Source organism: Pituophis catenifer, unplaced genomic scaffold (assembly GCF_029215685.1).
Source record: "Pituophis catenifer annectens isolate HBS135680 unplaced genomic scaffold, rPitCat1.0.hap2 SCAF_14, whole genome shotgun sequence".
NCBI classification, from domain to species: Eukaryota; Metazoa; Chordata; class Lepidosauria; order Squamata; family Colubridae; genus Pituophis; species Pituophis catenifer.
In genome coordinates, this window is record NW_027256894.1 from 21,649,202 (window position 1) to 21,771,097 (window position 121,896).

At 44.7% G+C, this 121,896-nt stretch overlaps 4 protein-coding genes across 5 annotated transcripts; 2 read left to right on the forward strand and 2 right to left on the reverse strand.

The window, feature by feature from the left end:
* Window positions 1–7,557: 7,557 nt before the first annotated feature.
* On the reverse strand, window positions 7,558–13,862 carry CIMAP1C (ciliary microtubule associated protein 1C). Its single transcript, XM_070953789.1, has 4 exons — window positions 13,733–13,862; window positions 11,521–11,631; window positions 9,275–9,388; window positions 7,558–8,036 (listed from the first exon to the last, which is right to left on the reverse strand). Exons 1-4 carry the CDS (start codon window positions 13,860–13,862, stop codon window positions 7,558–7,560), a joined length of 834 nt encoding a protein of 277 aa, XP_070809890.1.
* Window positions 13,863–26,605: 12,743 nt separating this feature from the next.
* Window positions 26,606–75,793, forward strand: CSPG4 (chondroitin sulfate proteoglycan 4). Its single transcript, XM_070953668.1, has 10 exons — window positions 26,606–26,702; window positions 59,893–60,056; window positions 60,636–64,208; window positions 65,566–66,045; window positions 67,237–67,413; window positions 69,018–69,216; window positions 70,177–70,311; window positions 71,693–71,856; window positions 72,654–72,837; window positions 73,839–75,793. The coding sequence occupies exons 1-10, from the start codon at window positions 26,606–26,608 to the stop codon at window positions 75,791–75,793; spliced, it is 7,128 nt and encodes a 2,375-aa protein (XP_070809769.1).
* Window positions 75,794–95,935: 20,142 nt separating this feature from the next.
* Window positions 95,936–108,177, reverse strand: SNX33 (sorting nexin 33). Of its 2 annotated transcripts, XM_070953653.1 has the most exons (3): window positions 105,275–108,177; window positions 97,425–97,677; window positions 95,936–96,827 (listed from the first exon to the last, which is right to left on the reverse strand). In XM_070953653.1, coding segments are annotated over exons 1-3 (1,686 nt in total). In that variant the 5' UTR covers window positions 106,707–108,177; the 3' UTR covers window positions 95,936–96,826. The 2 variants fall into 2 exon arrangements, with proteins under 2 accessions (XP_070809754.1, XP_070809753.1); XM_070953652.1 differs by having other exon boundaries at window positions 95,936–97,677.
* A 2,164-nt stretch (window positions 108,178–110,341) lies between these two features.
* SNUPN (snurportin 1) lies at window positions 110,342–121,295 on the forward strand. Its single transcript, XM_070953586.1, has 9 exons — window positions 110,342–110,420; window positions 112,202–112,376; window positions 113,277–113,466; window positions 116,564–116,668; window positions 117,557–117,653; window positions 117,797–117,894; window positions 118,684–118,761; window positions 119,337–119,417; window positions 120,836–121,295. The coding sequence occupies exons 2-9, from the start codon at window positions 112,219–112,221 to the stop codon at window positions 121,154–121,156; spliced, it is 1,128 nt and encodes a 375-aa protein (XP_070809687.1). The 5' UTR covers window positions 110,342–110,420; window positions 112,202–112,218; the 3' UTR covers window positions 121,157–121,295.
* Window positions 121,296–121,896: the final 601 nt, after the last annotated feature.

The window sequence follows — 121,896 nt, forward strand, 5'->3', positions numbered from 1 at the left end:
CAGGGAGGAAGGAAGGGAATGGGAATGGGAATGAGAGGGAAGGAGTAAGGAAGGAAGGAAACGGGAATGAGAGGCAGGAAGGGAGGGAGGGAGGAAATGGGAATGGGAATGAGAGGTAGGTAGGTAGGTAGGTAGGTAAGGAAGGAAAGAAGGAAGGAAGGAAGGAAGGAAGGAAGGAAGGAAGGAAGGAAGGAAGGAGAAAAGGAAGGGACTGAGATTTCTGGGAGTTGAAGTCCACTCATCATAAAGTTGCTACGGCTGAGAAACGCTGCATTAGAAAAATCCTGGTGGACAAAACCCAACTCAATTCACCTAAACCAACACAGATGCATCCATTGAACCCAGCTATCCAATCCTGGCATCCAGATATATTGGACTACACATTGTAGGAAGCTTGGTTGAATGCAGAATCGGAATCACACCGACCAGACTTGGCGGCCAGACCTGTGCTCCTCCTTCACAGCAATGATCACGGCCCAACGGAGGATCATATGCAAAAGATACCAGACTTGATAGTCACGTCCTCTTGAATTTTAATCTGTGAGACCAAAATCAAATTCTGGGCCGTCCAGGAACAGCAACCAGTTTTCCCTCCCCAAATGCTAACCCTATTTATCATTGTGATTCATTTCTTAAGCCCAGCTTTTAATTGCTGATGCTTTGCCGTATCTCGATCCTTTTTCCCTCCTGTGTTCTATGGTTTTCGGCAGGAACAGCTTCCCCGCAGATCCAGATGTGTAGATATTAAGGCCCAGTTTGTACAAGCCTCTTTAGTATCTGATGATGTTGGCAATTAAGCAAAGGCTGACAACAAGCATGTCATAATAACCACCAAAGTTCCCACACCACAGCGAGGGCCCTTCTAATTACTACTAAATCAACTGCTGATCCAAACCGTTTTTTGCAAGGTGTTATTTTTACCCTGTTCCTGTTTCAGTTCGAGGGAGCAGACGTGGCTTTTGATGTCTTTTCCCCCCCTCAAGGAGAAGAAAAATTCTGCAAGGCTGAAAAAAATTTTCGGAGCCGAGGAGAGGAAAGGGAGGTTTCAATCCAGGAGCCTGGATAGCTCAACAGACTAAGCACTGTAATTTAACACCAGCTGTCTGCAATTAAAGTAAGATCGAATCTCTCCAAGACTCAAGGTTGACTCAGCCTTCCATCCTTTCTAAGGTAGGTGAAATGAGGACCCAGTTTGTGGGGGCAATAAGCTGACTTTGTATAAATATACAAAAGTATGAAGGCTATTGCTTAACGCATTGTAAGCCGCCCTGAGTCTCCGGAGAAGGGCGGCATATAAATCAAATTAAAAAAAAAAAAAAAAAACCAAGGCACTTTTCAGCCATACCTCCAGGGAGTCCTGAGTCCATCCATTAGGAAGTCCATGTGAAGTGACATCAAACAGCTCGCAATCCCTCTGCCTTAATGGATCACTAATTAATGAGAGCTGGAATATACATTACCTAATTTCTAGGATTCTGCAATTTAACTCTCTCTTTTTTTTTCCCCCACTGGCATTGAACCTGATTAATGAGATCTTGTTTGCTTGGTTTCGTAGGACCACCATCCTCAAGGTCCTTCTCATGGGTAGAAGCAACGTCCTTCAAAGATGAGGCTTGCAGTAGGCGTTCCTATCTCCAGAACTCAACCGCTTTAAGAAGAGATTGGACAACGATGAGCCTGAAATGGTCCAGGGCAAAACTTTCCGACACTGAGTGCCGTAACGAAAGCGCTCGTGTGGGGAAGCATTATAAACTGGAAGAGCAGCTCCCCAGCATGCATGTACGTGTCGGGAACCTGAGCTTCTGGTTTCTGGTGCATATATGTACATGTAAAACCAGCTGGCTGGTGCACATGTGCATGCCATAACCCAGAAGAGCAACGGGCAACAGCTGGCATGTCCAGAGAGATGGCTCTGTGTGCCTTCCTTCCTTCCTTCCTTCCTTCCTTCCTTCCTTCCTTCCTTCCTTCCTTCCTTCCTTCCTTCCCTCCCTCCTTCCCTCCCTCCCTCCCATTCCCATTTCCTTCCTTCCTTCTCATTCCAATAGGTTCAACATCATGGGTCTAGGGTCTCCTGCTTGAGCAGAGGGTTGGACTGGAAAACCTCCAAGGTCCATTCCAACACTGTTGTTCTGTTAAGTCTGCAACCTCCTTGGCTTCTCATGCTTCGGTTGAAACCCAGGGACAGAAGAATTCCTCTTAGGGAATTCTTGTGTTGTTTTCAGATCAAGAAAGAGGGACAACCAGGAGTGATGGTACGTAGCCAGTTCAGTCTAGGAGTGTCACCTTCTTTCTAAAATGTCTATCCCAGATAGAGATGGAGCAGTTCAACTTGATTGCAAGGCCAACACTCAACTGCTCAAGGACCTCTGATGGTCACCATCCTGATCTGGAGTAAGAGGCAGGATCTGAGATAGCCCAGGGCACTGACCTAGCCCCGTTGTGTTGTGGCCCGCTGCCAGCCAGTAGAGCTGGCAGCAGAGTCGGACAGTGAGGAGGTTGGGGAGGAGCATGAGCTAGTTCTGGAGGCTGGGGAAAGCTCGGTGAGGGCTTTGTGTCAGAGGCAGAGAGGGAGCTAGACAGCAGTGAGGCAGAGGAACAGCTGGAGCCCGTTCCCAGTTGTGCGCATGCACAGAGCTGCCAGGAGACAAGAACAACTAAGAAAGCAGGGTCGACTTGGAAGTAAAGCCACACCTTGGAGATTGGCCCCTCCCAAACAAAAAAGGAGCGAATGCAGGAAACAATTCGTTCATTCGGTCGTTTGAAGAGTGGAAACTTCTGTTCGTGACTCTAAGAGACTCTGTGCCAAGTTTTGGAAACTTGCCCTGCGTTTGGAAACTAGTTATCTGGCAGCTTTCCAAGTGAGATAAGGTTTGTGTTGATAAACATTCCTCTGGAAGACTGTTTGCCAAGCCTTGCTGACTGTGAATGAAAGGAATTCACAGTCATGTAAATAAAAGGGGTTTGGCCAGGACCAAGACTCTGCTTCATGCTTTTTAAGGAAGCCGAGGTCAGAATACAGTGCTGTTGTGGTGGCCTCCATGATGGTTGCCACCATCTTCCTGCTTCTCCTTGAGCAACTGCAATTGGAAGACTCAGCCTGAGTCTGTTTCTGGTCAGTAGGAAAAAACAGCTGGTGCTTCCTCTCTTTCTCCTCCAGATTTTTCTTATTCTGCTACCCCTAAGCCTCCAGCAGCTCCTTCAGCCATCTCCTCAACAGCCCTGCTTTACAATAGCTTGCATTATGATGAAATTCTGCAGTGTTAATCAAGCCAATCACGACTCGAATCATCGATTTGATTCAGCGAAGTGATCCGATTTGATTGACTGTTCATCTTAGGCATTCAAATTAAACCATCAAGTTGATTTCATTTGGATTCTGAATTGATTTTCCAAAAAAAAAAGAAAAAATAGGCTGCTTTGGCCCACGGATAAAAAGTGGGCCAATCACTCTACTCAATCCAATTCAATCCGACACTTTAAACTGACTTTCTGATCTGGAGAATCGGAGCAGAACAGTGACGCAGCCGGGGTGAAATCCAGCAAGTTCTGACAGGTTCGGGAGAACCGGTAGCAGAAATTTTGAGTAGTTTGGAGAATCGGCAAATGCCACCTCTGGCTGGCTCCAGAGTGGGGTGGGAATGGAGATTTTGCAGTATCCTTCCCCTCCCACGTCCACCAAGCCACACCCACCAAGCCACACCACACCCACCAAGCCATGCCCACAGAGCCAGTAGTAAAAAAAATTGGGATTTCACCACTGGATGCAGCCCAATCACCTTTGAATCAAATCTCCAAATACCATACTTACACAGCCCTCCTTAAAACCCAGGGCTTTAAAGCAAATTCTCAGTTTTATCTGTAAACACAAAAATAGCAGAGCAGATGGAATTCTAGAGAAGCTGATTTGGGGAAGAGGTTCTCCTTGACTCCATGGATGGCAGGAGAATGCCGGTGCGTGGCAATGCATGCTAATTTAGGGTGTAACTCCTAAATCCTCTCCAGAGGTGGCCTAATGCCAAACCAGCAGTCGCAAAGCTGACTTTGGGGAAGTTGTGATGGGCATGGAAGGGAAACTAAGGTTAAGATTCCCCATTCATACCCTAGAGCCGTCATGGCGAACCTGTGGCACGCGTGCCAGAAGTGGCACGCAGCGCCTTCTCCGATGGCACGCAAGCCGTCACGCCCGTTCAGCGCTGCACATTCGCACACATCTCCCACCAGCCAGCTGGTCTTTGGGTCTCTGCTGCGCATTCGTGGGGGGTGGGGGCATGCGTGGGGGGCCGTGCACACATGAGCGGGAGGGCAGGGTGCATACGCAGGGGCTGCGTGCGCATTGCATTTTGGGGGTTCTGGCGCGTGCACACGCTTTGGGTACTCAGTTTGGAAAAGATCAGCTATCACTGCCCTTGAGTGTCCTCTAAGTTATTCAACCATTAGTTACGTATTCAACTCTTATTGTAGCATGAAGACAGCAACAGCTGGATAATGCTAATTATTAGCGAGAAAATATCCATGGAGATTCTAAGTCACCCAGATCATGGTTGTCTCAAAAATGGGGTTTTTTTTTCCCCCCCAAACGGCAACTGGACTATGTTTTTTCCTTGAGGAAGAAGACATTTTGCTTCTTACCCAAGAAGCTTCATCAGTTCTAGTGAGAAAATGATCAGAGAGAACTCAAGGCCAACCATATGAGAGAAGGAAGCAACATCGATGTTTAGAGTGGAGATCTGGCACGTTGTATTTTGACCAGTTCATTCCAACCTGCTTCCAAAAACTCTTCTTCCTTCTTCTTTTTCTTCACCAGATGATTAATAGCCACCAGATCCACATCAGAGGAAAATGATGGTTCCTCTAACAACTTGTGGCTTTTGAACATGGCTGACATCCTCATCAGTTGCATAACTATTGAGGATAAAACTACAAAGTCTTCCAAAGGGAACAGAGTCCAACAACATCTGGTCTGTATATTTAGTAGGATTTTTTCTTTCTTTCTTGTAATTATAGTATTGCTTCATTTAGGAACAGTTTCAAAGTCTTTTTTTTTTCCGAAGTGTATTTTGCAACAAACTTCAGTACAATATTATACAGAGTAAGGGTGTGCAATCCACTGAAAATTCATCCTTCAGTTGTCTTCTCCTTCTCCTTCTTCATCGTCATTGTCTTTTCCACCAACTGATAATGCACAGTTCTCTGTTCATTTTTCTAAGGGATGTAAGATTATTTAAGATCGATAAATAGGTGATAGACAGACAGGGAGACAGAAATATGAGTATGCATGTCTACATATACCGTGTTTCCCCGAAAATAAGACCCTGTCTTATATTTTTTTGAACCCCGAAATAAACGTTTGGCCTTATTTTCGGGGAGGTCTTATTATTTTGGGGCACATGGAGCAAGATGGGGCTCCTCTTGCTGTCTTACCTGATTTCCAGCTCTGTGTTTAAATATTTTCGGGGAGGCCTTATTTTCGGGGGGAGGCTTATTTTAGTGCATGCACTCAAAAGCCCGATTGGGCTTATTAGCAGGGGATGTCTTATTTTCGGGGAAACAGGGTATTACGCAACTAATCCCAATTTGTGGTTTTCATTTTCTCAGCAATCAAGACTCATGGTGGTGAATAAGCACCCAGTAAAGTTCACTGAGGGCACACACATTTATGGAGTTTATTTCCTAAGTGTAACACTTTATCTGGCACACTTAAATGCATCTTCTGTACTTGCGAACTGGCTGTTACACCTTCCCTAATGTGTGCAGGATTTGAATATTCCAAACATTCTCATAAATGTACAAGCTTGAGGTGTTGCATGACAAAGCTTTTCACACAGGCTTGAAAATATGCTTTATGGAATAGAGAGACCTTGCATTTCTAGAGTCTTGGGTATCCGAAGGAAAGAAGCTGGGAGCTTGGAGAAGTAACATATCAGTTGGAAAGTTCAAGGCAGAAGAAAAATATATTCGGTGAAAGTCTTTAACAAAAAGCCGGGTTGACTTACAGCAGTGGTGAAATCCAAATTTTTTTTACTACTGGTTCTGTGGCTTGGTGGGCGTGGCAGGGGAAGGATACTGCAAAATCTCCATTCCCACCCCACTCTGGGGCCAGCCAGAAGTGGTATTTGCCGGTTCTCCAAACTACTCAAAATTTCCGCTACCGGTTCTCCGAACTGCTCAGAATTTCCACTACCGGTTCTCCAGAACCTGTCAGAACCTGCTGGATTTCTGACTTACATGAAGGAAGAGAAGGAAGAACATGTTGGAAGGTCCACGGGTGACTTTCTTCCTCTTCTCTAGGACAATGAGACATTTCAGGAATGGGGACACAGAAAGTCTAATCTCAATTATGTTTAATGTTATTGTCATAACAATACAGGCATCTAAAAAGATCCAGAACCAGGTGAGCATTTCAGAACACGATTCTGGATCCTTTTCCAATAGTCATCTGGAGAGTGAGTCCACCCACTCCAATTCTGAATTAAATCAAGATAGCTTAGCTACATGAATTTCACCCATGGAGGGGTTGACGAACGGGTGACACCAGATGGGTCTGCATGGAACATAAATAACTAAAGAATAAGGTTGGCTTGGAACACTGTGTGGTGTGCAGTCCTTTCTTTCTGGATTTGCCTTTCTGAGCAATCTCAGAATAAATACTGGCCCATCCCTTTACCTTGGGGAGTTTATTTCGAGAGGCTCTGCTTTTTCCTTATTTCCTGTTGGGTTGCTATCACCTACAAAAGGTAGAGATTCAATGGAAACATTCCAGATTTAGTCCAAAATCATAAGTCGAGGGTGCCATCTTCTGGAGAAGGTCTGTAAACCTACCACTAAATTTCATATTGTATATTCCTTGGTGTTGTGTCTAACTTGCTGAACTACAGTTTCCAGGAGGCCAAGGCAACTTGGCCAATGGTGTGGGATGCTGGGAAATGTAGTCCAGCATCATTTTGTAGTTCAACTTTTTGGACCTGCAGATAACCCCAAGTTAAGATTCCTACTGAACTGAATTCCAACTGTATTGATGGCAGAGCTTCAAGGTGAAATAATTCAATCAAATCTCTGGATTACTGTAAATAATCAAATTACTTTCCCAAAACGGACAGCAGGATCCAAGGCCCAGGAGAACTTCTGCATCAAAGAAAGTGTACTGTGGACATATTGTCTATAAATTATTTTATTGTACTTTAAGCAACCACAGAAAAAGGACAATTCGTCTCCCTTTTCTTCAGAAACCTTTTCCAAACATAAATCCATGGGGAAGAGTAAACCATAGATAAAAACACTTTCTTGAAAAAACATTATCAGGAGATTCCAGAAGGCGAGGAAGAAGTCAGGAAGGACTTGGCCAGGTTTTTCCGAAGAAGAACTTTAGTTCCATGGAGTCAAAAAAATGACCTGCAGCCCCAACTGAGCCACCATCCATCCACAACTTCTTAAAGCACACTCTCTCCTCACACTGCCCACCTGCTGGCTTGAACCTAGTGGATGAAGCTCTCCCAAGATGAGACCTTTGGCAGCTGAACCTCACTGAAGATCATCTGGCCTTCCAGTTGTGGTCCACGCTCACTCTTGGATGAGGCAAACCGTAGGTGTGCCATGGGAATATTCAGAGTGGCGAACGCCCAGACTGAAGCATGGAGCTCTGGGCTTGTGAATGGTAACCTGTTCTGGGCTATAGTCCAGAGGCCCCGGAGTATGTTCCTTGCTCGAAGGAATTAACCTTTGAGATAGCGTATAGGATGGTTGATGTCGCAAGTAAACGTCTAGCTCTGGAATAGTGTAGGCGGCTGGACCAGGCCCTTTTCTCACCATATAATCTCGTCCGGGAGCAATGGATCTGATTGACGGGCAGGGAGCTGCCCTTTTATTGGGCACCTTGGGGCCCAGGGTCTCAGGCAATGCATATTTGTTGGGAGCCGGAGTTGGGTTGTTCAGCCAATAGGGCGTTCTTGCACCGATGGTATACGCAGGAGCATTCGGTTCATCAATGGGATGCAATTTCTCCACGGGATACTCATTCGGAGAAGGAGTTGTCACTATATCTAGGAAGGCCAGAGAATATCATTACCGGCAATGAGTCTAGCAGTATTAATCGGTGGAACAACTTGCCTCCAGAAGTTGTGGGTGCTACAACATTGGAGGTTTTTAAGAAGAAATTGGACAACCATTTGTCTGAAATGGTGTAGCGTTTCCTGCCTAAGCAGGGGGTTGGACTAGAAGACCTCCAAGGTCCCTTCCAACTCTGTTATTCTACTCTATTCTATATACAAAGTGGATTTATGCAAGGTTCTAAGCACCTCTAAAAACTAACACCAACTAAGCATACCATGTTGGGTAAATGCATCTGGTCAGTCTGAGAAGAGAAGAGAAGAGAAGAGAAGAGAAGAGAAGAGAAGAGAAGAGAAGAGAAGAGAAGAGAAGAGAAGAGAAGAGAAGAGAATATTGATTGATTGATTGATTGATTGATTGATTGGTTCAATTTATATGCCGCCCTTCTCCGGAGACTCAGGGCGGCTTACAATGCGTTAAGCAATAGCCTTCATACTTTTTGTATATATAGAATAGAATAGAATAGAATAGAATAGAATAGAATAGAATAGAATAGAATAGAATAGAATAGAATAGAAATGCATAGAGTAGAATAGACTAGGAATAGAATAAAAGTTCTGTCACTTTAAATGAACACTAATCAGCATACATTAAAATGAAACTTCGTTGCGTTCAGCTCTCAAAAAAGATAATCATTATGCATCTATCCACATACATGCACATCTATGACACAGAAACATCACAGTCTAGTTCAAATTTATACATATACATGGGGTGGGAGTGGGGACGAATCTTGCGAATTTACAATTCAGAATTTACAATTCAGAATGTATAGGTTCTCCTGCTTGAGCAGGGAGTGAGACTAGAAGACCTCCAAGGTTCCTCCCAAATCCTGCCATCCCATTTAAAAGAACTAGCCTAGTTCCTGTAAAATATGTTGGTCTTCCTGCTGGGACTAGTAAGGAGACACCGTATCAAGGAGGCCAAAGAAAGTGCATATGTGATTCCCCATCTTAAATATGGTTGGGGGTCTTTTTCAGAACCCTTGGAAAATACCATATCAAGAACTTAAGTATCTTTTCGTCCCATTCATGGTTTCTAAGAGTGGCCACCAAGCTGCTTCCCTTCTACTGGGAAAAGCTTCATTTCATTCTCAGGAACCTTTTCGTCCCCATAGCTCCACCCCATCTGCCAATCATTCCAATGGAAGCATCTACAACTTGCAACTTACTTGTGCTCTTTCCTCGCTGTTGCATGAAGAATGACACCGGCCTCCATATCCCTAAGCGGGAAACGCTAGGATCCACATAGTAACAAGGTCCAGGGCTTTCCAGAACCATGATTGCTTGCAAAGGAAAGAAGAATGGTCTTGTGAAGTCAAAACTGGCTTTCTGGATTACGTCATGTGGTTGGTTTTTTTTTTTTATTGTTTTTTTTTTAATTTGATTTTTATGCCGCCCTTCTCCAGAGACTCAGGGCAGCTTACAGTGCGTTAAGCAATAACCTTCATACTTTTGTATATTTTATACAAAGTCAGTTTATTGCCCCCACAACTGGGTCCTCAATTTACCTACCTTAGAAAGGATGGAAGGCTGAGTCAACCTTGAGCCTGGCAAGATTCGAACTTACTTTAATTGCAGACAGCTGGTGTTAAATCACAGTGCTTAGTCTGCAGAGCTATCCAGGCTCTAATGGATAGAGGTTCCAGGTTCTAATGACCATCCATTTATCTAGCTACCAAAATGCTTGAGGTGGCAAGAAGGGCCACTTCCCAAATAAACTGGTCACCATCTTTCAGGAGGTAATTAACTTCTAGCTGAACTACTGGTCCTAAAATTGCCGATTCGGGAAACGAATGAATCAAAACGGGCCTTTATGAATCCTCTGCTCAGGAAGGGAAACCACTCAGTCCACTAAATTCCCAGCAGGTGGCCGTCCAACCTTTTTATCAACTTCTAGGGAGGAGAATCCAGCATTCTTCCAGCCCTTTAGAGAGTCTGCTGTAACAAACTCTCAGCTGGACTTTTATTTTTGCAACAGCTTCGGGAAAATAGCCGTTGCTAAGTCATCCAAAGATATGGAACACATCGCTTTAATATTATACCATCTTAGCTTCTTACTCGGTTGCCAAGCCCAAACTCAAAGTTTTGATGGAATGAATATGGACTGCTTTCACACACATATGTGTGAATATATATGTATATGTATATACGTACTCACTTTTGTTGCCAGCAGTTTAGACATTAATGGCTGGGTGTTAAGTTATTTTGAGGGGACAGCACATTTATAGTGTTATACAAGCTGTATACTCACTACTTTACATTGTAGCCAAGTGTATATATATATGCAGCCCAAGTTCGAATCCAAGTAGGGGTATGGCTAGCTGTTGAGAGCTAAATAGCTTGAAATTGATCTATACTAGTCTCTTTATTTCTTTATCAGCGAAATATAAATTTGGTATATCTATCTATCTATCTATCTATCTATCTATCTATCTATCTATCTATCTATCTATCCAGGAACTGCAGGTCCTGTCAACCCATAGCATTAGTCAAGCTAAGAATTGTTGATGAGAACTAAAGTTCAACAGGTAGAGAAGTCACAGACTGATCATCCTTACTTTAGATCAGGAGTCTCCAAACCTGGCAACTTTCCAAACCTGGCAACTTTAGATCAGGGGTCTCCAAACCTGGCCACTTTCCAAACCTGGCAACTTTAGATCAGGGGTCTCCAAACCTGGCAACTTTCCAAATCTGGCAACTTTAGATCAGGGGTCTCCAAACCTGGCAACTTTAAGACAGGTTGGCTAAGGAATTCCGGAGTTGAAGTCTGTAAGTCTTAATGTTGCAAAGTTTGGAGACCCCTGATTTAGATGAACTCAGAAATTTTTCTCCAGGTTTTCAGCCATAATACAAGAGTTGCTTATGAATCAGGCCACTTCAATCACAACCTCATTACATTGAGAATGTCTTCTGAAGAAGCCCCAACAGAGTCCTCTACCGTGTCCTTAAGACCTCATTTTCTCTAAAGCGTTGAAAAAGGTCATTTAGAACAGTGAATTGTGTCATTGAGCTGATTTGATTCAGGATTAGCTGAAGATTCTGTTGGAAATACACAGGATAGGAAGGTTTAACATTGTTTGTTTGCTTCCGGACTCGGTCTTCTAAACCCCCAAAGTCCTACTTTGATTTTTGCTATGAAGGTGAGAATAACAGAATTTAGCTTTTATCCTTCCTGGGCCATTACTCCTCTTCAGACTTTTTAAAAAAGGAACAGAGGAGTTTTGATCATAAATCTCCTGAGTTCTGTTCGTTTTGGACCTGAAAACATGGTAGGTCTCAGGGATACAAATTGCACAGGAATACAGGTAAAGTTTTCTGGGTATGGTGATTAGAACACATGCATTCATGATTAACATGTATCCATAAGAATCCTTGATGAGTTTCTTCAGGATCCAGAATCCCTTTCCCTGCTTACTTTTTGGGCTGGACTTCACACGCATGGTATAAGCTGGCTCAGCATACTTAGTGCAGTCGTGATTCTTAATGCCAGTACAAGGACATCGGTTATACTTCCCAGGTCCTGGACCTGAAATGGGATCAAAACCAACATGGAATCACAAGTAGAGAACCAGAGGAAGCTTCCCTTAGAAACGCAACAGGACAGGTGGAGTAACACTCAAAGTCTTGCCAGAAAAGAAACAGGACTTCGTCTGGCCATTCTTTCTTGGGAGCATTAATCATCTGGTCATCCAAGTGCTCTAGTGAACATTTCCCCTTTTCCTGCAAGCTCAATTTTGGCAAGATTACTAGGCAATATGTACCTCGTTGGGTCATCGTTTTGGAGGTATTTCCTTACCTAAACAAAAAAACAGAATGACCAAAGACAGGCCAAAAAACCCAGGAATGACTTCCCGCTGGCTTCCCCATTGAGTTTCCTTGTGAGAATCTGGCAGGAAGCATTGTCAATCTCCCCTTCCCCTTCCCCTTCCCCTTCCCCTTCCCCTTCCCCTTCTCCTTCTCTTTCCTCTTCCCCTTCCCCTTCCCTTCTCCTTCCTTCCTTCTTTCCTTTCTCTATATTTCTTTCTCTCTCCCACTTCTCCCTTCCCTTTCCTTCCTTCCTTTCTCTATATTTCTTTCTCTCTCCCACTTCTCCCTTCCCCTTCCTTCCTTCCTTCCTTCCTTCCTTCCTTCCTTCCTTCCTTTCTCTATATTTCTTTCTCTCTCCCACTTCTCTCTTCCCCTTCCTTCCTTCCTTCCCTCCTTCCTTCCTTCCTCTCTGTTTCTTTCTCTTTCCCACTTGTCCCTTCCCTTCCTTCTTCCCTTCCCTTCCCAGCAGACAGGTAAGTGACTGCTGCTGGTTGGGGCAGGAAGTGAGGGATTGCATGAGTGGCTGGGAAATTGTCCCAAAATGTTGTAAATGAAGATCACGTGACCACAGCAGCAGCAGCCAGTAGCATTGAAACAGCCACAACTTCCCCAAGTGTCCTTCCCTTAGGAGTCATGGGTCCCGGATTGTGGCTGCATTCTGTAAATTAGCCCCATCTGAGGTATCTTGATTCAAAATTTGTTGCCCTATGATGCACTGTTTTCCCCCAGTTAAAAGTCACCACGAGAATCTTCTATTACTCTGTTCCAGAAGATGATAACTCCTTTCCTTTTCCTGTTCTACGTTTTCTAGTAGTCTCACCCCATAATTCTGAGCTGGGCAGATGAGGTGAATGGACAAATAAAGCTAGACTGGATCCAATGGCTGAAGGCTGATAATTCTCTATTTGTGGAGGCATCAAGAAGAATAAAAGTAGAGTAGAGTAGAGTAGAGTAGAGTAGAGTAGAGTAGAGTAGAGTAGAGTAGAGTAGAGTAGAGTAGAGCAAGAAATAATAGAAATGGAATAGAAATAAACAGAAATAATAGGAATAGGAATAGGAATAGGAATAGGAATAGGAATAGGAATAGGAATGGAATGGAATGGAATGGAATAAAGAATAGAATAGAATAGAATAGAATAGAATAGAATAGAATAGAATAGAATAGAATAGAATGAAGAGGGAATAGAATGGAATAGAGTAGAGTGGAGTGGAGTGGAGTGGAATGGAATGGAATGGAATGGAATAGAATAGAATAGAATAGAATAGAATAGAATAGAATAGAATAGAATAGAATAGAATAGAATAGAATAAAGAGGGAATAGAATGGAATAGAGTAGAGTAGAGTAGAGTAGAGTAGAGTAGAGTAGAATAGAATAGAGTAGAGTAGAGTAGAGTAGAGTAGAGTAGAGTAGAGTAGAGTAGAGTAGAGTAGAGTAGAGTAGAGTAGAGTAGAGTAGAGTAAGAAATAATAGAAATGGAATAGAAATAAACAGAAATAATAGGAATAGGAATAGGAATGGAATAGATAGAATGGAATAGAATAGAATAGAATAGAATAGAATAGAATAGAATAGAATAGAATAGAATAGAATAGAATAGAATAGAATAGAATAGAATAGAATACTTTATTGTTACTTTGAATGTACACTAATCGGCATACATTAAAATGCGATGACATTGCATACATGCAGCTCTCAAAGGGTCTCCACCTCTCATATAAACATAAACGCGATAAGAAGCAAAGAGACCCTCCTTTCCTGATCATTGGAAATACTCTTTGTATCTGGGCATCGTTCCTTTCCCCCTGGCACCCAACTCACCTTTATATTTGGCACTGATTAAGGCGTACTTTTTCTGGCTTACTGGTGCTCTGGCTGGATTTGGAGAGGAACCGGGTTTGATGAAGTAAGAAACTTTCTCAGCGGGTTTTTTCAGTGCAGAGGTTGCCATTGGAATAACAATGCTACGCTCTGTGAGGAGGGATGCACCACTAAGTTCCCTATGCATAAAATAAAATTGAAATGACTTCAGTAAATGCAGATCTGGAACCCCAGGAGCTGGGATCAGGGCCGAAGGGATCAACAAAGGCAAGATTGCACCCACAGGGCCCTTTGATCAAATCTCCAGCCAACCCCAAAGGGTAGGGCTTCCTTAACCATGCTCTTGACTCCCCCTCCTCCAAGTAATTGCTTTAGTTCATTACAAGATGCAAATCTTTCATTATAAGCTACAGATACGAGTGCTGGGCGCAGTGGTATCAGCCAGTAATTGTTTAGACTAGGGAAGTTTAAATACATTGAAGATAAGTTCAGATAAATGGATGGTAAATTTAGATAAGAAGAAGGAGGTTACATCAGTGTTGAGTACAATTTCAAATATGTGAATATACATGGTGGTAGGGAAAGGAAGGGAAGGGAAGGGAGGGAAGGGAAGGGAAGGGAAGGGAAGGGAAGGAAAGGAAAGGAAAGGAGGAAGGAAGGAAGGAAGGAAGGAAGGAAGGAAGGAAGGAAGGAAGGAAGGAAGGAAGGAAGGAGGGAGGGAGGGAGGGAGGGAGGGAGGGAGTTTGGAAAAGTAGGTATTTGACTTCTCCCTTTTTTATTCTCCAACCAATTTGTACTTGAAGTATTGTATATATGTTTCACGGATGTTCTTCACTGTTCTGTCCATCCTGCAGATGTCCCTGCTCCTAGCAGCCTAAGACAAACCCACCGCATCCTCTCTCTCTCTCCCTCCCTCCCTCCCTCTCTCTCTCTCTCAAAAAAAAGCCATTAACAGAAGCTAAAGCCCGGACGATAACAATCTGTAAGAGATGAAGGAAGAAAAAGATGGAGGGGATCAAGGCGAAGTAAAAACATGGCCAGATGAAAGCAGCCATCATGGCCATCCAAGAGACAGCTCTGACAGGAATCCAGAGGGATATTTCTCACTTGGGAACATCAAACATCCTCCTGCCTCGGGATCACAAGAGTCCACTCAGAATTCAACAATGGAAATTGTTGCCGTCACAGGAGCTGACAGATCCCCAAACAGATGGATGCAAGCATTTTTTTAAAAAAATCAGTCTTCTGGTCCTTTCTTTTCAGGAAGAATGGACGGAGGGAGAAAGGGAGGAAGAGGGAGAGGGAGAGGGAGAGGGAGAGGGAGAAGGGAAGGGAAGGGAAGGAAGGAAGGAAGGAAGGAAGGAAGGAAGGAAGGAAGGAAGGAGAGAGGGAGGGGAGGGAGAGGGAGAGGAAAGAAGGAAGGAGTGGGAGAGGGAGTGGGAGAGGGAGAGGGAGGGAGAGAGGGGAAGGAAGGAAGGAAGGAAGGAAGGAAGGAAGGAAGGAAGGAAGGAAGGAGAGGGGTACGAGGAGAGGGAGAGGGAGAGGCAGAGGGGAAGGAAGGAAGGAGAGGGGGAGGGAGGGAGAGAGGGGAAGGAAGGAAGGAAGGAAGGAAGGAAGGAAGGAAGGAAGGAAGGAAGGAAGGAAGGAGAGGGGGACGGGGAGGGGGAGAGGGAGAAGGAGAGGGGAAGGAAGGAAGGAGAGGGAGAGAGAGAGAGGGGAAGGAAGGAAGGAAGGAAGGAAGGAAGCAAGGAAGGAAGGAAGGAAGGAAGGAAGGAAGGAAGGAAGGAAGGAAGGAAGGACAGTGCCAAATATAAAAAGTGGACATTTATTTTTATCTTGACAACCCAGTGAGCAAAGAACCCCTTCCAAGCCATCTTGACCTACCCAACCTTGACAGATCTCCGAAAATTCAACCGGCTTGAAGCTGGCCAAGGCTGGGTAGGGAGATCCCCGGGAAACCCAACAGACCTTGTGGCTTGCGCTATGGAAGAAGCCAGATGGTTCTTGTCATTAATGGGGAATGAACCTGGGGTGGTTCTTAGGACAACCAATTAAAATCCCCGCTCTTTGCTTCAATAGTGTTACTCCGCGGCGGCAGCTTTTCGGCTTAGCTGGGAGGTGGAAGCAGGCGGTCGATTGAAAAGAAATCACTTCTGAAGCATCTTTCCGGCCCCTTCCCCTGGACCCACACGCCCACCAGCTGCCTGGTGGAACATCAACAGTTCCTCCTCTCCACATTGGCTGCCTGGTTGCTAAGGCAACAGCGATGCAGGCTGGAAGGCTGACTTGTTTGTTTTCATTTTGCTATGGTTCTGGCAGAATACGGCCAAAACTGGCCTGCATCGGAGGCTCCCGCCTGGGCTTCCTCCTTGCAATGAACAAGAGCTCTGGAGGCATCATCTTGGGGGCAAATGTGGTCCTTGAATAGCCCCAGTTATTTTCATTCCTTCCAAAAGAGGTTTCTCTCTCTCTCTCTTTAGTCTTCTTCTTGAAGCGCTCTAGATGTTCATCCAGATGTTGGGTGGCATGGCTTAGATCTTCTTTTATTGAAATGAGAGAAGCGGCCTTGAGTTTGGTTTCTGCAATATTCCAAGAGGAACAGACAGAGGTCAAGGCAAGCAAGCCACACAAGAAAGCTTAACATTGCCGGATCCAATCCAGGTCGGTCACCGAGACCAGAGGTTTAATCTTCCGAGTTGTCGTACTGGAGTTCATCCTCAGAGAACATCCGTCAGATTGGACCAGGGGTGAAATTTATTTACCTTTGTTACCAGTTCGCAAATGTGAGCGTGCCCGCCTCCTCCACGCACGCGCAGAATCTTCTGCGCATGTGAGGAGCCTTCTGTGCATGCGCAGAGGGTAAAAAACCAGACGTGATTACACCCGAGCAGGTGGGCAGAGCCTCCCACCACTGGTGCTACCGGTTTGCCTGTGCCGGATAGAACCGGCTGAATTTCACCACTGGATTAACCCCAGATTGGATCCTGCAACATTATCCTGGGACACGTATATTTGTCTTCATTTAGAAATAGAAATAGAATAACAGAGTTGGAAGGGACCTTGGAGGTCTTCTAGTCCAACCCCCTGCCCAGGCAGGAAACCCTACAGCACTTCAGACAAATGGTTATCCAACCTCTTCTTAAAAATTTCCAGTGTTGGGGCATTCACAACTTCTGCAGGCAAGTTGATGAATTGTTCTCACTGTCAGGAAATTTCTCCTTATTCCAGGTTGCTTCTCTCCTTGATTAGTTTCCACCCATTGCTTCTTGTCCTGCCTTCTGGTGCATCATCATTTGTGATGCTTAATATCGTTTACAGAAGATGGTGGCGATCACAAGGAACCAATCCTTGCCATGAGATATGTGACTATCAGGTATCTTGACTGAAGGCTCCTATCGCACGTCCCATCAAAGCAGGAAATGGGCATTCCAGGAAGCAAACATCACATGGAAACCCCAAGATGGACTCTGAAGCCCCGTTGTGGTGGACAATTTTTGCTTGAAGGCTTAGTAACCAGAAAACTGCACACCTTGAGAACATTTCCAACAGCGATGGATCGGCCTGGTTTAAATATCCACTGCATCTTTGCAATAATAGCTCTGCCTTACTGTGAAAACAGGAAGGGCAAAGAAATTGAGAGAGAGGGAGGGAGGGAGAGAGAGAAAGAGAAAGAGAGGGAGAGGGAGGGATAAATAGACAGACAAAGACAGAGGGGGGTAAGAGAGAGAGAGAGAGGCAGAGAGACAGAGAGAGGGGGAAAGAGACAGAAAGAGAGAGACAAACAGACAGAGAAAGGCAGACAAAGACAGAGAGAAGGGAAGAGAGGGAAAGAGAGAGAGAGAAAGACAGGAAGAGACAGAGAGAGACAAAGACAGACAGAGAGAGTGGAGGGAGAGAGAGAGAGAGAGAGAGAGAGAGAGAGAAATAGGCAGACAGACAAAGACAGAGAGAGGGAGAAGAGAGGGAAAGAGAGAGAGAGAGAAAGATAGAAAGAGACAGAGGGGGAGAGAAAGACAGAGAGAGGGGAAAAGAGAAAGAGAGAGAGAGAGAGAAATAGGCAGACAGACAAAGACAGCGAGAGGGGGAAGAGGAGGAAAGAGAGAGAGAGAGAGAGAAAGACAGAAAGAGACAAAGACAAAGAGACAGACAGAGAAAGACAGAGAGAGAGAGGCAGAGAAAAACAGAGAGAGACAGAGAGATTAAAGTTAGAAGAAACCATTCCAGAGGAAGGGGGCCCGTAAAATTATTTATTTGTTTGTTCATCAAATATTGGTACCGCCCATCTCGCTCTCTTTCTCACCCCCACTGAGATGCTGTTGGACCATCTTGGGTGCTCCAGCTCTGCAAATGACCCACTGGGAGTATTTTTAAATGGCAGGCATTCCGTGCTGCCTTGTGGGACGCCAGGGGCGAGATATAATTTTCTTATTGGCTCTTCAAAAGGCTCTTAAAACATGACATCCTGGGCAGAGCTTGTTTTAACCGGGGGAATGGCTTCAATTCATTTTTCATATTCATGGATTTCACCTTGGTTTTATAGCCTTATCGTAAACTGCCTAGAAAGGTTGATAGCTGCGGTAGATAGGAAATTCATCGTTATCCCTGTCTTGGGGAGAGATTCGCAGAAGTGATCATGCTTCTTCCCTTTTTTACGACTTGGGTGGGCGATGCACCATCCAAAAATAACAACCATGAGAGCCATTGCAATTCGGTGGGAAATTTATTTTTTAGGCCGGGTGTTCAGGATTCAAAAAGAAGCACATCATTGCTCCTTGGATGGATGGGGGTGGAATTGTTGACATCCGACTCCTTTGCAAATTTACTCATCGGGTTTGAGACCGTTCCGGGCCAATCCAATCCATTTATTTATTCCTCCTTGATGCAAAAGACATTATCCTAACAATGATGTCGTTTTGACCACACATAAGGAAAACGGCTGTGTGGGTGTTTGGATGGACAATGTTGAGTGGCCAATAAATATAAAAATAATTTAATGGAGGATAAAGGGTCGGGAGGCTAAATCATATGTTTAATGATTGAAAGGACTAGGTATGTCTAGCCCAGTGATGGCTAACCTTTTCCGGACCGAATGCCCAAAGCACGTGCGGATGTGTGTGTCAAGTTTCTGAAAGATGCCCTAATTAATTCAGGAGCCATGATCCAAACTTCAAAGGAAATATATTCATTTATTAGGAGAACCATTCCGGCAATACTTGGATGCAGTTAGGACTGATCCTACGTAGATTTACGTTCCCCTATGACCCTGTCTCTCCCCTCCTCTCTGGCCATGTCATAAATCACATTCTCCAATTAACCACTTTGGCTGGCTGTGAAACCTAACACTCTCCTTCTGATTGCGGTCAGAAAGAATGTATGGAATGCACTTCAGTTCTCCCTCCCTCCTGCTCATGGCAACTTGAAAGCTTTGCAAGTTGACTGTGTGTGTGCACCCAACCCCCCAAAATGGACCGTGTGTGCAGCCCCCGTGCATGCACCCCATCCCTGCGCATGCATGCACAGCCCCCACATGCGCCCTATGCATGCACGCACAGCTGTCCTGGATGTCCCCCGTGCCTCTGTGCATGCACAGCAAAGACACAAAGGCCATTGGCTGGTGGGAGGCACGCGCATGCACGGCGGAGCTGAACTGGGGTGATGGCTCACATGCCCACAGAGAGGGCGCTGCATGCCACTCTGGCACCTGTGCCATAGGTTCGCCATCACGGGTCTAGCCTATCGAAGAGAAGGATGAGAGGTGACATGATAGCCATCTTCCAATACTTGAAGGGCAGTCAAAGGGAAGAGGGGGTCAACTTATTCTCCAAAGCCCCTGAGGACAGAACAAGAAGCATCCAGTGGAAGCTTGTTAAAGAGAGATCCAGCCTAGAACTAAGGAAAAAATTTCCTGATGGTGAAAACAATCAATCATTGGAGTAACTTTCCTCCTGGAGGTTGTGGGTGTTTCCTCACTGGAGGTTTTGTAGAAGAAACTGGACAACCATTTGACTGGGGGTGGTATGAGGCTCCTACTCTGAGCAGGAGGTTGGACTAGAAGATGTCTGAGGTCCCCTCCAGCCCCATGATTCTATGTTTGGGGTGATTCTTCCAGTGTTCCTCGGCTGCACATCCATGGGGCATTTAGCAAAGTGCCTCTGACCTTCATCTCTTGAAGTAGGATTCAAAAGTCCTACCTTACAAACCGTGGAGAATATTTAGTCTGCTCACCTTTTTTGAGTCAGTCTACTGATATCAGCTGCCCTGAACTCCTGGAGAAAGAAAAGAATCAAAATCTGTCAAAATAATAGTTTTTGAAGCGTACATCTCCATCGACTAAAAGCATGGTTTGCTAGTCTGCTTGGAAGTGCGGAAAAAGTGGGGTGACTCACACCAGCATCTGCTTGTGTGGGCACCAGGGTGGGGAGGAAGATACCTGAATGATCCTGCGTGAACTACATGGTTTTGGAGAGGAGAAGAACTTGGCAAGGGCCGATCAGTGGCTGAAGAAGTCCAGAGCAGTTGGCGACAAAGGTTCTTCCCTCCCAAACAATGAGAAAAAAAAAGATGATAGCATCTCTGAACTTCTCAAAGGAAGAATGCCAAAGAACTACAGTCTGTCGCAACCATAATAGGGATGTTTGGTTTATAGGCAAATGGCCAACATCTCATCCTTGGATGGAAGAACCTGAAGGATGTTGAAGGCATAACTGTCCATTGCACAGGAAGTCAAGCCCCCCTCGATGGCCTGGCTGGATCCCTCACAGTTGACTCTTCCCCCTACGTGTGGATCCAGATGTTGAGCTGGAAAGGAAGACAAGCCAACAGCTGCAGAGAAACGAAATGTTTCTACCGAGAGCAGTCTTGGCTGGAATTTTTTTTACAGATGGCTGCAGCTCCCCTAGACCTTTCTGATTGTTGAAGGAACCAGGGGGAGGGAAGGGAACATTGTTATGAAATGAAGATCCCTATATAATTTATTTATTAAATTTGTTTGCTGCCCATCTCATCACGAGATGACTCTGGTCCATCCCCATGTGTTCTTTGTCAGGAATCAGACAAATGTGAGTGAAAAGGCAGCCCGCATCTCAAAACCACCTGGAAAGAGGGATGCTCCACACAGGAGGCCCAGGATAGCCTGAGTACTCACAGAGTACCAAGATAAAATACGTATTATTTTATTAATACAAACAGAAGAGGATATTTATAAGTTGGAGTTGAACTGTGGGGTCCTTGGTGCTCTCTGAGCTGGATGGTTTTCTTGCAGACGTTTGAAGACCCAACTAGGCAACATCATCAGTGCTAAAAGAGGCTTACGGAGAGGAGGAGGAGGAGGAAGAGGAGGAGGAGGAGGAGGAGGAGGAGGAGGAGGAGGAGGAGGAGGAGGAGGAGGAGGAGGAGGAGCCATTCAGGAGTATCTTTAGGAGTATTGAAAAAAGTCAAGTGGGCTGCCCTAACTGCCCAATCAAAGCCCTCCAAACTCAGTGTACCCCCCCCAAAAAAACTTTCCAACAACCCTTCCCCCCTTTTTGTTTTTCCATACTCCTATTTTGGCTCCTGTCCTCCTGCTGTTGTTGTGATGAAAATGACAACTGGTTCCACATATTCCCCCAGAGGCCTTTGAGAGCGTTCGTCCTTGGCTTTCACAAAGAGACTCTTCTTGTGTTTGACACAAACACGGTCAAGTGTTCGGCCGATCATCTGATAGGAGGATTAAGGAAGTCCTCGAATGGAAACGGCACTGGCAGGGTGCGATTGTGATGACACGATAGAGGGAACCAACAGAGCTGATGGACTGCCCTTTATTGAGATGAGATCTAGAAGATTATTGGTTGCAGCTCATTAAAGTCTCCTTACAAGGCGGGTGGAAATAGGGAAGATCTAAATGGTTGTTAGAATCAGATTGTAGCAGGACAGAATCAAGAAGATAATTTTGAAAATGGAGTACTTTTTGCTATTTGTATCCTTTCTTCCTTCCTTCCTTCCTTCCTTCCTTCCTTCCTTCCTTCCTCCAATCCTCCCTCCCTCCTTTCCTTTCCTTTCCTTTCCTTTCCTTTCCTTTCCTTTCCTTTCCTTTCCTTTCCTTTCCTTTCCTTTCCTTTCCTTTCCCTTCCCTTCCTTTCCTTCCTTCCTTCCTTCCTTCCTTCCTTCCTTCCTCCCTCCTTCCCTTGTTCTTTGCCTTTCTTCTCTTCCTCTCACCCTCTCTTCCTTCCCTCCTTCCTTCCTTCCTCCCTCCGTCCCTCCCTCCAATCATGTAGAAGGAGCAACCACCCAGCCAAACTGGAAAGAATCATCCCAACAGACTTTGATGAATAGTAACTCCCAGTGCTGAACTGGGCCAAGGTTTCTCCACCAAGACTCACTCCCAAGTGAACCCTGGGAAGATGCTACAATAGTCAGAGCATCTTGAGTTATGTCTGCTTTTCCTTCCTCCCTTGGCAGAGTTACAATCAGTAACACCAATAATAAGGCTTGGAAATCTCAGCTTTGTACAGTGCTGGAGATTTTATATCCAACCTCTTGGGAATGCTGCTATCTACAAGCATCGGCATTCCTGGGAAAGGGAAGGAAAAGGAATGGTGTAAACAGGAGTTAGCAGGCGCAATGATCTATACATTGCATTGTTGTGGGGTGTTGCCCGTCGCCAGCCTATAAATAGGACTGGCAGAGTGGGCAGAGCAGTAGGCCCAGCATGAAGGAAATGTTTGTCCGGGCAGTTGGCAGTGGGGTGAAAAGAGATCCTTTGGGTCTGGACTCTGGAGCATGAAATAGTTGTGTAGGAGAAGAGACGGTCCATTAGTAAACTGCCTTGGTCCTACTGCAGTTGCTGTATTCGTTGGTTCCATTTTCTGTTGGCCATAGTTGGTTTCAGCATATTTAGTTTGCTAAATAAGGTATAGTTACTGAGCTAGAGCACAATGCAAAGCCATAAACCATGGCTTACAAAGTGGCTGGGTTTACTCAACATGGCAAGCCAAAGCCAAGCAACCATTGTGTGATTTAGGACAATAGGCCAACCAGTTGCTTGGACCGATTTACATAATGTTGCACAAGTCATAGTGTCCATATTCACTTGTTGCCTCCATCACTGATATTTCCCAGAGGAGCCTTCATTTGTCAAAAATCCTACCCCACCTTCCTAGCTAAGATGTGAGGATGACCCCCAACAGCCATTTTCAGACATGGGGTGGACTCCAATACCCATCATTTCTGACTATTGTCATATTTAGACTAGCAGCGGCTCAGTGCAAAGTGGAGTTTGAAGTTTGGACGTTACAAGGTCCATAAATTCCTCATTCAACATAAAAGGGCTCAGATTGATATTGCCCATTTCAAATTTACTGGCTTTTGATCCATGCTGGAGGTCTAGATTCCATACAGTGAGTAGATCTCTCATCTCCCATGTTCTGACTGCCTCACCTCTGATGAGAAGAAATCTTCTAAGCCAGACAGTCCATGGAAGGGAAGAAGCTGTTGGTCAATTCCAGGATAAATAATTTGCACACAGAAATCTCCCAGCGTAGCTTACTTATGGAAATCTTCACTTATTGGCAATTATGAAAAAGTCTCTATTGGGTTCTAGAGAGCCACTGTCAGAGATCTACTGACAGTCCTGGGGTTTCTGCACCAATAACTTGCCTCCAGAAGTTGTGGATGCTCCAACACTGGAAGTTTTCAAGAAGAGATTAGATAACCATTTGTCTGAAATGAGATAGGGTTTCCTGCCTAAGCAGGGGGTTGGACTAGAAGACCTCCAAGGTCCCTTCCAACTCTGTTATTCTATATTCTAAATATCTCTTAAGATATTTAATTTAGTAGCTGGAGCAATGGAAGTTTTCAAGAAGTTTTCATGAAGCTCCCACAACTTCTGAAGGCAACTTCTGTTCCACTGGTTGATTGTTCTCACTGTTCTGGAGAACCAGTAGTAAAAAAAATGCTTAAAAAGGAAAAAAAAGTTCCAACGATCGCGCATCACTCAGCTGATCGTCGGAACTTTTTTTTTTTTTTACATTTTTTTACTACCGGTTCGGTGAACCAGTAGCATTTTTTACTACCAGTTCGGGCGAACCATCGTGAATCAGTAGCATTTCATCCCTGGTTTTAGCTTCCAGTCCCCTGATCATCTTGGTTGCTCTTCTCTGCATTCTAGATTTCTAGAGTCTCAGCATCATATTTGTTTGAATATTTTGTCACCTTCTTCACCATCGTGAAAAGTAGCGGAAAGGATGGAAGCATCTGGCCTACCATGCGGAGCTATGACAGGGAAACAGAAAGGAATCTGTTGTAAAACCCAATCAGGCCAAATTACTCAAGCTTGGCCAAAGACGATATTCCAGAATCTTAATTCAATTAAGCAATGAATTGACTAAAACCCAGAGGGAGAAGCTCATAAAAGTCTTCCAGAGCCAAGCAAGCGCTACATTTACGTAAGATCTTTATTAATGATCTAGGAAACAAGTATAAACAACCCATTAATTCCGTTTCATAGTTCTTGCCCAAACAGGAGCCACAACAGTTGTTGATTCAAAAAAAAAAAAAAAGAGGTCAGACTTTCAAGTCGGAGCGAGCAAATCTCCAAGCAGGTCCCCAGGCTGGATCAAAGGCCCTGGTTGACTAGTGTGAATTGTGGGTATTTGTGAAAGAAGCAATCCTTGTGAAAATTGGGACTCCAGCAGAAAGCTTGCTAGATTCAGAGGTGGGGTGCTGCGGGTTTGCAGGGGTTCGGAAGAACCTCTAGCTAAGATTCTGTGCAGTTTGGAGAACCCCCTAATCCCACTCCTGGCTGGCCCCTCTGACCCCTCCCCTCCCCTCAACTCCCAGGCGTCCCCACGCGGCCCCTTTTGGATGCAGATAAGTGCAGGGTGCACATGGAGGCTCAGGAGAGCAAACAACGGGTCTACCAGAAGTTTGGGAAGGCCAGGAACGGGCCTCCAGAGCCTGGGGAGGCCGTTTTCACCCTCCTGGAGGCTCAAGGAAAGCCTCCTGAGCCCAGGGGGAGCTAAAACGCTCCCCCATGCCGTGGTGCAAGAAACCGACTAGGCCAGGCCCACCATGGCCACGCTCACCCAGCAACTGGGGAGAGAACCCCTTGCTAAAATTTTTGAAGCCCACCCCTGGCTAGATTGAAGGAAAGCCAACTGCAAAAGCAGCCATTGTACAATGCAATCCCACCCAGAAATTTCACTCCAAAGCATGAAAGCAGAAGCATCTTCTTTCCAGTGGCTTAAGGACCCTCAGAGTCAGGGATAGTAAGGTGACCAATCATCCTCCTTTATGGAGGACAGTCCTTCTTTTGCAAGTTCTGTCCTCTCTCAAAAAGTGTCCTCCTACATGTCCTCCTTTTCGATATTTGAAGACTGATCTGTAAATCTCTGTATTCGATCGATGCCGATCCGATCCGTTGCGTGTGATGTGACGTATTTGTATTTGACATGACGATTCGTCAGGGCTCGGTACAGTGCGGCGAGATGCGATTATGAGATGCATGCGCTCCGCACAGGAGAATCGTTTTGAGAGTGCGCTGCACGCAAGTGGCTTTGTTTACTTCTTACCAAAACACGACACGGCACACACGCACGTGTCCTCCTTCTCATTGTAAAAAAGTTGGGTCACCTTAGGGATAGGCAATTAATTTTCCCAAGTTTTCCATGCAAAACTGGAACCGTTGTGGGGGCCCAAACCAAGAGGGCTGTGAAAGTGCACAAACACACCTATATAAATTGGGGGGGGCAATATAGCAGTCACTCCCAAAATAAAAACAATGCAGTTATATGGCATGCATTTATTTAGATTTGGTTTCTAATTTCCAATTGACCTCATGCGGGCCGGAGAGGAACAGCCAATGGGCTGGAAATGGCCCAGGAGCCCCAAAATGCTTAGTTCTTCTCAAGGTGGATTTACAGAAAGATCTGGTGATCAGCCACATACATCTGTGTTACCAGTAGCCTTTGGAAATGAAGATTGCCATTTATGTGATGGGTGCTCCATTACTAGAAGTTATCAAGAAGAGGCAGGACTGCTTATCGATGGATAGAAGGAAGATATCTAGCATATCTATCTCTTCCACAGGCTGAAGAGATATTCCACACTCCCAAAGCAGTGAAAGAGGAAACTGATCAGTAGTGAAATCCAATTTTTTTTACTACCTGATCTGTGGGCGTGACTTGGTGGGTGTGGCATGACTTGGTGGGCATGGCTTGATGGGTGTGGCAAGGGAAGGATACTGCAAAATCTCCATTCCCTCCCCACTCCTGGGGGAAGGATATTGCAAAATCTCCATTCCCACCCCACTCTGGGGCCAGCCAGAGGTGGTATTTGCCAGTTCTCCGAACCACTCAAAATTTCCGCTACCAGTTCTCCAGAACCTGTCAGAACCTGCTGGATTTTCACCCCTGAACCAGACAAACAGACAACTGGTCCGTGATTTTTGAAGAGCAAATCCACCAGATCCGCATTACAAGTTGGCCTTCAAGTTTTAAGTCCGATTCTTCTTCTCTGCGTCGTGAAGCGTGTTCCTGTCCCCCATGAAAATCGGAACGAAGTCAACCACTCCCTTGGATTTGGGGGAGAGGAAGAAAAGAGAAAGAAAGTGTTATGTGCCTTTGAGGAGAGAAATGGGGAGGAATTGACGTTCCCTTTAAGAGGGGAACTCATCTGTAATATGAGAGGTGCCTGCTTTAGCCCAGCCTGCTTGTGACTGCTGAGGAAATTCAGATTGTCCCTCCCTTGTCCCAGCAACAAGTTTATTAAATATAGTAGTAGCTGAAACCTCAATTGGAAACAGACAGCCTCTGTTTCTAACGCCTGACTCACCCACTTGATCCTTCTCGGGGTGAGAGGAATGATCTGGAGCCACTGGCCACAGTTGTAGGCAATATCATGGCATCTAGACTTCCTCGAGGGACCTGGGCTTGCTGGCCAATCTTCCAACTTCTGCTGCATCTTTTTCCTATCTACGCCGATCCAGCATCAGGAGGTAAGTCATCCTTCCAGCCTTTCCTTATCGTTTCTTCTTCTGGATTTGAGTTCTTGCTTTCCAGCGGACGAAAAGCAATGGATGATAGAATTCTAGCCAAAGAAAAGTATGAGCAGAATTCACACGTCAAGCCAAGTTAATACATTGGAAGGTAGAAGGTTTGCATCCTTAAGGGACAGAGAGAGGCGGACACGTGTCTGACAGCCTCACAAGGAAAGGGATGGGGGCAAGGAGTGAGCCAGAAACTTGAAGAGATATACAGTTTTTTGGGGGGGGAAGTTATCCGTCCAGCTAGAACTTTTGGAATTTTCAAGCACGATGTTTGGTGATCTTTAGAAAAAAAGATTGTACTTAAATTCCAGTTTTCAGTAGCAAAAATTTCCAGTAGCAAAAAAGAGCAGCCTTCTTAAAGGCAGACTGTGCTGAGTAGATGAAATCAGAGATGAGTTGAAGCTGAGGGCTACAAGAGCACCAATCTGAGGTGGACATCTCAACAATGTGAGATGTGGAGTCAGATATCCTTGAGGCCCCAGTTTACAACCAGGACAAGTTGGGTGCATGCTAAGGTATGAAATGAGTCTCATGGGTGGAAAGGTGAGAGGACTTGGTCTCGCTTTATCTTGTTGTGGGAGATTAGAGATGAACGCAGTCTGAAGGTCAAGGTTCTACCTAGGAGGTTATGGGATTTGAATCAGTATCTTCTTCAGATCTTCTTACAGAGGGCACAGCAAACTCCTCCTCAACCCTCTTTTTCCCTTGCTGAGATTGCTCTGAGGACATCACTTCTTAGAGGGTAAGAGCCATGGAGATGTTGAGTGCCAATTATTGAATGCAAACAGGGTAGAATCTGAGCATACCATCTGCCTAGTTGCTTGAATCTAGCTGAATATTAGATGATTTATAATGTTTCTTGACATCCTAGGAATCCTAGGTCTCTAAAAACCTGAACTGCTGATTGTCCTTCCGGGCGGAGAAACTGCTTTTCCACCGTGGAGCTAGTCAGCAGTTACTTGAAAAGAAGCATGACCTTAGATTTTCATTATTACCAAGAGGAAACTGAAAATGTTACAGATCCAATAAAGGCTGTGAAGTTAAAAGGAAGCTGTATGTTAACTGCAGACCTCGTGAAGCACCGATTCATCACTGCTGCCCATTTACGACGCCATGTGCTTCTTGCCCTTATATAGCAGAAGTATTTTGCCCTTATTTTATTTATCTTTCCAATTGGAATATGCTAGGAGAAATAAATGCATCTATTTTTATTTCGATGGGTTGGCCTAGGTTCCCAAAAATGACATGCCGTACATGCATCCTTTATTTGCTCCTGAGAAGGAAGCTTCTGGTGCCCTTTGCCTTCACAAACTGGTTGCCTAGAAAACAAATCCGCTTTGAGTTGAACTCCCATGTAGGAAAGGAAAGTCATCAAGCTGACTAGAGTGAAAGAAACACTGATTTACATGATACTAGTTGGTTAATGCCAAATGAAGACTTTGAGGTTTATTGCACCTCAAAGTCTTGTTTTGGCATTAACCAACTAGTATCATGTACTAGTATCAACCAACTAGAGACAAGAGGAAAGGAATTGGGATGCTGAAGATGTGGAAAATGGGTTGAACTTATAGGAAGTGTAGGTTCCTTTTAGGAAAACCCTAAACTTTTAGGAAAATCTGATTTAGGAGAATCAGACATTTCAATAAAAAAGTCTTGATCAGAGAGAAGAAATCTCATGGTTCTTAAAATTAGGAAGACTTACTTGATTGATTGATTGATTGATTGATTGATTGATTGATAAAGGAAACAAATATTATGGATGTTGGTCAAATGTCACTAAAGGGTCCAAGACTCTTTTAGGGTCCAAGACTGAGAAGAGAATTGGTTTAATTACCAAAACCACAACTCACAATTCCAAAATTATGTAGCTAGGACTCCTTAAAAATAACGTTTGTATCAGATGTCTGCTAGTGATGATCAACCTGAAAATGTCCACCTTGTTCTGATCCCCAACTCCAGCCTCCCTCATCACCAACCATATAGTGATTACATGGAAATCACAATAGCGTAACATCTAGAAGTCTTTAAGTTCTCCACCGCTTGGCATATCCTTAGAAATAATTCCTCCATAGGTTTACTTTGTGCCTACAATGCATGCTCCACCATGGATGGTATCGGGGATCTTTCATGACACTTAAAGCAGGAGGCCACCAATGTTCATGGTGGTTTAGAATGAGAGAGGTTGAAGTCAAACGCATTGGGGGAAGGCTACTTTCCCCATTTTCCCATAAATATCTTGTGTATGTCTGCAGACTTTGGGCTCCCTGGAGCCTACTGAAATATTCCCCCGTTTATGGAGTGGTGCCACTTTGGCTGGAGCAACTAGGGAGTGCCCAGCCCACATCCTAGAAATAGAGAAAATCCTGCCAATGAATCCGTCTCTTTTGAATCTGCCTGTGTTTTCTTTTTTGAAAGTGAAGTCAGGTGGTGCCATCTAGGTGGGGAACCGATCCCGAAGAATGAACAGTTACTTTCATTCTTCAGGATAAACAAGCATGCAGAATGCCAACCAATTTGCAGAGGGTGTTAACCATATTTTATCCACTGGGTGGTTTCTCTAACTTGGCCCTTATAAATCTTTGGCAGTTCTCCCTTGTTTGCTCCGCTGTCTTTTCTATTTCATCCTTATCCTTGCTAGGGCAGCCCTCTAAATCATTAAGGAGAGAGCTTTATCCATTTGGATCCAATCTAATGCTGGATTCTTCTGACCATCCAAGAGGTCCCTCAGCTTCCCACTGGCTCTTGCTTGAATATTTTGTTGCAGTAGAATACAGAATAACAGAGTTGGAAGGGACTTTGAAGGTCTTCAAGTCTAACTCACTCTCGAGCAGGAAACCCTATACCATTTCAGACAAATGTTGTCCAATTTCTTCTTAAAAACCTCCAGTGATGGAGCACCCACTAATTTCTGGAAGGAAGCCACTCCACTGATTATTTTTTTTCTCACTGATTTCTCCCCAATTCTAGGTTGGAATTCTTAATTCTAGGTTGGACTCCTAGGTTAGAATTCTCCTTAATTCATAACTCCCACTTCGTTCCTTTATTTCCCCTTCCCCATCTATGAAGGAGGATCAGGTTTGCAAGATAGAGAACTCTTCAACCAGCCTTGGATTTGCTGAAAGGCAGATTATTTTTTTCCAACTTCACACCCCTACATTGGAAATTATTGAGTTTCTTTTGTCGGTACCTGTCATGAATAATTTTTTCCATTATTGTTCATGCTTGTTCTGGCATCATTCATTGATCGTGCTTTCTGTAAAACGCACTGATTTGAATTTTTTAAAAATGATGATGGCGAGATGGTATTTCAGTTTATAGCCACAGGTTGAACTGCATTTTGTAGCTAAGAGGTGGAAAAAATTACGCAGAGACAGCAGAAGTAGTTGGTTTTTTTTTTCCTTTTTTTTTCCTTTTTTTTTTTTTTTTTTTTGGTGCTCTAGGAAAACTGATTTGATGACTATCAAGAATGGCTGCCTTATGAATTAATAGTCGATATTTGAGTCAGGTACTGCTGTGATATATTGGGTTGGATAGATAAGCTAATCTTCATTGCACTTCTTAGAGAAACATGGTGGGCCATAAATATTGCGCTTAGATATTTGTATATTTAATGCCTTGAAAGATTTTGTCACTGGCTAATTGCTTAATTGATTGAGCTATTGGATTTGGTATTTTCTGGCATTTAAAAGAATAGAATTAAATTACATATACATGGATTCAAATAGCTTGTTTGCTCATCAGTTTAATGAGCCTGATTAACAGTAATTTATTTTCTCTTGAAAGCTAATGTGGAATTAATAGATTCATTATCGTGGAGAGATCATCAGAAGAACAAAAGAACTGTTTATGTATTTATTATTGGAAAATCAGTAGATCATTAATGTGAGAAACGTTTTCAAGGTAATAACTGTGTGATGATAAATACAATTAATTATATTACTTCAGATTAATCAGCCAAATAGCATTATGGAATATTTTACATTACTCTCTAATGTGTGGATTTCTGTACAATTCTTTGACCGATTGTGCTAGTCATTAATTCCATAGTCCTCTGACACCATATTTCTTATACCATCTGCTGCCAAACCTTTGCGTTGAGACAAGCCATCGCAGGTTCCATTCTAACACTTTACTAAAGGTGTGCAATTTCTCAATTCTTTTCTTTTTCTGCAATCATCTCACCCTTGATCATCATGTCACCCAAATTCTCTTCTCCTCAAAAGAAATCTTGAAAGCTGCTTCTTCATTTCCCCAAAGGGATTTTTTTTTCCTCTCCACTAGCTAAGATTCTTCTCTTTTCCAAGTTTTTCGAACCCAATCATCTTGAACTAGACATAACCCTTGATTATTTCATTGGCTTGATTGTAGCTCTGGCTGTGAAGTTTCATACAAGCACACGGTTTCCAAAAGAGAAAAAGAAAAAGCTGGATCACCAGACTTGGGTCCAGCAAAGCACCAGGGATGTTGAGTCAATGTTCCTCCTGGCTTTTGAGAAGAAGACAGGGACAGCTTCCAGCTACCTCAAAGAAAGCATTCTTCTCAGGCCTTGCCGTTACACACTATTAGCATATGGAATTGAATGTTCGGGTGTGACTGAAGCTGAAAGGAATGGTAAAATGTAATTATTTTTCTTTGATGCTGTTGTTTTGCCATTCCTGACATTAGTTTGGATTTCCTGCTGCAGCCTATGAGTTTAGACACACTTCGTAGTACAATATCTGAATTCTCAAGATTCCTGATATTTTCCCTAATTGGTTCTTGGACCAATTAGTTGCTCACCCAAAGGAGCCAGACTAGATCCAGGAACTGATTGAGCCTTGCTGTCACTTGCCAATCTGAATTCTACCAGATTAATTCCTCTTCGTTCTATTAATTCAGAATCCCAGACCACCCCAGGGAATCAGCCAAGACTTTATTTGGACAAATGGTTGTCCAAACTTTTTTTTGGAAAAAATAAAATATCCAGTGATGGAGCATTCACAACTCCAGAAGGCAAGCTGCTCCACGGATTAATCGTTCTCACTGTCAGGAAATTTCTCCTTATTCCCAGATTCCTTTTGATGAGTTTCCACCTATTGCTTCTTGTCCTGCCTTTGTGTTGCTTCGGGAAACAAATTGACCCACTCTTCGCTGTGATAGCTCTTCAAGTATGGGAAGATGCTGTCATGTTTCTCCTAATCTTTCTCTTCATTAGATTAGACATACTTAAGTTCTCTCAACCGTTCATTTTACACTCCAGACCCCTGATCCAGTGGTGAAATCCAATTTTTTTTACTACCGGTTCTGTGGGCGTGGCTTGGTGAGCATGGTGTGGCTTGGTGGGCGTGACTTGGTGGGCATGGCAAGGGAAGGATACTGCAAAATCTCCATTCCTCCCCACTCCTGGGGGAAGGATACTGCAAAATCTCCATTCCCTCCCCACTCCTAGGGGAAGGCTGCTGCAAAATCCCCATTCCCTCCCTACTCCTGGGGGAAGGCTACTGCAAAATCCCCATTCCCTCCCCACTCCTGGGGGAAGGATACTGCAAAATCCCCATTCTCTCCCCGCTCCAGGGGGAAGGATACTGCAAAATCCCCATTCTCTCCCCGCTCCAGGGGGAAGGATACTGCAAAATCCCCATTCCCTCCCCACTCCTGGGGGAAGGATACTGCAAAATCCCCATTCTCTCCCCGCTCCAGGGGAAAGGATACTGCAAAATCCCCATTCTCTCCCCGCTCCAGGGGGAAGGATACTGCAAAATCCCCATTCCCACCCCACTCCGGGGCCAGCCAGAGGTGGTATTTGCCGGTTCTCCAAACTACTCAAAATTTCCTCTACCAGCTCTCCAGAATCTGTCAGAACCTGCTGGATTTCACCTGTGCCCTGATCATCTTAGTTGCTCTTCTTTGCACTCTGCATCTTTTTAAAAAATTCCTCATTGTCTGAACGTGTCCAGCTGATCTCAAAGACATTGTCGATCACTGATAGTGAAGGCTTTGGCATGTTGATCATTTAGCAAACGGGCTAAATTTCTAGAGGGACTTTATAAACTTGCTTTTCTGTTTCTTACAAGCTTCTTCTTGACCTCAAAAGTCAGGACAGCCCCTTGCAACACCCTTGGCAGGGCATCTGGCTGATTTTTCTGTGCTACTTGGAACTATCTGAGTAATTTACTCCTTCTCTCCCTATCCCGTCTGCCCCCACTCTTCACCGCCTCACTTATTTTAAAGCTGCTGCTGTTCTAAAACAGATGGGAAAAGGAACTTCCAGCTGATGGGAACCAGGGGATAAAAAAGAACTGAGTCAGAAGAGGAAAGAACCACTGATATCGTGGGAATCTGAGAGGGATATGTTGATCTCACTCTCATTTTTAGCAACCCAATGTAAATTCATAAGGCCATGTTCCCCACCAAGGTTAACATGGGTTTAATCCAGGGGCTGTTTTGTTTTTGTAGCCTGATTTAAAGTCAGCAGGAAATGCGGTTTCATCAGCAGATAAGGAAGGATGATGTAGATTCTCCAGGAGCCTCGGTCCTTTTTTTCCCAAAGCTGGATGAATTTTACTTTTCCAAGGGGTCAAAATTTGAGTACAAAGTTTATTTTTCTTTCCTCCAAACCCCCCCCCCACTCCTCACTCAATGGCAAAATTGTTCGTTTTGTTGCAGGATGCTTGAGGTTTTGTGAGCTCTTGCCTGCAAAACTTCTCTCCTTCCTGGAAGGCAGCTGAGTAACGCATAAGCTTTAGAAGGAGGGAGGGAGGCAACGAACTAGAGAAGACACAACGTGAAATTCAGAGTGAGTTACGAGCTGAGCTCTAACATCTCCAAAGTTGGGCACAGTTTGGAAATAGTGCAGCCGTGTTCGTAGCTGCCTGCCTTCCTTGCACCAACTGATGCAAGAAAATTTTATTTATAGATTTTAAATGTAAAGGTATTGCAGTGTTATGTTGATTTGTAGAGTGGAGAAGGGTCCTGTTAGGATCTCTATCTATCTATCTATCTATCTATCTATCTATCTATCTATCCATCTATCTATCATCTATCTCCATCTATCTATCATTCATCCATCTATCATTCATCTCTCTCTCTCTCTCTCTCTCTCTCTCTCTCTCTCTCTCTCTCCATCTATCTATCTACCTATCCACCCATTTCTCTATTCTGTCTCTATCTCTATCTCACTGTCTCTCTCTCTGTCTACCTATCTACCTACTTACCCACCCACCCACCCATCTGTCTGTCTATCTACCTGTCTGATCAACTGTATGACTGTAACTTTGTTGCTTGTATCCTTACAATTTATATTGATATTGATTGTTTCCTGATTGCTTATTTGTACCCTGTGACTATCATTAAGTGTTGTACCTTATGATTCTTGATGAACGTATCTTTTCTTTTATGTACATTGAGAGCGTATGCACTAAAGACAAATTCCTTGTGTGTCCAATCACACTTGGTCAATAAAAAATATATATTCCATTCTATGCTATGCTATGCTATGCTATGCTATGCTATGCTATGCTATGCTATGCTATGCTATGCTATGCTAACTACTCATCCATCTATTTATCCATCCATCCATCCATCCATTATCTATCTATCTATCTCTCTTTACCTATCTATATATACTGGTATTTACCTGTTTATCTGCATTCAGCCATGCCTTTCAACAGGCTACACTATTTCACCCCTCTCAGCTTTCTACTTCCCCTACAAATGGAGTTGGAAAAATGCAAGAAAACATCTAAAAAGCTATTGTTTCACCACTACTACTCAAAGTCTACGAAAGCATATGGATCACCTGAGAATCTGATTCACAAAGCAAACTCTTTAGAACTAAATCGGATCTGAGCCTCCATAGGAGAATTACAAACAAGCTTAAAACCAGTTATTCTCAAGTAATATCTGATGGTATTGTTAGAAGTTATACAGCTGCGTTTTTTCTATAAATTGGCTGAACAAATACACATTGCAGTAAACATTATGTGGTTTCGTTATTTCTGGCTTAGTTTACAGTATAAATCTGGCTATTTGAGTTATAACTATGGTTTATATCTATTATCCCTTATCTGTGAGCCTAACAAGGTATGTTTTATTCAACACCTTTGGTTGAGCAATTAATAGCTTGATGCAATATAGGAATTCAGACCCTTAAAATGACATGTTTTGATTTATATATTGATCAATGATTTGACCAAATTAGTATGCATAAAATAAAAAAAATAGGATGTAACAGAGGATCTTCAAGATAATTTTGTCCAAAGATGTTACCTAGCTGATTTGATCCAAGTTACAAGCTAAACTGTCACATACATTATGCCTAAGCCAAAAACTCACCAAAGCCTGAAGTCTGAATGGGACTGGACTCTTGCAAGCCCAAGGAAAGTTAGATCCTTGATAGAGCCAAGTTCCGCATTTTGCTGATAGATAATTTGTCCAAGCAAAATAGGGAAAAATGTGGACTTACATCTTAGCTCTAAATGTATTGAAAATACCGGGACTCAAGCACAGAATGAGGATTTTAATTTCTATTAATCCCCTTTTAATAGAACTTCACAGACATAATCGTGATTTAGGGATGAGCATTTCTCCTGTATTTGAATATGTATGTATTCCTATTTAGTCCAGTTGGACCCAAGCTGTATTGCCTCAAACCAAGTTTAATCAGAAGTGCACCCAGTGAGTTCTAGATCAGTGTGATGCCTCTTAACTAGTAAAGGCCTTAAAACCGTTTTAATTATCAGTACACCATACCTGCAATATTAAAAAGAGAGAAGGGAAAGTTTAACGGGGGGGGGAGTATCTCTAAGCATTCATACTTTCACCATCTACTCTCAATAGAGATATTAACCTATTCTCCTTCAGCCCTCTGAAAACTTAGATCTTTAAGCCTTTTATTCTAAAAAAGAAAATGCCATCCAACTCAAAGGGAATTTTTTTATATGGAAAATGTGTGTCTGGCAGTTTTAATATGCCCAAACTGCTACTTTTCCCCAAGGTTTGGGTTTAACTCTAGTTAATTGCGTGGGGTTTTTTTAGAGCAGACTCTTGGATTTGTCATAGAAAGGGCCCTTACTTGAAATGATAGTGACTGATGACACCAACAAGTTTGAAAACTCCTGTTTTATTGGTGTTGCTTTGAACTGATGGAGCTACTTTTGTCTGAAGTGGTGTAGGATTTTCTGCCTAAGCAGGAGGTTGGACTAGAAGATCTCCAAGGTCCCTTCCAACTCTGTTATTCTATTCTATTCTATTCTATTCTATTCTATTCTATTCTATTCTATTCTATTCTATCCAGAATCGGTGGCTGGTGGATTCTGGGAGTTGAGGTCCACCCATCTTCAAGCTTCCAAGGTTGAGAAACACTGGTCTACAAGAAATGCCCCATTTAACATTCTAGGTTTCCATAAAGAGCTAATCCTAGAACGTAGCCCACTCAACCAGAATTGGTGAATTCACTTTCTAAGCAATTATCTTTCAACCTTGGCAGCTTTTAAGTATGGTGGCTGGGGAATTCTGGGAGTTGAAGTTGAGGCCTCTTAAAATTGCCAAGATTTGGAAATTCAGCTCTAAGTGTCTCTAAGTGTATAAGGAACCCTCACCCAAATTGTGTCATTTCTATCATTGGAACAATCCCACCATCATCACGTGAGCCATGTCACTAGGGTTTCTGATGGAGGCCAAAGACAGCTTCCCAGTTCCGTCTCTTTAGGTTTAAGCCGTTGTGTGATTCCAATTTGCAAACTAGGGTTCGTGACTATTAATGGATCGCCCACGGGCAGTGGTGGGATTCAAGTAATTTAACAACCGGTTCTCTGCCCTAAGGATTTCTTCCAACAACCAGTTTGCCAAACTGCTCAGAAAGCTAACAACCAGTTCTCCCGAAGTGGTGCGAACTGGCTGAATCCCACCACTGCCCACGGGGATGTCCACAATAGGGGTGAAATGCTACTGGTTCACACCAATTCGGGCGAACCGGTAGCAGCATCAGCTGGTGGTTCAAAGAACTGATAGCGGCGGCAACGCAAGACTCCACCCACCCACCCGGACGTCGTTACTTCCTAGTTTTAACTTCCTGCATGCACTTCTGAACCGGTAGGGAAGTTAAGTAGATTTCACCCCGGTCCACAAGATATAGTCCAAAAAAGGTCAAAACATTGTAAGTGGACCCCACCAGGTTTTTCTAGGCAACCCAGATGTTTCCATTCAATCCCACCACTTCAGCTGTCATCTTGACTTTTTTTATAACTACCCTGAAGACCCCCCGCCCTGGCCATGCAAGCCGGGCCCGTTGCAATTTATTCCACAGATACAGATAAACCAATATATCTCGGCATGACGGATGAACCTCACTTACGTCAAACCCCAATAAATCACGTGCTGGTTTGGCACGGAGGGCTGTAATTTGATCGCTGCAGCCTTGGAAAGGAGAATGGGGTGGGGGGGCAGTATAAACAGGCACAGGAATGGGGTGCTTTGTATTCCTTGCAACCAGAGGCTGCAAGAACAGCCAGGGAACAAGAGCCAAGGGAGATCTATGTTTTTTTTAGTTTTAGGGCGCCCTGGAGATTTCCCCAGTCCTCACAACCGTGTCTTCAAATGAATCAGAGTCATCTTCTCTTTCTCCTCTCTCTGCCTTCTTTTTTTCCCCATTCCTTTCCGACTAAGGGAAAGGGTGAATATTTATTTTCAGCTGATGAATACATATTTTCCACTCCTCCTCCCTTCTAAGGCATGATCCGCTCGTTGTAATATATATAATTTTTCAGGACAGCTTGTGCAGTACAGCTGGAAACCACCCCCGAGATATTACAGCACCATTGGCTGCTGGGCAGGATTGGCAAAAGCTGAGAAACAGCAGCCCAGAAAGAGAGAGAGAGAGAGAGAGAGAGAGAGAGAGAGAGAGAGAGAGAGAGAGAGAGAGAGAGAGAGAGAGAGAAATGTTTCTCTCCAAGTGGCTGCAGACAAGGAAAACTGCAACTAGATTGGGGGAAAGGGGTGGGGTGAGGGTGGGGCTGGGCATGTGTGCCCAAAGAATAGGGAGATGCTTTAAAGGAGGGACAGTGAAGAAACCCAAGGAACGATGGATGAGTCAGCTTTTTATAAGAGCCCTAGTGGCGCAGCAAACTAAAGTGCTGTTAAGTAGCACCAGCTGCCTGCAATTACTGCAAGTTCAAATCTCACCAGGCTCAAGGTTGACTCAGCCTTCCATCCTTTCGAGGTAGGTAAAATGAGGACCCGGTTTGTGGGGGCAATAAGCTGACTTTGTATAAAAAAGAACACCGCTTGGTAGGGGGGGCCAAAAGCCCTACTAAGCAGGTATATACAAAAAGTATGAAGGCTATTGCTTAACGCATTGTAAGTCGCCCTGAGTCTCCGGAGAAGGGCGACATATAAATCGAACCAATAAACAATAAAATAAATGCACGTGTCTGGATTGTATGAAGGGATTAAATCCTTGGGAGAACCAATATTGTGCAGAGAAGAGCAACTAAAATGATTAGGGGACTGGAGGTTAACATATATGATGAACGGTTACAGGAATTGGGAATGTTTAGTCTAATGAAGAGAAGGACTAGGGGTGACATGGTAGCAGTTTTCCAATATTTGTGGGCTGTCATAGAGAAGAGGGGGTCAAAGCACCTGAGGGCAGGACAAAAAGCAATGGATGGGAACTCATCAAGGAGAGAAGCAATCTAGAACTAAAGAGAAATTTCCTGACAGTTCGAGCAATTAATCAGTGGTACTGCTTGCTTCAGTGATGAGTTGCTCCCGGTTTTGTCCAGTTCTATAGAACCGGTAGTAAAACCGGCAGGAGGCTCCGCCCACCTGCCACGGCATCATCATGGGTCATCTGCACATGCGCAGAAGCTTCTGCACATGCGCAGAAGCGTGTGTGCACTCTCCCGCTGCAAACTGGTAGTAAAGGTAAGTAGAACCCATTCCTGGCTTGCTTCCATAAATTGTGAATGCTCCAACATTGGAGGTTTTTAAGAAGAGGTAGGACAGCCATTTGTCCAGAATGATACAGGGCCATGATGGTGAATCTCTGGCACATGTGCCAGAGGTGGCATGCACAGCCTTCTCTGATGGCACATGCACTGTCGCCCCAAGTCAGATCTCCGTGGCGTTTCTTTCATGAGCTTCTGTTTCCCTGCAAACGACAAAACAGAAGCTCACAAAAGAAAAAGATCATACCTCTTGCTGTGCTGCTGGTCTTGGGATGCCCCACCTCCTGCCAGCCAGCTGGTCTTTGGCTCGCTGCTGTGCATGTTTGTGTGCATTCATGCGTGTGCACACCTTTCAGTTTAGGCATGCATGGGTGCACAGTTTGGGCACTCGGTGTCTAAAAGGTTCACCATCACTGATATAGGGTCTTGGATTAGAAGACGACCAAGGTCCCTCCCAACTCTGTTATTCTGTTACTGTCTGTGTTATTTCATATGGTACCTGAATTGAATGGAGTTTTCATTGGTGGTGCAAAATCCAGAAGATTATGCGGAAGGAGGCTTCAAAAAAAACTAACCACAAACTACAAAGGGACCATTCTCATTCTTGGTGAACCACAACATGATCTAACACCCCACTGGGGGAACAAGAATACACATATTATTCCACAATTGACATTTAAATCTGTTTCCTTAACAATAGGAAACAGAAGGGGCGTTAGACAGGAGGTCAGCAATTCAAAAAAGTCCTTCAAGTTGGGACACCATTGGTTGGGTTTTTTGGGGAGCATGGTTGCTTTTCTGCAGACGTCTCATGACCAGGTTAGGGAGCATCATCAGGGTATCTTTGAAGCCAGTGGGATGTTTCTCCAAAACCTACAGGTTCCTGTTAAAACGGATTAAGAATGACAATCCTTTTAATCTTGTTGCATCAGTTAAGAGCCCAATAAAATATATCCATTGTCTTCTCGTTTTTAATTCCCAAGTTCAAAGAAGGCCCTCAAAGAGACTCAAACTAAATGAGGACAAAAAGATGGCAAGTGACCTATAAGACTTGCAGCTTCTTGTAACCAAAAATCCGAGTTCCAAAGGTGCTTTTTCAAAAGGTAACTGGACTTGTTTTCCCTGAAAACATTTCACTTCTCATCCAAGGAGCTTCTTCAGTTCTTCAGAAGGGAAATGTCTTCAAGGAAAACCAAAATCCCGTTGGCTTTTGAAAAAGTGCCTTAGGACAACCGGAACCTGAGAATTTCCACAGACAAAATCCAACAAGACCTATGCTTTCTGAATTCTAGTTGACCAAATTTGTGAGAATTAACTACAGAAACTGAACTCTGTTCAGGATTCCCTTATCCAGCCACCCACTCCCCCTAAGTAAGAGCCCCCCCCCCCAATGCCTCATTTCTTTTAAATGATTATTTGGCCCTGCACAACAAATACAGAATCTGGGGAGGCCTTCGGGGAGAGATTGAAAATGATGCGTGCTACATCAGCAAAAGGGAGCTGGCTGCCAAGAAATGGAGTGTATTAATTAAAAACAGATCTTTCCTTGCCAACAGACTAAACCTAGGAATGAGATAGTCTCTCCCTCTTTGCCTTTGGGAGCAAGGAAGCTCCCCAAGGAACTTGCCCGTCCTCTTCTCTGCTTGCTTTTCTAAAAACACGGATGCTGGTGGTCTTTTTTTTATGCATCCTGTCCCACAGAATTTCAGGGATGCTGGTGTCATTTCCTCTGAGAACCCAGGCGGGGGCTGGCTGAGAAGAAGACCGTGTTGGCCGAGAGAGAGAGAGAGAGAGAGAGGAAGGTGGGCCGGCAGAATGGAGAAGGAAAGGCTCCGATTCGGCCTTTGTTTCCGCAACCTTCTAAAACTATCTTGGGGTTAGGTTGAGGAGAGCGCTCATTAACGCCTTCCGTACCTTGTTCTCAAAATGGAAAAGAAAGCTGGGTTGTATATTTGGGTCCTGAAAACTTGGCAAGCGCCTCTCCTGTAGAAAACCACGGGAGGAAAGCAGCTCTCGGTTATTCAGGTGGCGTGGGGGGAAAAAAAGGAAAACCTCTGTCAGCCTCTTTTCAGAAGATAGTTTTGATGGTCTAAATGTGTTTTCTTCTAAGTAGAGCAATTGTTTTTTTTAAGAAAATGAGCATTTATGTTCATCCGAGGGGTGGGGGGGAAAGAGCGTGCAGCTGTTTTCTCTGTGGGTTGCTCCCATGGTCTGCAGCCCTCCAGCTTCCCAAATCCATTGGATCTCAAGGAAAGATGCCAAGGGGGTGGCATTTCTTGAGACATGGGGGGTAGCAGCAACATTTTTGTCAGAGTTCAGGGGGAATCCAGCCCTTGCGACAGTGGTGGGATTCAGCCAGTTCGCACCTATTGGGGAGAACCGGTTGTTAACTTTCTAAGCAGTTCAGAGAACCGGTTGTTGGAAGAAATCTTATTTTGTTTTTGTTTCCACTTTACAGGGCTAATCCTGTAAGGAAGGCAGGAAGGAAACATTCTGGTGGTGTTTCTAGACTAATCTTTATTGCCCTGCTTACAGAAACTGCCTCTCCGGTTAACCCTGATTACATTGTAACAGGAAGGTGAAGCGCCCATTGACATGAGTGACATTGAGTTGGCCACACCCACATGGTCACATGACCACCGAGCCACCCCTACCCAGCTGGTCATTAGGGCAGAGAACCGGTTGTTAAATTATTTGAATCCCACCACTGCCTTGCGATGTTTCACAACCTAACTAGATAACATCATCAGTGCTACGGTAGAAGGAAATGGAGAAAAGGGAGGAGGAGGAGGAGGAAGAGGAAGGGGAAGAGGAAGAGGAAGAGGAAGAGGAGGACTGTGGGGTCCTTGGAGCTCTCTGAGCTTGGTTGTTTTCTTGCAGATGTTTCATTACCCTAGGTAATATCATCAGTACTAGAAGGGAGAGGAGGAGGAGGAGGAGGGGGGGGGGAAGTAGAAGAAGAGAGAGGAGGGAGGAGGAGGACTGTGGGGTCCTTGGGGTTCTCTGAGCTTGGTTGTTTTCTTGCAGACGTTTCATGACCCAACTAGGTAAGATCATCAGTGCTAGAAGAAAGGAGGATTTGCTCTCTCTTTTATATATAAGTAACTTGGTCCGTCAGTGTTGCTGGGGGTGTTCTGAGTGGTTCCTTGATTAGCTTGTTGTCTACTAGGTATTAACTTGTTTGTCTGAGCTGACAGTTCCTTGATTGGGATCTTGTTTACTGCTTGATTGTTGGTCTAGTGTTAGTCTTACACCTGGCACTGATGATGTGACCCTGGCCAGGCAATGAAAAGTCTGTAAGCAAACAACCAAGCTCAGGGAGCACCAAGGATATTATAGTAATGGGTAGTGGTAAAGGGAGAAGCATTTTCCTCTTGTGCCTCTTGAGAAAGGATCCTTTCCACAGCATCTCTAGACACCAGTTTTTTTAAAAAAAAACAAAACCAAAAAACAAAATGAAACTTGCTTTTTAAGGCTGTTAAAACCATGTGGAGATGCGTGCTGATTTCATTCATAGATTCACCGAGTAGAAAGCACTTCAGCTCAGAAGATAATTGAGCTAAAGCTTTTTCACTGGGCTGAAACCTACGCTAAAGGTTATCCAAGAGGATTTAACTTCAAATAAGGACCGGTGGGATTTTGTCACTTTAGGAAAACAGTTTAATGTTTCAGATGTCCCACAATTCCATGGAGGTCTGGGCTTTTCGGTAGTAATTTGCAGCCATCTCTTTCCTCGTTTGTGATGAGAGTAGTGCATCTCCCACAATCAGTGAGAAGGAGCTGGTCTACCGTGGACCTTTTATGTTTCTTAAGAGGTCCCTAAGGGGGCAGGCATAAGTGCACCAGCGTGCCTACCATCCCTATCCTACTGTCCCCATTTATATGTACTCATTCTATGTGTTTGTGGCTATGTTTTGCCTATTTATATCCTTTTATTTGTGCCAATTTTTTTCATGTGTCCATGTCTATGTCTATACTGTTACTTTTTTTTTTTTTTTTTTGCTTTAATTTATATGCCGCCCTTCTCCGGAGACTCAGGGCGGCTTACAATGCGTTAAGCAATAGCCTTCATCCTTTTGTATATTTTATACAAAGTCATCTTATTGCCCCCACAATCTGGGTCCTCATTTTACCTACCTTTGAAAGGATGGAAGGCTGAGTCAACCTTGAGCCTGGGGAGATTTGAACTTGCAGTAATTGCAAACAGCAGACTTGTTTCCTTGTAGTTGACAAATAAATAATAAATAATAATAATAACTTCACAGCATGGTAGAGAGTTTATAGGCCAAAGGCCCATATTCCATTGTTTCTAGAGATCTATGGTATAGCCACATCTGGAATGGCAGTTCTATTTGAAGTGGACTCAGCAATCAAAACCCAACCAAATGTCTTTCTTATGTGTAAATGCAGACAAAGGGAGGGAGGAAGAGGAGGAGAAGGAGAAGGAGAAGGAGAAGAAGAAGGAGAAGGAGAAGGAGAAGGAGAAGGAGAAGGATCTGTGGAATTCTTCGCCATAAAATGTGGTGCTCTCACTAACTCAGATTGTATTAATGTGAGATTGGATAAACTCATGGAGAGTGGGGAAGCAGAGCTATTTGTCCCCTCAAGCTGAAGCAAGAGGAACATCTCCAACTTCTACTTGTGAGCCCCCCCAAAAGTCTGCTGCTAAGAAATGAAATGCTAGACTAACATCGCCCTTGGCCTGATCCTGCTGGTCTCTCCTTATGTTCTAGACATCTCCAAATAGGGCCATTGTTAGCATCTTCAAATAGATCTGGCAACCAGGCCTGATCTCCATCGACTGAGTCAGCTCGAGGGGACCAAAACAGCTTCCTGTGTTCCTAATTTAAAGCAGCTCTGTGTTCAGAACATTAAGGACTGCAGTCCTACATTATTTTTAGGGGGAGACCATAATGAGTTCGTGGTAAGGGAGGGCGCCAGCTTTGCCCACAGAAGTTCTATCCTGGGCAGTTCCGAAGAGAGCTGGCCAAGATGGGAACTGTTGAACCTTACAAAAAGAGGGCTGAAACATTGGCTCAGACAAGTTCTCAGGAGTCCTAATACATAAACGTCCTGGGTTCCTACATTAAGCTAAAAGATGGCTTAATCTTGGCTTTTTGAACAAACCAATGGTTGCTAAATTGGCACAGTACAATACCTTAAGCCAGTGATGGCTAACCTTTTTGCCGTTGCGTGCCAAAAGTGGAGAGAGCATGGGGGAGTTGCGCGCATGCATGTCCACACTCATAATTCAATGCCCCCCTTCAACTAGAACAGTGTTTCTCAACCTTGGAAGCTTGAAGATGGGTGGACTTCATGTACTGCCCCCCCCATACATGTGCACGTGACACACACACACCCGCACGACCCCCAATTTTGGCACGTGATGGCAAAAAGGTTACCAATGGGCCCAGTAGGCTTGTTTTTCACCCTCCCCAGGCTCCAGAGGCTTTTTTGGAGCCTGGGGAGGGCGAAAACAGTCTCCCCCACTCACATACACCCCAGAGGCCCTCCGGAGTCTGAAAATGGCCCATTTCCCAACTTCTGGTAGGCCTGGAAGGCCCAAAAATCAGGTGGCCGGCGTGCACATGCACACTGGAGCTGAGCTAGGGCAATGCTCACATGCCCACAGATATGGCTCCATGTGCCACCTGTGGCATGCATGCAATAGGTTCGCCATCATGGCCCTAAGCCCTGGCTTACAGGGCAGAATTGTTGGGTTCACAGATTATGTTACATCAATGCCAAAAATCACAGTATGACATGGGGGTTCAACTACAGGCATTGACAGACCAGGCATAAGGAAGATGAATGACCAGCTAAAGGAACTGGGAATATCTAATCTAATGAAGGGAAGGACTAGGGGTGACTTGATAGCAGTCTTCCAATATTTTGAAGGGCTGTCACAGAGAAGAGGGGACAATCTATTCTCCAAAGCCCGGAGGGCAGGACAAGAAGCATTGGGTGGAAGCTCATCCGATGGAGATCCAGTCTGGAACTAAGGAGGAAATTTCTTAACTGGCCAATTTGTTAATGGAACAGCTTGCCTCCCAGTGTTGTGGTTCTCCATTGCTGGAGGTTGTCAAGAAAAGATTGAACAACCAATCATCCATGATGGTATAAGGTCTCCTATATATATATAGTACATGGACTAGAGACCTCCAAGTCTCTTCCAATCCTATGAGTCTATGAATTTTTAATGCTGCAACTTGCAAGAACAAGAAATGTTATTTAATAATCTTAAGGCACTTTCTGGAACTATAACCCCTTAGAAAAAAGTTGGAAGGACACTCAAGGAGCTGTACATCCCTTCAAAATTTACTCCACAGTTGACCATTGCTGCCTTGTCCACCTCATGGCCTTCTGTGGCTTACAGAGATAGCTGCCAAAATTGGGTAGGAGGGCATGAAGAGTCCCTGACCCCACAGCACAACACACTCACCAGAGACCAGCCTCAAGTACAATACATAATGTCTTTCTAGAACAGTGTTTCTCAACCTTGGTAGCTTGAAGATGGGTGGACTTCAACTCCCAGAATCCCCCAGCCAGCGCTGCTGGCTGGGGGATTCTGGGAGTTGAAGTCCACCCATCTTCAAGCTTCCAAGGTTGAGAAACACTGTTCTAAAAGATGATATTACAGGATAAGAAATTCCACCAGAAATCAAAAGGGATGACATGGGAAGGAAGAAATAATGGCACTGGACACACCTCAAGTGCAAACTTTACAACGGGGAGACCAGCTGAGTACTGGATTGCACAGTAGAGACTTAATAATAAGTTGGCTGTCCACACCTGCCAATGTTTCACTATTAATAGCTGTGAGTCATGCTTTTCCTTTCTTTATTTTGCTTTATTTTCCCCTTCCATGCCAAATGGAGTTTGCTGGTCCTCCATCAGAGGCCCTTCTGGTCTTCCCACAGTTGTCTCAAGGCCAAGAGATCCCCCAGGAACCTTCCAAGGGGAGGTTCAAAAAGCAAGTTGGTGGCCTGCCAGCAGCTGCATTGGATGAAGAGAGAGGGAGCAGATTCCTAGGAGAAATTCAGCAACGGGATCTGCAAGCAATTGATTTTTTCAGCCCACACAATCTGTCCTCTGGGTTCGTGAGCAATGCAGCTCCGGTCTCAGCAAAGGTGGTGAGTTCTTGAGGTCCAAAGGGCTGTAGAAGACCTACAGGATTAGAGCTTTGCTCCAGTGATGGCTTTTAGGTCTACTAAATCAAGAAGAAAGGGTGCTTGGACTAGAAGGAATTCCAACTTCGTACTGGGACATTAACCCTTCTGGTTTTGAAAGCATTCCATCAGAAATATTTTTTTTGTTTGTCACTGGCCATAGTACTTGGAGGTGATGGGACCTGGAGTGGAACACCTCTGGGGGAAGAAGCTGTACCTCCTCTTGCAGACATCTACCGCCTCTCTCAAGAAATTAGGCATCTGGTTGGATTGGACCAATCAGTGGAAATAGCCACAATGCCAACACTTGTTCAATGTGTGGACAAATTTTTTAATGATGTTTATCTACAGTTTTCACAGGAGATAAGGCTGCATCCTGGAATTCACTTAAGAAGGTAGAGATGCTGTAATTGCGTTTCAGATCCAACTGTGGGTCAAAGTTTAAAATAGTTACCTAAAACGCTTCCTAACCTTTGGTGGTTCTATGAAAGTGGATGAGAAATCACTGAAAACTCTTGAACATAGAATCTTAGAGCTGGAGAGACAGCCAAGGAACATATGAAGGCAACGGCATGAAGACATGGCAGAAAAGAAGAGGTAGATAGAACCTGTTGGTGCCATGGTGTGAGGGACAAATGGAGACAGTCATGATTGACATCTTGGTGTGGGTTGGTGAAGTTGCAACTGAGATCATCCTTCCTCAACCAGTTACAACACCCAAGATCCAATTTGGATCGGTCACCAGGGCCAGAGGTTTAGTCTTTCAGACTCATGCTGGAACCCATCCTCAGGGAACTTCTAGAAGTTGGATAGGCTCCAGTACAAGTCCAGAAGCTCAGAAGACTAAACCTCTGGTCCCAGTGACCTACCCAGATTGGATCTTGCAACATTATCCTAGGATATGTATATTTGCCTTCCCTCATGAGTTATGACACTATCTCCCTTAGAGAAGGTTGACCCATCCATAGTGTGCCCAGAGACTTAGATGCTTTGTTTCTTCACTTTTTCCTAATATTTACAAGTTTTCTCTTTTTTTCTGGGCAGCTGTTCAACAGTATCTGTTCTGTAGACTTTTCCCTTGGGGAAAAACAATTAACGAGTCAGCCACAGAGAAGCATTCTTCAAAGCTGATGCCTCAGGAGCTCTTCTGGCTCCTTTTTAGCATCATTCCTCCAGAACAGGAAGTTTCACATTCCCAGAGGAGACTTTTCACCATCATACTTCCTTTTTGGGTGGCTTTCCATGGCCCAAATCTACATTGCTGAGATGGCCATTTGGGGTCAACATCTTGCAAGCAGGGGGGGGAGAGCCATTCTCCCATGTTCATGCATGTTAACAATGTGCTGTTTCCAAGCTACTACTTGACTAGTGTCAACCTCTCAAGTAGACCAGACTGGAAACATGACATGATGAGCTAATCTTACTTTATTTAGGGCTATGTTGACAGAATCTTGCAAGTCTGGAAGTATAGATCTCCCATCATCTTCTTTTATTCCCTGATGAGTTAGGACAGATCCTTTCTAAGTTTCTTTTTCCACTTTCTGTTATTCAGCTCTGGGCTCCCCTGCCTTTTATCAGATCTTTCTTTGAGTAGCATCTCTCCCCTTTGTTTCTTAAAGCCATTCCCACATATCGCTATGTTTTGTATGAAGGAAGAGATGGGCAAAGGCCCCCACCCCCAAGCGAAGATCTTGGCCAAACTGTCCCCTTTCTAGAATCTGCATTAGGTTCCTGTTTCCTCAGTGCAGGGGGAAGGAGGGGAGGGAGTCAAAAAAGTCAAGATGGCAGTGGCATGCAATCCTAGCCCCACCGCTTCTTCACACATTGTAGGTGTGACCCATATCTTTGATGGCACCAGCATGTCATCATCTTGACTTTTGGGCATCCATATTCAAGTGATTCCTACCAGGTGTGTTTCATTGACACGTGAAAATCCCATTCCGGCATGGACAATTACTTGTTCTGGAGCTCAACTAAAATTTGATTGGACATTCTGGCCAACGTTTGGACATAGCAGGCAGCACGAAAACAATCTCATTTTTAAGCTCGCATTTACTCATCCTTCCTCTCTCTCTCTTCTTCTAATTAGCAGCTTTCCTTGAGAGTCAAGCATAATAAGATTTGTCACCCTTTCAGATACGGCGAGTCTTGGCTGTTCTTCGTAAGGAAAAATAATACAGCTACCTCTCCAGAAATTAAGTACTAATGGTTGCATCTGAAATATTAATGTTCATTGATTGAATATTATAAGAGTGGACAACAGTCCCAAGTACATCAACCTCTTATTGAGGTCTGCATTTCTCTATCGATTGCTTTCTTCCCAATTGAATCTGGTGCTGTTGAATCTGTTGGAGAGCAGTCATCCCAGTCGGGACGAGGGATCAAGTGAGGAATTAGTTTGGACTCCTTACATAAACACAACAGGGCAAAGTCTGATCCTCTGAATGCTTTTGAGCCTTATCTAGTCTTTCCCAGGTGAAAGCTGCCAGTCTGGAAAGATTCCTGTATTATAGGCAGAGAACAATAAAGTAGCCAGTTAGAACGAATCTCGGTCTAGTTGTCTGACAGAATCCTTCTTTTCCCCACCATTCCATGAAAGGGGGCAGACCGATTCATCAAATGAAAGCCCACCAACCTTGGTTGGTCCCTCTCCAAATTGGTTTAGGCCAGAGAGGCAGTAGACCAGGGGTCCCCAAACTTGGCAGCTTTAAGACTTGTGGACTTCAACTCCCAGAATTCTCCAGCCAGCTGGAGAATTCTGGGAGTTGAAGTCCACAAGTCTTAAAGCTGCCAAGTTTGAAGATCTCTGCTGTAGACCTTCGCAATTCCTCATCTGCTATCCAGGCTGGAGATGCCTTTTTGCAGAAGCTTCCCCGCAGGATAGAGAAATCTGGGAGTCAGGGTGGAGTCCGGATGTCCACACCATAAAATAGAAAGCAGGAGAGAAGGGGGGGGAGAGAAAAAGAGCAATGGGTGAAGTTGCAAACCACATCCTGTGGGGCCGTGATCATCTTTCCAAGCCAAATTCGCTCTGGCAGGGCTTAGACCATGAGTGCAGCTGAGCCACACTACAAAGGCTTCATTTAGACTAAGAAAAATGCCGTCTTTTCCCCTCTCTGGCTTCGTTTCCCTCTCCTTGTGCAGCTTCAGCCTTCGTTTCCAACTGTTTGGGGAGAGGTTTCCAAGGCAGGACGTTGAAGGGACGTAACTTATCCTCATTTGTTCCACTCGACAGCACGCTAAAGATCCGTTCCTGGCTCGAATGTGGTCTGCTCTTGACAGACATCGGGCCAAGCCAGGATCTGCCTTTCGATTACACACAAGTCTTCTTCTGTCACTAAAAGAGAGCTTGTCGGCTGTAGTCTCAAACTTCTGCAGAGGTTTTTTTTTTCTCCATATTTCTCTGGACTAGATTTTGGAGCTGACTTCGTTTGGGACGATGGAAGATGCAACTGTCTTGTTTTCTCAACCACATCGTTTCCTTTCTCCCCAAAAGTTCCAGACATGGGACTCTCTTTTGAGGTCTTCTTCAGGATTGAAGAAAATTCCCATGTGGGAAACCAAGGCAGGCTGTAGACCTTTTCAGGACAATCTCACCAATCTAACAGATTTTAACAGATTAACAGAGTTGGAAGGGACCTTATAGGTCATCTAGTCCAACCCCCCACTCAAGCAGGAGACTTGAGACTATACCATTTCTGACAAATGGCAGCCCAATCTTTTCTTGAAAGTCTCAAGTGATGAAGCTCCCACAATTTCCGAAGGCAACTTCTGTTCCATGGGTTGATTGTTCTCACTGTCAGAAAATTTCTCCTTATTTCCAGGTTGAATCTCTCCTTGATCAGTTTCCATCCATTGTTCCTTGTCTGGCCTTCAGGTGCTTTGGAGAATAGCTTGACCCCCCCTCTCCTCTCTGTGGCAGCCCCTCAAATATTGGAAGACTGCTATCCTGTCTCCCCTGGTCCTTCTCTTCACTAGACTAGCCACGCCCAGTTCCTGCAATCGTTCTTCATATATTCTTCATCTTCAGGGGCTTCCCTTGGAAGTGTCAACAGCTTCATGTAAATAGTCATGACATTGCATGCATGCTGGCTGGAATATTCTGGGAGTCCACCCATCTTGAAGTTGTGAGATTGCTGAATGACATCTTTACAGATAGACACCCCATTCCTCCTCCTCCTCCTGTCTTTAAAGCATGTTTCATCATTCACCATCACAAAGCAAACTCCATCCTGAGTTATTGAGGAGAAGCCCATGGACCTTCTTAACTTTCCTTTCCCCAAAATTTTCCATTATATTTTTGCAGTCGTTCAAATTCCATCTGGAACCTCTGAGCCCATCGTCCAATTCTTCTGACTTCCCCAAAGCAGATTGTGCCTATTAGAAGGAAGGAGACTTTTGCATGGTATTAGCTGGTCTGTTGCCACTAAGTCTCTTTCCAACGCATTTCCATACAAGATCAGCTTTAGAGCCCACCCATCTTGGGGAGGGAGGGGATTCTTGACTTTTCTAATCAAGCCTCTTGAGCTCTCTTTCTCCATAATGGGGGTCTTTGTGTCTCTTATCCAAGCTGCCAAATGAAAATTTTGCTCTGAGCAAAAAAAAAAACAAAAAAACCCTGTTATAGTTAGTCACAAACACACAAGGAGTGGATCTTGTTATAATTATTATTGCAACTGTTTTATTCACACACTGGGCAAAAGAAGGAAATTGTTCATCCTGCAACAGAAGGGAAGAAAAGGCCAAGGGGAGTGGGAGATCTGGCTGGCCCCTTCCTGCTGTTAGGAAGGGAGTGTGGTTTTTGTTTTCTTCTTGGAGCAAATTGGTTGGGCGCTGTCTGTGTGGGGAGACGGGTTGGTTGGCAAAGGTTTACCAACCTTTTAGTGGGGCAGGACTCCATCCGGTGATTTCCTGCAGGGCTTCCCACCCTTCTTCAGTAAACATCTTCATAATTCTGAATGCCAGCCTTGTTATCTGGCAAGATGGATTTGGAGTACAGTGTGGGGGTGGTTGCGTGTAAATGTATAGTCTATGTTGTTGTTCGTTGCAAAGTCATGTCCGACCCATCGCAACTCCATGAACAACGTTTCTCCAGGCCTTCCTGTCCTCTACCATCCTCTGGAGTCCATTAAAGCTCACACCGACTGCTTCAGGGACTCCATCCAGCCAACTCATTCTCTGCCGTCCCCTTCTTCTTTTGCCCTCCGTCGTTCCCAGCATTGGGCTCTTCTCCAGGGAGTCCTTCCTTCTCATTAGGTGGCCAAAGTATTTGAGTTTCATCTTCAGGATCCAGCCTTCCAAAGAGCAGTCAGGGTTGATCTCCTCTAGGACTGACCGGTTTCATTGCCGTGCAGTCCAAGGGACTCGCAGGAGTCTTCTCCAGCACCAGAGTTCAAAGACCTCCATTCTTTGGCGCTCAGCCTTCCTTATGGTCCAACTTTCACAGCCATACATTGCAACTGGGAAAACCATGGCCTCGACTATACACACTTTTGTTGACAGGATGATGTCTCTGCTTTTTAGTACGCTTGCCATGCGTAGTTTGCCATGGCTTTCCTCCCCAGGAGCAAGCGTCTTTTAATTTCTTGGCTGCAGTCCCCATCTGCGGTGATCTTGGAGCCCAGTAAAATAAAATCTGTCACTACCTCCATTTCTTCCCCTATAGTGTATAGGTATATCAATCTCTCTAAATATATCTATAGCTGTATCCTAATCTATATATCCATATCTGAATCATCTCAATCTATCAATCTATCTATCTATCTATCTATCTATCTATCTATCTATAGTATCTATATCTTTATCTAAATCTATCTATCTATCTATCTATCTATCTATCTATCTATAGTATCTATATCTTTATCTAAATCTATCTATCTATCTATCTATCTATCTATCTATCTATCTATCTATAGTATCTATATCTTTTATCTAAATCTATCTATCTATCTATCTATCTATCTATCTATCTATAGTATCTATATCTTTATCTAAATCTATCTATCTATCTATCTATCTATCTATCTATCTATAGTATCTATATCTTTTATCTAAATCTATCTATCTATCTATCTATCTATCTATCTATCTATCTATCTATAGTATCTATATCTTTATCTAAATCTATCTATCTATCTATCTATCTATCTATCTATCTATAGTATCTATATCTTTATCTAAATCAATCAATCTATCTATCTATCTATCTATCTATCTATCTATCTATCTATCTATAGTATCTATATCTTTATCTAAATCTATCTATCTATTTATCTATCATCTAGTGAGCTAGCTATCTGATAGCTCTCTATCACCTCTATTGATATCCATACATCTTTGCAAAATGAAGACAAAGATAATAAAGGTGTAATGGACGGAGATTTCTTTCTCTTCCAGAGGTTTGAAAAACTCTGTTGAAGCCTGCAAATGTTTATGGTTAGCTTGCACTTTGGAAGACAGGCCCAGTCAAGGCTGTTTATATACTAATCAGGGGTTGCCAGTTAAAACCCCTTAATATTATACCTTTTAAACAACCTTCTCCTTTCTTAAGTCCGTACTTTTCTGCGGCAGAGTAAATGGAAGCTAAAAGCAGGGAATGAAAAGCCTCCTTTTAAAAATGTTGCAGCTGTGGGAGCCTCAGAGTGGTCCCTGGTGGGCTTATATATAATTGAGTCTTTTTGCATGTGTAGAAAGTGGGAGGGGAATGTGTTCCTCTAAAGAAGACGTTATTTGTACTGAAGCAGACCCGGAGATGTGGAAAAATGTAGTTTAAAGGAGGGTCTCAGAGCCTCTTCTGTCTTCACCAAAGGTGGGTACCCACCACCTTTTCCGGTCTCTAGATTTCAGCTTGCCCACAAATGGTCTTTCAGATTTCTCCACCCAGATTTGAGGGCAAAACAACCAGACAGATGAATCTTGAAGGTCTCCAGATCCAGGAAAAATCCTTCAACCACCACTGATAGGGTGATCATCCCTACGAATATCACTCATGAATAAGATTCTGGGAAGAGATCCTTCAAGGTGGTCTTGCTTAGACTGGAAGGGTCAGAAGAAGCTAAGAAGGCTGCAGATCCTTGGGAAAAAAAGGTTGAGTGAGGATTTTCCCCAATCTCCTTGCTCAACGGTTGACCCATTTCTGAAACTCATCGGATGGATGGGGCGGATCTTGGAGAGAAAAATGCAAGATAATTTGTCTAAATTAACCCACTTCTTCTCGTTCTCTGCTCTCCAGTGTCACGCCCAACCACTGCAAAAAATGGGAAGGATCAGGCCCTCTTCCATCCATCTGGGCCTGCCTTTCAGAAAAATTTGACCCCATGCACAGCTGGCTTGAAGTACACCAAGTTTTCTCTACCTTCTAAGGTCCTCCTTGGATCCCAAACTCTGCTTCCATTCATGCACGGAATAGGGTTTGTGAGAGGGACTGGAGCTGCTAGCTTCCTCTTAAAAGGACAGCCGCAAAGCAAGGCTGGTTGGGGGTCCAATCCTTGATCGACCCTCTTCCCTGGAAATGCAAAGCCTCCCCCCCCCCCCTTTTCATAGGGCCTATGAAAACCAAGAATGATTTGTTGGGTTTCTTCCAACATACTTCTGCTTCTTCTGCTTTAACTTTTCTCGTCCTGTAAGAATAAGCATACAAGTCACAGAAATAACGGACTCAGTCAAGCCAGATGTGCTCAGGAATGCGGTTATTCCTCTCCTTTTCTCCATCCAGTTTCCCTTTGAGAATTCCAGCTTGGCTTTCCTTAAAAAAAACATTGAGATCCACAATTTCAGGATGCTCCTTTGTCTGCGTATAATGGAAGCATTCTTTCTTCCCCAAAGGAAAAAGAAAAAATTGGAAGAAACCTTGGGTCACCTGCTCTGAAATGGGTCCTATTCTTGCTGTCATCCTTTTTTCCTAGTGCAACTGGCAAGGGGAGCTAGAAGCCTTCAAAAAGATGAATCTTCTTGAAGGACAGCCCTTCTCTATAAAGAAAGACTTGGCAGGGCACCCAGGTTGGATTCCAGTTTGGTGGTCTGGGAGTTGAGGACAAAGAAGGTCCAGGGATGGCCTGACTCAAGAATGTGGGACCTCTTGGACCCTTGCAGCTTCCTGGGAATGAGCACATCTTGCTTGCTTTTTCATTCTATGGGATGAGAGAGGGGAAGGAGGATGGAAGGAAAGGAAAGGAAAGGAAAGGAAAGGAAAGGAAAGGAAAGGAAAGGAAAGGAAAGGAAAGGAAAGGAAAGGAAAGGAAAGGAAAGAAGGAAAGGAGAGGAGAGGAGAGGAGAGGAGAGGAGAGGAGAGGAGAGGAGAGGAGAGGAGAGGAGAGGAGAGGAGAGGAGAGGAGAGGAAGGAAAGGGAGGGGAGGGGAGAGGAAAGGAAGGGGAGAGGAGAGGAGAGGAGAGGAGAGGAGAGGAGAGGAGAGGAGAGGAGAGGAGAGGAGAGGAGAGGAGAGGAGAGGAGGAGAGGAATGAAGAGGAAGGGAAGGGAAAGGGAAGGGAAGGGAAAGGGAGGGGAGGAGAGAAGAGAAGAGAAGAGAAGAGAAGAGAAGAGAAGAGAAGAGAAGAGAAGAGAAGAGAAGAGAAGAGAAGAGAAGAGAAGAGAAGAGAAGAGAAGAGACCTCTCATTAGCCATGGTGGGATGCCATTTTCTCTGAAAGCAGCTTTCAGTTTTGCCTTCAGCCTCAGGAAATCGTGTGGTGGCTTAGCTCCCAACACGTTCCACAAACACAAGCAGACAAGGCCCCGGCTGTTCGGCACAGCAAGGAGGTCCATTCCCCCGATGTGTTTTTCTGCCTTAAGAAAACGGTGCGGCTACAGCCAGAAATGGACGAGAACAGATGGTCCCTTTCAGGATGAGAAACAGTCTGTGTGTGCTCACAGGTAATTAAAGAACCCTTTTAATAAAATCTTGCACACACCACTGATTTCCTCTGGCACACCTGCCATCTTCGTTTTCTCTCTCACACACATACACAAACACACACATATACACTCAGAAGCTCCTCGGGACTTTTCATCAAAAGCCTGGTCATTCTTCTTCTTATCATCTGGAACCTCCTGTGAAAACACCCTGTGCTTTTCTACAGGAAAGCTCTTTTCCCATGGATGGGCCAACCCGTCAAACTGAGTTGAAGATCTGACTCCATCTGAAATCCCTAGGGCAAAATTCCACCAACTCTTCAAGCAGATTCAAAGATCCCGACTGGATTCCATATCTTGGCCCCAGTAAGCTGCTTCACTGTTGAACAGCTAGTTGGTCCAGAATAGATGGCTATCTTAACTTCTCTTATATGGCATTGCTCTCCATCCATTTACGTATCTGTTGGGATAGCAGAAATAATATTTATGCAGCCCGTCTCAAGGGTGGCTATGTTTGTTTTGGAAACAGCGAAAAGAGATCCTTTTTTTTTTTTCATTCATTCATTTTTATATGCTGCCCTTCTCCGGAGACTCAGGGCGGCTTACAATGCGTTAAACAATAGCCTTCATACTTTTGTATATTTTATACAAAGTCAGCTTATTGTCCCCACAAACTGGGTCCTCATTTTACCCACCTTAGAAAGGATGGAAGGCTGAGTCAACCTTGAGCCTGGTGAGAATTGAACTCGCAGTCATTGCAGGCAGCTGGATGTTAAATGCTGCCTTAGTAGGAGGCATTAGCCTCCTACGCCACTTTTATTATTATTATTTAATATTTTTCTTTTTTTAAAAAAATAATTTTGGAATTTCAGTCCAAAGCAGTTAGATAATACCCTTGCGCTACAGGAAACGATGACTAAGATTTAGGGTAGGAAATGATTAGATCTGCTATGGACCATTAGGCAATTAATGAATAATTCATTAATCAAATTAATTCACAATTAATAGCATAAAAGTAAGCCAACACATCCTGTCTGTTGCCTTTCAAGTAAGTCTCCCTCCCTCCCTCCCTCCCTCTCTCTCTGCCTCAATTTCCTTTCTGCTGTCCTGATCTGCATTTGCTGTGGGGGTTGGATGAGCCATTGATTTTAGTGAGGTGGCTTAAAAACTATTTCAAAGGATTTAATTTCTTTGTTCCTAGACTCAGGAGTTCCTCTTTGCTCTCTCTGTCTTTTTTGGATGAGCCACTTCTAACAGTACAAATGAAGTTCATGCTGGCACTGACTGCTCATTGTTTGGAGACAAAACAAGACACAATGGCAATCAAACATACAAGAATCCTGAATGAGTTTCTCTCGGTCTCTTGCAAGACTCCTTCTCTTCGTCCCCCTCTCTCCATCTTTCTTGGGATTTGAGATGCAAATCTTTGTTCTTGAAATACAACAGGGTGAAGTTTTGAAAAGCAAGGAAGTGCTGATGTTGAAGGGTCCTGGACAGGGGTGAAATCCAGCAGGTTCTGACAGGTTCTGGAGAACCGGTAGCGGAAATTTTGAGCAGTTTGGAGAACCGGCAAATACCACACAGGCAAACGTAATACCAAGCACGCCTGCCAATATTTTATTAGGTAAACAAATTAGAAGAGGACTTATCTTCAGTCCGTTCCAGGAGCAACAAATTATCCACGAGACAAAAGTTTAATCATTATTCAGTCCAAAATATATCCAAGCCGAATTTCAGAGATCACGATGTGACTGTCAGGGTTTAACTTTGTCCGTCACAAAGCCTGAAGAGCAATTCCACCCATTTTTATTCCTGGTGGGGCGTGACTCCATGACTCAGCTCAATCTCTAGCCCTCCCACACCTCTTCCATTGCTGCGCACAATTCTCCCTCCGACGCTGCCTGGGATCAAGCCAGGATTCATCATCCTCGCTCCCTATCAATGGGTGCTCCGATATGCCTTCCTCCTGGCACATCCCAGGCTGTTCCTCCTGGCCTTCGGAGGGAACCTGAGGCATTGCCAGAGAGGAGGGTCCTGGAGAGGGAGGCCTTGTCAATTCCTCCCCATCACCTTCTGAGTCCTCTTCCTCTGTTAGGACAGGCTCGGGAGTCGGGGTCACAACAATGACGTAGATGAATGTGAATCTCCATAGATACTTGTTAAGCAATGTTTGAAAAGGATTGATATGAAAAAGGCCATGGAGATATTCAGCCAAGGCTCCATCCCAGTCTGACCTATGGCCACTGTTAGAGTGATTACTATTATGGTGACTGTGGTTATGAAGATGAATGAGAAAAATGGATCTTGCTTGCCAGCCAACTTGAAAAAACATGAACTGCAAATGTTTCTAGTGAGGTATAATTTTTATCGGGCGTTTGATATACACAGTTTGCATTCGATCTGATATGAAGTCAGTACAAATAGATATAATGGTTTCAAATTTCCCCGCATCCATTTCATACCGTTTGTAGTGCTTCCTCTAATACATGCTGGAAATCAATAAATGAGCTTGTCAGCTTTATACCAGAGTGGGGGATGTAGACAATGAGCATTTATTAAAGGAGAAATCGTTTGCTTTCACTGTCTCTTATACATTTTAAAAAATGTCTTTTTAAATGTAACATTCTTCTCAAATGCTACTTGTCCCTGGGATTGTAAAGAGGACAGGCGAACGATAAATGTGGTGTTCTATTTTCCTAAAATGAAAAATGCAATTCTCAGAAATGAAGATATGCCTTAATTAAAACCTTAATTAAAATCAAAATCAAAAGTAATTTGACCAAAATGTCAAATGTCAAAATACTCACAGAAATAATTACTGGAGGGCCAATAGAATTGCTTTCAGAAATCAGAAACTCTGGAAATTATTAAACATAGAAAACCAACATGTAACACTAAGTATAATTTTCCTGTTAACATGCTGGAAGACACTTCTTTTCCAATTTAATACAAAATGATAGCCATGGTCTTGCTGAATTTTTAAAATGCAGTGTTCTAATTCTTTTTTTTTTTTTTTTTTTTAAAAAGATGTAATGCTAAGAAAAAGCAACGTGCTTCTTGTTTTAGGTGGGTTCTACTTCTTTGGGAGATGTAATTTATTTTGAGTCTAATAGGGTGGCAGCTGCCTTTTCACCAAAGGGAAGAAGAAGGTTTATAACTGAAGGTTGACCTTCAACGTCCTCTACGGATAAAAAGGGAAGCTAATCCCTCCGTTTTCCAAAAGGCTGGGTGTGTTTGGGACTCCAGACGCCGAGCCCAAGTGTCAATCTTCAGGCAGAGCAAGAAGCCCCATGGTCTGGTGACATCCCAGTCCTTAGAGGATTTGAAAATGAGGACAAGGTTCCACCAGATCTTAAAGTCTCCCTGCTTTCTAGATTAAAAGGTTGCACAAGGCAATGGGAGCGGAGAGAACGGCATGGAATTCTGAGGACATCTTGATCAGGAGGGAGGAGGAGAAGAGAGGGAAGGGGAAGAAGGAAGGAGAAAGGAAGGGGAAGGGGAAGGGATAGTTGTTTTCTTGCAGATGTTTTATTACCCAACTAGATAACATAATCAGTGCTAGAGGGATTTGCAGAAAGGAGGAGGAGGAAGTTTGTTTTATCCAAGTGCATATCTTGCAAACAAGCTTTGAATTATTTGAACAGGCCAAAGGTGGATAAAATCTAGGCCAGCCTTTCCTCAATCTTGGCAGCTTTAAGATAAATAGACTTCAACTCCCAGAATTCCCCAGTCATGCAAAATCTGCACATTCTTTAATGTCGGGCAATTAGACTACACAATTGAGAAAAGTGCAGCTTCCAAAAGCTAATTGCATTTCATGTCACAATATTGGCACTAAAATGCATGTTTGAGTAAATCTGCAGCATCAGATGTAAATAGAATTAATTTCTTCTGCGGTCCTTAAATAGAAAGAACAGGATTTTTTAGAAAATTGGTCATTTGTCCTCCTTCTGTCTGGAATCTGACCAAGAAGCTGTACAGTTAGCACACCCACTCTTGAAATGAATTGCTGTCTTTGCAGTTCGTCCCTTTTCCCTGCGAATGTGTTTCCCGAATCTGGTGGAAATCTTGCAGAGAGAGGAAGCATAAAGCTGTTCTCTTCTTCAGAGAAAGTATCTGGGCATTAGTGGACAGGGAGTAGTTAATTGGAGAGGGGGCTACAAGACCTTTCCTTAGGTTGGTGTGGGTGACATCATCTGCCTCCTGCCATTGTGGAGGTTCCATGGCTTGAAATTTTCAAGCAAAGGTTGGATTTGGATAGTCCATTGTCTGGGACAATGTTTCTCAGCCTTAACAACTTTAAGATGTGTGGACTTCAACTCCCAGCAAGCCATCTGGAGAATTCTGAGACCTGAAGTCCATAAAGTTGCCAAGGTTGAGAAACATTGGTCTGGGACAATCTGAGGATTCCTGATCTGGTCAGAACTGGGACTAATAGAACTCCAAGATTTCTTCCAACTTTGGGGTTCTGTGATTTGTCATCTTGCTAGGAGAACAGACAGAGCCACATCTCCCACAGAGACCGGTGATAACAAAGCTTTCAAGATTCACTCTTTTTAGTTCTTCTGAAGAAACCCCACCATTTTTTTTGAGCATGTAACTTTCCCATCTGATAGATTTTTTTTGGGTCTATCTCCCAGACTGTTTTTAATCCAAGTAATATGGCCGTCAGACAAAAGCATATCCTCACTTCCGCCCAAATGCACAATGTGTGGGGATTCTCTGGTTAGCGTTACTCAACTTGTAACGTCTTTCCTTGGGTGACGGTGGTGCATCTTATTCCTTCTTTTCAGGTCTTGAAAACTGAGCTCTGTCACAAATTAAGCAAGAGCTGGGTTTTTGTAAACTGCAAATCCAATCAACTAATAAATAGGTTTCCTCGGTAGCTAACCTATACTTGGAGTTGAGACGGTTGAGTGTTCAAAGACCCTGGTCTTCATAGATGATATGGAGTCATCTCCCCATCTAATGCCCGTGACTGGTACTGCAAGGTTTACCTCTCGGAGGTTTTCTTGATTTTCCTCCAGCCAACCGCTTTGCAAAATCAGTTCTCCCGTTTGCATTTGCAGGAAATATTCTCAAGTACCTCACTGGACTTACTCAAAAAATTAATTGTCGAATCCATCTGGGTTTTTGTTTTTGTTTTTTTTTTTTGCAAGAAATTGATCATCTCTCTCAACGTTGCTTCTTTTTCAGTGTCTTTTTTTGGAGATGACCATGTGGAGATCCCCTTGGTCCACAGCTACAGCACCATCCATCTTCACGTGCAGTTCCTCACCGGCTATCACAGTGCCCTTCTCTTCTTGGCTGCTGGGCAAAAGGACTACCTTCTTCTAGAGCTCCGTGCTGGTGTCCTACAGGTCAGCAAAATATTTCCCTGGCTTGGGGAGGGAGAAGATGAAAGGAACATTTAGAACAGAGAATAATAGGTTGGGAGGGACCTTGGAGGTCTTCTAATCCAAATCCCCTGCTCAAGGCAGGAGACCCTATACCTATATCTACACTACTGCTATTTCCCATTGCTTAGAGCTTAAAAAAAAAAAGAAGAAGAAGAAGGGGAAGGGAGGGAATAGAAGCCTTTGGGAACAAGCTTGCAATTACAGACTGCAGAAAAGCCTGTGATTAATTAAGAATTAAGCTGGAGGAACAAGAGAGCTTTACTTCTGGGGGTGGGGTGGGGCGGATATGTCTAAATTTTGAATGCCAGAAGGAGAACATTGTTTTTCCTTGTTTGTTTGGAAAGGAATGGTGTACATATAATGCAGAAAGGAGTTTGAAAAAGGATTATTCCTTCTTGGTTTGCACCATCTGCAAAAGTGAAGTCCTCTTCACTTCACCCATCAAGGCAGCTGGCAAAAGCAAAGTCCTCCCCACCCTTCAGAAGATGGAACCTGGATGTCCAATGTGTTTCTGATGCCTTTTGTCTTCTCTTTGTGCAGGCCACAATGGACCTGGGCTCAGGAGAACTGTCTGTCAGGTCCCCAGCAGAACTACAACTCAACAACCTTGTGACTCATGATGTTGATCTTCTGGTGACGGATGGCAAGATGATCTTGATTGTGGATGGGCTCTTTAATGCCTCCACAGAAATTCCAGAGCCTCTTCAAGAATTAGATGTTGATTATGGGCTCTACCTGGCAGGTACAGGAAATCTGGAATTGCCGTACCTCACTGGAGTGAGTTTGTCATTCCGGGGCTGTCTCCATACTCTGACATTTAACGATCATGATGTCCTCTCGGCACTGGCAACCGGCACTGGCGTCAAAGCAACTCATGGCATCCGTGAAGGATGCAGTGAAGAATTCTCTGCTGGCCCCGAGGTTCCTTTCGGCTTCCTAGGATCAAACTCTTACATCACATTTCCTGGTTGGAATGCAAGGAACGAAGGAACCATAGAGTTTGTGATTACCACAAGTGTCAAACAGGCCCCTCTGTTTTACCAATCGGGTCTGGAAAAGGATTTCTTCTACCTGGAAATCTTTGATGGACATTTAAGAGGTGTGGTGGAGAAAGGGAACGGCCTGGTACTGCTTCACAACAACATCTACCTCAGCAACGAGCAGGATCACTACGTCAAGGTCTACATGGACAATCGAAAATTTGAGATCCTGGTTGACTACTACGTCTCACAGACCTCTAACAAGGGGATCCATAGCTACTTTGATCTTCAAGGACCTCTTTTTCTCGGCGGTCTGAATGAGAAGGCTGCCAGCAGAATGAAAGATCGTGAACTGGGCTTTATATCTGCAAACAGCTTCTTCAATAACTCCTTTGTGGGTTGTATAGAGGACTTGAGGATTAATGAGGAAAAGATGAGCCTACGAGAAGCTCTTGTGACTAAAGACACAAGTGCTGGCTGTGGAAAGTCAGATCAGTACTCAGATTATGACAATGTTTATGAACAGGATGAGGCCACCACAAGCTCTCCTCTAGACAGTTGGCAGGGCTCTGTTATGGAGCCCTGTCGCCCAGATCCTAGCTTGCCCCCAGTCTTCACTAACTTCACCAAACTATTGCAGGTCAGTCCCCTGGTAGTTGCTGAAGGAGGCACGGCTTTTTTGGAGTGGTGGCACACTCAGCCGACCATTGACCTCAACCGTGCAAACATCAGGCAATCTCAAGTCCTCTTCAGTGTCACTACAGACCCAAGACATGGGCAGCTGGAATTAAACCTCTCCAAAGTCAGGAGCAGAGGCAAGTTCACTCTCTTGGACATTGTGAATCGGAAGGTCAAGTATGTTCATGATGGTTCTGAGGGCCCCATGGATCAGCTGCTCTTGGAGGTCACCGTGACTGCCAGAGGAGATATTCCGGAGTGCTTGTGGCAAGGCCAGATATATTTGCTCCCCATTAAGATCAACCCAGTCAATGATGCTCCTGAAGTGGTTTTTCCACATGGAGATTCCATGGTCATCCTGGAACACACACGCAAACATCTCAACCCAGCCATCTTTCAAGCCCATGATGACGATACCCCCTGTGATAGCTTGAGATTCCAAGTGCTTGGTGGGAAGAGAATGGAAGAAGGATATCTGGAGTATGACTTCCATCCTGGAGTCCCAATTGAAGAGTTTTCCTGTAGTGATCTGGAAGCAGGCCAGGTAGTCTATGTCCATCAAGATGGGCCTGTATCCACTCTTACCATCCAAGTGAACGATGGCATGGTGATGAGCCCGGTGGCCACCTTGAGGATAGATGCAGTGGAGCCAGATATCCAGATCCACAACAACACAGGACTCTTTGTCCTACAAGGGGACAGAGTTTCAATAACCAAAGCCAACCTTTCTGTGGATCTTAATGCCGTCCAGCAAAAAGTACCTGTGCTGTATCACTTGGTCTCCCCTCTCCAGTATGGTGAGATCCAGAAGCAAGGAGGGATGAGTGGAGAGTGGAAGAAAACAGAATCTTTTTACCAGCAGGATATCGATCAAGGACACATCCAGTATGCTAGCACAGACGATGAACATCGAGTAGAAGACACGATTGAGAAGCTGCAGTTCACCATCCAGGTAGGCCAGAAGATCCTGAAAAACAACACCTTCCCCATCAGAGTCCAAAAGGCTGCCATCAGGATGAAAACTATGGTCCCTCTCCAGATGAAAAACGAGAAAGAGAAAAACATCACATCTGCTGAACTGGAGGCAGCTTTGGAAGAACCAGGTTCTGAGCAAGTGACTTTCCACTTTGTGATCCTTCAGCCACCCAAAAAGGGAAATCTTGAACTTCGGGGCACCAGGCTGGCTGAGGGCTTGAGTTTTACCCACGAAGATTTACAGAGGGGACAACTGAGTTACATGGCAACTGTTAGAGACTCCAAGGAAACAGAAGATGTTTTCCAGTTCCGGGTCATGGCTAAACCCTATTATTCCCCTGTGTATTCTTACAAAATAGAAGTAGGGGGAGATCCAGATACTCCCATCTTAACCAATGTCCTTTTGTCCATTTTAGAAGGAGGACAGGCCATCATTACCAAGGACTTTTTGTTTGTCAAGAGTGCCAACAGCATGAACTACATGTATGAGGTGATAGATGGTCCTACACATGGGAAGCTTATCTGGAGAACCTCTGAGCCTGGGTCAACCAGGAAGGAGATGATAACAACATTCACAAATGAAGACATCCTACAAGGTCGCCTTCTCTACCAGCATGATGATTCTGAGACTCTAGAAGACGACATCCCATTTGTAGCCATCAAGCAGGAGGAAGGAAGCTTTGACTCAGAGGCTGAGGAGGTGAGAGGTGTCTTCAGGGTCTCCATTCAGCCCGTCAATGACCACACCCCAGTTCAGGTGGTCAACAAGGTCTTCAATGTGGTGCGTAAAGGTCAACGCCTGATGACCACAGAAGACATAGCCTTTATCGATGAAGATTCAGGTTTCTCAGATGTTCAGCTAGTGTTGGTAAGAAAAGATATTCTTTTCGGTAGCATCATTGCCGCAGATGATAGAAATAGCCAGCTCTATCGCTTCACTCAAGATGACTTGAGGAAGAAAAAAATCCTCTTTGTCCACTCAGGAGCTGACCGAGGCTGGATTCAGTTCCAGGTTTCTGATGGTCTTCACCAGATCACAACACTTCTGGAAGTGCAAGCTTCAGACCCTTACCTCAAGATCAACCACACTGGCTTGGTCCTTCACCAAGGTGGCCAAGTGGCCGTGGACTCCTCTGTCCTCAGGTTGGAAACCAACATGGACATCAGGAACGACCAAGATATCCTCTTCCGTATCATGGCCCCACCCATGTCGGGAATGTTGCTACGAGATGGCCAGGAAGTATCGTTTTTTACCAAAAAGGACCTTCTGGCAGGAGATATTATTTACCATCACAATGGGAGCAGAAAGTCCCAGGATGCCATTCATTTTTCTGTTGATGCAAATCAGGTGTCCATGGAGGAGACACTGAAGGTTACCATATTAGCAGATTCCCATCCTGACCCACTAAATCTTGTCCACAACGAGAAGATACACGTCCTCCAAGGAGAAGCAATGGCGATTAAAAATGACTACTTGCTGGTAAGCTCTATTGGCCTATTTTATGTTGTTGTTTCTATGTTTACTTTTCCTTCCCTCAAGGCTGAAAAAAAAAAGTCTCTATGAAGATTCTTAGTCATCTAGGTCATCTCAAAGGTGCTTTTTCAAAAGGCAACTGGACTTTGGTTTTTTTCCTTGAGGAAGAAGACATTTCACTTCTATTCGAGAAGTTTCATCAGTTCTAATTCCATCTTTCCATCCTCCTCAACGTTTACCATATTTTTCGGAGTATAAGCTTAGTTTTGGGGGAGGAAAGTAGAGGGAAAAAATCTGCCTACCTGGTATTCATCTGGCTAGCGTCCTTAGTCTGGTCAGCTTCAGCACATTAGTTTGCTGGTTTTTTTATCCCCTGCTTGGGGATAAAAAACAGCTTCTAAGGCACAGCTGAGAGGAAGCAGCAATGAGAAAAGCAGGCAAAGCACGGTGAGATCGCTTCACTCGGCTAGCGCCTAGTTAGGGCTGAAAAAAAGCTTCTAAAGAACAGCCGAGAGTCAGAGCAAAGCATGGAGATCGCTTCCCTCTAGCACCTCGTTAGTGCCTCGTTAGGGCTGAAAAAAAGCTTTGAAAAAGCTACACTCGGAGTATAAGACGCACCCAAATTTTCAGCCTCTTTTAGGGGGGGAAAGGTGCGTCTTATATTCTGAAAAATACGGTAGTCAGAACTGATGAGGCTTCTTGGGTGAGAAGTAAAATGTCTTCTTCCTCAAGGAAAAAACATAATCCAGTTGCCTTCTGAAAAAGCACCTTTGAGACCAAAAAAACCCCCCCCCAAAAAAACAAGAAAGCAAGAAGAATAGGACTATCTGTGAATTGACGAATTAAGGGGTCTTTATCGTTTAAGGAAATTTAGATAGCAATCTTGTAATATGTGGAGCCGTAGAAGTGCTAGAAGTTCTTGTAGGCTGCCTAAACTCACCAGACTTTATTACATTAAGAGATTCAACTGTTTACTACCGCGTTTCCCCGAAAATAAGACCCTGTCTTATATTTTTTTGAACCCTGAAATAAGCACTTGGCCTTATTTTCGGGGAGGTCTTATTATTTTGGGGCGCGTGGAGGAAACCAGAGGAAATGATGGGGACCTTGCTGCACATGAATTTAAATATTTTCAGGGAGGGTTTATTTTCAGGAGGGGCTTGGGTGCATGGGCTCAAAAGCCTGATTGGACTTATTATCAGGGGATGTCTTATTTTAGGGGAAACAGGGTATTAAGATTACCATGAGACCAACTGATTCCATTCAAGAATCAACCTTTTTATCAAGAAAGTAAAGCACCATCCAAGGTGATTGGTGTGAAACAAAGAAATCTCAAACTTTTCCTTCCTCATCCAATTTTCAGGTTGAGCATGATGAAATTGAACCCCAAAACATCATCTATACAATCATCAACTCTCCCAACTCAGGGTTTCTGGTGGCTTTGTCTCAAAACCATGCTTCAGATGAACCTCCAAGCCTGGATCCCATCCAGACCTTCACCCAGGAAGATGTAAACGAAGGCAAAGTCCTCTTTCTCCATTCCAGCCCCGAGATTCAGAGGGATCAGTTCATGGTTGATGTTACTGCTGATGGAGTAGATGCTCTGAACGGAGTAGTGGTGGAGCTGGAGATTCTTCCAATTTCAGTTCCTCTGGAGGTTCACAATTTCACAGTGACCGAAGGCCACAGCCAAGCGCTTTCCATGGACATTCTGAATATTCCCAGCACTTACTCCTCATCTTTCGATGTAGAATTTGTAGTTGTTGAGATACCAGAGCATGGCACCTTCCAGAATTTGGAAAGACCTGAAGAGGGTAGCTTAAATGTTTTCTCCTGGTATGAGGTAGGAAACAACACAATCTCCTCAAGTTTTGTTTTTTTTTTAAATTTGAAATAAATATATGTATGTGTTCATTCATTCCAGGCCCCTTGAAATATCTCTGCTGGCTTAGAAATGATGCAGGATTTACTATCACATTTGAAAAGCTCAAGTTGAATGGATGAAAACTAATTCTTTAGGTCTTTACGACCATCATGATTTATGTCTATAATGGGCAGGCTCCATTATGGTCATAAATCAAGGAGTACCCCTAGTTCTCCAATCTGCAGGTCTGCAATTCTATATTTGTATGCAAAAGAAAACTACTTCCACTGGGAAAATAAACGGGCATTTTTCTTTTAATTTAAAAAGCGGCTGTTGTTTTTTGTCCAATCATATATGGACACCTATAGAGGAAACATGAAATGCATACCTGATAGTCATCCATTATATGGAATCCATTATATGGACATGCATCTTTGCTGGATGCAGTCTTGGTATCGGGGTGAAATCCAGCAGGTTCTGACAGGTTCTGGAGAACGGTAGCGGAAATTTTGAGCAGTTCGGAGAACTGGCAAATATCACCTCTGGCTGGCCCCAGAGTGGGGTGGGAATGGAGATTTTGCAATGTCCTTCCCCTAGGAGTGGGGAGGAAATGGAGATTTTGCAGTATCCTTCTTCTGCCACACCCACCAAGCCACACCCACGCCCACAGAACCAGTAGTAAAAACAATTTCGATTTCATCACTGTTTGGTGAAAGTTGCCTTATGTTGGCTCACTTTGTAATATCCTCTCTCTAGACTATTTGGGATCATGTCTAATCTCTTTAGGATTAGGCTAGGACAACTGATCCCGTTTTCCTCTTGACTCAACACAATCTATTAAGCATGTTATGCAAACTGAACTACCAAATTAAATATTTGTCGGTTGGTTCAAAGAGTACACAATATTGTCCATCTAATAGGCCATATCTCTGGGTTTCTAGATTTCCCAGTCCTCCATGGCACTGACTGAACTTTCTGCATCTGTGTATCCTGTGACATTTAAGCAGCAAGGAATATTTGTTTGCCCAAACATCTTGGTTGACCTAGCTTTCAGAATTAAACCACCCCAGTTGAATTGAAATTTAATTTCTCCATAGTGCCTTTGAAATAAATGTGAAACGGGTAGAACCCTAGCCCTAACCCTTATCATAATGTCCTCTTTGCGTTTAGGTAGAGAATCAGCTCATCAAGTATGTACATGATGGAAGTGAGTCCTTGACTGACAGATTCACAGTCATTGCCAATGTTTCTGAAGTTAATCAACAGAGTCAACCCAAGACGATCTCCATTAGCATCTCTCCAGTCAACGATGAGGCACCGGTGCTAAAGGTCAACACAGAACTGCAGGTATTTACTTCAAGAGTGTTGGGCAGAATTTTGAGGTTACCCCAATGGGTTGTCCCCAGAAAACTTATTCTAATTATAGCTATTAAGTAGAAGCTTCAGATGGTCATGGAGAAACCTACAACTCTTGGCCTAACCAACGGGGGTAGCCTAAAATATATATTTATTGTGAATGTTTTTCACTTGTTGAGTTACCTCCAGCTCTTTGTGAACCAACAGGTATTATTTTGTCGAGACTGAATTCCTTTCAGTCTTGTAAGGTCCTCCTTACAGGTAGTCCTCAATGTACAACCACAGTTGGGACCAGAACATCCACCGCTAACCAAAGCAGTTGTTAAGTGAATCAACATCCCCTGGAAGGGAGTGCCCCAAAACCATTTCATTCTTTTTGCCATCTTTTGCCTGGCAGTGTGAGAAGTCGGTCGCAAGATGGCAGTAGAAATCTATGCAACAATTTCCAACTTGCAAGAGAAGTTATGGCCAAGCTGGATTTTTTTTTTTTTTTTAATATACAAGAGGAAAAAGGAAAACATTCACTCAAAGGCAGGCAGTTTTGGATCACTGGAGCTTTGCTTCTTAATCAGGGGTTCTGGCAATTATTATTTATTAAGAAGTCCGATCCCTAAAAGTTGGAAAACCCTGTTCTAGATTATCTCTGACAGAGGACCATCCAAGGTCTCTCAGGAAGCAGAATTCATGTTTTGCAGCCAGTTCAATCCCACCGTTAGGCATTTCTCCCCTTCCAGTTTTAATCCTCTAGTTCTCGTCCTTCCTTCTGGGATTAATAAACAAACTGACTGCCTAGTGTTGTGATGACTTAGCAAGGAGCTTTGTGTTAATCCAAACAAAGAATAACGATGGCAAGCAAAGGCTGGCCAGCAGAGTCCCCAGATATTGATGACTGCCAAGTCCCTTCAGTCAGTTCTGCTCTAAACGGATTCCAAAATTAATCCCCCAAAGAATTTTAAAAATACCAAATCTGGGCTGTAAAAATTCCAGAGAACCATTGCCAGGAAAAATGGAGTTCTACTTATTCTCCAGGCAGATTAGGAGAAGTGGTGTCAAAGGCCATCTCCTGAAGAACATGTCCATTGGGTCAGCACAAAAGATGGAGCTTATGCCAGAGGAAGGAGGACAATTTCCACCTAGAGGGGGGGGTTTGTTGTTGTTATTGTTGTTTAGTTTTATTTTGAGAGACAGGCTTGTTATGGAGAACAAAATTGAGGGGGAAGATGTTATTAAGAAAGACTAAATCCAAAATGACCGAAGGCGATGTCCTCATTCGGTATGATCTCATTGTTGAACAGATGCTCAACAGGATCATTCGGGGGCCAGAATTTTTCTGGGATTCTTTTTTTTTTTTTTTAAGAATTGTTTTGCTTTCAAGGACTTGTAGCAACTCAGGATTTATTCCTGCTGCAATTCTTGCTTAATGCCAGCGACCAAAACAAATTGAAACAAACAAACGCTAAATGAGTTTTCAGGGTCAGAGGTGGAGATCTCTGAGTTCTCCTCAACTGAAGCGTTTTTAATCTCATCCGTATCATATTCAGACTCAAAGTTGGTTTGGTGACTGACTCCAGTGTTTTCTCCATCTTTCCTGCCAGATTGAAGAAGGGGGCACTGCCGAGATTACCCCAGAGATTCTCCAAAGTGAAGATGAAGATACCCCTCTAGAAGAAGTCATCTATTCCATCAGGACCCCAGTCAATGGGAAGGTGGTGTTGAAATCATCACCTGACAGTCCAATCCAGCGGTTCACCCAGGCCCAGATAAACAGCCATCTTGTTCAGTTCATCCACGAAGGTCCGTACCAGAACGGAGGAGAGCAGGAGGTTTGGGTGTAGAGATGACAAAGTAGACAAAACTCTGCCAAGTCAGAAGGTTGGATTAAGTAGTTCAGCTTTGTCAGCTCTTCAGAGTTTCAGATATGGGTCTCCCCAGTCTTCCTCCAAAATGCCAAGATTGTACTTGAGATCTTTCTCCAGACCAAGACATGAGATGAAAAAAATATTTCTCAACTCCCTGTGATTTGAATTCATGAAAGGTATCTAAAAGCAGAGTCCCTACAACATCAAATCACTTCAGTTGAGATCCTAGTAACATCAAAGAGCAATCAGAACATTGTTGGATTCTCATTTCCTTCTCCTAGAAGGTCTTAAAATTTCCAATCTAGCCTATGGTTAATCTCCCATCTCAGTCCTACCCAAGGTCAACCCTGCTTAGTCTCCAAGCCTACACAAGATTAGCCAGGTCTTTCCACCTTCTGAGACATTTAAATCCTTAATTTGCAGCCCAGCCCAAGGCCACCATGTGGATGAATCTGTCCAAGGGAAGCTTGCAATCCAGAACATCCATTATGCTTACTTCCACAGTAAATGCAAGCAGGGATTGCCACTTTCCATGTGGTCAAGACAAGATATGAAATCCTAACTTTTGCAAGGCAGAGCAATCAATTAAACAACAACAATACAACTGCAGATTAAACAACAGAATGTTTTAGTGAACAGATAGCCATAAAAAAGTGGTTGGTGAACATCGAATGAAAAAAAAAGAAAATAAGTAACACATTGGAGTATCCCAACAGAAGGGCATAAACAGAATTAGCCTTACCAGAAGTAAAAAAAAATGCACATCAACATTTTTCTACAGATCCCACCTGCAGTATCCAATATCCAAGAATAGCAGAGGTCAAGAAGTGAGGGTATGAATGACCACACCGTGTGTCCTTGTGTTCTAACCTTCTTCTTGGTTGTTCATCTCCAGGACCTCTGGAGGGAGGGTTTTCCTTTGATCTATCTGATGGCGAGAACATGTCCCCAGGACACTTTTTTGCTGTGAAAGCCCAAAAGAAACTTGTCATCACTCTGGAAAATAAGCAAGATCTGACGGTGTGCCCAGGTAAGATATTTCAGATGGGACCTTGTAGGTCATCTAGTTTAGAAAATAGCTTGACCCCCTCCTCTCTGTGGCAGCCCCTCAAGTATTGGAAGACTGCTCTCCTGTCTCCCCTAGTCCTTCTTTTCCCTAGACCAGCCATGCCCAGTTCCTGCAACCGTTCATCATATGTTTTAGCCTCCAGTCCCCTAATCATCCTGGTTGCTCTTCTCTGCACTTTTTCTAGAGTCTCAATATCTTTTTAACAGTGTGGTAACCAAAACTGGATGCAGTACCCTAGGTGTGATCTTACTAAGGCTTTATAGAGTTGTATTAGTACCTCCCTTGATCTTGACTGTATCCCTCTGTTAATGCAATTTAGGATTGCATTGGCTTTTTTGGCTGCCGCCACACACTGCTGGCCCATATTTAGCTGGTTGTCCACTAAGACTCCAAAATCCCTCTCACAGTCACTGCTATTAAGCCTGATTTCACCCGGTCTATATGTGTACTTTTGGTTTTTCTTACCTAAGTGACGTCCCAGAAACAACATTATACTTTGTGAAAGGCTAGTCTAGTCTAAGTTCTGACTGATGATGTCATCAGCTTTGCTATGAAATCCTTCCTGGAGCACCTGTTTCCTCATGTCCCCTCCATTTATGTCCCCAGCTCTACCCTTAAACTAAATTTCCTCTCCTCTGCATTAAAGTCGCTTGTGCTTTCACCAGGAAACCCCGTGGGTTTCCACTGGTTCACCACATGCGTGCATCAGTGGTGGGTTTCAAAAAATTTTACTACTGGTTCTGTGGGTGTGGCTTGGTGGGCATGGTGTGACTTGGTGGGCGTGGCAGGGGAAGGATACTGTAAAATCTCCATTCCCTCCCCAATTCAGGGGAAGGTTACTGCAAAATCCCCATTTCCTCCCGATCAGCTGGGACTTGGGAGGCAGAGAATAGATGGGGGCGGGGCCAGTCAGAATTTTTACTACCAGTTCTCCGAACTACTCAAAATTTCCGCTACCGGTTCTCCAGAACTGGTTAGAACCTGCTGAAACCCACCTCTGGCACGCATGTTGCTTTTCTCATGTGCACACCTTCCATGCATGCACCCGGCCCTTGAAAAAGTGGCTAAATAGGATGGCATTACACCAGGGAAGATGGGCAGCTCCACTCGCAGTCGCCACTACCAGTTCGCCTGAACTGGTCTGAACTGGCTAAATACCACCTCTGGCTTTCACGTGTTGTCAATGCATGTAAGCACCACGAGATGAACATGATATGTATATGGAACGCATCAGGCATTTAGAACTTGGAGAAACCATTTCCAATGGTTTCATAAATGAGCAGCCTTTCCATTGCGTGGCATCATCCTAAGGGGCGGTTCTCCCTATCTTTTACTTTTCAAGGTTCTTCTGAGCCAATCAGAAGTCAGAACCTGAAAGCAGTGACCAATCAAGAAGAAGCTGAAAAGTCTTTATTTTACATCATACGACAACCTCCACAGTTTGGCAAGCTGTTGAATAGCCAAAAGAACAACGGAGAAGAGCTGAGAAATTTCACCCAAGCTGAGGTTAAAATATTTGGGACTTCTTTTGTGTGTGTGATGTAGGCCACCAATAAAAGATCTTAATAATGATCATAATTGATCACCGACTCTAGGGGGAGGGCTAAAAGTGATCAACTTTTGGGTGGGAGACACCATTTGCATCTCTTCCTGGTTTGATGACCAGATGTGGTATGAAGCTGTTTCCTTTAAACCATGTGCAAACTGGGTCCTACAATATTCTTCCTGATACATTTTTTGAACAAGGACCAAAAAATAGGAGAAGAAAAGGAACATAACATTCATACACTTTTTCAGTGGGGCAAAGTCAGTTTACTATAACCTGAGTGCACCAAAATTAAGTTGTGCAAGACAGGCATCATAACAGGGGTCTGGTGTCCTCTCTCCCCATGGAAGAACAACACCATCAGGACATGAAAGAGCTTAACTGGTGGCGGTGGGACACCATCAGTGTTTCCATGGGGAAAATAGAATGAGGAAGGATACAGAAGAGAATTTGGATGGAGTGAAGTAGGCAACCTACATATCAACTTTCTCCAACAAGATGTTCTCATGAACTTCACCATCTCCCATCAGCCCCCACCCAGAAAGACCCCCCTTTCATGATGGCTTGGTTTTATAGGAGCTGATGTCCACCATATCTGGAGAAACCCAACTGGGGAAGGTTCCTTTTGTGTGGACATAAGTAGACCTGCCTAGAACCCAAAGGGCTAGAAAATAAGAGGTTCCAATCAAACTAAGGTTCTTGTTTCTTTTCACCTTAATGAATGTTTTGTCCTTCCTTTCTTGTCTTTTGCAAACAGGTGAATGCTGGGATGATTGCATACCACCATGATATGCCACCAGAACCTTTCTGGATCCGGGAAGATAATTTCCACTTCCAAATTTCTTCTCCGTCGGGGACCTCAGACCTATTTGTTCTTGGCGTGACGATATCATTCGAGGCCAGCTGTCCTCAGGGCTCCTCTCAGCTGTGGAGAAATAAAGGTAGGAAGCAGAGATGTGGAGACATGCTCAGAAAGCAGATCTGTGGCTGCTAGGAAACTGGGAGATTTTTTTAAGGGAGTGGAGTTATTTTGCAATGGTTGGGCTGATCCATGAATCAGAGCACAGTTATCCAACCAACTGTGTACTTCTCTCTTTTTTTTTCGTTGTTTTTGTAACAGAGATCCCCACTTCTGGGTGGGTACAAAGAATGAAGTGGGAAAGGCATGCATACAAAATTCAGAGTTTAATCTGTGGGTGTAATCGTGAGCATTGGAGGAGAAAGATGTTCAAGGCTCACATGCAAATATTCATGCCTTTAAAAATGTAGAAACTGGGAAGCGGAGGTCGTGAAACAGGCCTGGACCAGAAAAAAACAGATTGATCCATTTCTAGCAGTGCTTTTCCTGAGAAATGAGAGCAGGTGGCAGGAACAGAAGCACTGGAGAAAGGGAAAAGAATGTTCTTATTCTTTGTTATTTGAAAAATTTGTTGTTATTTGAAAAAAAATATGGGTTACAGAAGTCCTCGACTTATGACCATAATGGAGCCTGCCGAGTCACATGACCTCAAGAGGGGCCAGCCATTGGAACTTTGGAACAGGGTCAGTCATGTGCCTCCAGGGAGCTGTCAAAATTTCAAAAAGTAGGATAGAATAGAACAGAGCTGGAAGGGGACTTTAAGGTCTTCTAGTCCAGCCCTCTGCTCAAGCAGGACAACCTATGCTATTCCAGATAAATTGAAGACAACCTGTTGAATTTTCTCATGGCCAGGTATGAAGAAAGGCAGATTAAGTACAGCTCAAGAAAGTAGTTTCAGAAGGTGGAACCTTCTGATGCTACTTTCTTGAACTGTACTTAACCTGCCTTTCTTCATTCTCTACCCTTCTTCTATTTCTCCTTCCCTTGTCCATTCTCTCTTTCTTCCATAGCAGCTTCTACGTTGCCTCCTCGTTTTGAAGCAAGATGACCACCCCTTGTTTCTCCTTTTCTTCTCTCTTTCAGGCCTCACTGTCCCAGAAGCTCAAAGTGCAGCCATCGACCTCTTATTACTTGATGCTTCCAACCTTCTTACCAAGGAACTGGAACCAACGAGAAGCTCCTATGACGTGGTCTTTCTGGTGACCAAATTGCCCATGTATGGGGCCCTTTCTCTTCCAGATGGTCGAGTTAATAAGAAACACCCCTATTTTCTGCAATCTGACCTTGCTGCAGGTGGATTGGAATATTCTCACAACGGTCCTGGATTCCTGGATGATTATTTCAGATTTGATGCTTGGCTCCGGAACAACACGGTGAAATCTATTCAGCCCCCACAAAATGGAGAAGAAATCATTATTTCTGGGTTGTTCAATATCACAGTGAAAGACAGTAATGAGATGCCACCAAAACTAGTCACCCAAGGAAAAGTCTTACAAGTTCTCCAAGGTTCCTCCCTGGTGATCTCCCAAGAACATTTGAATGTCATAGATCCAGATAGTTTCCCTGAAGAAATCCAATTCAACATTACTTCTGAATCTTCAACTGGATTTGTTGCTAAGGCCCATAATACATCCCTAGTTATAACCCAGTTCACACAAGCAGACATCAATGCAGGACACCTGATCTTTGTTGCCAATAGAACAAGTTCTACTGGAACTTTGAAGCTGGTTGTATCAGATGGACTCCACAAGCCAATTTCCATTTCTCTGGAAATCATGGTTCTTCCAGCAACCACGTGGGCAACCAATCAGACCATCTTGGAAATACCCCAAGACTTGAACATGGCTTCACTGTCTCACAAACATCTTCTAGGGTCTTTAGACCAAGGAGAGCAAAATACCCTCTATGAACTCATCAGGGACCCAGAGTACGGGCAGGTGGAAGTCCATCAAAAGGCCGTGAGACGTTTTTCACAACAACAGGTGGACAATGGAGAAGTGATCTTTACTTTCACAGATTTGGCCTCCTCCTCCAAAGATGAATTTCAATTCCTTGCCACCTCAGGAGCCATCAATATCTCAGGGATTGTGAACGTAACAGTCAAGGCCTTAGTGAAAACCCAACAGGAGATTCTTTGGCCAAGAGGAACCACTGTCCTGCTTAACACCAACGTCCTTGATGCACGTGATCTGGCCGACAGGACAAACAGCACCCCTGAGTTCAGAATTCTCCAAGCACCTCAAGGGAGCAACTTGGTGAAAGTCTCCAGGGACAACACGGATCGCCCTGTCTCCATCGACGCTTTCACCCAAGATGACCTCAAGGAAGGGTTAATTGGGTTAGAAATCTGGGAGGCAGAGGATTCAGGGACAGATCTCCAAGAGGACCGCTTTCAATTTGAATTGGTGGCAAAAGGTGTGCCCCCTGCCTTGGGCTGGATGGTGTATACCACTGAGACCTTCAACTCCTCAACCCCCTATAGGGCCACTTTGATCAATATGCCTGGTCCCCAGGAAAGCAGCCATAGCTCTACCCCACAGAGCATAACCTCCCCCTTCCAGACTTTTACAACCATGCCTTATGAATCCAAAGTGCCCCCCTTTAATTCCAACAAGTCCCACGTCCTTCCAACAACCAGATCAGGCCAAGGACCAACATCTCAGACAGAAAAGGGTTCTCTCCTAGGCTTCATTGAAGCCAACATGTTCAGCATCATCCTCCCCATTTGTCTCATTCTTCTGCTCCTGGCTTTGATCCTACCTCTGCTTTTCTATCTCCACAAACGGAACAAGACTGGCAAGCACAATGTCCAGGGGACGCCACCCAAATACAAGAATGGAACGGTAGTGGACCAAGAAACCTTCCGTAAGACTGATCCTACTCAAAGCATACCTCTGACCACCATCAATACCTTGGAGGCCAAAGAACCAGGATCCAACTCAAAAGGACCAGGGCCAGGAAGACAACAGGATCCAGAATTGCTCCAGTACTGTAGGACATCTAACCCAGCTTTGAAAAACAGCCAATATTGGGTTTAAGTACTGGAACCAAAGACTAAACAGCCCATCAGTCTCTCTGCAGGCTGCCACTGTTTCTTGAAGTTTTATTTCACCTCATCCTGCCATTCTTTCTCCTCTATCTGCAGATATGTAGAAGAGATCAAAACCTTTTTAAGAGTATGAAGCTTTGGTGCCTTCAAAGATATTTATTCAGTGGGAATGATGCCTTTGGAGTAAGAGTGGGCAGCTATGGCCCAGTGGTGAAATCCAAATTTTTTTACTACAGGTTCTGTGGGTGTGGTTTGGTGTGGCTTGGTGGGCGTGGCTTGGTGGGCGTGGAAGGGGAAGGATATTGCAAAATCTTCATTCCCACCCCACTCTGGGGCCAGCCAGAGATAGTATTTGCCGGTTCTCCAAACTACTCAAAATTTCCACTACAGGTTCTTCAGAACCTGTCAGAACCTGCTGAATTTCACCCCTGCTATGGCCCCTTTACGACCTGTGGACTTCAACTCTGAGAATTCCTGAGCCAGCAAATGGCTCAGGAATTCTGGGAGTTGAGGTCCTGGATCAGCCATGTCATTGTCATTGGCATCCTTCAGTCTCAAGAGACTATGGTATCAGCCATGATTGGCTCAGGAATTCTGGGAGTTGAAGTCCCAGGTTGTAAAGGATCTATAGTTGCCCATCCCTGCTTTGGAGGGTATCATAAACTACTGAAAGTCTTTAGAAGAACTAAAGCATTTTTAAAGATCTATTCTTCATAAGGACATAAGAATAGATGCAACGGAGTCCTCAGAGGTCTGCAGATGAAATTTGAGAACCCAAAAGGAAACCAGCCATGATATCCAGAAGCCGGTGGGAGAGATTTGGGGCAAGATTCATTGACTAGCAAAGGCCATTGTGAACGTATGGAAAAGTGGGACCATTGCAAAGTAAAAGATGCAAAATAGAATAGGGAACAAGCACCGCTAAAAGCACCATTTACCCTTGTGCAAAATTCCAGCTTTTGGAAGATCATGGAAGTGAAATGGGTTTTATGCAGAATTTTCAGTCTTCTTTATCCACATCCTGAATCTTAGGAATTAACAGGATGATTCCTAAAAGAGAACATGCGGATGGTTTAGAAGTTCCCAAAAGACTGTCAGGATTTTTTTTTTCCTTTCTTTTTGAGAATGTATGTTTAGGTGATTAAATGTCAGTTGATCCCACAAGAGAACAAGCGCACTTGAGTGTCTTGTTCCAACAAGCCAAACATGGCACAGTTCTAGATTACATTTGTGTCATCCTGAATCACTTGCTCCGGCTCCTGACAGGAATTTCCCACATGGAAAGTTTTTGAAAAGTTCTTTGTAGAAGTTAGTTAGAAATTCCAAAATTGTTTCTCTCAGTATGAAGCCTAAAGAGCTTCCAGCGCTGGTTTCAAAGAGAGAAATAGATTTCTCTAGTAGATCTAGAAAATCTAAGGAAAAGCCATGGTTGAAATCTGGAATTAGAAATAAGACTCTCCAAATAAGAAGGAAAAAAAAAGCAAGGGGAAGGAAGGAAGGAAGGAAGGAAGGAAGGAAGGAAGGAAGGAAGGAAGGAAGGAAGGAAGGAAGGAAGGAAGGAAGGAAGGAAGGAAGACAGGCAGGCTAGGTGGCTCATGGCTCAATGGCTAAGACACTGAGCTTATTGATCAGAAAGATTGGCAGTTCGGTGGTTCGAAACTCTAGTATAGGTCTCCTGTGTGATCAGGGGATTGGACTAGATTACCTCCAAGGTCCTTCCAACACTGTTACCGTTAAAAAGGAAGGAAAAAAGACTATTTTTCTTCTAATTTTCAAGCTACAATAAAAGGGTCCTATCAAAATTCCAGCCACCTATACAACAAGTTTTCTTCTGCTTTTCCGTGAATCAACAATTGTGGGATAGCTAAATGCCCAGCCTTTATTTTGAAGGAGATGTGTATTTAATGCAATTTCATAATTTTGCAAATATTATGTCTGTGTTTATTTATAAATTGGTTATCCTATGATGATTCGCGGCTCTATTGTGACTTCCCCCAAGCCTAAAAAGAAGGAAAGAAATCCAGAATATATATATTTTTCCCTGATTTTTCCTGTGCTATCAACTTTCAGACAAGATTCTTCATAGGAGCAATAGATTACGATACCCAGCTTTGGAGAGGCCCTTGGTTTTAAATAGTCTGAGCGAAAAAAAGTGCATTTCTCATGCAGAAGATCCAAGTAGGGGAGCCAACGTCCATGAAGGTCGTCTGAATACCTGAAGTAGATGACTTCTCTATAAAGCATAAGGCTTGAATCGGTAGGTGGAAAAAATCAGAGAAACAGAGGTTGCACCCCCAACATAGTTAATGGGGACCCTTGAAGACCGAATGGCTTCAAACATGATAAGTTTGCTTTGTTCAAACCATAACTGTATGATTTGGGTGGTTGAGTATTTTAGGCAAACCCAACAGGTTGATGGGTACCCAACTTTGTGTCAATCCAGAACATGGGTTACTTCCCTTAACTGGATGAAGCACTCAAAGAAAGATAATGAGAGAAACAAAGGTAATGTCAGCATTCCAGAAAAACCAACAACTCCAAGTAAAAACTCTGAAGCAAGCATTTTTCAAAGTTCTATTTACTAGAATAGGTATAATGGCACATCTGGGAAAACCCGAATCTGAGAGGTCCAGGTTTTCTCTCAGTAAATCAAAAACCCCCAAAACCATCCCCTCAGTCCTCAGTCGATCACATGCTCCAATCACCATCCGTCCCATCTCGAGACATCACTCCGACCACTCCTTCTCCAGATGCAGGATCGTCCTGATCTTGACCTTGACAGGAAGAATGCTATTATGTCTAAAGACAACCCCTCTACTAATTCCCTCCTCCTACTTTCCCACAGATGAGAAGGTGGCAGCATGGAAGCTTCCGGCCTAATATGGCTTCCAAAGCTGACAGGTAAATGTTGTCCTACAGTGGTCCGTTCCATCTTGAGAAGGTATAATTTCTTTGACAGTAGGATTTGAGCAACATCTGGATAACCTTTGCTCACCAGTTATAGCTGACACCTATATGAAGGAGGGGGCTGGATTGGTTAGGATTGGCTCATGCTGTAACTAAGGTGGACCCACTGGATTTTCTCTTTGTGGTCCACTCTTCAGCTCTAAGCATCCATTTCTCATCCTACAAATCAATCCCTTCATCCTTTTCTCCGCTCCCAAGAAATCCTTCAGAACATGACATCTTCTGCTTTGGTCTTCCATAAATCCTCAAGAAATGCTAGTGATATTTCAGAAGCACCAGGAGATACCAAAGTATACCCCCAAAAGGAGCCTTGGTAGTACAGTGGTTTAATGCACCCTGTTATTAACAGAGCTGCCTGCAATTTCTGCAGGTTCGAATCTTACCAGGCTCAAGGTTGACTCAGCCTTCCATCCTTTCAAAGGTAGGTGAAATGAGGACCCAGATTGTGGGGGCAATAAGCTGACTTTGTATAAATATACGAAAGTATGAAGGCTATTGCTTAACGCATTGTAAGCCGCCCTGAGTCTCCGGAGAAGGGCGGCATATAAATCAAATTAAAAAAAAGGAATGGTAAGCACAGATCTCCATGAGCTGGTTAAAAGAAATGCCCGAACATTTGGAAAAACAGCTCCGTTCCCATGTTGCTTCATGCTCATTGAGAAATTTGGCCAACTTTGTAAAGGATAAATAAAGCAGGTTATTTTTAAAAATTGTGGGTATGTGGAAAATTCTTGAGGGGGAGGGAGAAGATGCCTTTTAAAGCCGAGCAAAGATATTTGTCTGACCTTCACATTTTACAACTGCAAACATCTGGAATCTGTCTTTGAATGCATGGATACAGCTTTGAACCCATAATATTTATTTCCATCCCCGTGTTTCTCAACTTTGGCTGCTTGAAGCTGGGTGGACTTCAACTCCCAGAATTCCCATGCTGGTTGGGGAATTCCCATGCTGGTTGGGGAATTCTGGGAATTGAAGTCCACCCAGCTTCAAATTGCCAAGGTTGAGAAATCCTGATTCTAGCTTATTTCTATCAGACAAAGGAATACACAGGCTGGTTTATAATGCCTTTGAGTAACTCCTGAGTAACTCCAGGAAATATCCTGGAGAACTCTAATAACTCTTGGATCAACATATGCCATTTTCTTGGCATCAATCCAAAAGGTGACTTCTGACACAGCAGCGAGTCTGAAATATGGACCAGAGACAGACTGTGTGGCTATATAATTTCATCTACCACCGGTAGAACGGCAAATGATTGATCCCTTTGGTCCTAGGTGGTCTTCTCCTTCTTTAACTCCCCCTCCCAATGTGGTTGGGCTACACTAACCATCATTATGGAAGCTGCAACCTGATGCTTTTGAAAAGCGACCCAACTGGAGAAGACTGTATGGAATGAAGTGGGGAAAAAAGATTTCAGGCTTCGGTTTTCATGTGGCCCAAGCCGAATGGGAGAACTTCCATTTCCTAGTGAGCCTTCACCGGATGTAGAACATCCTGTTTTTCATCTCAAATTTTCTGGAACAAGTTCCAGGAAGAATCATTTTTCTCTTTCTGTTTTGCTTTCTTCCGATATGTAGAAATCCTGTTTTTTCCACCCTGCTCCACATAGGGAGGTGGAGAGTAAAATAACCACATAAATAATATCCAGCACTCACCTAAGTAAATGTCAAATGGTCATCAACAAACAGCTGCAGTCCACTGGCCCTTTATGAGATTTCTACAGCAAAACCACATTCCTGATGCAGTTGTGAGCCAAGATCTGGGCTTTGTGAGACCAGCTTCAACCACACATACATATCATCCAGTTTTTTTACAGCCAAGTGTCGAAATTCCCCCAGGAGAGTTAAAAAATTATTTTTCAATATGCAATCTCCAGATTTAAGGACGCAGCTTTCTGAAGTGACATGGTTGTTGCATGAGTCGCATCCAATTTTACGAACTTTTTTTGTCACAGTTGTTAAGTGAATCACCGCAGTTGTTAAATTAGTATCATGGTTCTTAAATGAATCTGGTTCCCCCATGGACTTCGCTTGTCAGGATCACATGACCCCCCCCCAGGACACTGCAACAGTCATAAATACGAGTCAGTTGCCATATGTCTGGATTTTGTGTTCAGCGTGGCGACGCTACAATGGTCGTAAGTGTGAAAAATAAGTCACTTTTTCAATGACGTTGTAATGTTGAACGGTCATTAAACAAATGGTTGTAAGCTGGGGTGAAATCAAGCAGAACCAGTAGAGGAAATTTTGAATAAGTCGGAGAACCAGCAAATACTACCTCTGGCTGGCCCCAGAGAGGGGTGGGAATGGAGATTTTGCAATATCCTTCCCCTGGAATGGGGAGGGAATGGGGATTTTGCAATATCCTTCCCCCAGGAGTGGGGAGGGAATGGGGATTTTGCAGTATCCTTCCCCTGGAGTGGGGATTTTGCAGTATCCTTCCCCTGAAGTGGGGAGGGAATGGGGATTTTGCAGTATCTTTCCCCTGAGTGGGGAGGGAATGGGGATTTTGCAGTATCCTTCCCCTGCCATGCCCACCAAGCCACACCCACAGAACTGGTAGTAAAAAAAATTCGATTTCACCACTGGTTGTAAATCAAAGACTACCTATATACCCCCACAGTTTTGAAAAGACAGTCTCTATGTCCTACTCTATTTATTCCCCCAAAATCTTGTCTTCTAATTGTGTGATTTTAGACACGAAAATAATGTTTGCCGTTCCAGTTCAGAATGTACTCCTGTGAACTCTGCTTCAAATTAAATTCAGTCTCTTTTCTCTGACTGGGACAAAGGGAATGTAAATACATGTAACAAAAGGAGACAGACTAGCCCAGCCAGATTATCAATACTTTCAAAATCTTTCAGTTTGTAGAATTCAGCTCCAAGCGTACAAATTGTGAAACGGCTGCAGCCACAAGCTTTTTCATTATTTTCCACCACTTGCTGCCTTTACAGCTGGGAAAAGAAAAATAAAGTTGGGCCCATTTCATAGATGCAGTGGCTGCAAATTCAACACAATACCAAACGTACAGCTAACAAGATCCAAAGGCTCAGGTTTTGGCAAGCCTACTTAAGCTACACATACATTTGCAAGAAGTGAATGTCGTTCTGTTTGATTTTGGATTCAGGGAGCTGAAGTCCATGCCTGTCTGGGGGATTCTGGGAGTTGAAGTCTAAAGGTTGAGAACCACAGCTCTGGGGAAACAAGTTGTCCAAACAAGAGCATTTCCGTTAAGCAAAGGTTATGTAAAATGGTGCTTGTTGGAGAGCAGATATCGCCTGGTTATCTCTTGGTTGTCCCAGAAATTACACAACCCTTCCTTTTTTGTCAACTCTTTGAGATAATCAGGCCCAGAAATAGATTGTAGAGAGTCCAGGAATGAGAGGAGAAATATCTTGAGGCTTTGACAAATAGACTGTAAAGGCATGGTCCAAAGACTGGGTGAGAGAACCACACAAAGATTTGGAGGAGACAACCAGGAAATCAAACGATATTTGATGCTGGATATGAGAAACACAGCTGCAGGTACAATGATTCTCCATGCCTTTAATCATCTCCCCTATTGGTTGCGCTGAACAATTTAACATTTGGTGGAACCTGTTGCGTCAGGTGGCTGCCGGGCCCAAGGCTGTGCGTAGCCTTGTGGTGTTCGTGCAGTTTTGGCAAGACGTTCAGAAAAGTTGAAGTCTTACGAAGTGGAAAGGAGGACGTAGCCTTTACTGGAACAGCTATCCCCAGAAGAATAATGCCCTCTTTGTCCTTAAAGCTCTACAAACCTCACCTGATCCCCACACAATGACAGGTAGGAGAAGAAGCAGGAAGAGTCGAAGGCAGCAGGTGGTAGCTTTTGTGTTCCACAATAGGGGGTTATGTAAACTTGAATCGGAACAAGTCTTAAATAACTGGGAATTTCCTTCTCTCGGTTGTCTCCTGGGAAAGAAATACCACCCGTTGGTAGCTAGGGCAGGAGGCAGTATCAAGTTTTAAGGTGCAGACTGTTCTCAAGAATGGAACGAGCAATTGCCTACTTTTACCGTTCAGTTTAACATTTTGAAGGTAGTTCATTTCCTTGTTTTGCAAACAGATGATATCATAAGCCTTGGCTAAGTTTAGCTGCTTATCTGCCACCCCATTAACCTTAGCTATATATCACTTCTGGACTTTGGGATTCAAACGATGCGCCACTAGCAATGGACAAAGAGTAATCTTGAGCAAACTATCAGCTCTATAGAGATACGCAATAGCTCAACTGGGTAACAGGAGACCCTGGAAATGTTTTAAGGTACAACCGAAATTTGTGAAGTTATTAGTCCTCATCATCCTTTGCTCCAAAGTTCTCTGGTGGAGAACTTTCAAGAAGATGTCTATTGTCATTGACTGCTCGACATGCAAAATATTGGTCATTGATTAACATTAGAGCATGCAAAACATGTATACACTCATACAATAACCTAGTTGAGGTTCTCCAGAACTTGTGCATGTCATCCCTCACGCTAATTTGCAAAGAGAATAGAAGCTGCATCTGTATTATTTTGCATCTGTTAGCCAGAGCAACTGATTCTTCTCCAACCTGGTGCCCTCCAGAGATGGGAGTACCCATAGTGCCCAACCAACAGGGCTGGAGGATAATGGGTTTTAAAGTTCAATATTGTAGGAAGGCTCGAAGGAGAACTAGGGAGAAACTATAAAACACAAATCCTGTTTTGTAGCTTTGTTTTGTTTTTTGTGAATTTAAGAGTTTCCATCTATTATCTAGAAGCTAAAGAACTAAGTGAGACTATAGTTGAGTTTTCTACTATGGACAAAAAAAAAGGAGGGGAGGGGCTTTTTGCTTCCAGGAGACAAATGACCTCTGTTCAGACAAGTAGCTGTTTTAAAATATATATATATACTTTTGACTGTCATATGAAATGGAACTTGAGTAAAAAAAAATATTGAAGATGAAATGGGAGATTGGAGAGAGAAAAGACAAGCTGCATAGTTCTGTAAATCCAGGTTGTTGTTTTTTTTTTTGTTTTGTTTTTTAAAGTGCACGGTTTCTTGTTTTTCTGTCTGGCTTCCTCTTCATTTCCACCATTAAGCATGTGGATTTTATTTTTGTAAAAATTCAGCTGGGAGGGAGTGAAGTCACATTCCTCAGATTCCAGAAAAGAAGACAACCTGACATTTTGTATGTAAGCCACTCTATGCCGGAGTTCAAAATTGCTGAAGGGGGTTTACAGTGTATAAACTGGAGGAAGAGTTACTACTTTGGATATCTCGGGAGCAATGGACAAGCATGATGGGGAATGGAGTTCCTTCCTTAAACTTCTATCCATGAAAGACTGAAGAAATAAAGTGATATCTTCATGAGATGGTGCCAACCTGTAGAAGATCCAACTGGCTGGAGGGTGTTGAGTCACTTTTCAAACTGAATACAAACACACCCACACCCTCCACACATTTGTTGACTTCGACCCAAGAACCAGAAACATCAGACCGTGTTCAGCCTTTCTCTAATTCAGTTTCAAATCGAAGTTGGTCAACCCCGTCATTGGTGACGAATATCAATTACAGATCTGGAGGGACAGAGTCTTCTGCCTGCTTTAGTGTTATTAGATGGGCTTAGCAATCTAGAGTTTTGCAGTGTTTTGTTCCCTCTCAGCTCTTCCATGCTCCATTTCTCTCTTCCATCGTCACTTTCCTGTGGTATTTTGGTGGATAGATGGATGGATTTTGGAACCGGTGAGGCCAAATGACTTCTAATTGCCCCTACAGTAGACTTTCTGCTCATTTCCAGGTGGGGGGGAGGGCTTCCAGTTCCATCTCTGATCACCCTTAAGAATGGAGCACCCAGAACTTCTGGAGGGAAGCCAATTCACTGATTAATTCTTCTCACTTGTCAGGAAATTCCTCCTTAGTTCTAAGTTGGTTCTCTCCTTGATTAGTTTCCATCCGTTGCTTCTAGTTCTGCCTTCAGGTTTGTGTGTGTGAAAGTATTTAAACTATGAACATATAAACCTTTCCAACAAGATATTGTTTTCTTCTTTCTGTTGGTTACTTTCTTTTTTTTTTTAATTGAAATATTTCCTTTTATTTATTTAACAACACTATCATCTTGAGTTCTGAAGAATGTGTATTGAAAGAAAGAAAGAAAGAAAGAAAGAAAGGGGAAGAAGGAAGGAAGGAAAGAAAAAGGAAGAAAACAACTTTTTTGCTTTTCAAAGAAAAAAAAACAGGAGGAAGGGAAGAACGAGAAGAAGCTGAAGGAAGAAGAATTAAGTTTTTAAAAAATTAAACAACCAACAACATATGTACAGACTGAAAAAACTTTGCTGAGCTAAGGAGGGAGAGAGAGAAAGAGAGAGAGAGAAAAAAATAAAACAGAAAAAGGAAGAAAAAAGTCTCAGCAGGGACGGGCTCGGAAGGAGAAATCAAACGGAAGATGTTTTAATGTGCAATTAAATTAAAAATGCAAAAACCGAGAGAAGGAAAGTCCTATGTTCTACTTGGTGGCTATAGAAGCAATCTATACAAGAAAAAATCAGTTCAGGCCCTTTTTCCCCTGGGCCGGAACGACAGTGTTGTGATACATTTTTAAAACAGAGCAAACATATTGCTTAACTTTTGAGATGTTTTGACTGTAAAAATATTAGTTGGTGGGAGCCAGGGATGGGAGGACAATGGAGCAAAGGAAAGGGACAGTGACTTTCTTTTGCACTGAAAAAAAAGTCCCTTCTGTTTATGTCCCTCTTATAATAAAATTTGCCTTGCAGCCTGGGAGCCTCAGCCAGAGTAGAGTTGAGGTTTGGAGCCAAACTAGCAAAATTCTGGACCCCTTTTGAAACCTGGCAGGCGTTTCGAGCCCTTGATACCCAGGAAAAGAAAATGAAAAGACATGTCAGCAAGTGTTTTAGTGATTATGCATTTTCCACTTGCGGTTCCTGGCGTGGCCTTCTTTCAGATTCCAGGTTGCTCTGAGTATCGGAATCTGCTCGCGTCTCTACCCCAGAACAGCCTTAAGCTTCCTTTCACACAAAGGGGAATAACCGATGTTACATTTCAAGAGAAGTCAGGGAATTTTGAAATTAACGCAAAATACCCCGTTTTTCGTGCACGGCCCAAAGCGATCCTGCAAACAACGGGCTTTCCTTTAATAGGCACTGAACTGCTCTGATTCTGCGAAACAGATGTTTTCCAAAAAGCCTCCTCTTACACAAATTGCAAAAAAAAAAAAAAAAAAAAAACCTCAAAATTATTTTTTGGCATTAAGGAATGGATCGAGATAAGAGTCTGTTACCAGTTTTGGAGAAGACTTCATCTTTTAAAAATGAGAAGACCTGTTTCTAGATTTACTGACAACTTTAAGGACGGATTTAATCCCATATTGAGCAAATGGATATTCTCTTGACTTTTTCAATTAGTTTTCCCCACCCACCCCCTTTTCTGTTATTTTAGTTTAAAATTTCATTTATTGGCTAACTTATAGAAGCTCTTACTGGGTAGGGCTCGTAATAACCCCAGTCGAATTTCTGTCTCAATATTCACCAGTCCTCTTAAAGGTAAACACAGGGAGGATGATTTATGGGAAAAGAGGGTGGTTTTCTATTTTTCCAAAAATAGAGAGCAAACAAAACGTTCAGGTTCTGAATTTTGCAAACCAGAGGACATTGATTCACCTCCATTAATCAGGTATTTGCACAAGGAAGGATCCATTCAGAGACATCCGAAGACTTCAAAACACATACGGGAAACTCATCTGCAGTTTTAGCCCATGAGTCAAAAAGAGAGAGCGCGCCGGAGACTCATCTGCCTCGACTCAAGGAAAACTAGAAACACCCTGGATTATTCTGTGGCTCCCAGTGTTATTTTGCTTTTACCAAACCGCAGGCAAAAAAAAAAAGAGAGGCTGGATCGAAAATAGCATTGGAAACCACTAAAATATTTCTTTTTTAAAAAAAAAAATGGCTTTCCTGCATTAAATTAGCTCAATGTTTTTCCGTTACAGCCTGGCACGGCAACGTGGACATTAGAAGAATGGAAGGAGAAGGGAAAACACTTCTGGGGAAGGGCAGCTAGATGGTGATCAGAACCAGATACCAGTTCTTCTTGCCTGGAGAGGACAGTGGATGTTAGGAATTTAGGACTATTTTTACCCTATAGAGCATCTTGTGAAATTAGCCACCTACTGCTGTAGAGGGTGTTGAAATGCTGATTTGGGATCTGTTGGATGGAAAGCACTGGAAGATGCTGTAAATCTCTAGGGTGGAATTGGTTGCAGAATGAAGGATTTGGAGGCCTTCAGAAAACAGAAAGTTTATAAAAGATGAGGATGGATGTAGACATTATGGACATTCCTTCCTATTATCTTGGATGGATGGATGGATGGATGGATGGATGGATGGATGGATGGATGGATAGATGGACGGAGACCAAGCATTGGATTAGGGTTGGAGACACCCAGCTTCAAACTTATCTTCAGCCATGAAGTTCATAAGTTGCCTTTGGGAAAGTTTTTTCCAGCCTAACCTACCCCATGTGGACATCTTCATGTAAGACACCTTGGAACTCCTGAAGTAAAAGCAGGATATAAATCTAAGCAACAGGCATATAAAATCTCTATCCTGCCGCAAAGTTCTCTGGGTAACATAGAGCTATCCAATAAACTGCTTGATATCACCCACCACCCTGGGTTCCTTACCTAAAATTGTATTAAACCATGAGTGGTTGGGCATCATAGTGCCATTGAGTCATTTTCAACTCCTAGTGACCACATACATAGGCCTTCTGCAGGAAGATCAGCTCCCAATTGGACCTTCACATCTTCCAAGGTTGCCTTCATCACCACCATGACTGAGTCCAACCCCGTGACTGTTGATTGTCTTCTTCTCTTCCTTTCCACTTTTCCCAACATTAAAGCTTTCTCCAGGGAGTTAGGTCTTGGCATAGTTAGACCTTAGCACCCAACATGCTGAGCTGTGAGTACCAACCGTAGTAGTCTTTCTACTATGCATTAAATTAAACCAAGGAAACCATGTTACAAATTGGCATGTTACAGGAACTCACTCCTTTAGAATCTTTATGGATAGGGATACGATTGCTTAATCATGGTTTGTTAAATAACCCTCTTTTGGCTGGGTTTGTGCATCAAACACACCTCGTCCCATTTGCTCTCAAGATCTGTGGCTACCTGAGGCAACGATGGAAGCGGAACTTGCATCAACATGATTTCATCATCAACATGAAAAATGCAAGACGATAATGAACGAAATAATTCTGGCAATGGGCCCAGCTCAAGATCATTTTTCTTTCCTTCAAGGGTCTCGCTTTAGCAAATGTCAGGGTGTTAAAAGAAACCATCACCCCTACATTTCACCTTCTGTCACAGTTAAGCTGAAATGCTCCTCACCACCTGGTATCCATTAAGAGTCCCATGGAGGCATCTTAAACACCAGCTGCAGCTCCTGTTGATGGTTTCCGGCATGAATCCCATTTAGAGAAGCAGACCTGCAGCCTGCCCATCTGCCTATATAAGTCCAGACCCATTTCTATTCTCCTTGGAGAATTTCTACTCGGCTTCAACTTCCCCTCCAGACATCTCGCTGGAGACAGCCGCTGAGAGAATAATTAATAAACTCAACATGAATATCTCTCTCTCCCCAACCCCTCTCTCTCTCACTCACTCACTCTCTCACACACACACACACCTCTTATGGGTATGGTGTCAGTTGCTATAGAGAAATTGAGGAAAATCTCCATGCTTCGTTTTCCTTCATCTTTCTATGGCTCAGTAGAGCCCTTTTCATTGTTGTCCTTGAGATCTAAAGTCTTGTAGCTTGAAGTGCCTCAAAGTATGGACTGTCTTCATGTAGACCAGGGTTTCTCAGTCTTAGCAGCTTTCAGATGGGTGGACTACAAGTTGAGGTCCATACAGCTGACATCCACCTAAATTCAAAGTTGCCAAGGTTGAGAAAGACGGATGCGGACAAAGAATAATAAGGGAAGCTGTGATGAAGCTACCTAACCTGGAGTATTAGGAGGAGACCAAAACCTAGAGGTGAACTAGGGTATCTGCAGAGCACCCTGCCTTGACTATCCCAAAAGCATGTCAAAACTGGAGATTTTGCTTCTGCTAAACCACATTATGTTCTTATGACAGCAGCTGGTTGCCATAGAGATGGGATGAATAGCAAAAATATTGGAAGGAGACTCCAGCCACTGTTTTCTGAGCTTCCTACCGTATCATCCAGCGCAGTTGGAGGTCAGAGTCCATTTGGTGCCATGTCTTCTTTTTGGTGCTCTGCCTTGAAGGCCAACATTTATTTATTTAGTTTTGTTTCATTTCTCTACTCATTTGTTGACCCTACTTGGGTCTAAGGTTTTCTTCCAAGTATAGGCCATCTCATTGCACATCATCTGGTTTGTGGCATGCTCTCTTGGCAGCTGGGCAGTGGCCTGAATTTAGAAAAGGAAAACAACCCAATCAAACTATAACTTGGTTAATAGACACTGGAGCTGACCAACCAAACACCCACTAAGTTTAGAGTTTCTTAATCTGGCCAATGAAATGCTCCACTCAATTTTCTGGCTTCCGATTGATTTGTGTCATAAAGTCGTAAAAAGGGATCACATGACCCCAGGGAACCTGCAGCCGTCATAAGTATGAGTCAGTTGTCAAGCATCTGAAGGTGGATCACATGACCATGGGGATACACAACGGTCATAAGTGTGAAAAAGGGTCATAAGTCCCTTTTTCACTGCTTTTGAAACTTCGAACAGTCACCTAAGCGAACTGTTGTAAGTCAAGGACTACCTATGCATTTTAGGTCATCTTAATGTATTCTTTAATATATTTATTACAAGGGATAAATATGTACAAGGAATGGAAGCGATGGCTCAGTGGCTAAGACGCTGAGCTTGTCAATCAAAAGGTCGGCGGTTCAGCAGTTCGAATCCCCAGTGCCGCGTAACAGGGTGAGCTCCTGTGACTTGTCCCAGCTTCTGCCAACCTAGCAGTTCGAAAGCATGTAAAAAAATGCAAGTAGAAAAAATAGGGACCACCTTTGGTGGGAAGGTAACAGCGTTCCGTGCGCCTTTGGCGTTGAGTCATGCCGGCCACATGACCACGGAGACATCTTCGGACAGCGCTGGCTCTTCGGCTTTGAAACGGAGATGAGCACTGCTCCCTAGAGTTGGGAACAACTAGCACATATGTGCCAGGGGAACCTTAATGCATCCTTTAACCATCTATTTTTCATATCTGCATCCAGCTATTTTTCCTCCACTGCCCACATTCTGCCAATCAAAGGACAAATTCTGGCTGAATGCCTGCAGCCCACAGCCCTGCTGGCCTCAGTCCGTCCTCCTCCTCCTCCTCCTCCGAAGATTGAACCCTCACCCCCGTTTGACAGCTGCCTCTTAAAACTCCAGAGTACGTGCGGATCAATCTCGGCAGCCTCCATCCGCATGCAAAGAAAGAGGTTGTTTGTCTGAGGTTTCTGCAGACAACGTCTTTGTCAGAGGCAGAGCCCACGAGGACGCATGTACTGGCCTGTGAATGGTTTCCCGCTGGCCCGCATACCTTATCTCTGAGCTCACCCTCTCTGCGGCAAGCTGGGCATGGAAAGGCATGCAAGGCGCAGATTCTTTTGCTTTTGCTGCTAATTGCAAAAAAACCCAAACGATGCCCAGGCTGTGCAGAAGTTCTGCAGCCTGGCTGTTTGTTCCTTGGAAAAGCCCTGAAGGAAAGCAATAGCATTTAAGACTTATATACCACTTTGCAGTACTTTACAGGCCTCTCTAAAAGATTTACAGGGTCAGCCTATCCGCCTTCCCGCCCCAACAACCATCTAGGCAGTGGTGAAATCCAATTTTTTTTTACAACCGGTTCTGTGGGCGTGGCTTGGTGGGCGTGGCAGGGGAAGGATACTGCAAAATTCCCATTCCCACACCACTCTGGGGCTGATATTTGCCGGTTGTGCGAACTACTCAAAATTTCCGCTACCGGTTCTCCAGAACCTGTCAGAACCTGCTGGATTTCACCCCTGAATCTGGATCCTTCCAAAAATGGAAGGCTGAGTCAACCTTGAGCCAGTTAGGATCGAACTACTGACAGTGGGCAGAGTCAGCCTGCAATACTACATTCTAACCAGTGGTGGGTTGCTCCCGGTTCGGACCGGTTCGCAAGAACCGGTAGTAAAACCGGCAGGTGGCTCCACTCACTGCCCCGGATGTCGTCATCGGTGATCTGTGCATGCGCAGAAGCTTTGCACGATCCCATTGCAAACCGGTAGTAAAGGTAAGTAGAACCCACCCTGATTCTAAAGATTGCACCAGGAAGGAAGGAAGGAAGGAAGGAAGGAAGGAAGGAAGGAAGGAAGGAAGGAAGGAAGGAAGGAAGGAAGGAAGGCACTTAGACTTATATACCGCTTCACAGTGCTTTCCAGCCCTCTCTAAGCAGTTTATAGAGTTAGCCTCTTGCCCCCAATTATCTGGGTCCTCATTGTACCCACCTCGGAAGGATGGAAGGCTGAGTCAACCCTTAGCCAGTCAGGATCGAACTCCAGACTGTGAGCAGACATTTGCCTGCCATGCTGCATTCTAACCACTGCGCCACCACAGCTCTTAGGTAGCCCTTGGCATATTCACCTCTCGTAAATTTCCACAACCCGCTTAACCCAGTTCCCCGTTTCCAGCTTGGAGCCATCAACTAAGTAAGCAGGACTGGCTTGGCAAAACACACTAAGCCATGTTTCTCCAAGTTGACAACCTGAAAGTGGGTGGACTTCCAATTCCCGGAATTGCTGGCTGGAGAATTGTGGGAGTTGAAGGCCTCAAATCTTCATGCTGCCAAAGTTGAGGGACATTGATTTAGAACATAGTCCTTGAGTTATGACTATAATTGACTCCACAACTTGAAGATGCATGGACTTCCAATTTCTGGAATTGCTGGCTGCAGAAATTCTGCGGGCTGAAGTCCACCCAGCTTCAAGGTGTCAAAGGTTGAGGAACAGTCATTCAGAGTGTAGTCCTTGACTTACGAGTGTAATTGATCCTGCAACTTGAAGATATATGGCAGGGGTCTCCAATGTTGGCAACTTTACGACTTGTGGACTTCAACTCCCAGGCTGAGGAACTCTGGGAGTTGAAGTCCACAAGTCGTAAAGTTGCCAACATTGGAGACCCCTGATATATGGACTTCCAACTCCTGGAATTGCCGGATGGAGCATTCTGGGAATTGAAGTCCACCCAGCTCTAAGGTGTCAAAATTAAAGAACCCAGCATTGCTATAATGTATAACTATGGCTTAGTTAGTGCAGGGTTTATAATTAGATCTCGGAGTCTGGATGTTTGTACTTCCTTTTCAGTGTGTGGAGCCAAAGTCCTGCTCTGAAGTCCCACCGGACTTGCAAAGTCGTCTTGAGAGGGTACAAGCGACTTGTTTTTTGATAAGCAGAGCCAGGAATCTGCTTCTCCCGGTCCAAAGTTCATTGAACTTCTGCAAAGCTGCTTGCCAAGGAATTCTTAGGCAGAACAGCACGCTCTAAAACCCTGAGCAAGGAGTGGGGGGGGGAGAGGGGGGGAGGTGAAGGGGGTTTGCGAGTTGACAAGAAACAAGAGCTTCTGATGGGTGATGACAACCTCTAACTTGTTTCAGATTGGGGCAAATTTCCCGCTTCACCCAGGGCTTTTGCGGCGATCTTTGCAGGTAGCAGAAAACTACCTGCCTGTAGATCTGATAATGTTACCTAGTTGGGTCATGAAATGTCTGCAAGAAAACCACCAAGCTCAGAGAGCTCCAAGGACTCTACAGTCCTTCTCCTCCTCCTCCTCCCCTCTGTAAATCCCATTCTTTTCTAGCACTGATGATGTTATGGATTATGAAATGTCTCCAAGAAAACCACCAAGCTCAGAGGGCACCAATGACCACCAAGCAACTCTAGGTATTGGATTGTCAAGGATTCCTCATCAATCGGAGTTTGGCACGTTCATACATCCTCTTCTTCAGCTGAGAAGAATCTAATCCAGCTGCCTGGAATCTGCCCACCTCAATTTCTGGATTCCTTCATTTTTTTTTTGCCTTTCTCAGTGGGGATCCTCCTTTCAGCCTTGAATACAAATCACTTTTTTTAAAAAAAAAACAACAACAAACAACCACAACTTTTCCTTCTGAAGTGACAACTGTGTGTGCGTATGTGTACCAGGCCAATAGAGTTTGTTGCTTTTGGGTGTTGCATCGTTTGTCTTGCCTGTTGTGTGAAGACAGCAATCCACTCTACCAATTGCTCTTACTATCCTTTGGTAGAGAAATAGCTTTTTTTTAAAAAAAAAAAAAAACCCCGACACAATCCGGTCATCATTTTTGCAAAACCACCAAAAGAGAGAAATGCAACTTTTCACTGTGGTTTTCCACAAGCTAATTTTGCTTGGAAAAGGAGACCGACAAAATCGCTAGGATTTTGGCCAGCGAAGGTGAAGGGATTTTTGGTTTACTAGAGCAGACGGGAGACTGCTCAGAAGAAAATATTTGAGATTTGGAGATGGAGGAGGGATTCTCCCACTCTCTTTTCCACACACACACACCCAAACAGTGGTGAAATCCAATTTTTTTTTACTACCGCTTCTGTGGGCGTGGCTTGGTGGGCGTGGTGTGGCTTGGTGGGCATAGCAGGGGAAGGATACTGCAAAATCCCCATTCCCACTCCACTCTAGTGGAAGGACACTGCAAAATCCCCATCCCCTCTCCACTCCTGGGGGAAGGACACTGCAAAATCCCCATCCCCTCTCCACTCCTGGGCGAAGGACATTGCAAAATCTCCATTCCCCACCACCACCACTCCAGGGGAAGGATACTGAAAAATCCCCATTCCCTCCCCACTCTGGGTCCAGTCAGAAGTGGTATTTGCTGATTCTCCGAATTGCTCAAAATGTCCACTACCGATTCTCCAGAACCTGTCAGAACCTGCTGGATTTCACCCCTGCCCCCAAAGCACAGGTGTGAGTTTGGAAGCTCAGATGGAAGAGCCAAAAAAACCCCAACTTCCTTTGACTTCAAGAAACTTGAAGGAGTTGGAATTTGATTTTAAGCTCTTGTGGACCGGCAGAGGTAGAAGACCTGGCTCATATCCTATTTGACTGTTGCTTGTATAAGGGGGTGAGACACAGGTACCTTGGTCCATATACCAAACGAAGGACCCATTGGGATCCCCAAATCAAAACAACTTATGGTACTTTAAGGGCAGCCAGAACCTGAAAATAATATTTAACACAGCACAGTCCTTAAAACAAAATGGTTCAGTTGAGATCTGCCTACGGGGGACTGATTGGGGTAGATTGTAAGGGTGACACTGAAATATAATTTGATGTCATTTTACTCTATTTCATATATTTATGCATCAAATTAGATTTTATCTTAGCCTATAATTATTGTATTTTACCCTATCTTTTATTTTAAATTGTTTGTATAAGGTTTTCTTGGTGATATGTGTTTGCACCTTGTGCTTTGAAATGGCCTATAGCAGGGGTCTCCAAACTTGGCACCTTTAAGCCTGGTGGACTTCAACTCCCAGAATTCCCCAGCTAGCTGGCCGGGGAATTCTGGGAGTTGAAGTCCACCAGGCTTAAAGTTGCCAAGTTTGGAGACCCCTGGCCTACAGGCTAATCAATAAAGCTAACTGAAACTGAAACAGATTTTAAGCTCATTGCTTATTTGAAACAAGATTATGACAGCCTGAAAGTTAGACCCACAATGTACCCAGGATGGGATGGCACAATTTGGAGACCCTTTTCATGTGACAAGTTGAATCCAGGTTCTCGAAGCTGCAACGGGCCGTCTCTCAATTTGCACAACCCCGAGGATTCTGTGCAAAATCAGAAACAGTCTGGATCGGGCGTGAAATGGTTTCCTTGCTTGTTTCGGGGGCTCCTCCTGTTTTCCCCAGGAAGCCAGGTTACGGCCTCCGTCTGCCAGGGAGGTGCCAGGCTCCTGACACAACAATAAGCCCGTCTGTGGCTGGTCCCGGGGTCACAGGCGTGTTTTGTGTGTGTTTCCCGACAAGACTAATCGTTTCCTTCTTGCCCTGGGTGACATTTTGAGTTGGCTGGTTTCCTTTCCACACTTTTATCTGCAAAATCTCCCTGGAGAAACAAAGCCTGGTGCATCCAGCCAATTGACCCGTCCAGCGGCAGTGACGTTTGAAGGGTTTCCCACTCCAACCTCCACACCCTGGGAAGGAAGTGCGCTCAAAAGCTGCGGGTTCAGCTCCTTCCCTAGAACTCTCTGCCGCTGCGAGGAATTCAGGTAGTCCTCGGCTTACGACTGGGTGCTCAGCAACCATTCAACATTGCAACCGATCCCCCAAAGACATCCAGATCCAGTGACATATGTAGGTTATCCTGCCCTCATCCTCCCAGAGGTGAAATCCAGTAGGTTCTGGCGAACCGGTAGCGGAAATTTTGAGTAGTTCGGAGAACCGGCCAATACCACCTCTGGCTGGTCCCAGAGTGGGGAGGGAATGGGGATTTTGCAGTATCCTTCCCCTGCCATGCCCACCAAGCAGCACCCACCAAGCCATACCACGCCCACCAAGCCACGCCCACAGAACTGGTAGTAAAAAAAATTGGATTTCACCACTGCATCCTCCACGCCTCTGGAAGGATCTGCCCTCCAACGTTGTATGTGCCTAGTTCTTTCCCTAGAATTCTCTGCCACTGCAAGGAACACAGGTACAGTAAGTCCTCAACTTACAACACTTCGCTTAGGGACCGTTCGAAGTTTCAATGGCCCTTAGGACCATTTTTCACCCAACTGTTGCAGCATCCCCACAGTCATTCGGTCAAAATTCCTCTGCTTGGCCACTGACTCCTATTTATGATGGTTGTAGCGTCATCAGATCCCCTTTTGCAACCTTCTGACAAGCCAAGTCAATGGGGAAGCTAGATTCACTTAGCCACTGGGTTACTAGTTCGAGAACTGCAGGGATTCACTGAAACGTCTGGAAACATCGTAAAGCGGGAACCGAAAGTCACTGAACAAATTTCTCACTTAGCAAACCTACATTTTTTTTTGCTCCGTTGGGGTCTTAGCCGAGAACTTTCCCCCAGAGACAATGAAGACGAAGCTCTCTTTATCTCCCAGACCCCAGATTTTATTCGCCAAACATTTCAACCCCCCCACCCCCACCCCAATTCTTTGGAGACCAAGAGAAGGAAAGAAGAAATGGATAACAGCAGGTCAGAGGAGAAACGACCCAGAGTCCAAGGAGCCACTTCTTGATTAAGGCCATGGACGACATCCATCTGAGAGTCCCGTTTCCCATGGAGAAAACCTTTTTTTAAAACAAAAACAGGTATCAGCCAACTTGGACATCGGAACATCCGTCTTGCAGACAACAAATCAAAACACACAACGGCAGTTTCCATGGACTGCTCTGTTTTCAAAGACGGTGGGTGGGGAAGTAACTCTGTATTTACTCAGGTGAGTGCAGAGGTGAGTGGCTTTAAAAATGCATGCCTATGACCTGTATGTCTATAGACAAGTAGTCCTCGACTTACAACAGTCTGTTTAGTGACCGTTCAAAGTTGCGACGGCACTGGGGAAAAAAATGACTTACGACCGGTTTCACTCTTGCGACCGTTGCAGCATCGTGATCAAAATTCAGATGTTTGGCGACTGGTTCGTATCTATGACGGTTGCGGTGTCCCGGGGGGGTGAGTGGGGGTTGGGACGTGATCCCCTTTGCGACCATCTGATGAGCAAAGTCAATGGGGAAGCCAGGTTCATTTAGTGACCGTATTAACGAACTTAACTGCAGCGATTCGCTTCATAACAACGTCAAGAAAGGTCATAACGTGGGGGAGAAAACTCACTCGACCGCTTGACTCACTTAGCAACATAAATTCTGGGGCCACTTGCGGTCGTAAGTCGAGAACTACCTGTCGCAGACCTCAGGAGTAAGATTGTGTTGCTTGTGCGACTTCCTCAGAAGAGTCACTTTGGTGGGCCAACCCTTTCACTCCTTCCACTTCACCTCCATTTTTGCTCTCTGTTCTCTTGCTTTGCACAATCATCCTATCTAGAGAGAGAAAGAGAGAGAAAAATAAACAACAACTCTGAACTGAGTTCAACCTGATTTTGTTCCTTTTCTGGAGGGGAACAGGAAGTGCTGGTGTCGGAAAAGATCTGGATAAATTAGAGTGCTTTTTTTTTTTTTCCAGAAAAATCAAGCCTGAGAGGGGGAAAAAAAGGAAGCTGGCTGGAGCAAAAAGCTACATTTCCTTTGGAAAGCAAATTCTTTTACTTCCTTTGTAAACAACAAGGCTAGAAGCTCGGCTCTTCTTGAGGAAAAGAATTCCGCTCGTCAAAATGTCTTTTGTGCAACGATTCTTGGCTGGGTCCTTGCGATTGGATCGGGATGGGTGGGGAAGACACCATCATCCCAAGCTTTGGTCACGACGGGGCTACAACCTCCCCTTTCAGTGCTCAAAAGTTTAGCATCGTGAAGATGGCGGACAGCACAAGTCAACAGGGAGAACCTCCCAAGATCCACCACGAGGAGAAGACCTCCCTTTCCCAGAGGCAGAGAAGAAAACACGGTCGCTGCTGCTCATCCCAGCTGAGGGGCACGGTAGCGTTGAGGACCATCCTGAGCTCCAACATCTGGCGGGCTTACTAGAGGCTGTCGTATCTCCTCAGTGTCTCTTCCAGCTTCTGGCTGACTCTCTGGTAGAAGACGATCTGCTCCCTGATGTAAGACTGCATCATCTTTTTGAAATCCAAGATGCGCCTCTCGTGGAAGTGATTCATTTCGGCCTGCAGGGCAAAACCAACCACTCGGCAACGCTTCCGGATCCCGTCTGCCTCCTCCTGGTCCATTTTCCCTTCGTCGCTCATCCGCTGGCTCTCCTTCACTTTGGCAAACGCACCTGTGGGTGGAAAGCAAAAAGACAGCTCACTGAGATTATAAAGCCCTCCGGAGATCGGACTGACCAACGTTGAGTTGGGCAAGCGAGAGGAAAGAATTTTCCAGAATGAAGAGAACTGTGTTAGTCAGAATAACAGAGTTGGGAGGGACCTTGAGGTCTCCTACTCCAACCCCCTGCTCACGCAGGAGACCCTCTACCATTTCACACAAACGATTGTCCAATCTCTTCTTAAAAACCTCCAGGAATGGAGCAGCCACAACTTCTGGAGGCAAATTGTTTCATTGACTGGCTGTTCTAACATCAAGGAAGTCTACGATGGCCAAGAGTTAAAGAGAAGTTCTGTAAGCATCTCTTGATTGTCTATTCGAGTCAAAGGCCTTGGATTTCCTGAGCTCACTTCAAAAGCTAGGCGTGAATTTTTGGTAATGAAGTGAGTTGTAGCTCACAAATTGGCTTGATGGAAAATGTGCAATGAGACTTCTGATTTGTGGTCTCTGCGGAAGACCTGAGTTTTATTCAGGAGCTGGAAGAGTATCTGTTTATAATTCATCATCACCATCTTCATCCACCTTATTTCATTCTATCACACCAAAGAATTTGGGGAAACGGGCAAGATGTCCTGCTCCCCCATTTCTCCATGTCTGCCCACATGGCAATCATGATTGTCTAAGGCAGAGGTCTTCAAACTTGGCAGCTTTAAGACTTCTGGACTTGAAGAGTTGAAGTCCGCAAGTCTTAAAGCTGCCAAGTTTGAAGACCTCTGGTTTAAGGAGATGCTCAGTCAACCAGGTCACGATTGTCCCAAAGATGCTTTTCCAAAAGGCAATTGGACTTTCTTGGTTGTTGTTTTTTTTCCCCTTAAAAACATTTCGCTTTTCATCCAAGAAGTTTCTGAGACTCAAAGAAGCTTCTTGGATCAGAAGCAAACCATTTTCAAGGGGAAAAAAACCCCAGTTGTCTTTTGAAAATCATCTTTGGGACATCCGTGATTGTCTTTATTTTCGTCAACCCAAGTTTGCCATTTGAGTCCCTGGGTGAACCCATCCATGGTGTCATGTACAACATGCCAGCTACATCTCGACCCGGCCAATCGTGGATTGTTCCCTGAACTATGGCTTCTCCTGAGCTGCAACCCTTGTCTTGCTGATGTTCTCGCAAATTCAGGAGTTATGCAACGGGGCCTCCATTGCTACCTCTGCTTGCATGCCTCAGGGCCTGCAAACATTTGCCCTCCCCCCGCCCCCCCCCCCGGTGATTCAGACTTTTGGGAGAAAAAAATACATCAGTCTGGGCCAACTTCACCTTGAATCGACAGGTGTGGCTTTGGCATTGTGTATGAATCACCAGGGAGATAAACCATGCCAGCCAAACTACCTTGTCCCCAGATTCCCCTTATGGAATTTGCTGCTCAGGGACAGGTAGCAAATTCTGTCACACCTGTTGAACTTTCAAATCATTCTGCTATCGTTCATAGATATTTAAGCCTCAGGGAGCATCGGCTGCACGCACAATAGTTTTTGATAGTTTACAATAGCTTTCTAATGCCTTAGTAAGGCCACACTTGGAATCCTGCATCCAGTTTTGGTCACCATGGTGTAAAAAAAGACGTTGAGACTCTAGAAAGAATGCAGAGAAGAGCAACCAAGAGGATTAGGGAACTGGAGGCTCAAACATATGAAGAATGGTTGCAGGAACTGGGTATGTCTAGTTTGATGAAAAGAAGAATCAGGGGAGACATGATAGCAGTCTTCCAATATCTCAGGGGCTGCCACAAAGAAGAGGGGGTCAAGCTATTCTCCAAAGCACCTGAAGGCAGGACAAGAAGCAACGGGTGGAAACTAATCAAGGGGAGAAGCAACTTGGAATTAAGGTGACCAAAACTGGATGCAGGATTCCAAGTGTGGCCTTACCAAGGCCTTATAAAGTGGTATTAACACTTCACGTGGTCTTGATTCTCTCCCTGTTGATGCAGCCTAGAACTGTGTTGGCTTTTTTGGCAGCTGCTGCACACGGCTGGCTCCTATTTAAATGATCGTCCACTCCAAGATCCCTCTCACAGTTACTGCTATTGAGCGAGGTACCACCTATTCTGTACTTGTGCATTTTGTTTTTCTTGCCTAAATGTAGAACCTTACTTTTTTCACTGTTGAATTTCATTTTGTTAAATAGTGCCCAATGTTCAAGTCTGTCAAGATCCTTCTGGATCTTAAGCCTATCTTCTGGAGTGTTGGCTGTTCCTGCCAGCTTGGTGTCATCTGGAAATTTGATCAGTTCCCCATCTATCCCCTCGTCCAAGTGATTGATGAAGATGCAACTGTAAAAGATTTCAGCATAAGTGCTGTATGGATGCTGTTAAGGAATTGTAACTTGGACACACGCATGAATGCTGCCTCTGTTAATATTAGTTTTCTGCTGATGTCCGGGACTTGAGCCATTGAGATAAGACACTTGTGCGACATGGCACAGAAAAACGTGCAACTCTGCACAGTGGCCCTTTGTGTGTTTTGAACTGGGAAGCCTTTTAAATATTAATCCTGGCCGTCCGAGCTTCTCTTGGCCACCCGGCTAAGGTCAAGACGGATGGTTGCCTATTACAGACATTAAATGAGGCACGCAGGGAAGTGTCTTACAAAAACCTTGGGCCTGATCTACAAAGTTATAGGTCCCGATCAGTGGTGGGATTCAAGTAATTTAACAACCGGTTCTCTGCCCTATTGATTTCTTCCAACAACCAGTTTGCCTAACTGCTCAGAAAGTTAACAACCGGTTCTCCTGAAGTGGTGAGAACTGGCTGAATCCCATCACTGGTTCCGATCCAATCCCCAAATTTCTAACGAGCGAGCGTAAGGGGAGAGGAAGCAAGTTGTTTTCCACCTAGTAGAAAAATAAGAGAGGCATTTCCAACTGAATTACCCGCTGATCTGCATAACTATTGCAGACGCCTAGACGAGGAAGGAGCCTGAAAGATTTCTCTTATTGCAATGGAAATGTAATTCAGATTTATTACAGTCCTATAGAAGAACGGAAGGAACGCAGTCTTTTAACACCCTTTTTTTTAAACTCCAGAATAATTCTGCAGAGATTAGGCTGGGATGGGGAAAAGGGGATAGGTCTTGCCTCTCCTACCCCCGAGTTGTCAATACACACCTAATAAAACTGTCTGTTTAATGGAATCCTATTGAATGGACACCGGAAGCAGGGGGGCATGCTGGCTGGGGAATTCTGGGAGTTGAAGTCCGTCTGTCTTCCAAGTTGCTAAAGTTGAGAAATGCTGGTCTACCAAACAGGTAGTTCTCAACTTACAACCACCAACCGGGAGCAGAATTTCCATGGCTAAGCAAGGCAAGGGAGTCACACCCAATTTTATGACACTTTCACCAGGACTGAGTTAAATCACTGCAGTTATTAAGCCAATCATGCAGTCATTAAGTGAATTGACATTCCCCCCCCCGACTTTGCTTGTCAGAGGTCGGCAGGGAAGGTCACCCATGGGGAGGGAGGTGTCACATGACTTAGAGATGCTGCAACCATTGTAAATACATGCTGGTTGCCAAGCAGATTTTGACGTGGCCGGAGGGGTGCTGCAATGGTCGGAAGTGCGAGGACCAGTCATACATCTTTTTTTTTTTTACAGTGCCGCTGTAACTTTGAACGGTCACTAAACAAATGGCTATAAATCGAGGACTATTTGTATTCTGCAGTTCCGATGTTATATCATGGTCTGTTTGCAAAGCCCTGTCTTAGCATTTGCAAGAACATAAATCCACAAATTATTAAGAATGCTCCTGAGCAGGTGCATATATGTGTGTGTGTGTACACACACACACACACATATACATACATATTAAGTGTTTTTTCTGTCGAAGCACCTGGTCTACCCCAATATAGGAGGGAGCCTCCTGCTTCCCTTTTGCCTTTCAGCTCCAATCCAGGAGCCCTCAGGCAGTCGCTATCATGACAATCTCTCCCCTGGCTCAGTTGATAAAGGGAGGAGAACTTGTGACTCAGAAGTTAATACAACTGCCTAATATGCAGGCAGCCCAAGTTTGAATCCAAGTAAGGGTCTGGCTAGCTGATGAGAGCTAAATAGCTTGAAATAGATCTACACTAGTCTCCCTTTATTTCTTTATCAGCGAAATATAAATTTGATACATACATACATGTATGTATGTATGTATGTATGTATGTATGTATATACATATATACATATATATAAAGTGTTTTTCTATTGAAGCACCTGGACTACCCCAATATGGGAAGGAGCATACTGCTTCCCTTTCTCCTTTCAGCTCCAATCCAGGAGCCCTCAAGCAGTCGCATTCACGACAAACCATTTTATACCAAATTTATATATATATATATTTTCCTGTTCCAAGCCTTCTTTATCCTGGAGAAAACGATTTGCAAAAAACCTGGCGAGGATTGCTCCCTGTGGCTCTCCAAAGATCCAGGGTTTTTCCACTGGAAAGGAATTCACTCCATCCCTGCAACCTGCAAGGTTTTTTTTTTTTTTTGCAGCCAAGATAATCCTTCCGCTTCCCTCCGGGCTCCAAGTGTGAATTTAAGAAAATGGACATCCCTGAAGCCACCCAATCAAAGCCGATCAGAGTTCTCCTACCTAGCCCTTCCGAGATGTATTAAGAGCACAGCTCTATCTTTAGAGACAGCTTTAATCTCTGGAGCTTGTTCCTCTAACCTCCGGCTAAAGTCAGTGTTTGCCTTCAGCCGGTTCGACCTGCCCAGCCAGACAAGCTCTCCTACTTCCTGGTTGGAGAACTTCTGTCCAGGAGGCTTTCAGCCAAAGCTAAAAGACCTTTTCAGCTAAAAGTCCATGGGCAAAGCTAACCTTGTAAGCCATCCACGCAGGTGCCCAGCCTCAAAACTTGTGGGTTTTTTCCAAAAGAGGACACGCCAGCTTCTTCTGCATTGCCATTCTGAGGTTCCTCCTGGCCTTCAGGTTGACAGGACTCTGCCCTTCTGCAGCGGCACTACAGAAGTACCCCCCTCCTCTCTCAGTGCAGATACCCCTAGCGAGATGGATCAGGGGTGTCTGGGGACCCTCTGCCTCTCTTCTGCTCTCTCTTCAGGGAACGCCATCCTCTCCTGAAGAGGTTCCCTGGCAGAGATGTGGCTTCCTTTGAAGGCTGTTTGGCCTGAGCAGGACCTCGACTTCACCTCCCAGGTTGCTCAGTTTTCTGCTTCCAAAGGGATTCTGTCTTGCCTTATGGCTGAGTGGAGGAACTGTATAGACTGTCTGCCTGTCTATCATCTATCTACTATCATCTAACTGTCATCTATTTATCTCTCTATATCTATATCTATCATCTATCTAGTATCTATCTATTTATCCATCTCTATCTATTATTTATCATCTCATCTATCTATCTATCATCTATCCATCCATCCACCATCTATCCATCCATCCATCTATTGATCATGTCTGTCTGTCTGTCTGTCTGTCTGTCTGTCTGTCTGTCTGTCTATCTATCTATCTATCTATCTAGTATCTATCATCTACTATCTATCATCTATTTATCTATATCTATATTTCTCCATCCATCCATCCATCCATCCATCCATCATCTATCATCTATCATCTATCATCTATCATCTATCATCTATCATCTATCATCTAGCTATCTATCATCTATCCATCCATCCATCCATCCATCCATTCATCCATCTATCATCTATCCATCCATCCATCTATTGATCCTATCTATCTATCTATCTATCTATCTATCTATCTATCTATCTATCTATCTATCTATCATCTATCCATCCATCCATCCATCCATCCATCCATCCACCCACCCAGCCACCTACCTACCTACTAGTATCTATCTAATCTCTATCTTTCTTCATGTGATCACTATTTGTGACTTCCCAACAGCTTCCAACAAGCAACATGAATGGGGGATGCTAGATTCGTTAAGGGTGACTCACTTAACAACTGCAGCAATTCACTTAATAACCATGGCAAAACAGATCATAAAGTCAGGCCTGGCTCACATATCAACTGCTTTGCTTAGCCAAGGAAATACTACTCTCAACTGTGGTCGTAAGTCGATGGCTACCTCTCCTCCTATCTCCTCCTATTCAGCTGCTCACTGCTTACCCACAGGCCCATCTCCCTTACTTGCCCCTACTCGTCTTCCACAGTAGCTTCTTGAACACATGGGATCTCTCCTCCTCCTCCTCCTCCTGTGGGAACCATTTGCTTCTCTTTCTTACACACAGACACAAAACACGTCAATTCTAATTAATTTTTCTAATTTATTTGATTTATATGCCGCCCTTCTCCGAAGACTCAGGGCGGCTTACAATGTGCTCAGCAATAGCCTTCATCCTTTTGTATATTTATACAAAGTCAGCTTATTGCCCCCACAAACTGGGTCCTCATTTCACCTACCTTAGAAAGGATGGAAGGCTGAGTCAACCTTGAGCCTTGGCGAGATTCGAACCTGCAGTAATTGCAGGCAGCTGGTCTTAAGCAGCTTAATAACAGGGTGCCTCAAACCCTTGTACTACCAAGGCTCTTGGTAGTACAAGGGTTTGTCCTCTGAGCCCTTGGAATGTGTCTGCAAACCTTCTGCGGCCTCCCAACAGGTGAGGCAAGACCAGCGATGCCCCCAGTTATCCAAAGACAAGACGGCTGCATGCCATCGCATCCTTCAGAGGCCCCCAACGTTCTCTCTCCTGGTTTACCTGGATCAGTTTATCTTTGCAGCAGGCCCACTTCCTGCTTTAACTTTAAAAGGAAAACAGGTGGAGCACACCTGGGAGGTATTGCAGAGAAGTGGCGTGATCTCCTGGCAACCGGTTTGTGAGATCAGCGTCTTCTTTTCCTGCTTGGGCCACCCCTCCTTCCTTCCCCTCTCTTCCAACCAGGAAAAGCCAAGGTTTGTTTCCTAGAGATATTGTAATGATGGATTTCTTCAGGCCGTCTAGTGATGGCTGTGTAAACAGGGCGTCTTATCTCTGTCTGCTCTTTTCTTAATCATATATTGAGGAAGTTGGCCTCCCACTAATGTAGGAATTAGATCAATCCAGTGGTCCCTAACTTTATTTGGGGGTGGGCCAGACTTGTGGACTTCAACTCCCAGAATTCCTCAGCCAGCAAAGCTTTGCTGGCTGAGGAATTCTGGGAGTTGAAGTCCACAAGTTTTAAAGTTGCCAAGGTTGGAGACCCCTGGACTAGAAGACCTCGAGGCTGCTTCCAACTCTGCTACTCTGACTTCAACTCCCAGAATTCCCCAGAAGCTGCTGTCCTAACCCTGAGCGCTGTGATTTGCAATTGCAAAAGGAGAGACACTCCGCCCGCTGCCATTTGCATCCCTTTCGCTCCTTGCCCTCTCCTGGGGGGCTGAAACGTTTGCTCCGGCCTTTTGGGAAGCCTCAAAAGGACTTTCCATGGGATGAAAGGCGAAGAGGCTGCAAGATGAGCCAACAATCCTGGCTCCAGCCTGCCTTCAAACCAGGAAAGAAGCCAACCAACCAACCTCTCTGCCTGCCTATCCCCAAGGGGCATCCCGCTTAAGACAGGTTCTGCCACATTGTTATCTCGGTCCTTCGGGGCCAAAAGAGAAGGACTTACCTTTCTGAAGATGGATGATGTCTGGGAAGTTGGAGAGGAGTCCCTGGTACAAGGAAAGGCTGTCCAACATGAGGAACAAGTCGTTTTTGGGCTGCTCTGCAAACATCTCCCCCACCATCTCGTAGGTCTTGCCCGTGTGGGAGATGGCGTTGTTGAGGGCATCAAAGCTGTAAGGTGGGTCCATCTGGAAGGCCTGGCTGACGGCTTGGAAAGCGTTGCCCAGTTTTTGGAACTCTTTACGGAAGCCCCCGGCGTGCTTCCTGGCCAGCTCAGAAGCTACGCTGGTCAACTGCAGAACGCTGTCGTCCATCTTCTTGCTGAAGGCCTTGAAGGTGTCCACTCGGTCCTCCACATCCTGCAGGTCTTGGTGCTCGGTTGGGATCTGGAGGGTCAGGAGGAAGCTAGCCCCCACCATCTCGTCCTTCTCCGCCCGGCGTTTCCCCATCTTCCACTGCTTGTTGTCCCCGCAGTTGAGGAAGTGTTGGAAGCCCTCGTACTGGGAGAGCGCTGGGTGGCTGGTCATGTGGTCCATCCACAAGATCAGCCTCCGTTTGCGCTTCTCGATGAAGTCCTCCCCGAAGCGCCCCGTGGCTTGCTTCTCCGGCAGGTGGGGCACCGAGATGACGGTGAACTTGTGCAACAGGCGGTTGTACAGCCAGTCAAAGTGTTTGTAGCGCCGGTACACCGGCGAATTACCGTTGCTGGGCGTCAGGCGGTAGGAGATGTAGCTCTTGATGCCTTTGAACTTGGTCTGTTTGGTGGGCTCTTCCACAGAGCAGAGGAAAGGGTGTGGGCTGGCTCTCCACTGTGGACCTTTCGAGCCCATGTCTATGTAGTAGGCCTCTGAGATCTTGCCCATCATGGGCACGTCTCCCAAAACGAAGGCCTCCACTCCAGAGCGGACAAAGCTGGAGAAACGGTTGAGGTTCCGACTCACCACGCTGCCTCTCTTGGAAGACCCGATGCTGTCCTGCCTCTCCAGAGACGGCTTGGCCCGACCGCCGACATTGTTGGGGTGAGGCGCGTAGGGCCTGGGACAGGACAGGCTTGGCGAGGGGTGCCCGTTGGTCCCTGCCCCGCTCCTGGGTTCCTCCACCACCGTGCTTTCATCGTCCCAATCATCCCAGTCATCGTCATCATCTTCAAAGCTGCCCTGGTGGGGAATGCTGGGGACGGACGAGGGGACGTAGAAGGAGGAGCCGTTTCCAGGAGAACCAGCGGGACTGTTGGTATAAGTGGAGGAGGACCTGGAGCGAAGGATCTCCACGTAAGAGGCGGGGAACAGGCCTGTCTCCCCTCGAGAGTTGGTGCCTTGCAGCCATCCATCCAGGGACTTCTCGTTGAAAAGCATCAACTCTTCATTCTCACGGATGCTGATTTCTTCCTTGTTCTCACTCTGGAAATCGTAGAGCGCTCGAGCCCGGATTGCCATGGGGGTGTCCGGTGAGGCGGCCGGGTCTCTGCCCCCAACCCCCCCTGGGTGCTGTTGAAAAGGGGGCCGTCCCCAGGAAGCTAGCAAGGCCTGCAGCAGACTCGGCAACGGCTCGAAACAAAGAGCAGAAGAAGACTATGTCCAAAGAACAAAAACATCTGGTGCTTTTACAGAAGAAGATTTAAGACGGGCAGTTGCTTGCTTTCCCAATCAGCGGAGGGAGGTTAAGAATGGGGCAAAGCAAAGAGCATTTTCCTCGGGGTCACAGACCTCAGGCAGGGACCAGGAAAAGCAGAAAAGGCTCATTACTGTAGCCGTATCAAAGCAGCCCATAGGGTATCCGTCAATGTCGGGTCTCTCTTGGAAGACTGAAATTATAAGTCAGAATTAAGCATCTTGATCCGAAGATATTCGGTCTGTGCGTTCTAAATCTGTTTGGTCTACAATTAAGAAAAACCAGGTTTTCTTTTTCTTTTTTAACAATAAAGAGAAATACAGGGCAATTCAGGATTCCTCAGCCTTTCAACCCAAGCCTCTCTGGAAGGGGAAAAACCAGGAAGAGAAGTCCCCGTTCTTATAAACCAGAAATGTTTTGCAAGGCTGAATAATAATCCCCGTTGGATCAGATTGGAAGCCCACCAGGCTCCCGAAGGGTGGAGGAAAAATGTGAAAAAGCTACAAATCAACTCCTCTCCATCCAGAGGTCACGCCTCAGTCCACACACACAACAAAGTCCACGTGAATCTGTTGCTGTCTCTTTCACCAAAAACAAACCCCTTGTTTTTTGGCCACAAAAAAAAAAAAAGGAAGAGAGAGGTGGGGGGAAGAAAAGAAAAACAGGCCCCTAAATAGAAAGTTTTACCTCTTTGCAGGATCTGAAACTTTGGGGGCAAGGAAGAAGCAGAACCTCCAAAGCAAGCAGAGAGTTCACCCACCAAGGTGTCCTCCTCCCAACCCACCGAAGCGCTTTCTGCAAACCGATTCAGATCCACCAGCCAAGCGTAAAATCCCTCGGGGCGCTCCGAAGATGTCTCTTTTGTTGCTCGCTCTCTCGCACTCTCTCCCTAGTCGATTTCCAGCGGTTCAGAAACCAGGACAGCGTTCAAAAACAGATCGCCAACAGGGTAGATTTAGAAGAGAGAGAGAGAGAGAAATCAGAAATTCCGAGGAAGGACGCGGGTCGCTGCCCGGAGACTGGATTTGCGTGCGCCCGTTTGACTTGGCACCAAAGCCCCGGGAAAGCCGATTGCGCGAGGAAGAGGAGGAGGAAGAGGGTGGAAGCCCAGGAGAGGAAGAAGGGACACCCATCCACTGCAGAGCTTGGAGAAGTCAGGAAGAAAGTTTGCAGGACTGGCAGGGAGACAAAGTTGGGGGAGGGGGAGGGCGGCGGAGACCCCTTTTTTTTGGAGAGGCGCGCGGGGCCGACGGGTGTCCGGGCAGGCAGTCCAACCGGTTCCACCGCAGGCGCTTCCAAGGGACAGGGCGCTGGCGGAGTCCCCTCCTCTGGTGGCGCCGGGCGGCCGAGGCGCCTTACGCGATCCGGGTGCCCCTCGAGCGCAGCCAAACGGTTCTCCTGCAGAGGAACGCGCGGCCACCTCGCTGGGGCGCAATGCCCGTCCGCCTCTCCGCGGGGCTGGCAAAGGGGAGGGGGGTTCCTCCGTGCGCCCCGCTGGCAGCGGCAGCAGCCGGGTCTCTCCGGGGGTGGGGGGCGCAGTTGGCCTCGTTGGGTCCCCCCCCGTCCTTCCGTAGGGTAGCGAGACCACAAGGCTCGGTTGCCTCCGCGCTCCTGGGCGCCGCTCACCCGCCGGGCTGTTCCATGACGCACGGGCGCAGCTGCTGCAGCCGCGAACTTTTGCCAAAGGCGCCGGGCGCAAAGCGACCCGCGGACGCAGCAGGCGGGCGGGCCAACCTGCGGCCGCCCTCTATTGGCAGCCGCCGCGGAGGGCGCCGCCTTGACGCTCCGGCTCGGCCCTGGCACGGGACTCGGGAGGCGGCCGGCGCTTCCAGCCCTCGTTGGGTGGGGGGGTTTCTCTCCCTCCCTCTCTCTCCGCGGAGGAAGCTTCACCGGATTGTTTTGACTGCGCGCGCGGATGGCGGGGTGGGTGCGAAGCCGAGGACGGCGGCTGAATTGCAACTCTTGGAAATCCTGGGGAGTGCTTAGCGGTGCTCTCTGCACTTGGTGATTTGCTTGCAGACGTTTCATGAGCCCCCTAGTTCAGAGAGTATCAGGAGGACCCCCCCCCGTCGTCCTCTTCCTCCCCTCTCCTTCCCTCTGCAAAGCCCACTCCCTCTTAGCACACTGATGATATATTACCTGGTTGGGTCATGGAACGTCTGCAAGTAAATAAACAAGTTCAGAGGACACCACAATCCTCCTCCTCCATTCCCTAGTAGCATTGATGATGTTCCCTAGTTGGGTCACGAAACGCCTGCAAGCAAAGCTCAGAGGACACCACAGTTCTCCTCTTCCTCCTCCTCCTCCTCCTCCTCCTGCCCCCTAAACCCCGAGTTCAGAGGACACCACAATCCTCCTCCTCCTCCCCCATTCCCTAGTAGCATTGATGATGTTCCCTAGTTGGGTCACAAAATGCCTGCAAGCAAATAACCCAAGCTCAGAGGACCCCATAGTTCAACCCAGAGCCAGACCGATGCTCTTCTGCCAGGTATAACATGATGACTTGCAAGCAAGGAGTTTTAGAGGGGCTCTCTGAGTTGGGGTGATCGAGAGAGGCTTCCTATTGGGTCACGAGATGCCTCCAAGCCAACCAGCCCCCTACACAAACTGCTCCTCTCTTTTGGGGAGCCTGGCACCAAGGGGGATAGCTTGGCCTCACAAGGTGGAGTCCTGCTCCATCGGAAAGCCTCCAGGGTTGTGCAGTTGCCACCTGCCCTATCCTGGCCTGAGCCAGGTTGCTCAGCCTCGCAGGTGCCAGGATGCATCCCGCGGCTTGGGCATCCATCCCAATCTTTCCCCTCTGGGGATTGACGTTGGCCGTCCCAACCCGCTCAGTCTCCAATGAAGTTTGGACGGCGTGCAAAGGTCTCCGAAAATGACCACCATGGTTGAAAACCAAAAGTCCTTTATGGCTTTGCTGCATCAAAGCAGGCAATCAAAGCATCTATCTCAGGATTGGTGCAACGTGGCTGCTTTAAGAGGGCTGGACTTCAACTCCCAGAATTCCTCAGCAAGCCAAACCAAGCCAGGAAAGCAAAACCAAGCTGGCTGGGGAGTTCTGGGAGTTGAAGTCCAGCCCTCTTAAAGCAGCCAAGTTGCACCAACACTAGTTAAAAAAAAAATGGAAAGTTTGGATTGCAAACCACATTTCAGGGTGGTTAGGCGCCCCTCCCGCCCCCCCCCCAACCTAGAGGGCGAAGATGCTGGATAGAAGGGGAGGGGCAAACTCTAGTTTAGCCCCGCCTCTTGATCCGCGCATGCCTCCAAACGCGGCTTGCAGCGAAGCCAGCTGGACGTTCCATTTAAAGCTGCGCGCATGCGCCGCTTGCACGTTCCAAGCGGAGGGAGGGAGGGAGGTGGAGAAGGCGAAGAGGAAGAGGCGGAGCGGCCCTTCCGAAGGCCCTTCCGGAAGACCCGCCCCTCGCACTGTGACGCAATCGCGGAAGGGGCGGGGCAGGGCGCGCTTCCGTTGGCCGCGCTCTCGGGAAGGCGAGTTCGCGGGTTCGAATCCCGCCTGGCGGCGAGCGAAGCTGGGTTGGGTAAGCGTTGAGATGCAGAGACGACCTCCGGGCGGGGTCTTTTCTCCAGGCCATCAGTCCTTCTTTCCCTCCCTGGTCCTCGTCCCCGGATTGGGAGAGTGAAAGGGATGTTCATTTAAAAACAAAAAAATCAGTCCCCTGGGCATGTGCAGAGTGCATTCAAGCCGACCTCTGAGGTGGGGGTGGGAGTGGGAAATCTCCTCTTCCCTCCCTCTTTGGATTCCTCTCTCTTCTTCCTACCCCTGCAAGGAAAGGTTGGACTACAGTTCCCATCCTGGCTGGGGATGATGGGTGTTGCAGCACCAGCCCTCTGGTGGGAGGTGGATCAAGCTGGCGGGGCCTACAGCATCCCTCCAGGATGGGGTGGCTGGGCATCAAACTTGGGGCAAGAGCCTGATTTTATAACCTCTTTGGCCGTGGCTGTTGAGCGAGACGTTGCAGTCGTTAAGTGAATCACACGGTCATTAAATGAGTCTGACTTTCCCCCCCTCCCCCCGCCATTGACTTTTGCTGGTCGGAGGCTGGCTGGCTGGCTGGCTCTGGGATGCTGCAAACCCTTGTAAATACATTCCGGTTGCCGAGCAACCCAAATTTTGATCACATGATCCTGGGGAACCTTATAATGACGGTTGTAAGTACGAGGAGCAACTTTTTTTCAGGGTCACTTGTGGAACAGCCACTAAACAAATGGTTGTAAGTAGAGGACTATCCCGGATTGATGGGGTCTCCAGCCTCGATAACTTTTTTTTTTTTTTAATTTGATTTATATGCCGCCCTTCTCCGGAGACTCAGGGCGGCTTACAATGCATTAAGCAATAGCCTTCATACTTTTGTATATTTATACAAAGTCAGCTTATTGCCCCCATAATCTAGGTCCTCATTTCACCTACCTTAGAAAGGATGGAAGGCTGAGTCAACCTTGAGCCTGGCGAGATTCGAACTTACAGTAATTGCAGACAGCTGGTGTTAATCACAATGCTATCAGTCTGCTGAGCCACCAGAACTTTAAGGCTTCGTGGACTTCAACGTCCAGAATTCCCTAGAAAGCATGGCTGGCTGGGGAATTCTGGGAGTTGAAGTCCACAACTGTTAAAGTGGCCAAAGGTTGGAGACCCCGGACAAGGAGTCAACTCGGGAAGCAAAGCACATGTGGATGCTGAATGGCCCCTCCTTGGCTGGGGAATAAATAGAAGGAAAGGGGAATGGTGGTCGTAGGAGACAACCGTTCGTATTTCTGAAGATTTTGGCCCTGTGGGACTGCTTGCCAGAACTTAATTTGCAGCCTTTGGGGCGGGGAGTTCACAGCCGGACAATTATCGCAAGGAGTTGATAAGGTCTGTTGCAGCATTTAACTCCTTGAAGGACTATCGCTTGGACTTTTCGGTGGGTGACTGCCATTAATTCACAAGAGGAAAATAAAAGGAGTTTTTCGTGGCCAGGAGTCTGTTTCTTGCTTCTGCTAAGGCTGGGCCAGAACAGGGTCAAGCTATTTTCCAAATCTCCCGAAGGCCAGGTAAGGAATAATGGATGGAAAGTGACCAAGAAGAGATTCAACCTAGAAATAAGGAGGAATTTCCTGACAGTGAGAACAATCAACCCATGGAACAGAAATTGCCTTCAGAAGTTGTGGGAGCTTCATCACTGGAAGCTTTCAAGAAGAGACTGGACTGCCATCTGTCAGAAATGGCATAGAGTCTCCTGCTTGGGTGGGGGGTTGGACTAGATGACCTACAAGGTCCCTTCCAACTCTATTAATCTGTTATATTCCTTCCTCCATCCAGGCTGCCCCAGAGGAAGAATGGAGGAGCTGAGCCAGGCTCTGGCCTGCAACTTTGTCGTCTCGCAGGACCTGAACAGCCCCGCAGCTCCACACCCGCGCCTGGCCCAGTACAAGCCCAAGTACAGCTCCCTGGAGCAGGGCGAGAGACGCCGGCGGCTGCTGGAGTTTCAGAAGACGTAAGAGAGGCCCCCACCCCCGGCATTAAAGCCAGCAAGTCTCTTGTCCTGCCCCACTGCGGGGTGAGGAGGGCCTTCGAACGGCTCCTCTGGAGAATCAGAGATTTTTTTTTCCTGCATGGTTTGGAGCAGAGAGCACCCCACTTAGTTGCTATTTCTTTCCTTTTAAAAATGTAGTTATTTTTATTATATATTTATTATGGCTGCTCCAGAAAATCTCAGAGGTGCTTATAGTATCCAGGTAGCCGATTAAAAACAGTTTAAGCAAAAATTTATAAAGGGCAACTCAGACTAAAAGGAACCATAGCAATAAAAACATGATGTTTGAACTTCCTTCCTTCCTTCCTTCCCACTATACTCCCTCCCATTTTCCCCTTCCTTCCTTCCTTCCTTCCTTCCTTCCTTCCTTCCTTCCCACTGTTCTCCCTCCCATTTCCCCTTCCTTCCTTCCTTCCTTCCTTCCTTCCTTCCTTCCTTCCTTTCATTCTTCCTTCTCACTATCCTCCCTCCATTTTCCTTTCCTCCTTGTTTTCTCCCTTCCTTCCTCCTCACTATCCTCAAATTTTCCGTCCTTTCCTCTTCCTTCCTTCCTCCTCCTCCCTCCCTCCTTCCATTTTCCTTCCCTCCCTGTTTTCCTCTTTCCTTCCTTCCCTCCTTCTCTCTTTTTGGAGATCCATCACAACGTCAAACAGTCTTTAAGCGATCCGTCCTTAAACAAAGACTTCCTACATTCAAGAAAATTAATCCCATTTTTCTTCCCTTTCTGACCCTTTCTGCAGAACTTCTAAATGTTGAGCTCACCTCATTACTGTTTCTTTGAGGTGTTTCTTCCCCTGTAGGGTTAAACTTGATTTTAGGTTTTTTTTTTTTTCCTCTCTCTCTTTCTCTCTCTCTGTCAAGTAAGCGGCTGGACTATATAAATCATGCCAGAAGGCTGGCGGAGGATGATTGGACCTACACAGAGGAGGAGGAGGAGGAGGAGAAGAAGAGAGAGACGGAAAAGGAGGGAGAGACAGCCAAGGCTGATGGAGATCATGAAGACATGGAACTAGACATGGTGAAAAAGCTACCCAGGCGATATGCCAACCAGGTAAGCAGGAGAAAACGGGGGTCAGTTCTCCTTATTTTTTTCATTATTGTCATTTTATTTGTTAGTGGTCCAGCCCTCTGAAGAAGGATCTAAGTAACAGGTTGTTGCAAGAGATAGGTGTTTTCAATATTTCTCTCGTTGATGGATTTTCATCAAAGTCATTGACGCCTCCAAAAAGTTCAGCTTCCCTAGAAAACTTAGGAAATAGAAGTTGGGTTTTTACATCGGCATCATTTAGGAGCTGAAGGTGGAATAAGGAATCAGGCTGTCCTGATTTTATGGTGGGTTTTTAAAATTTGAAATTGGTTTTAAATTGAAATGTTTTAAATTATGAGCCAAACTTATTTAATTATTTTAAATCTATTTTAACTTTTGTGTACAAATGTTTTACTTTGGCTGTTCACCGCCCTGAGTCCGAAAGGAGAAGGGTGGTATAGAAATCTGATAAAATCAATCAATCAATCAAAATGGTCTCAAAATGTAAAGCTGACAGAGGTGTGAAACAGCAGGCAGGGTGGCCCAACTAAGAGAGTTTTAAAAAATTAACAAATTTGTTTCTAGTTGTTACAGTTTTTTCTTCCCTTTAAAGTAACACATGCATTGAATCTTTTTTTTAAAACAAACTAAACAAAACAGCAAAAACAAAGAAATGGGAAAGGAGTACTTCTTCATACATAAAATAAACTTTACCTTAGAGCAAAAAGTGGAAAGTCTTAATTTTTGGATGTAATCATATTTTCACATCCAGTTACTTTTTATCTTGGATTGATACAATAAAACAGTTTTTTTTTTTTTTAAGGAGGGGGGTGGGAACCGTCCATTATTTTCCATATGCCTTACAAGAATACTTTGGCAACTTTGTGTTACATTATTCTTCAAACTTTAAAATAATGATAAGATCCAGCAGGGAAAGAGAAACATTGGTGTTCAAACATTTTCTCTGTCTGTATAAACGCAGTCATGAAAATAAATAATACTCAACTTGTGAAAATCATGCAGTTTTTTCCCACTCTAAATTCCTTCCTGCCTAAAGATTTTTAAATGATTTTCAGATACTCTAAATTAAAAAAAAAAAAAAAGCTACCAGGGTTCCAGAATCCCCTTTTCAAAAATAGTTCATGGAAGAACAAAAGACCCAAAATTATTTATAATTTTCCTTCCTGTTTTTATTTCTATTGATCAGATAGGTAATCAAAGTTCTAAACAAAATTACTCTCCCGGAAAACAGAGATGGGGTTCTCCTTAGCCACTTTCCACCTATCCTAAAAAGGACCTTCTATTTTAGAAAAAAATTCCTAGAGAGTTGATTTCCTGTTGTTAATTTTTTTTATACATATATGCATGTTTTTATTCAAAGTTTTAACAACAGTAGTAAGAAGTAAGACAAACTAAAGTAGAACGGGAAAGAAAGGGAGAAATAAAAGAAAAAGTTAAAGATACAAAAAAGAAAAAAAAGGAAAGAAAATAAAAGTAGAAAAAGAAGAAAATATAAAAAAAATATGTAAAGAACTGGCTTCTGAACATCTTCAGAACATTTTAACTGCTCTCTCTAAAGTTGCATCGACTCTCTTCTTTCTATAACCTATCCTGCCTTCTCATCAAAACTATAAAACTATCTTCTCATCATTCTTATCACCCATCTCCTCCCACTTATGACTGTATAACTGTAACCTTGTTGGTGGTATCCTTACGATTTATATTGACTGTTTCCTAGTATGATTTGATTGCTTATTTGTACCCTATGCCTATCATTAAGTGTTGTACCTTATGATTCTTGACGAATTTTCTTTTTATGTACACTGAGAGCTTATGCACCAAAGACAAATTCCTTGTGTGTCCAATCACACTTGGCCAATAAAGAATTCTAATCTAATATAATCTATAAATCACAAATTCATTTTTTTCCTAATGGGCTTCCAGTCACTGATAAATGTAGATATTGTCGTTCCTCTGATCAGTTTAGCCATTTTTGCAGGTCCCGTCACCTTCACTATGGTATTGTTAATTATTTTGATGGCTAAGTGGCTCAGCAAGGCCATCCTTATCAGTCCCCAGAAAATTATCTACCCAGGCAACCAAACCTCCTCATTAAACCCAAGGAGACTCTATTGCAAATGTGGTTTCCTTTATTTATTTATTTTACAGAGGCTGCCCAAGCCTGAATTTTTTTTCCTGTCTATTCATTTCATCTTCTTACTTCTTAATAACTCACTAAGCTTTATGTTTTGCAAGGTGAAAAACAAGATGAGAAAAAGGCATCTAAGAGTTACAAAGAAAACCGTGTCTGTGGAGATTCTCAGTCCTCCAGATCAGGGGTCTCCAACCTTGGCAACTTTAAGACTTGTGGCTTTGCTTTCCTGGCTGAGGAATTCTGGGAGTTGAAGTCCACAAGTCTGAAAGTTGCCAAGGTTGGAGACCCCTGCTCCAGATCATAATTGTCCCAAAGGTGCTTTTTCAAGAGGCAACTGAGCTTTCTTTGTTTTTCTTGGAAGACGTTTCGCTTCTCATCCAAGAAGCTTCTTCAGTTCTGAAGAAGTTCTTCAGTTCTTCTGAACTTCAAGGAGCTTTGAACTTCCCAGCACAAGCCAGGGTGGGGTTTTAACTCACAGTAGGATCCGTTGAAAAATTAAACTTTGGCAGCCTATCTAATGTTAGGGTGGTGAAAGCTAGTTTGATCTTTGGGAGAAAAGAGGAGCAGATGGGGATATTCAACTCTATGCGTCCTGATGATGACAGTCCAAGAAGGAGTTTGAGGGAGGTCTACCTTCTGGGAGTCTCTTCAATAGCCAACTTCTGAGTTGATTCAAGTTGTTGGCCCAGGGATGTTAACTCAGGAGTTGGGTTGGCTGAATCCTGTGGCAGGCAGATGTCATGGGAAATGAGAATCTGTTGTATAATGCATCATTGGTTGGGGGGGTTTCAGATCTTGGAGACCTCAGGGGAGAACTGAAAATCTTGGGCATTCACAGCAAGCACTCAAAAAACTGACCTTCAACTTGGCGTTTCTTCATTGGGGTCAGATGGTTCCTTTTCTCGTTCTGGATCTTTGGTGGGTTTTCTCAAGGCGGTTGAACTGTCTGCTTTCTCTTCTCTGCAGCTGATGCTCTCTGAGTGGCTGATCGATGTCCCCCCAGATCTGGATCTGGAGTGGCTCTTCGTGGTGTGTCCAATAGGGAAGAGAGCGCTTGTCGTGGCCTCCAGGGTAAGAAACCAGGTGGAGAGCCAACCTGGCATTGCGGTTGAGGGTTGGACGGTCAGTGGGAAACTCAGATTCATGTTCAGTCTTGGCCATGGAGGCTTTGTGGATAGCTCTGGGCTGGTCCCTCTCAGCCTTAACCTGCTTCTTCAGATTGTTATGGGGAAGAAGACGAGAGCAGTGGGTACATCAATTTGTGCTTCTATGTGAAGAAGCAGGAGGCCATCCTCCTCTTCCCCTTCTCTTCTTAGTCCTCCTCCTCCTCCTCTTCTTCCTTCTTTCTCCTCCTTTCCCCTTTCTTTCTTCCTTTTCCTCCTATTCTCTTCCTCCTTCCTTTCCCCATCTTTTTTCCTTCTCCTTCTTTCTCCTCTTCCCCTTCTTTCTTCCTTTTCCTCCTATTCTCTTCCTCCTTCCTTTCCCCATCTTTTTTCCTTCTCCTTCTTTCTCCTCTTCCCCTTCTTTCTTCCTTTTCCTCATCTTCTCCTCCCTCTTCCTTTCCCATTCTTCTTCCTTCCTTCTTCTCCTCCTTCTTTTCCCCTTCTTCCTTCCTTCCCCTCCTCATCCTTTCTCCTCCTCCTCTTTTTCCCTTCTCCTTCTTCCTTTTCCTCCTGTTCTCCTCCTCTTCCTCCTTCCTTTCCCTGTCTTTCTTCCTTCTCCTCCTTCTTTCTCCTCCTTTCCCCTTTCTTTCTTCCTTTTCCTCTTCTCCTCCTTCTTCCTTTCCCTTTCTTCTTCCTTTTGCCTCCACCTCCTCTTTTTTCCTTTCTTCCTCCCTTCCTTCTCCTCCTCCTCTTCGTCCTCCCAAGCTTAAGACAAGATGCCCAGGTCAAATGAATGCTTTGCCCTGGAAAAAAAACCCATATTCTCATTTCTCTCTCTCGCTTCACACACTTCTAGGGCAACACGGCAGCGTACACCAAAAGCGGTTTCTGCGTCAATCGGTTCCCGTCTCTTTTGCCTGGTGGGAACCGGCTTAATTCAGCAACAGGGAAAGGTGAGTTTTCCAGTTCTTTTCTCCTCATGACCATCATTGTCGTTCTTGGCAAGGACAAAATCAAAAATTTTGCACAACCTCCCTGATTTACAACACAGCCAGAACTTAACACAAGGACTAATCCCGGTGGGTGTCACTTACAGAATACACCATCTTGGATTGCATCTACAACGAGGTCCAGCAGACGTACTACATCCTTGACGTGATGTGTTGGCGGGGACACCCTGTTTATGACTGCCAGGTAACTATGGCCGACCACTCACACCCCTAGGTCAACGAGAGATGCCTCGGAGGTTCCTCCTAAACCTGGTTAGTGTTAGGCTTCATTTGGTAGTTTGTGAGTTAGGACGCAGGGGGGGCTCCTAGGATTCAATTGCTTGGGTGAACCGCAGAGAGAAGGTTAAATCTGTGTTGCTTGAACCTGTAATGCAGAGGTCTTCAAACTTGGCAGCTTTAAGACTTGTGGACTTCAACTCCCAGAATTCTCCAGCCAGCTATGCTTGATTTAAATAGTTCTCTCCTTCTTCCTCAACATTTTTGGTTCCCCCTAACTTCAGAATTACAGCCTTCCCTTGTGGTGGTTCTTCCTTTTTTCTTGCTAGGGTTTGGAAAGCCCAGGAAAATCCATTGATTTATATATATATAAATATATATATATATATATAAGGCCTGGTTTAAGCATGCTTGATGGGCTGGGTTGCAATTGCCATGTAAGCCTTAAACCATGGCTTATAAACCTGTGTGAGTTTGTGACAATATGCTTGGCCTAATAGAGAAGGCTCCAGCCTTGTCAACTTGCAGGCTTCAACTCATGGCTGGCTGGGGAATTCTGGAAGTTGAAGTCCACAAGTCTTAAAAATGGCCGATGTCTGACATGCTGGCTGGAGAATTCTGGGAGTTGAAGTCCACAAGTGTTAAAGCTGCCAAGTTTGAAGACCTCTGCTGTAATGGGATATGCAGATGACATTGGGGAAGGAAGGAAAGAGCCTTTCACACCTCTTGGTCCCCTTTTCTTCCCTTCCTTCTCCAGACAGATTTCAGATTCTACTGGCTACATTCCAAAATGGAAGAGGAGATGGACTTGTCGGAGAAAAGCCGACTTAACCCAGTGAGTCATTTTTTTTAAATTTTATTTTGACCAAATATTTTCACAGCCCTCTTTTTTGACTCGTGCAGTATACAGGTCCTCCATGGAAGGCAGGTTGGTAGCCATGGTTTTTTCCGCAGTTCTAATGATCCTCTGAAGTCGGTGTCTGTCTTGTTGGGTTGCAGAACCAAACCAGACAGTTATAGAGGTGCAGATGACAGACTCAATAATTCCTCTGTAGAACTGTTATCAGCAGCTCCTTGGGCAGTTTGAGCTTCCTGAGTTGGCGCAGAAAGAACATTCTTTGTTGGGCTTTTTTGATGACGTTTTTGATGTTAGGTGTCCATTTTACCACATTTTTAAAAATTTTGATTTGGCTTGGTTTATGTAGTGTTGGCAGGGGAATTCTGCGAGTCGAAGTACCCCCCCCCCTCCACTTTCAAGTTGCGGTGATTCAAGTGGCCTACCTCATACTCGCCGAGTTGTTTGGAGGTAGACTGCCTCTAAGCCTGGAGGCTCCATTTCCCACTCATCTATCAAACAAAGCAGAGGGTTTACATACGTGTGTGTGCTGACTTCTTCGGCCTCTTTCTCAGTATAGGTTTGTGGGCCTCAAGAGCTACTCCTGCAATTCAGCCAGCCTGTGTGAGGTTCTGGCGATGACCTTCCCCTTCGAGGTGAGTTGGCCTTGTTCACATGAACGCATCTCAGTTTTTATTTATTTATTTATTTATTATTCGAATTTCTATACCGCCCTTCTCCTTTCGGACTCAGGGCGGTGAACAGCCAAAATAAAAACATTTATACATAAATACGATTTTAACGTCCTCCATTAAATGCTTTCACACCAGGCTGGGTCTGCAAGGGAGAGGTTCTCCTGCTGGGTTCCCCAACAAAGGGGCCCCCAAAACAGCACCTTCCAGATACCAGCACCCTCATCACATACATACAGACCGGGGTGAAATGCTCCCGGTTCGGACTGGATCGCCTGATCCAGTAGCGATGGAGGCAGGTGGTTCGGAGAACCGGTAGCAAAAAATCCCTGCCCCCCCCCCCCCCCCATTTGCCCAGCTGAGCCGTGCAATCATCAGAGGCTTTTTTTTTTATTTTTAAAAGCATTTTTTCTACAACCTCTTTGGCCGAAAAAATGCTTTTAAAAGTAAAAAAAAAAAAAAAAAGCCTCTGATGATCACATGGCTCAGCTGGGATCATCAGAGGCTTTTTTTTAAAAAAAAAGAAAGCCTCTGCCGATCAGGCAAATCAGCTGGGATCGTCAGAGGCTTTTAAAAGCATTTTTTTTTTACAACCTCTTCAGCCAAAGAGGTTGTAGAAAAAATGGTTTTAAAAGAAAAGAAAGGAAAAAAAGTTGGCCACGCCCACTCAGTCACGCCCACAGAACCGGTAGTCAGAAATTTTACATTTCACCCCTGATACAGACCCCGCACAAACAATTCACTCACTTATGTGGATATTCAGTATTTGCCTCCAGAAGTTGTGGGTGCTCCATCCCTGGAGGTTTTTTAAAGAAGAGACTGGACAGCCATTTGTCCGGAGTGGTTTAGGGTCTCGGGGTTGGACTAGAAGACCTCCAAGGTCCCTTCCAATTCTTTTTGTTATTCTGAATTCTGCTTAAGCAAAGTCACTCTGACCGTATAGGCTTCTCAAAGCGTAGAGCTCCCCCTGCTGGGCTTTTGGTGCAAACACAGCTCCCCTGGTGGAGACAGCCAGCCACCCCCAAAACTACTAGAAGTTCCTCCTTTTGAGGCGAATGGTGATCCCAGGGCTCTGAGATGCTGCAACCGTCTTAAATGCGGGTTGCCAAGCACCCGAATTCTGATCCCGTGGCTTTGGGGATTCTGCGACGGTCGTAAATGCGAGGACTGGTCATAAATTGCTTCTCTTTCCAGTCGTGTTCTTGCTCCGAACGGTCATAAGTTGAGAACTATTTTGATGTGTTATCATCAAAATTCTTAATCGGGAGCTTCCAATCACGTCGTTTCGGTCGCCATCTTGACTTTTTTGCCCTCTTCCCCATGGACGCCCGCGCCTTCTCCTGAACCCGGCCCAGCTGTTTTCATCCCGTTTCTCCTTGCAGGTAGACGGGATCCTTTTCTATCACAAGCAAGCGCACTACAACCCCGGCAGCACGCCGTTAGTCGGTTGGCTGCGCCCTTACATGGTCTCTGACATCTTGGGCATCGTGGTGCCCAGCTGCCCGCTCACCTCCAAGCCCGGCTACGCGGGGCAGCAGCTGCAGCAAATCATTGAGCACAAGAGGAATAAAAACCAGCAGCCGGGAGAGGCTGACGATCCCCCCTCGCAAGACGGGCGTTACGAACTGGAGCATTTGTCCACTCCTCCAGTGGAAGCATCTCAGCCCCTCTCACCCAGCGGGGAGTGCCAGATGGACAACTGACCGGAGATCAGAAAGTGGTCGAGAAGATTCTCTGTCAACCCAGATAGGAACCCCCATAATATATATATATATTACAAACTATTCTAAAAATACGACTTCCAGGTATATTAGTAAAAAAAGAAGCAGACATACTGCGAACTCCGGAACATAAGATTTTAAAATTTTAAAAGAATTAAAATTTTATTTTACTAAGCTTAGTAAGATAAGATTTTAATTCTTTTAAAATCTTAAGTTCCGGAGTTCGCAGTATCTCTGCTTCTTTATTATATATACTTCGCAGAGATACTGCGAACTCCGGAACTATATATATATATATATATATACACACACACACACACACACACACACACACACACACATCTTCAACATTTGGGTGGAAAAAACACGCCTTTAACGCGCGATATTTTCGTTCAGAGGGTTTTGGGCTTTGGTCCCGCGTTAAGAGAGGCTGCCGTTTGCCCAGCTCGTCCTTAAATGAGAGTCAAATCCATCCATGCCAACCTCTTGAGTTTCTGAATGAATTGGGAGATGAGCTGGTTCGAACCCGGGTTCAAATTCTCACAGGTCACACACACACACACACCTTGGATTGCCGGGTGTTTTGTCACAAGCCATCAAGGCCATTGGCCTTCACCAGTACCGGATTCCAAGTTTGAAAGAGAGAGGTGAAGTTTTAAAAAAAACCCACACACATAAAAAGACACGGATTGTGCCATGTGCACTGCAGGGAAGTTAGTTTT

What these genes read in the sequence shown, in the direction of transcription:
- SNX33 (XM_070953653.1), bottom strand. Translation starts at nt 106,706, where the DNA reads ATGGCAATCCGGGCTCGAGCGCTCTACGATTTCCAGAGTGAGAACAAG. An exon ending in CATCATCCATCTTCAGAAAG is followed by an intron (nt 97,678 to 105,274) that starts GTAAGTCCTTCT and finishes TTCCACCCACAG; the next exon opens with GTGCGTTTGCCAAAGTGAAG.
- SNUPN (XM_070953586.1), top strand. Translation starts at nt 112,219, where the DNA reads ATGGAGGAGCTGAGCCAGGCTCTGGCCTGCAACTTTGTCGTCTCGCAG. An exon ending in CTGCTGGAGTTTCAGAAGAC is followed by an intron (nt 112,377 to 113,276) that starts GTAAGAGAGGCC and finishes CTCTCTGTCAAG; the next exon opens with TAAGCGGCTGGACTATATAA. An exon ending in CCAGGCGATATGCCAACCAG is followed by an intron (nt 113,467 to 116,563) that starts GTAAGCAGGAGA and finishes TCTTCTCTGCAG; the next exon opens with CTGATGCTCTCTGAGTGGCT.
- CIMAP1C (XM_070953789.1), bottom strand. Translation starts at nt 13,862, where the DNA reads ATGGCAACCTCTGCACTGAAAAAACCCGCTGAGAAAGTTTCTTACTTC. An exon ending in AATCAGTGCCAAATATAAAG is followed by an intron (nt 11,632 to 13,732) that starts GTGAGTTGGGTG and finishes ATCCCATTTCAG; the next exon opens with GTCCAGGACCTGGGAAGTAT. An exon ending in ACAGCGAGGAAAGAGCACAA is followed by an intron (nt 8,037 to 9,274) that starts GTAAGTTGCAAG and finishes TGGCCTTCCTAG; the next exon opens with ATATAGTGACAACTCCTTCT.
- CSPG4 (XM_070953668.1), top strand. Translation starts at nt 26,606, where the DNA reads ATGGCATCTAGACTTCCTCGAGGGACCTGGGCTTGCTGGCCAATCTTC. An exon ending in TCCGTGCTGGTGTCCTACAG is followed by an intron (nt 60,057 to 60,635) that starts GTCAGCAAAATA and finishes CTCTTTGTGCAG; the next exon opens with GCCACAATGGACCTGGGCTC. An exon ending in ATGTTTTCTCCTGGTATGAG is followed by an intron (nt 66,046 to 67,236) that starts GTAGGAAACAAC and finishes CTTTGCGTTTAG; the next exon opens with GTAGAGAATCAGCTCATCAA.